The 144,179-nt window shown below is 41.3% G+C and overlaps 2 protein-coding genes and 1 non-coding gene across 9 annotated transcripts; 2 read left to right on the plus strand and 1 right to left on the minus strand.

The window, feature by feature from the left end:
• The first annotated feature begins 4,511 nt into the window (after nucleotides 1–4,511).
• Nucleotides 4,512–31,913, plus strand: MFSD9 (major facilitator superfamily domain containing 9). 6 transcript variants are annotated; one of them, XR_012039470.1, is made up of 7 exons: nucleotides 4,512–4,702; nucleotides 8,996–9,083; nucleotides 10,271–10,314; nucleotides 10,438–10,567; nucleotides 13,775–13,984; nucleotides 17,093–18,033; nucleotides 28,346–31,913. XR_012039470.1 is itself a non-coding variant. In XM_072844405.1 (7 exons), the coding sequence occupies exons 1-7, from the start codon at nucleotides 4,598–4,600 to the stop codon at nucleotides 20,162–20,164; spliced, it is 1,263 nt and encodes a 420-aa protein (XP_072700506.1). In that variant the 5' UTR covers nucleotides 4,512–4,597; the 3' UTR covers nucleotides 20,165–20,824. The 6 variants fall into 6 exon arrangements, 4 of the variants coding, with proteins under 4 accessions (XP_072700506.1, XP_072700503.1, XP_072700504.1 ...); XR_012039469.1 differs by lacking the exon at nucleotides 28,346–31,913 and adding an exon at nucleotides 20,150–20,824; XM_072844405.1 differs by lacking the exon at nucleotides 28,346–31,913 and adding an exon at nucleotides 20,150–20,824 and having other exon boundaries at nucleotides 17,093–17,763.
• Nucleotides 22,668–119,985, minus strand: SLC9A2 (solute carrier family 9 member A2). Of its 2 annotated transcripts, XM_072844400.1 has the most exons (13): nucleotides 86,324–86,508; nucleotides 85,854–86,044; nucleotides 83,875–84,338; nucleotides 76,870–77,120; nucleotides 57,429–57,646; nucleotides 56,845–57,047; nucleotides 45,698–45,787; nucleotides 44,845–44,915; nucleotides 38,669–38,830; nucleotides 33,104–33,200; nucleotides 31,111–31,242; nucleotides 29,749–29,839; nucleotides 22,668–28,454 (listed from the first exon to the last, which is right to left on the minus strand). In XM_072844400.1, exons 2-13 carry the CDS (start codon nucleotides 85,885–85,887, stop codon nucleotides 28,084–28,086), a joined length of 2,184 nt encoding a protein of 727 aa, XP_072700501.1. In that variant the 5' UTR covers nucleotides 85,888–86,044; nucleotides 86,324–86,508; the 3' UTR covers nucleotides 22,668–28,083. The 2 variants fall into 2 exon arrangements, with proteins under 2 accessions (XP_072700501.1, XP_072700500.1); XM_072844399.1 differs by lacking the exons at nucleotides 85,854–86,044; nucleotides 86,324–86,508 and adding an exon at nucleotides 119,691–119,985.
• Nucleotides 119,986–141,320: 21,335 nt separating this feature from the next.
• Nucleotides 141,321–141,428, plus strand: LOC140600574 (U6 spliceosomal RNA). The gene has a single exon (XR_012003772.1). It is a non-coding gene; the product is annotated as a U6 spliceosomal RNA (small nuclear RNA).
• The last annotated feature ends 2,751 nt before the right edge of the window (nucleotides 141,429–144,179 follow it).

Raw genomic sequence — 144,179 nt, forward strand, 5'->3', positions numbered from 1 at the left:
GCTCAAAGTTGCCAAGATGGCATTAATATTCTAAGTGAGTTATGGAGTTACAACAGTGAGAGGACTTACTACCACTTGTACTATTTGATTCCTAAACTCTCTTTTGGATATGAGAGAAATAGCACCATATAATGATCTCTAATTCAAAGCATATACTATACGCTTTAAAACAGAATTCCATTCTTTTAGGATATTGTCTCCTTTCTAGCACTGTAATGGAGTCTTCAATAAGCCATTTCTTATTCAATTAGGTCAACCTCTTCTTGGTGATGGGAAATCTGATAAGATCAGTTAATTCAATAGGGATGATCCTATTGCATTACTTCCTTTGTAGTTAAAGGAGTACACTGATTAGAAGCAATACTATGTGAAATACCATAGTGGAAGATAAGCTACTCTGAGTCTATGGATAGTGGTATTGTCAGATGTATTATAAATAGAGATGGCAAATATATATGCAGAATATTTCTTAATTCCATTGAGGATGGATCTTTGCACTTTCCATAATAGTAGAGGTCTGATACAATCAACTTTCTATCAGGTTGCTCCCTCAGGGAATGGTGGCATAGGAGGAATCAATTGTTGGTCTCAGCTGTTGACATATTAGGCATCAAGCAGTATCACTAATAAGTGAAGCCATGCTTTTAAGCCTATGTATAGTCTTCATCTATGTAACCACTGCTACTTTGTTCATGGAGACATTGAAGAAACATTGGTTTGGGTAGGGACATCCGAAGAGCACATAATTTTGTCTACCTGGTTTTTAAAAGCTCTCTGCAGTAGACATCCAATGATGGGCATTCACACTGGAGAAAAGGATCTTCTACTTCCTGTGCCTCTTTAGACATCCAGCCATACATCTCTTCTCTAGAATTCTTTATAATTTATCTCCCAAATCTATTCCATCTAGCCTATTAGAAATTGCCCATAAATAGTGTATTTTATTTTTTTGGCCATCTTTCACTCCAGTGACCAACCCAATTGCCACTTGAAGTTCCAAGCAATGTTAAGCTTTTCTTTCACTACTCTAGTCACTCCTGTGTAGTACTACAGTGCTACAGGGGTCTACTTTGTGATGGTACCAGAATGCCATGCCTATCATTTGTAAACCAACTTCAAGACTTTTCTTCCTCAGTCAGTTGGTTGTAAGGAACTCCCAAGAGGCCATGGATGGAGACAGTGCAACAGGTGTCAGTATTGAAGGACTCAAAGTCAAGCCACCTGCTCACACAATTTCTAATTTCTGGAACAGCCCAATATTGATTTCCATTTCATGATGGCACCTACAACCTTATGTCTAGGTGAATGGGGGAGGCTTTTGTTTCCCCTAAGGAGACGTAGCTAGAAAAATCTTGCTAAAATCAATGTCAAAGAAATTATTGCCTATGTTTTCTTATAGGTATTTTATGCTTTCATGTCTTACATTTAGATCCTTAATCTTTTTTGAGTTTATTTTTGTGTATAGTGTAAGAAAGTGGTCCTGTTTCATTCTTTTGCATGCAACTGTCCCAAAGGACAATAATCAGACTTTTCAAAGGATAATAGTCAGACCTGCCATGTTAACTCTTTTCTGCACAGTAGCTTAGTGAGGTGATAGATGGGCACTGAGTCTCTGACAATTTCCTGCGGTAGACAACATTTCACAGGTAACACTGCTCATAGCTGGAAGAATTAATTATGTCTTGTGTGACTCCACTGGGATAAGACACTTGCAGGCTTGTACCAATGTTCCTTTAGACTTCATCCCATGTAAGTCACTTTGCTGATTTTGCTTTGTGTCATATTCCTATAATATTCTTAGCTGTGACTATATGTTGAGTCTTGAGTTCTCCTAGCAAATCACTGAATCTAGGACATGGTCTTGACAATTACCAGTACAGCTCCATTCTTACTGGTGGGGCACAGTGACATTGTGAGCCCCTAAGGATTAGTGTGTCTCTGGAGCCAATTTCTAGTAATTCTCCAAAGATCTGGGTATTTCCTTTTTCATAATGCCCACTCTTGTAACAGTTGTAGGCTCCATAGGGGAGAAGTCTGGAGGAAGACTTATAGTATACACTCACATGAATGCTTCAAGATTCCTTCTAAGATTATCTAGACTCCCCCTAAGTCAAAAGGCTCTGTTTGTGAATTGATTTATGTCTAGTACTGGGTGAGAAGCTGTGATCCCAGATCCTAGTGTAAGTCAAGTCAGGATTTGGGGTACACAATCCAGAGGTTTTTCTGTTATATATATCAAGCAATTCTCTGGTAGACTATTTCATTCCCAGGGATATTATTGTCAATTAGCCAAAGATCCTTGAAAGCCAAGGCATTCTGATTACTGATACATGCTACCTTTTACAGTAAATGCACCCACCTTGCCTTTGATATCAAAGTGCTGCCATGTGGCCTCTAATAATCTGGAATCATATTACCTCCATTTAAACCAGGGAGCTGGGCAGCCCCGGTGGCTCAGTGGTTTTGCGCCACCTACAGCCCAGGGCGTGATCCTGGGGACCCGGGATGGGTCCCACATTGGGCTCCCTGCATGGAGCCTGCTTCTCCCTCTGCCTGTGTCTCTGCCTCTCTCTCTCTCTCTCTCTCTCTCTCTCTCTCTCTCTCCCCTCTCTGTGTATTCTTATGAATAAATAAATAACATCTTTTTAAAAAGTAAACCAGGGAGCTCACCTCAACAGCAGTATCACTCATAGCTACACCCAGCCTACAAAAGACAACAATAACAAATCTTTTCAAGAATGTAAATGTTTCTCTGACTAACATAGTCCTTAATGCCTTAATAGGTAGTATCCTCTGGGCCTTTTTTATGGAATATATTTGGGGCATAGGCATGCAGGTCATACATCATAAATCCACTCTAACATTCTTACCTCCCCAAGCTTTGGATTCTCTTCTTCATATTGTCAGAAAACCCCTGGCACCCCAAGATAATTAAACGTAGGTCAGCTCTGGGTCCATGTTGCAGTCAACCAACCCAGGAGATTACGAGAGCCACCTCCACTCTCCAAGCTAACACATTACATCTGGAATCTCTAGTTAAGTGCACCTTATCAGTGAATTCTGCCCAAACTAGTGTTGTATTTTTTCCTCCTTAATTTGACACACTTAAAATCTCTACCCCACACATTTCCAAGGTATGCTGATTATATATTATGAGAGTCTTTCAATTCTTTTGGTGTGTAAACAATTTCCTTCGAGGTCATAGTGTCCATCTGCCCCCAGGAACATAGATTTTACCCTATTTATTTAGTGAACACAGTGAATGGTTTCAATGGGTCTTGAAAAACATGGGCATTCCTCTTCAAGGCACCTACCCCGAATGCGTTAATCACAAAAACGTTAAGCACAGTAAGGCTAGTTTCCTCATATACAAGAGGACAAACTATTTCTAGTGGCAAAGGAGACTCAGAGTGGCCTAGGGCGGAGGGGGGGGGGGGTTGGGTGGGGGTTTCAAGATTGTGTTTCATCTGGCTCCAACCACATATCTCCATCCTAAATTCCAGTATTCCATTCTTCCCTAAGGAGTGCCCTAACTTTCATAGGACAAATTCTGCAACATCGAATCCATAGATGTAGCCATTTAGCAGCCTGCACGATGGTAAATTGAGATTTTCATGAAAATCTCAGACTCTTGATACCAGAGCTTGAAAGGAGTAAGTGCTGAAATAAGTTCCTGAGTAAAAGAGGGCTAGTAACCATAGTTAATATTTCTTAAGTGCTGACCATGTGTCAGTCATTGTGTTAAGTGATGGATACACACCATTTTGGTCTCGCGCTCTGCTTCCTTCCTTTCATTGCACTGAGAGTTAAGGCCTTAAAGCTCTACCAGGGTCTCTAAGGTCCTGAATGACCCCGCCTCCTGCCTATCTCTCAGATCAGCTTGTTCATAAAGCTTCAGCCACATACGCGTCCTCGATCTCCTCGGCCCACTTGTCGCCTCTTCCATGCTGCCTACGGACGCCAGCTAACTCCTTAGTCCCCACCCGGAGACCGTGCTCTCTACCGCTTGTCACCGTAGTATTTTATTTATCGTGTTCTTCCTCCTCTCCTCTTGTACATTACACGCTTATGAATTAAACGACTTATCACGTTGATTTCGTGAGTGCCTGCTACTGTGAGTCCCGGGAACCGGAACCTCTCGGGCTCAGGATGCATCTGCAGGATGCTCACGGCGCTCCGAGGTTAGTCCACCTTATCTCCGCCCCTTTTTGCAACAGGCAGACCCAAGTCTGAAGGGGTCGCGGGCACCCACTCCAGGTCACTCAGGGTCAACGACGGTCTATGTCTGTGGGTCGCCGCGGGCCCCACATTCTATGGGGAAGCTCAGCCGTTCCCTCCCGCCCTCCGATACCAGAGGCCGACTCCTCTCCGAGGAAAAGGGGAAGATCGTCATCCCACACCCCGAGGCCCGCCGCGCCCGCCGCCCCGGGCCGTCGCCCCGCCCCCGCGCCCCTCCGCGCAGGCGCACACAGCTCACTTCCGCTCGGGGCGGGGCCGGCGCGCGGGGGGAGGTCCCGGCAGCGGCCGCGGGGAGCCGCGCCCCCAACCCGGCGCCTGGGAGTCGGGGGGTCGCGGCGGCCTGGCCCCGGCGGCCCAGATGCCGAGGCAGGAGTCGGGGGCCGGGGCTGAGGCGCGGGCAGACGGCCCCGGTGCCGTCGGAGCCCGCCGCTTCCTGCTGTGTCTTTACCTGGTGGGCTTCTTGGTGAGTGCTGGGGCTGGGCTGCAGGGCGACGGCGTCTTCCATCTGGAGCCCGGAACCCGATGAGACGTGGGGTTTTTTTGTTTGTTTGTTTGTTTGTTTGTTTTTTCCTGAAGCCCGGGTGGATGTAAACCTCAGCCAGGGCTGAGAACCTGCGATCTACGTGGTGATGCCTTCTTAACCTTTAAGCCGCTTTTTGCCCCCAAATCCCTTTCACCCTGCACCAGGCCACATCATTGCTGTATTGCCCCTCGCGGGCCCGGCCCGCAGCTCCTCTGCCCCCGCTGCCCTTTAAGAGCCCCCTGCACCAGCCTGTCCTGTGACTGAGCCCGGCTCAAGGGTGACCCCAGGCGTTCGGTCCTGTGAACCGTACAGAGCACGCAGGTGGACGGCAGGGCTCCTGGGCAGGTTTGGGGAGCCCTGGCTCTTGTGCTGTCTGTAGGTGTGGTCGGAATACACAGGCCGGTCAGGGTTGATGACCCCGCTCGGGCAGACTTAGGCGCATTTCATTAGGGTTCCTGGTAGGCTAGAATGTTTACAAATGCAAACCACAGTGACTTTCAACAAACTGTTTTTTGGAAAAGGCAGACTTTTTTTTTTTTCATGATTTGGGGGGCGGGGGGCTCTAGTTCAGTAAGAACAGTTACTATGAATTTCCCACCTACAATGGAAAGCTTAAAAAGATGAGTGTGAGATAGGGGAAGTCATCCCTACCTCCCTCCATTTATTATTCATAGAATTTCTGAAAACCTTAATGTAATGGAGTCTGTGGAGCTCCATTCACTGAAATACACAGTCCCTGCCAGAAAGAACTTAAAATATTACTAGGAAGCTTGTGTTGGTAGTTCATGAGCCTATGCAGGAACCCTAGATCCAACTCCTCACTCCTCTCCTTCAAGTCTAGACCCGGTTCTGTTACCCTGGTTGCAAGCTGGTCCAGGTTAGGAGAGAACTGGGACAAGGACCCAGTAGGATTTCTTCTTTGCGGAGACTAAGACTGTATCTTGAGGACAAAAGGGACTGGTCAGGTTAAGTGTCACTGGGCAAAGACTGCCCCCTGAGGCTTTGAATAGTTGCCAAAGGCACTAGGTCCCGGCAAAGAGGAATTGATGTTTTCTGCCCAGATGCAGGTGAAGACTACTGCTCCCCAGTATGTTAGCCTCACTGGAGTTTGGATACTGATCCATGCTCAGCTAGGAGAGAAGCAGGGAGGCAGTCTCCCAATGCAAGGTGTTCATCAGTCTGCAAAGGTTTGATGTTGAGTTATAATTGTTAAGACAATGATGAAAGCATTTTCCAAATCCCTGTAAACAGCACCATGAGCACTCAGGAGGGCAGCACCTCACACAGAATCTCTGCCTGCCGTTAACCTTGCCTACCCTACCCCCAGGCCCAGTGCTTCCAGTTCAGAGCCTGGCATTCCTTAATCTTAGTTCAGTCTCAGGGTGTAGATACACCTCTTCCACCTTCCATTCCAGTCACCCACAATTCAAAACTATTGATTGTGAGTGGTTCTTGAAATTCCAGAAGGGAGCTGACTGCCATCCACCCTCTGGGAGGGTCTGCGACTGGCTATATGCTACTGCTCCCCTCTCTCAGACAGTGCTACTTGTCTGGTTCTGCCAGATAAAAAGAAGGTGGGCCCTCACCTGGAAAGTCCAAATTGGAGTTCAGAGAAACCAACATGACCTAAAATTCAAAATAGTTTGAATGTTTTCAATAAATTCACAGATCATTCACTGTAAGTTGGCCTTCTGATATAGATTTGACTATACAGAGCTTCTCATATGTTGTCTAGGTGCTGTGCACACAGCGAGTCTAATTTAGCAAGCCCGATGTAAAATTTTAATAATTTGTGCAAGACAGTTACTAGGTCTCTAATATGTTCAGGGAAAAATGTAAGATTTCCCAAAAGTTTAAGAGAGTAGGGTTTTTTTTTTAATGGGAAATGTTGTAAGCTTTATTAAAATATGTGCAGCTTTGGATATTCTTGAAGGATCTAATGGCTCTTTGTTAGGAAACATCTAAGGAATATTATGCGTAACTTAGTTATTACTTTAAATATATTTAGAGATGTGAAGACCCCTAAGACTTTTGGGAAAATGGTTTTGGATTAATAAGAGAGGAAGGGAACAAGATTAAAGAAGTCATTTACCAAAGTATTCTGTTTTTAATTCTCATCTGGGCTTCTAGGTTTTAATTTGTTTAAGAAGGAAGATGAAGATGGCCCTCTAGGCCCTTTTTGGTTAACATTGTAAGATGGTGCTAAAATCTATGATTTCAATCCCTTCTTTCCTCCAGACACATGGTAAGATTTGTATTTTATTTCATCAGCTGTAGTCAGGACTCTTACTCATTTTTATGGAGGCAGTTTCTAATCAAGAAATAATTGGGTTCCTATCCTGAAAAAGATCCTAAAACTTTTTAGCGTATTCACCAATTTTCGTTGAGAGATGTCAGTGTTCCATGAAAGATTTAAGGGGTCCTCTCTCACCTGATTTCCTTTTTTCAACAGTTACAAGCACATGACCAGTTGCCACATTCAAAGTGCTTTCAAAGCCAGTGGTTTTGAAGAGGCTGTGGATTCACAGGAAGAGAGGAGTTGCCTTTTATAGTAAAGGGGAAGAGAATTTTAGAACACAACTTCCTGAAAGAAGTAGCACCCGCACCCTTGGAAATAGATAATTTTTTTTTTCAGGCTATAAAGTGTTAAAATAATACTGATCTGCAGTTATTACTTATGAGTCTGTTTTCTTATTACCTTCCATAAATATCAGCCTACTTAATTATTTCTCTCTTATCTTTTATGGAGAATAACCTTTTGAATGTTACATGACAAGTGGTACTGGGAATTTTTTGGAAAAAAAATCTTTTTGGACAATTATGATTCCTTTTCTGAAAGATCCAGAAAATTCAGTAGGTAACTGATGTATTTTGGGTCTTTTAAGTATCATACATCAGCAAGTTGATGAAACAAAGCGGACAGCAAAGCCCAAAAGACATTGGCTTAGACCCAAAAAAAATGTAAAGCCCTTAAAATCAATATAATAAGCTGTTGTTCTAAAATCCTTAAAATCAATATAATAAGCTGTAGTTCTAATAATATAAATTTATGAGCTATTTAAGGACACTTGATAGTAAAAACATGGCCATCAAAGATGTAACCATGGAAAGAGGCCACTGAAAAGTGCATAGAGGTTCGTGTTTCTAAAATTAGGTGAATGTACAGCACCAAGAAAAGGGGCAAGCAGAAGATTAATTGTGGTTCCAAAGAAAAAATATTTTTTGTGCATTTCTTTCTTACTGTTTAACCAGGTTTATTTAAAAAAAAAAAAAAGGAATTCCAGTTGAATATAAAGAAAACTGTGTGTGCACTGTGTTTTCCTTCTTCTAAAGCACTTAATGCAAGTAACCAAGTGAAGTAGGAATAAGAACAAAACTTAAAGGAAAAATTCATTCTTTCTGTGAACTCAGAATACCTAGCAAAAAGGATCAGTACTTATCCCCAGGACTGAAGAAAAAAGAAAATATGTTTGAACTTCTGTTGTGTGTTAGACCTTTCACAGCCATTACATCTCTTAATGTACATCATATTTCTACCAGACAGCTGTTACTATCCCCATTCTTTACAGATGACAGCACTGATGCTTGGTGACATTAAATAGCTTTGCAAGCTCACATGTTTAGTAAGTAATAGAGCTTGAACTTAGAACTGTCTTTCTGACCCCAAATCCCCTGCACTTTCATTGACTTAGTTGCAGAACATTGGCTTTCCCCACTGCCCCATCCTTCTCTCTCCTTCCTGCTTTGCTGAGACTTTCTTTTCAGATAGTACTTGATTAGGCTATAAACCACCTTTTAGTCACGTTCCCTGATTCCAGGATGACATTCATATTATGAAACAAGTGCTGCTTTGCCACGAAATATGCATTATCCCTGCCTCCTTTCCCCCTTCATTACACAGAAACACTTTTTGCTTTTTCTATTTGATTCACTTCTATAGCACGTCCTCCTTGAATATTAAGGATCAGTTAAAGGAAGCTAAGATTGAAATGATTCTAGGTCAGGGTGATCAGGTCTTTATAGGTAGCAACCATTATAAAACAATTGTATTTTGATTCTCTGATAACTTTAAGCTAATGGGTATAGCATACTATAGGATGCAATTATGATTTCTTATTTGCTCAAAATTTAGATACTGGTTTTATTTTTTTAATCAGTCTTGTTAGCATTACTACTTTAGGAACACCTAAGCATCCGTTTCTAATTTGTATTAATCAATGTTTTGTTGTTTAGGATTTGTTTGGTGTCAGCATGGTCGTCCCTTTATTGAGCCTTCATGTCAAGTCTCTTGGAGCAAGTCCAACAGTTGCTGGAATAGTAGGTAAGTGGCTAATATTGCACATTTTTAGAGCACCGAATTTTCAATCTTCTGGACTAAGCACCTAAAAACAAATGAGTCTTATAGCTGAATATTACCCAAAGGTAAACTGAAAGTGGAATAAAAGGAATTTTTAGAATATTTCAAAATGTTACCCTGGAGCGAATGTAATTCACCTTTCCTAGACTACCTGTGTTCAGAGGTTTTGAGGGTTAGCATCATTCCCTTTCCCTCACCACCAATCATATTACAGTTACTTACTGAGCCTCTCCAAGGAGTTGGCTGTGTATGTTAAAGGCTAGGTGCAGACTGCAGCCTGCAGGAACCAGAAACGTAATCCACAGAAATCAAGTCCTGTTGCAAAGGGACTTTGAATGAGCCTTGACAAATTGGTTGCAAGCTTCCTGCACCACCACCAGGGTGTCTTGGATGGATGATAGGGTTTCTCTACCTGTGCAGCATAAAAATTCCATCTGAAAGTCACTATTTACCAAAGAGGACACAGCAGAGCTTAGGATTGTGCTAATTAACAAGAAATTGTTAAGACTAACAACTGATTATTCACAAGCTGGATAAGCAAATGTTTGGGGATAGTTGTATACACCGTATTTGGTAAGTCCTCCATGCCATGATTTGTGTTTCCCATGGCAAGTAGAGTTACACTGGCCCACACAGCAGCATGAAGGTTTTTATGAAGAGCAGAAGGGACATGTGATTTGATGTAGTGGAGGCAAAAATACTCTGTAAAACTTTGTCAGTTCTTTATGAAACTAAAGCATTTCATAAAACTGGAATGTTAGAGGCATAAAAGATAATACAAAAATTTTAAGACTTAGTAGAACTGTTAGAAGATTTGAATTTCTACTCCCCTGAGTCCTCTCTGTTGGGTCTTCTCAATTGAGGGACCACACCCTCATAAAGCGGGAGAGATCCTCTCGGACAGAGTGGGCAGCCCTTGCCTTAAGTCTCTCTTCTGCTTCCTTCAATTTTATTTTGAAGGTCTTTTAATAAAAATTGTATTGCTTTACTCTTCTAACTGAAAAAAAGTTGGGAGGAGGGAATATCATTTTTAAAAATGGTCTGTTTCCCCCTAATGTTTTCCTGTTAATTTCTATACAGTTGTTACCAAGTTAATCCATTTTTGTGGTGGGTCCTGATGATTTTCTTGATGTTACTGATGTTTTTTGTAGGCTCCTCCTATGGCATTTTGCAGCTCTTTTCCAGCACATTGGTGGTAAGTCGTCTCCCATCTGGCAATACGTCTTGGTAACATCTGGGGGGGATTACTCTGATGGAGATGGTGGTGGTTGTTAAAGGTGGTGAGTCGAGGACTTTCTGTGTTCCTTGCTTTCCTCAGGGCTGCTGGAGTGATGTGGTTGGAAGACGATCTTCCTTGCTGGTGTGCATTCTGTTCAGTGCCCTGGGTTATCTGATTCTTGGAGCATCCACCAATGTGTTCCTGTTTGCCCTTGCTAGAATCCCTGTGGGTAAGTTCTTGCCCTTTTCATTCAAAAAAAAATCAATTATATGTAAATGTATAAAGAGAGAGTCTTACTTGTCAGTGCCTTCTTTTTTTCTTTTTTTGAGATTTTATTTATTTTAGAGAGGGATAACAGGTGTGAGCTTGGGGAGGAGCAGAGGGAGAGGGAGATAATTTCCAGCAGACTCCATGCTGAGCACGGAGCCTGACTCAGGGCTTGATCCCAGGACCCTGAGGCCATGACCTGAGCTGAAGCCAGGAGTCAGATGCTTAACCAACTGAGCCACGCAGGCACCTCTGTTGGTGCCTTCTTGATAAGACGTTATATAAAGAGAGAATAATGGCAAGAGCAATTATAACTGGAACACCAGCTGCTGCTGTTGATGGAGCACTTAGTATCAGTCAGGCTCTGCTCACTTGTGTGGAGCTACAGAGCTACATGACAGGGCCCAGGGCCTGGAGCCCTCACTGTCAGTGTGAATCATTATGCTGCTGTGTAGACCTGTCTCCTTCCCATTGATCTCTCTACATTCAATCAGTAAGAATTTGTTAAATGTCTTTGGCCAAAAAAAAAAAAAAAAAAAAGTCTTTGGCCAGCACTATGTTTACTATTCTCTCCCTTGTCAAGTGTACAGTTTTAAAACTGGGCTTCCTGACTTCACATTGAAATTTCCTACTGTAGCTCTCCTACAGTCTTCTGTAACTCTAGCTGTTGCTTGAGGGAAATACTAGGATGACGATGTAGTGACTTATGGGTCAGTTTCTGTTTCCAAACTGATCTTGAATGTTTCTGACATTTTCAAAATAGCTTTTATTTTGTCCATTCTTTGATACAGTGCTTGTGAGTGCTGTCATACTGTGGCGTATAGGCAGTTCCTGTGGAAGCTCTTTATTCTCTCTTTGCCTTTCTTAGCTGTTAGAGCCCTGGAGTTTCAGTGTTTCCTTCTCCCCTTACTCAATAGAACAGTGACAGACTGCTGCCTTGGTAGACAAGTTTGCAACACTGGACCTCTGCCCATATTAAGCTGCTCAGAGATCCCTGGGTGGCACAGCGGTTTGGCGCCTGCCTTTGGCCCAGGGCACGATCCTGGAGACCCGGGATCGAATCCTACATCGGGCTCCCTGCATGGAGCCTGCTTCTCCCTCTGCCTGTGTCTCTGCCTCTCTGTCTCTCTCTGTGTGACTATCATGAATAAATAAATAAAAATCTTTAAAAATAAATAAATAAATAAATAAATAAATAAAGATAAATAAATAAATAAATAAATAAATAAATAAATAAATAAATATTAAGCTGCTCATTTTTACCTAATGTCCCAGAGGAACAAAGCATAAAATAAGTCCTTTTCATCAACATAGAGTTGATGATCAGCTTATTTGGGATTTTTCACACCAATTCTATGACATACATACTTACTCTCAAAGTCTTGAGTTCACCCCTCCAAAATTTGTGCTGTGCCTTTCTTTTGACTCAAAAAATATGCTTTAAAATAAATATGAGCAGTATCCTAACTTGCCCCCCTACCACACAAAATCCAACCAAAGGCTGCTCTATGTGCATCTGAAGTTGAAGTTATTATACATGCTTTGTTTGGGTTGCAATGTATAAATATAATATGGTCCACCATTCAGCAGTAAGGCTGTTCATAATTCTAAAGAAATATATGAGGTTAATAGATCCTGTATACAATAGGTAGAATTTTATAGAGAAGATTAAAATATCTTTATTTAATATGACATGAGCCTGCTTAGAGTAGTGCTGGTTCTATCATATACATCATACTCTTGGCCAACAGGAGAGCTATATATAAAAATTCTTTCTTGCTACAGGAACCTCTACAATGTTTAGTTAGCCCAAGAATATTAGGGAGCCATGGGGAGCTTTGCCAGAGTTGTGCTGTACAATGTCACATGTAGGTTCAGGTCCTTGTATCTTGAAGATGAGCCGGAGGGAGGTTGAAGTACAGGGATTAGACACATAGTTTTCCCCTCCTTTCTCTGTCCCCCAGTCTAACCTCTAAAAGGTAACAGGAAGCTAGTCTGGATTGCTTACAGGATACCTTCACCTTCCTCCTTCCTTGGGTGTGTAAGGTGAGCCCAACATTGGTATCATTTCAGAAATAATCACAGGATTCCTCTCAGGCCTCTTAGGAATCATCTCACATTTAAGGAAGTAGCTCTAGAGAGAGTCTTTCTGCCTAATTCCAAAAGAGCTTTATAAGTTTGCTTCCCAAAGAGGCTGGTTACAGGCAAATGCCTGCTCTAATATTTAGACACAGTTGGGTATAGAACCCAGGATCAGCATGCAGGCAGAGTGACATACAGAGTGGTATTAACTTCACAGAGATCACCGGAAGCCACCGTGTTGCATAACCAGTAGAACACTTTAGGCTGACCCACCAGCAGTGCTGATTGGGTCCCTGCCATGTTTTGATCAACACTGTGGGCAACCTATGCTACCAGAACCCATCAGTCTGTATTCAACATATGGGTGTATGGGTGCAGACGAGTCAAGTACATCAGCAGAAGTATGAGGACTATAAAGCTGTTCCATACACTTAAATCTCTTATCCCACCTTTCAGTTTGTTCAGTTAACCAATTCACAAACCTCTTGCTAGTAGAAAGGCAGTTGATAGTGTATAGATGACCAAGTCATCATATTTTTATACTTTTACTCACTCCCTATCCTTCTTTCCCTGCCCTGGTGCTCTCTAGCAGTTATCACCTTTACATACGTGCACACACATGCGCATGTGCATGCACACTCACAAACTCTGTGAAGCATATGTTTGTGTCCATTTTGCTCTCTGCTCCTTGCATTAACTTCAGGGTCAGGGTTAAGGTTAATGCTGGACATATAGTAAACGTGCAGTGAATGTTTATTCACTGAGCAAATGAAAAAAGAATGATACATCTCTGTGTAGAAGCCACCATGAATTAATTGCACTTGGGTAACAGAAAACTGGAGATACTGGGATGTGCTGGTAGAAGGAGGGAAAGCAGAGGACTCAGGGCGTGGCTACCAGGAATAAGGTGGTCAGCTAGGACTGTGAGGCTAGACCAGGAGTCCAGTCATGGCAGGATGAAACTGCAGACTTTAGAGGTTCAGTGGAGACCAGAACTCTATCAGTGACAGAGATGAAATGCAAGATCACATGCACAACTCTTTTGGTCCAAAAACTGTTACAAAGCATGTTTCTTGTCTCCTTGCAGGTATTTTTAAACATACACTCTCCATTTCAAGGGCTCTGCTTTCTGATCTGGTTTCAGAGAAAGAACGGCCGCTAGTAATCGGACAATTCAATGCAGCGTCTAGTGTGGGCTTCATCTTGGGTCCCATGGTTGGTGGATATCTTACTGAGTTAGATGGTGGATTTTATCTGACAGCCTTCATCTGTTGTTGTGTCTTCCTTCTCAATGCTGGTAAGTTGACATTTCATCATAAGAAGACCGTTTGTTTTATGCACTCCTACTGACCAACCTACCTATTTTACTTTTATCTCCTTACAATTCATGGTTCCTGAAATTGGCAGACTTTTTGGTGGTGTTGTTCCAGGATAGGTAATACACGTTGCTATATTAGTTTCAGGTGTACAATACAGTGGTCCAGCAATTCTGTACATCACACAGTGTTTATCCTGATAACTGTATTCTTCATCCCCTTCACCTTAGAATAGGCAGACTTATTTTTCAAAGTTGGACCACCTCCTCCCCTGCTGCAGACCACCTGCCCATATCTCCCCAACATGCTAAAGCACGTTTGTGTCTCACACGGCATGTGGTGGGCTGGCCCTGCCCCTCTCTCTGCCTCCTGTGTGTTCCAGCCAACTGGCTTCCTAGTCAGCCTTACATGTGCCAGGCTTATTCCCACAGATGGGTACTGCAATTTGCTTTTTCATTTACCTACAACATTCTTCCCACATATCTTTACTGGGTCTTTCTTACCATTCAAGTGTCAAATATTTGCTTCCTTGGAAAGACCTTTCCTGATGATTCTGTTTAAAATTACTGCATTTTCTTCATAGCACTTCTCAAATTTTACTCTCAATTTGTTTTCTTGCTTATATTCTCTCCGCCTCTCTCCTCCCTATCTCTCCACACCTACCATTAGAAAGTAAATGCCATAAGGGTAGAGATTTGCTCACTGTTGTCACTCCTACCCAGAACTGGCCAGGCATAAAGCTGATGTTCAGTAATATCTGATGAATAGAAGGATACATACTGGACTATGAGCACGGCCAGTTGCCTAAAGCAAAAAGGATGAATTTGCCCAGAGACTGGTACCTGGCTGACCCTTAGATAAGCAACTTTATAAACAAGAGGATTGTTTCACGTTACTCGGTTTTCCTTAAATTTAATGAGAGTCTACTCTACTTCATCTTTTTCAGTCTTTGTATTCAAGGCTCCAGGGTGAATGATGGATTCCATGTTGAGCTAGGATATCACACTCAGGAAGCAGAGTTCAGGAGTTCAATGTCAATCCTCATAGGAAAACTTTATGATTTCCTACCAGAAGTTTAACCTGTGACCTCAACCAGGAGGTGAGGTCTAATGGATTAGTGTAAATCTAGATAAAATACTTGAAGCACATGACCAGCTGGTATGGCCAGGTACCTTCCCCCGTGAAGGAATGTGATGAATGTGATAGCTCTCAAAGTCAGAAGTCAGTGTATAAACGAAGACTATGATGATGGAGTTCTGTTCTGGATTCTCCTGCAATGATGCTGCTTAGTATCATGCCCTAACCTAAGCCTGTGAATGGATCTGGGTCAGTCAGGGATAGTTCAGCTGCAAGTGTTCTCAACCACAATAGCTAAAAATAGTAATAGGGATTTCTTGTGCATTCTTAAGAAATGTGGAGGTCAGCAGGCCAAGCTGATGCAGGCAATAGCAGAGGCAGGCCAGCAGACAGGTCTCACGCCGGGGTTTGGCCTTCCAGTGCAATGAACACAGTATATTGCGTTTTTTCCCTTAAATGCCTTCAACTGTTTTCCCCAATCCCTTTTCCACCTTCAGCTTCTTAGATCCTCACTCTGATCATCCACTTTGCTTGGGAAAGGACTTTTATATCTTTTTTGTCCATGATTTCTGTTTTCCTGGTTAAAAACTCAGACTCTGGAGTCTGGCAGACATGGATTCAGATCCTGCTGTACCACTCTTTAGCGTGGGCTTTGGGCGAGTTGCCTCAGTCTATTCATCCATAAAACAGGGCAACAACACTCCCAGGCTTACTAGGATGGGAGTTGGAGATCTTACATGTGAGTTCACCCCACTGCGTTAAGTACGCTGAGTTCTCACTAAACATCAGTTGCTGTCATCACTATCATTTTTATTATTTTAATTATACTCTTCCTCTCAGTCCACCAGCGAGTCCTTTTACATTTTTATTGAGATCCTGTAAAGCGTCCAGAGGCACTTTTAAAGGTGATAAGAGGTAGAAAGTCGAGGCCTGCATTCTCGTGTAGTTAGTTTTCTGTCACAAATTAGTCCCTGGCGAATCGTCTGCCTGTACTGTGGAGAAACAACATACACAGATATGGTTGCTGAAAACAGCATAAAGCAGTCTGAATGGCCCCTGGTCTAAGTTGAATATAAGTGTGGAAGGACTAAAAATCCAGCAGGATGAGTTTGGAAAAGATGTCCTAGAATGGCAAGCTGGAATTCAGTTTGAAGAAATTTGGGGGCATGGATTGGCAGTAGGTCATTCTACTTGGATGGCATGGGATAAATAAAACGACCAAGGCAGGAATGTGCCAGTCCCAAGGGTGGAGATGGGATTATCTGAATAGGAATTGAGCTGCTCTGTAAGGTCATGCATCATGGTCCATGAGAATGGCACCCCCGGAGATTATGAGTTGTGACTTGCAAAAGTACATGGTGGCCCTGACCAGGGGCAGTTCCAAGCAGGTGCTTTCTGAAGGTCAGTAGTGTGCAGCTGCCCCTCTCTTCTCCACAAGGCAAGGGTGGGTGTTCACAGCACCCTGTGCTTCCCCTAACATAGCATTTACCCTATAATCCAATTGCTGTGTTTTACTTGTCCAAATCCCTTTTTCGAGTTAAATTCTTTGAGGTCAGAGATTTTTATAGGTCTTGTCTTATTGGTTAATATAGTCCTATTTAGGAAGCATAAATATTAAGTGTTCGGAATAAAGTACAAGTAGTGAATGGATGGTTTGGTGGATGGATGGGTAGGCAGATGGTGGATCGCAGAGAATTAGAAAGCATGAGAATTTCAATATTAAATGATATAGGAAACCATCATGGGCTCATGAGCAGAGGAAAAAAGTGAACATTTTGTAGGTGTAGAATTTTTTTTTTTTTTTTGAGGCGAATAGCAGAGTTCTATCAAAAATGGAGTAGAAGTGGCTGTGGGAATAGTTAAACAGTGGATTCGAAAACACAGATTAGTAAACGGACTAATACAAAAATACAGAATGGTAATCGCATGCAAATAACTGCTCATCCCCCGCGGGGGCACCGTGGGATTCAGGGCACGCAGCCTGCCTTGACCGGTCCTCTGCCATCTTCCAGGTCTGGTTTGGCTGTTTCCCTGGCGTGAAGCAAAGCTCTCCAGGACGGAGCAAGGCCGGCCGGCCGGTGACAGCCCTGCCCCCTGGGGGAGGACGGACCCTCCCGAGCAGCAGCCAGCCACCCCGCGCCAGAGCACCGCCAGCACCAGGCCTGCCCGGCCGCCCTGGGCGGAGGTCGCGTCCACCCTGCGCGACATGAAGAGCCTGGTATTTTCCGAAATGTGGGACATCTTCGCAGTGCGCCTGCTGATGGCCGTGGCGGTGATGCTCTACTACAGTAACTTCGTGCTGGCCCTGGAGGAGCGCTTCGGGGTGCGGCCGCGGGCGGCGGGCTGCCTCATCAGCTACAGCAGCGCCCTGGGCGCCCTGGGCGGCCTGGCGCTGGGCCCGCTCCTGCGGCTGTACGGGCACGACGGGCGCGCCATCCTGCTGCGCTCGAGCGCGCTCACCTGCCTGCTGCTGCTGCTGCACGCCGCCGCCCGCTCGGCCGCCCTGGCCGCGCTCTGCACCGCGCTGCTGGCCGTCTCCACGGCCGTGGGCAGGACCTGCGTCACCGACCTGCAGCTGGCCGCCGGCGGGGCGCGGGCGGGCGGCACGGTCATCGGCGTGGGGCAGTCGGTGACGGCCGTGGGCCGGATCGTCGCCCCGCTCCTCTCGGGGCTCGCGCAGGAGGTGAGCCCGTGCGGGCCCCCCAGCCTCGGGGCCGCCCTGGCCCTCGTGGCCATTTTCCTGATGTCTCTGAACAGAGCCCGCCACCGTGGCGGCGGGAGGGACAAATTAAAAAGTGAGTAGAATGGAACTGGATGGAGGAAGCCAACTCGGAGGACGTGAGGAAGGGACAGAGGCCAGGACCTATGGTCTCCCAGCGGATGTGCTCGGTTCATAGACACCAAGGTCCAGCCTGCGGGCACATCAGAAGTCAGAGCCTTGTCAAAGGAGAAGGTATTAAACATTATTTAGAAGTCTCTTTGAATGTGGCCAGTGGGGTTAAAGTTTTCCAGGGGGAAATGCTAGCAGCTTCAGGACAGGAAGATGTGCTGGGATAACCCATGATAGGCTCCCCTGCTAAGTAAAAAGGAGGGTAACCCATTAATAAAATGATCTGCTGAGACACGGGTTTCATGTCAAGTTGCATAAGCTAAGAGGGCGGTTTTCTGCTATCAGAATCCTAGAGATTGAATAAGCCACTATATTGAAACGAGCTTGTCACTTTCTCAAGTTATAACAAGGTTCCCCCTGGTGAGCTGGGGGAAAATCAGATGGCCGGCCTCACCCCCAGATACTGATTCTGCGGGCCTAGGGGAAGCCCAGGAACCTGTATTTAATAAGCAACCCTTGCACTTTCTCACGGAGACAGAAAAAGGATCATTCAGAGACGCTGGTTTTGATTAAAGTCAAAGCCAGAGACTTGTTTGTGTTTATGTATAGCTAACTCAGTTTGAACTATTAAAATTATGTGATTGCAGTGTGTTACACCTCCCCAGCTCGTGGCAGTCACGCTCCATAATAGGAGAAACAGGTTCATGGGGCCTCTACCCTGTGTCCACAGCTTTGGAGGCCCCATGCTCTTCCAGGAGCTGAGGTTGTCAGTGTGGCCAGTTCTCCCTGGATATCAGGCCTGAACTGCTTCCAGAAGCCCATGCTCTGTTGGGCTGCATTGATTGGATGGTGGTTGAGCCCAGTGGAAAAGACAGCACAGGAATGCCTTTAGGATGAACATCTCATGCAGTGTAAGAGAGTGAAGTCTCATCAGAGGGACTAATCTACAGTGTCGTATGGTGAAGGTCATTTCTTTCTCTCATTTTCATATCACACCTGAGAATAAAAGAGCGACACTGATCTACAGGGAAATGTTTCGATTTGCCTTTTTCTAGGCCTCAACAGTCATTCCAAAAGTAGCATCCCAGGGTCCAGCTGAGAGGCCCAGAGTGAAGTTTAGCACAAACTCACAAGGAAGCATTTGTAAGGCTCTTGCTACTTAGATGATGTAACCTGTTGATAATTATTTTGAAGCCCCCTCACTTTTCCTCCTGTGAATTATCAGAGTTCACATTCCTTTCATTCTTTTTGATTGGTCCACTAGAAAATCATTCCTATTTTCAACCTAACACATGTATAATTGTAAATGTATTGTATGTAAAGCAGGAAAAAAATCTTTTCTCTAGTTTTAGAAGTTGTGTGTGGGATAAACCCAAGTATTTATGATAAAGAATTAATCGGATGTTTGAAGATTGTCCTTTCTCCTGTCCAGCTACAAGGAAAATATTAACCTTTTATTAAGTGCCATAATTGTGAACTTTTATGCGAGCACCAAGTCCTTTTGAGGAAACCAAAATATAATGTAAAATGGCATGACCCTTAAGGAGCACATTAAATCATCATAGAGGTTAGACTTATAGGACAAGAAGTAATCATGGGTTTATTCAATGAAATAGAATCTCTCTGAAGATTATATCTTTTCTCTGCACTCAGAAGTAGACAGGTTTCTTAGACATTCCTTAATATAGTCATTATTAAATTTTTCAAATCATAGCACTTTATTTTTGAAGTTAAATAAAGCCTATAAATTTATTAGGGCTTTACAGTTAATCAGACACGTGGAAATACTGAAAACCAGGGTTGATTTTAGTATAGAGAGTAGAGAAACATTTTTATTATTCTCCACACTCATGTGGCTTTTTAAAAAAATAAATATTATACAGGCATACCTCGTTTTATTGCACTTCATCTTATTATGCATCACAGATACTGTGTTTTTTACCAGTCAAAGGTTCATAGCAACCCTGTGTCAAGGGGTTTATCGGCACCATTTTTTCCACCAGCATTTGCTCACTTTGTGTCTCTATGTCACATTTTGGTAATTGTCACAGTATTTCAAACTTTTTCATTATATTTGGTATTGTTATATGTGATCAGTGATCTTTGACATTACTATAATTGTTTTGGGGCATCGTGAACCGTACCCAGATAAGATAGTGAATTTAATCTTTAAATGTATGTGTTCCGACTGGCTGGTCACCCGTCTCTTGCCCTCTTCTTGGTCTTCCCATTTCTTCAGACGCTACAATATTGAAGGCAGGCCAGTTAACAACCTATAGTGGCCCCTAAGTGTTCAAGTGAAAGGAAGTGTCAGTCGACGTGGAAAACTTCATTGCCGTCTGATTTTTTAAAATTGCCACAGCCACCCCAACCTTGAACACACACCACCCTGATCAACACTGAGAAAAGACCCTCCACCAGCAAAAAGATTGCCACCTGCTGAAAGGTCAGTTGATGGTTGGCATTTTTTAGCAATAAAGTCTTTTTCATTAGGTATGTACATTGTTTTTTAGACATAATGCTACTGTAAATAGACTCCAGTATAGTATAAACATAATTTTTATGTATGCTGGAAAGCCAAAAAATTTATTTGACTCATGTTATTGCAATATTTACTTTATCGCGGTGGTCTAGAACCAGCCCACAATATCTCTGATGTATGCCTGTAGTTCCCCTTAAAAAGTCTGATGTGTGGATATTTAAAAGTGAGTTCCAGAACCAACATTGTCCACATTCCCTGGAGCTTGTTAAACATGCAGACATTCACACCCCAAATAGACCTGCTGGGAACCATTCTCAGAAGATATCCAGATACTTTTTATGCACAGTAAACTTTGAAAACCACTGGTCTATAGACAGTATTTGTATAATTGATGGAATATTATCTCAGGGAAATTAAATCTGCTCAACTAAAGTTTGTGTTCTGTTTTTGAGTTCTTGGGAAGCTTCTGTAATAATTTCCTAAGTATTTAGGTTGAGCCACATGGAATTGCTATTTTTTAAAAAGATTTTACTTATTTATTCATGAGAGACACAGAGAGAAGCAGAGACATAGGCAGAGGAAGAATTGGGCTCCTCGCAGGGAGCCCGATGTAGGACTTGATCCCCAGACCTGGGATTATGCCCTGAGCCGAAGGCAGACGCTCAACTGCTGAGCCACCCGGGTGCCCTGTGAGGTAGATTTTTAGAACCGACTTTGTTACTACCTCAGTGTTAAGAGAAATGGATTTTTTTTTTTTTTTTTGCCTTTTTTAAAAGGTGTCCCTGGTTCAACTTAATATTATATGGAATCTTATTTTAGGGGCATTGAACTTGACTGAGAAGTTTATGAAGGATATGGCACTCTTTCAGCATTATGCTAGCCACAATTGGTAAGTTCTGTGAATCAGCCTCAGGGTTTGGGGTTCTAGAAGACTTTGGCCTTCTCCACAGAGGGAAGGTATACCTCTGCCCTCATGTCTAGACAGATGAGCAAAAGTCAGAATGCCAGGAAACCTGGGTGGCTCAGCGTGTGAGCATCTGCCTTCCGCTCAGGGTGTGATCCTGGAGTCCCAGGATCAAGTCCTGCATCAGGCTCCCTGCATGGAGCCTGGTTCTCCCTCTGTGTATGTCTCTGCCTCTCTCTGTGTCTCTCTCTCTCTCTCTCTCTCTCTCTGTGTGTGTGTGTCTCACAAATGAATAAATTAAAAAATCTTAAAAAAAAAAAAAATCAGAATGCCTAGCCAGGGCAGTAACGTGCAAGACGCCAAAGCCCAGGCCGGGTGGGTTAAGAGTTATGCCTGCAATAAACAGAAGGGGCTGAAATCAGTGGTTCTGGCTGCATATTAGAGTCACCTGCCCTAGACCTCTAGAACCAGACTCCAAAGTGCCCCAGCGTTGAGAGTCCCTGGGTTGTTAGATCATGAAGGGCCTCATGTGCCATGCTCAGGAGTGAGCTCTTACTCTCACAGGTGAGGGGGAACCACAGAGGAATTCATGGTGGAGAATGTTGGACTTTATGTTAAAGATCCCTCGAGGGCAGTAATCTAAAAGGAATGTGAGGGAGAAGTCATGCACACTAAGGGAATCAGGGCACAAAAATCTGAAAGGCCTGGGCACTATCAGGTTAGCTGGTGATGAGTGTTGAGACATCCTGCCCTATCCTGTGTTAACTGGCCGAGAACAATGTGGGCATTTATGGGAATTTGTGCTCTGCATATTCAAATCATTAAGACACCTTTTCCTGAGGACACTTCTTTAAGAAATTTAGACATCTGTGGGGAGAGAGAAGTCAATCCACTTAGGGGAAATTTCAGGCATTTGGGAACTGATTAGAGAGGATAACTTTTTATTTGGAATGTATTGTAAAAGCCAGCATGGTGATTCTGGTGCCCTATTCTCCCCCGGAAACCTTAGCCGTTAAGGAGTCTCTGAAATAAGGTTACCAGCTCTAGCCAGGATGATGTAGTGTGGCTCTTCTCAGAACAGGGTAATGGACTGAAAAAATCAGTTTTCTGTCCTAAATTTTTATTTTTCCTGAAGAACTTGCTAGTTACATGGTAATAATTTTCTTTAGCAATACAATCCCTTTAAAGTTATAATGAAGTGCTATCATTTATTCTGATTGTAGTTTTTGGGAGCTATTGCTATATCCTGATGTATACGATAGGTCAGAGTCCAGAAGCACTTGAAAATGTTAACCTTCAGTTGTGCTTACAACACATTCTTGTAAGAAGAAGATGCTCTTGGCTTTTCAAACCATATGCTAAAGCCAAATGTTTATATAATCTGAAATTTATTGCACATCTTTGGCAAGCAAATCATTTTAAGATGACATCTCATCAGTAGGATTTATTTTTTATCAAGTACACAAATACCAACTTATTTTAAAACATTATTTTACTTTAGATTTCTCATTTTTCCCAGATCGCCTAGACGCACCACTTTACAGACAGGTGTGCATGAAGATAATATAGACAATTTTTGTTTTCCTGATTCAGTACATTGTAAGAAATAATGCTGATTTTAATTTGGAATTGGATACTCTTAAACAGCTTGTGCTGCTCCTCAAGGGGAAAAGATAATTATAAACATTAAGGAAGGAGGTATTAATTACTACCAGTAATTATATAGCATAAATTACAGCATAAAAGTGGACTATAGGGATCTTGTTAGAATAAAAAATTGTATTTTGATCAGTCTTGATTTAAACTATACTACATCCTGATAAATAAAAATCCTTTTTCAAAAGCATATACTATGGGGGAAAAAAGTAGTTAAAATACCTATTAATAGTTGCAGTTTACAACACTGAATAGGAAATGACCTTTCTTTGGGCTTATCAAAGGATCTCTTCCATTTTGAATCGCTGGAACTCAGGTGCTTCCCCAGACTGAGAATTACTATTTTTTTTTTCTGAAAATTATTTTATTGTGTGATACCTTAGACCCACCTAAACCTATCCTGAGTTTTCCTAATGGAACTAAAACCACATGAACTATCCAGAATGAACTGATATAATAAATGCATTTGCTGCTGACTATGGAGTCTGGCCCCTGTGGGTCTGAGGGCACGTGAATGGGTACATGTCCTGGGCTTGCTTTGGTCTGTGCTGCAGGCTGAAACACAGGCCTAGGCATCACGAAGCCAATTTCTGACAGTGTCAGGCGGTCATGACAGGGTTAAGGGTGAGCATTTTCTCCTGGCCACCTTCAAAGCACCTTCACTGTGCCATCGTTTTGGAATGAACAAAACAATCAAGTATGCCAAGTTGTAGCACATTCAAAATAACCTTCCAGCTAAAGATAAGAACTTAAACTGGCTGCCCAACAGTCAGATACTTATAGTAGCAAATACAGTAAACAGTTTTGAGCAGGTGCCAAAAACTGTGTGTTAGTGAAAACCTAAAAATTTGATGTGTTGGTACAGAACCCTGCATAATGTTTAAAAGCCATTTGGTAAAGACAGTGGATGAAAATAATCTAATTTGTCTTGCTTGAGTTGGCTTGGGAAGGCAGCACTTAATATTCCAGAGCATGCATTATCTTTGAACCCTTTACAATAGTCCGTTTACATGTAGAATATTAATGGACCAGTTATAATCTTCATTAAGTTTCTTTAACACAGTAACAGTGTTAGCCCTGTTTGAAATATTATGTGTATTTGAAGCTAAGGCAACTGAAATTTTTAATACTTTTAAATTCTTACCTTTCACTAATTCCAGCTATATGACCCCAATTTTATCACAAATGAGAATGGTTTTGATATATAAATGTAAAAATTGGAATTGGGGGCTGTCCTGGTTTCTTGTGATGCATTATCCATAATGATTAAATATTTTCATTTATGTTTATTCCATTAAATGTTTCCACTCCATACTGATTTAACACTTAGACTTTTGTACATTTCACAGAAACCAAGAAAAATTCTTTGTCGGTATACATATATAAAATTTCTGTTTGGCAATCCAAACTCTGGACGCAGAGAGCCTCATTTAAATTACAAATTTTGTTACCACATGTACTGATGACATAACAGGACCCAGTGAAATAAAAAAAGAAAAGGGAGAAAAACATTTGCATATTTAATTCAGGGTGTTTTGTTACAGTAGTGAAAATCAGAAAAGTCACCGCCGATGTGTCTGGCATCCTGTCTACTGGCCATCTCATGGAGGGACATTTCCATATCGTACAATACAAGGATAACAGATCCCCATGAAACATCTGTGACATAAAAGCCCTGAAGTAGGTTCTGAGCCATTCAAAATCATCAATATGCTCTGCAGATTGAAAATTTGATAATCCATTTACAGTAGATACATTAACTCTACACATAGAAACACTTCTTCTCTGACCGGACAGGTAAGAGAACTGACCACCATTATCGACTATTTTTAGAGGTAGTAAAATAGAATTTTCTTTGGAAAAAAATTGTAGAAAGTTAGAAGACAAAAGGGATCAAAAAACTATGTACCATTACAACAGTAGAGACGTTCAAAACTAATCATGTGGGTGCTTCGTCTGCACATCTGCAGTGGGTGACCACGTTTAAGGATGTCAAGCCACGTGGAGTGAATGACATTGGAAAAAAATTCTGAAGGGAGGTGTCATTTCTCTTGAACAAAGAGCTGTGGTCACAGCCAGGCATCAGTTACCCAAATGGGCTCTCACTGCCTTACAAGTAGACTGAAGAAAGGGCCTGGTTAAAATGTCGGATATAAAGTAACAGCAAGCTACACATTTTGCTCTAAAAGTTAAGCACACACATACACACACACACACACACGCAAAATCTCAGATCATCAGACAGTTGAGTCATAAGCCTTTCTTGTTCATCTTGACAAAGGGAATCAACATACAATGTTCAGGCTTGGGCAGATAATGCCAATAGCTACTTCAACCAGACAAAGAAATCTTTTTAATCACTCTTCAGAGAAGAAAGTCAAGTGTGAACTTTGAACTAACAAAATATTACAATTCTCACACTTGTTTATAAAATGCCAGGTTTAACATAAACATGACTTGGGTAGTGCAACAAATGGAAAACATACTGAGACATGTAATAAATAACTTCTCTATGTTTTTTACATAAATAAACATTCCCCTTACCCACCACGAAAATTAGTAAAAGCCAAGGGAATTTTGTCCCAGATATCCTGGGGTCTTATCCACAAAACGCACATTTTTTTAAAAGTATCGAGCTTTGGAGTCAATTTCTAGTTGTTTGCTAACTGGCCTGTTCCCAAAATCAGCCCTTAGCATTACAGGTAAAGAAATAAGCCTACACTTTGCACTTGCAGGTAGTTCAAGTCAAAATTGTTAAATACCAAAGACCCATCAAAATTCTATAGTCACCCTGGAACTTTGGTTGGATCAAGTATTGCTTGCATTAGCGAGTCATTTATAAAGGGTCAGGGATGGGTCTCTACCACAGAATATTGAGACTGTTTCAATATTTAAGGAGTTTCATATGCTCTCCTGTAGTGTCTAGAACTTAATAATTTTATGTGAAAAAAAGTATGGAGAAAAAACAAAATGAAGTCACATTTATTTTTCATTGCTTTTGTCATTCAAAAATACAAAAAACGTTAAACTGATAATGACATAAGTGCTTTTTTAAATTTACACCATGTCCACCAGATTCTTTATTGACTTTTAATCAGTGTAAGCTAAATTTGGTATACCTGTTTAACAAGAAATGTAAAAAGATTTTCATATTTTCTCCTTCGGTTCCAGAAAATTAGACTTATTATAATATTCAGTATTCTAGGACACCAGAAAAAAAATCAGGAACTTTATTTTTAAGGTCATTTTACTTTAACCTTTCTTTTCAGATTTCATTAAGTTCTAAAAATTTACTCTTGGCATTCTCAAAAATATACATCTCATCTCTTGATGAATCACATTCCTATAATAAAATTCTAAGTTAAAAATGACTTTAATTTCTTTTCAGCGGATGAAATATATATATTTTTAATATAAATATTTTCAGTTAAAATTAAGATATTTGGCACAGAATCCTAAGCTTACAGTTTTCAAGGGTGTCTATACTGCTTTCCACTTATCAACGTGGAAGAGTTTGGGAAGGAAATTGTACCTTGTATGTTTATCTTTTCCTCTGCCTCACACCCAACAATCTTAGCACTATTCCAAGACTGTAGAAGATAAGAGAAAGGGTAAAAGATTTATTTCTCCACATTGGTGGGGGTAGAGGAGGGAGATAAGAGAAGCACTGCTGGGGATTTCTGAGTCCTGAATCTTCCTGTTTAATTTATTCATGTTTTCCTACTAACAATTTGATGGTCATTTGTATCCTTTGCTGCACCTCTAATGTGCTCTCAGTAGACTATCGTGTGGCCTCATTTATATTTAAACCCAGACATTTAGAGTCTCATTCCAGTCCAGTTTTAAGGAGTTTTTCAGGGGGAAAAAAAAAGGCCAATAAAATCTACAGCTTGAGACAAAAATTCAAATATTACTCTTTAATGATTATATTCCACTTCTTGTCTTTCTGTTGTACTTTTAAAAAGTACTCAGATGAGTAGAATCCATTTTTATATGAAGAACTTGTCACTACTTTATTGAGGGGCGAGAAGTAACAAATTACAGACTAGTGCAAAAAATAAAAAAAAGAACTCCTACATTCTCCAAAGTACTTCCTGAATAAATTTCAAAACCTGAACTCTCACCAGTTTATTAAACATTGGACTATGTTTATCTAAATGGTCTGCTTGGAGCTTCTGACCTGTATTCAAAGTTCTAGAATGTTCTAAGAAAAATTCTAAAGCCGGTAGTCATAGATGGGCATGAAAGGGAATCTCCTGCATCCTCTTCCCAGTATTGCACAATATAAAACCTGCCAACAAAATGTAAGCAGGTGTCTCCCCGCATATACCATGAGGCCCACATGCTGGAACTTCGTCCAAAGCTGCCACCAAGTCTGTCACACATCGTGTCACCCACACAGTCTTTCTCTTTGCACCATTCAAACACAAACAAGAGATGGAATCTATATGTTACCCTCAAACGTACAGTAACAAATAAATTAAATCCAGTAGACTCATTATTTATGGGAATCTGCGCTATGGGAGCCAGGCCTCCTCATCTGCCTAGATGTTCTGACTCCCTCCCCAGCCTGAGTTCACCAAGAATCCCTGCTCCATGCTGCGCTCGTCCTTTACCAAGTGGTCAGCAGCTCAAGATGGGGAAACACCTTGACTCTGAGCAGATGGCCCACCATCCTCCGGGAGCTGCCCTTTACACCTTGGAGAGATGTTGAGTATTTTTAGCGCCCTTCGCTTAAAAACTGATTACAGATATCCATAGGTTTTCATAAATAAAATGTGAGGCATATATGTATATATTAAAATTTTCACCAGCACAGGTGTGTTAAAAACTTCAAGTTCTGTCATTCAAGTTCAATAAAGGCACACAATTTTCTTTCTTTAGGCTTGTGAAGAATACAACTGCTAGCAAAAAGTCATAAAAGGCATTTTATAGGGCTTTTTTTCTTTGATTTTTCCTCTTCTTGGGTTAAGCATCCATCCCATAAATCAATGGTATGACTCTTCTACCCAAAGAAAGGATTTAGATGCATAGAGGGTATGAAATGGATCCCACTGTTGTGTCAGGTTTAAGAGTAACCAACGCCAGGGGTGCTGGGTCAGTCACCCCAGGTCTGCTTTGGCCATTTCCATTAAGGCTTCTCACTTCCAAATCGTGCTTTCCGGTTGCCAGGCTCCGATGCCCTCCGGACCAGCCTGGGTGGCGGCTTGGGTCGGATACCTTCAGTCACGCTGTCTTCCTGCACTGGGCCAAACTGGCCTTTGGAGAGAAGGGGCTGCCGGAGCATGCCTGGGGTCTGGGTGCCCCCCTCTTTGCTGTGGGGAGCTGCGGGGGTACAAGGCTGCCCCTGTCCCAAATCAACGTCTACCTCATTCTTCCATTCCATTTTACAGGACTGCGGGGCTTTCTTTGAGAACTGTTCTGGCAAGAAGCGCCTTGCTCGGGGCTGCAAATTGAGGACGGTGGTCCCGACATCTGTGTCTGAGTCACTGCTATTGCCACCTACCACAGAGCAAAAGAAGGACAACATGGGCATGCGTTTGAGAGAGAAGGGATTGTAAATGACTCGCAATGCATGATTGGGGCCAACACCTGCTGAGAATTGGGCAGCGCAGGGTCAGAGGGCTCACTCTCTCTAGCCCACCAACCTGGGCATAAGACATCCCTTAATGTTGAATGTTCACACACTGAAGAGTTCACTGTGCCAGACAACTGTCCTCAGCACTGTTAAACTCATTAACCTATTTAATCCTCATAGTCACCCATCTGACAGGTGGAGTAACTGAAGTTCAAGAGACAGTATAAGTGGTGGAGCTGGCTATCAAAGTGAGGTGCCCTGGCGGTGGCAGCTGTGTTCCCACTTGCCCCATCAGAACAATCCCAGGAGGGCTCAGCTCTGTGTCTGGCACACAGAAAGCAAACCAGCACTTGGCTGCTATTATAAAAATGCTTGTCTTGATCTGGAATCTCAGAGACAACCTTCTTTATCTCCTTTATATTTTCATAAAAGGGCTGTAGTACCAATATGCACTCTCCAAACAATGGGGAGATACATGATCAGAACTAGCTGGTTATCAGAATTCAAGTCCTAGAGAACTGGGTAGGACAGCTGGTGGGAGCTGAGATTCTTGGGGCAAAAAGAATGTTCTGGTGGACATGTGGTGGAGACAAGGCCCACTGCTCTAAACATTCAGGCCTCCCTTCTCATTTCTCATCTCACCAGTCATCACCACCAGCTGTCATTTGACTTTCCTCTTCTTGGTTAATTAAATAAACAAGCAAAAATAAAGGGGTAGGGGAGGTAATTGTTACATCCCACATTTTAATAACATGGTACCTAACATACTTCCTCTGGGGTTCACAGTAGATGGCTTGGAGTCTACACAAAGATTATCATTAAATAAAGAGATATGAGACTTTATGTCAAAGCCTTAATGATTTCAGGCAGTAAAATTTATGGCTGCCTTTATGAAAATATATGGAAATTGCAAAAATTTAAATACACCTTTGCAAATTTACAACTTGCTGTTTACCTGCTCACTAACCACAGGTGACAGCATTTGCTTTTGCTATATCAAATAGAATCATTATGGAAAATAATGAACTCATTCATAATGTGTACAGCAGCTCCATCCAAAAAGCTTATAATGCTAATAATAAGTCACCATATTATTATTTTAGGCTTGCAAACTATTAAACTCATTGTCCTCAATGAAGAAAAAGAATGGGGAAATTTCTCTACTTTATGAATATTAGGAAATAAACTTACTCATTCTGCTCCAACTGAAATCATTACCTGTATTGGAAATATTCTTTTTCTTTTGTAGCTTTTCTGGAAGCTTTGTATTTTTTGGTAAGGATAAATATCGAGAGGCTGAAGTGGAAGCCTGTGGAAAACATGGAAAATCTTATTTAGACTATGCAGAGGTCATTTACTGTATATCAGAAATTTAAAATTTTACATCAAACCCTGATGTTAAAAATTAAAATTGTACTTCTCTATTATAAAATTACTGTGTGAGGGGCTGTGGGGATGGTGAATAAAGTTCTGAGCAATAATTATTTCACTTAAAACAACTAAATCTCATCTAAAATGTAACCAAAATCAGTATTAAGGAAAATGAAAATAAAGTGGGACCGTTAGAAATAAGAATAATGAAATAATAATGAAAACCATTGAGTCTTCTTAAAGAGAAGCTATGGAAACACCTATTAATAAGAGTATTACTAAAAAAGTAGAACCTATACATATGGAAAGAAAATATATGAAAAATGTAGCATATTTAACTTTTAGTTACTTTAGTAAGTCTTGAAATGATAGAATGAAAAGTGTTACCATAGCTAATTGGCTGACAATTCAATTGTGTCATACTTTAACTTTTAATCAGGGCTGCCACATGTTCACATTTAAAAAAAAAAAAGATAATCTACCTGTTTACATATTACCATTTTAGTCTCTGATGACCAACACAGAATATTACTAAAAATGAGATGCAATCCTAAAACTAATGCAACCTTGTATGTCTGTTATACTCACAAAAATAATACTAAGATGCAATAACTGCTGTGAAGTCAATCAATTGTAATGTCATTTAAAAATGATTTTCCTTATCTTGTTGACAATGCCTTGGACCAAGTGAGAAGGTGAACATTCACACCCCCCAACTGCTGTGATTTTGCAGTTCTAGTACCTGCAGCTTGCCTATCTTCTGGCCACAACCTCTCACCAGAAAGATCCAACGTGACTCATCAGATGAAACATGGTCCAGCCATGCTGTTTAAATTTGTAACTTGACCCTTCCTTGTACCCCCAGTCTCCTCCAAGCACTGTTTTTCTCCACAGCACTCCCTGCCTACTAACATAATAGATAATTTACTCGATTGCTGGGCATCTTCTCCCCACTAGGATATGAATTCTACAAGCAAAGATATCTTGGTCACTTTCATTCACCAACATATACCAAGTGCCTAGAACAGTGCCCGGACACAATAGGTGTTGTAGAAACATCCGGAAAGACTTTACAATTAATTCCATCCCAGAATTCCTATGAATCAACCCTCAGTGGCCATCCGGTCACAAGAGCCTCTGGAATGGCTGCTGACTCTACTCCTGGAAGCCTTCCTCACCGCAGACAAATGGTTAACAAACGCCAGTTACCCTGCGCTCGTGGTTCAAGCTGCTGTCTTTCCTGATGCTTTCTCGCAAACTGTGCCTTCGTCGGATCAGAATCTCTTTAGCTTGTCGCTCACTTGTGTCGGTCGTCAGATTGTGTCTGTTGTAGGACAAAGTCTGAAATGAAAACACAAGAGACATCTTACAAGAAAAACTGATTGCTACCCCAGAGATTCCCAAACTTTACTGTGCTGCTTTGGCTCTCTGTACCTCAGCGAGGCACTTAACAACCAACATGCAGAGCAGAAAAATAAATTTTAAAAAAGTATAAAAATTAATGTGTATGGGAGATGGAAAAAAAAAAGGTTAACATTTGTTCAAAATTTGAAAGCATTTGTCTTCTAATAGAAGTTTGCCAGTTATCTTTCATTGAGAAGTGCGATCTTCATAAATCAGAATATGATGGAATTCCTCATCATTCATACTTTGTCTACCTTGAAGTAGTCTGTACGTATTTAGCCATCATTAGCAGCTGGGGAAGACATACAATTCATCTTTACACATTCTTTACTGAATAGGAATTACCGGTACAAAAACAAACCACTTTGAGCCACTTGGTGGTGCCATGTCCTTTCGATTAAGAACACTTCTTTTCAACTGGGTTGTCAAATTGAAAAAGCTGTTGCTAGAATCCGCATGAACTATGTGCTAGTATTTGAGACAGTAAAATTTCTAAACCAGGCCTCTGAGTGACATACATTTTTAGTTTTATAAGTTTCTTAAAATGAATTGCAATTAGTAATTCAGTTCATTTTCTGATAGAATAAATATATATTTCTTGGGAATATTCCTGTGTCCTGAACTATATTAAGTCTCAAAGAAATATGAGAAAATGTTAGAGAAGAGGGCTCAAGCCTGCCTCGAGAAATCTGCTAGCTAGATGGACCTCAAAGGCTAACGAAATAATACAAATCATGAAGTGCTAAAACTGTGTGGTATGGTGTGAACTCCGAGTGCTATCCCATTTAAAGACAGGGCTGGGGATAATATGGAAGTTGTTAAGGAAACCTTAAAAATTGGAGGATGTGGAACAGCTAACAGGAACCAGTGGGACGTTCCACGTAGAGACAGAAAGGAGAGGAGGAACCCAGGCCAAGGAAGGAAGACAGAACCTGGGCATTTGGGGAGGGAAGGGAGATGTCAGGTCAGACACAGCAGAACTGAGAATTAGAGATCCCGAATTCTGAAAGAATAGTTTAGCCTATAAGCCACAACTGTTGCTTGTTTCATTTTAAATAAGAGAATGCTGCCATTAAAGGTGCTGTGAAGAAGGCGGCGGAGCAACCATAACTCAGGAGGGACTGGGGATCGCATCTGGGGAGACCAGCTAAGAAGGTACAGAAATGACCCCAACATGAGTGAGGAAGGTTTCTGACCAGCTATGTGGTCTGTGTGCCACCTCCCCTCCCAGTACCTTAATTGATTCATCTATAAAGTGGAAACAGTAGTAACACCACTTGGAAGACTGAGTTAATATATGCTGAAATGGGGCATGGCCAATTGTATGCATCCTGGAAATGTTAGCTATGTTGTTAGCCAATTGTTAGAACGAGGTATTAACAATGGAACAGCACTTAGGAGATACATTAAAGGAAGAAACTATAGTACTTTATGAGTAATGAAAATTAAATACGTTTTAATAAGTTTTCTTAAAGCTCTTAAGTTTTCTCTAAGCTCTAAAGAGATTTCATTTATAAAAAAAAAATTAAATGAGAGCCACAACTAACTCAGATGCTTTTATCTGCAAATCCACAGTAGCAGAACTCCTGGGGACTCCCACACTTTCCCCATGGTGTCTGAGAGGGAGTGTACCCTAATAAGACGGGACTCTCAGAGAAGAGAAGATGCCTGATGTGCAACATGCAAAAGGCTGGCGTAAATGGTTGGGCAATGTCTGCTACAACGGAGTAGCACGAAATGAGAAGGCATATTTTTAGCCAAAGGCAAGGAAACATTTTGCTAAATAAATTATTCTCACTCGCTGACGGATTTGATAGAGATTTCTGGATAATATTTCTCGAATTTCATCCATTTCACCAGGTGTGAGCTTCCTTATTTTTTCTTCCCGGCAATCACTGTGAAAGGTTAGAAAAAGAATATATTTTACTATTCAACAGATATTGGAATCATATTTTTTCCTTTTTGGAGATACAATATCATTTAAGAAGAATCTTAAAGAATAACACTTAGGGAGTATTCAATATTTTTAAATAACTCCAGGGACACCTGGGTGGCTCAGTGTCTGCTTTCCGCTCAGGTCGTGATCCCGGGGGCCTGGGATCGACTCCCACATCGGGCTCCCCACAGGGAGCCTGCTTCTCCCTCTGCCTTTGTCCCTGCCTCTATCTCTGTGTCTCTCATGAATAAATAAAAACTCTTTTTTAAAAAGTCTAAAAAGTAAAATAACTCCAAATTCTAAAACTTTTCAGTGTCAAAATTATTCAAAACATGTTTAATCATGCACAAGTTTTCAGTCTGTTCATGCAATTACTTCTTTTTTTCCACGCAAATATTTTTTAAGGAAGAAAAACTGTAGTAGCTTATAATGCTGTCACTTTATTATTTTTAATACTCTCTAATAAGGTAATCTACAATTGGGTTTGTTCTAACAGAAACTCAATTACCTACATTTTGCTATCGAGGCCTAGTCTTTTAAACACTTCATTACAAATATTTGCAAAGACACCATTTATAATATGTACGTATATACAATCAATCATCATTATTCAAGGATTTCATATTTGCAAAGTCACCTAAACATGGTGTCAGTACACATGATACTTTTTCATAAACATGCACTAAGTGGGGGAAAATTTGAGTTCCCCAGTGCACAGGTTCCTAGATGAGGCTAAATATGATGATGCTCTGCCTTCCTGTTTTAGCACCTTCCTCTACTGTAAACAAATATCCTTTTCACAGTCTATTTAATGACACATTTTTCATATTTCCGTGCTATTGGTGACTTCACTATTTAAAATGGCCCCCAAGCATAGGTCCGAAGTGCTGTTGAATGTTCCTAAGCAAAAGAAAGCTGTGATGTGCCTTCCAGAGAAAAGTCATGTCACATGAGCTTTGTTCAAGCATGAATTATGGTGCTGTTGGCCATGAGTGGAATGTTAATGAAACAATAAATATTAAATAAGGTGTCTATATTTTTTTAAAAATAAGGTGTCTTTAAATAGAAGCACACATAAAATAAGGTTATGTATCAATTGGTTGATGAAAATGTTGTGACCAGAGGCTCACCAAGAACCTAACCCTGTATTTCCCTTAGAAGCAAGGGTTCAGTATTCACAATCAGCATTCAGGGCAATTTTATAGAACATAACTACTGCAACAATGAGAACCAACTGTATTTGTACAGTTTTATCCTAACTTCTTCAAAAAGGCTTTGAAGGGGCCTACAAAAATATATAGTACAATAAAATACATAAGAAGATAAATTAAGAAGATAAAGCTGAGAAGTTTATATATATTAACGCAGATTTTTAAAAAGATTTTATTTATTCATGAGAGACACCAGAAAGAAGCAGAGACATCGGCAGAGGGAGAAACAGGCAGGGAGCCCAATACGGGACTCGACCCTAGGACCCTGAGATCATGACCTGAACCAAAGGCAGATGCTCAACCACTGAGCAACCCAGGTGTCCCTATTAATGCAGATCTAAACACAAGATGGCCTAGGAACATACCAATTGAAGAGCACAGTTCTCTTATTTTTTTTTAAATGCAAAATTGTTTACAAAAAATAAACATGATATTGATTACCTATGCCCATAAAGTAATGGAGAAACACAAAGGAATAAACATAGAAATCTAAGGCTTCATCAGGGCAGACTTCTGTAGATATATATGATTCATTTTCACCTCAATCTCAATGGCTTGGGTGAGTTTTTAAGAAGCATCTTCTTAGACTAAGGCATTGTTATTCAAATTGCTGTCTAGGTTTCTAATCAGGTTTTTGATCAGCAAAGTTAATTCACAGAATTTTTAGAAGGACTTAAAAGGTCAAGAGGTAACAATTTTGGAGCAATGGATCTTGCATTCTTATAACAATGTTCCCACCAAGTTGTATCCAACAAATGTTTGTGTAACTCTAGTGTTAAGTGCATAATGAAGCATACATTTAAATTTATTCTATTGGAATATAATACAAAAATAGAAAAATATGTGAATCTGCCACGTATGGCTCAATGAACTATCACAAAGTGAATGTACTTGTGCAACCACTATTCAAGTAAAAACAACATGAACTAGAACCCCAGAAACCAAGTCATATTTTGCCCCCCAATAATCACTACTTCCTCCCTCTTTGACAAAAACAACCACTATCCTAATTTCTGAGTTGACAGAACAGTTGTACCCAAGTCTGAATTCTCTATAAATGGAGTCTTTTAAATGCATTAAGTATATGTATGTATGGATGGATGGATGGATTTTTTAATAATAGTCTTTTAAACTTAGCTTCTTTTGCTTAGGCATTGCATTTAGATGCATCTGTGTTATGACATGTAACTTGGTTTGTTCATTTTACTCATTGTATAATATTCCATCACATGAATATGTAATGATTTATCCATTTTACTGTTGATGGGTGTTTGTGTTATTTCTAACTTTTGGATATGACAATGTTTTTGTAAGTATTCTCATATACGTATTTTGGAACACGCATATGATTACTGACCATTTGAATACCTTCTTTTGTAAACTGCCTGAACAAGTCCCTTGTCCATATTTCCATAGGACTATCTTTTTTTTTTTTTTTTTTAGACCTTTGTCAGTTTTATGTGAGGCAAGTATCTTCTCCCATTTTATGGCTTGCCTTTCATTCCTTCAATGAAATCTTTTCCTATCAAAACAGTAAGATGATATTCTCTCATACGATTTTCAAAAGCTGTACTGTTTCACTGCTCACATGCATACCTATGATACTCCTTGGCTTGATACAATGTGACCTAGTGGTCAATTTCACTTTATCTCCATATGGATCCCTAATTGACCCAGGACCAGTTTTTGTTTTTTTGTTTTTTGTTTTTTCAGGCCATCTTTTCCCTACTGCTTTGTACTACTGTAAACTTTGCCATTAGTTAAGTATCCATATCCAGTAAGTGTAGGTCTACTCCAAACTCTTACTTCCTTCTGCTGGTCTATTTGTCCTTTTGTCTTTGCAAATGATACTGTCTCAGTCATGGGAGCTTTACAGAAAGTCCTGCTACCTAATAGTGTAAATCCTTTAAATTTGTTCTTCAGTTTTGAAGACAATCTTGTCTTGGTTAATTTGGGCCCTTTACGTTTCCATAGAAACTTTAGGACCAGACTGTCTAATGATTCACACACACAAACACACTGGGATTTTTAATGGAATTGCTTTGAATCTATAGATCAATTTGAGAAGAACTGAAAATATGGCAAATAACGGATTGATTTTTGACTCTTAAGCCACCCTTATATTCAATTATCTGCCATCCACTTGTGTCTGTTACTACTCTGTTTTTATCTTTTTTTTCTCTAAGTTTTCAATAACATTTCCTTATTTACTCACATGCTTTTGATTGGTTGCTAGACATTATGCATGAAAAATCATGGAGGTAGTTTAAGACTATCATCTTATTTTCCTCCAAAGAAAAGTTAAGTTTATTTCTCTCAATCAGCTGGGATAAAAGTAATATCAATCCCAGATTTAAACAATCATGAATTGAGATAATTCTAGGCTAGACTTCTCTTCTTTGAGGGTTAAGTTGTAGAATTCTGAAGTAATAACCTATAGCTGAGTACAAAAGCTCCTCCTCCCTGGTAGGTCCTGATTTCCAACTGTATGTATTCTCAAACACCAATCAGTCTATCAAAACTTCTGTTTTAGGCTTTTAGACTTTTCTGTGATCCAGTGAAGAAAGGGCACCAAATGCCGGTTCCATCTTCTTGGACTTCCCTTCTCTGTTGACTCTTGGTCAAGAAATTCCTTACTGTACTGGTACTTTCCAGCTTTTAAGCAGATTTTTAAAACATATTTGTCTTTTTTTTTTTTCTAGCTGTTTTCATAGCATAGTTTGGTCTAGAACACTTAATCCATCACTGTCAGAAATATAATACCTTATTTCCTCCCTTTTCACTTCTAATTTCCGCTAAAGAAAACATTTCAAGAGATGTGGAATGCTCAATATGGTTGGTATTCATTTATCTATCTATGCAGCTGACCATTAATTGTGCTACCTACTTCATAACCTTAAATCTTTGCCTTTGTTCTGCTTACTGCCAGCTTCCAAAAGAACTATAAACAGAGCGGAAAACTAAGATTTTTTCTTCTGTGATCACAAAGACAATGGCTCTCCTTTGTGAAGCTGAATAATTGAATTATCCCTTGCTACAATTGCAAATGGAATAGTGCATAAGAAAGATCATTAACTTGTAAAGCTAGATGGCAACAAAGATCAAGTCTTGTCCCATTTTCTACTTGAAGAAACTCAATCTCAGGGCAATAGATGAACCAGTCTAAGGTCACACAGTGAATTACTGCAGGGTAGGACTATAAACCAGTCACTCTGTTCAATCCACTACTGTTTTTAAGTGCAGTATAATACCTTTACCTCCAAGCCATCCTGATCACTGTTTCTTTTTATTCTGGATTGTGTAAACTTCCATAATTTTAATAGAGGATTTACAGTCTTAGTAAAAATCCTCCTAGTTTATATGGTTGAGTGTGATTTGGCATTTCCTGTCTCATTTCAGCTCTCCCATAGACAGTATTTTAATTAAGTGACATGTATTTTAAATGCATTTCAAGCTCATCAGTGAAAGAAGTCAGCAGAACCCATAATTTCTATCATTTTTTGTGGTAGGGAAGGATTGATGCTTACATGATAAAATGACCTACTGTTAACTGAGCATTTACTGAGGATTTGCAATAAGATTCTGGGTAAGTCACTTTACCATTCTGAATCTTCATTTCCTCATTTTTAAAATTAGGGAGACACAGTAGATGAGTGGCTCTCAATCCTGACTGCATATTGAAAATATCTGAAAAACTGATAAATAAAATATACCTACACCTAGGCCCTGGTCATCATATTATTTAATGCTCCTAAGGTATTTGTAATATACAGCAGGGGTTAATAACCACTATACCAGATGATCCCTGATGTTTTTTGCAAGCCTTAAAATATGATTGCATGACTAATTCATGAGGAAATAACTATAAATTACATGCATATTTACAATAACACACCTTAAGATATTCCATTTCAAAATACTTGCTAAAGAGGTACTTTTACAAAGCAATGAATGACCTCAAGAAAATATAATACAGGCATAATTATCCTAAATATGACAAAGTATTTTCTGACTAGTCAATTCTAAAATAACATAACATGATGTTACCTGATGTGACATAACATAAGGTATACATTTCGAGACTTCACATTTTAACCAGAATCTCATTCTTCCATGAGGTCTAGGACATGAGTGAAATTTGTTACCATCACTGGTTTCAAAAAACTATTAAGACATACTTGGTAATACTAACTTTAATTTTCAAAACAGTACTTACTTCAGAGATGCAAAAGAAGGAACAGCACTTATCATCCCCGTCTCCGCCATCTCAATGGCATGTTTTATTTCAAGCTTTTTATATAAAGACACAATGCTTGATTTGGGTTGGTTTTCTCGAATCAAAAGCTTCCGCAGGTATTTGTCATCGAACTTCTTAAACCTGGAAATAAAGCAAATCCAAGCTTCAATTAATACTACAATGACCAAAAAACAAAATAAAGCAAAACCAAAACACAAGCCTGTTTTACCATCATTTCTACCACACCCAGGGATAAATTGAGTAGTAGTGTTTAGCTTGTCTGATTATATATATTTTCATATGTGCATACCTGAATATATACATATGTAAAAATATATGTATATGTAAATATTACTATCGGTACATTTTTTATATAGTCATGATAGACATATATCTAATATTCACCAATTATATATTAAAATATATCTATGTATATTTAACATTTGCGATTTTGCTGCTTCTCCTTTCAGCAACATTACTCAAAAGTATTAATACTTCCTACATCTATTCCTCTCCTCTGATTTTTCTCTTGAACATTCACAAGTTAGGCTTTTGCCCACAATACTCCACTGAAGCTACTCATATTGAGGTCATTGGTGACCCCCACAGTGTAAGTCCAATGGCCAATCGTTAGTCCTCACCTTTCCTGACCTCTCCTGCTTAAACACATCACCTTCCAGAATGTCACACTACCTTAGGTTCCCCCTACCTCTTTCTCAGACTCTTTGGTTGGGTCTTTTTCTTCTTTCTGGCCTCTTGATCCTATTTACCTCCACTCGCTCTCTGGCCATGTTGCCCAGTCTCATGATTTTAATGGCATCTCTGTGCCAGTGACTCCCACATTTGTATCTCCTGCCTCAGCCTCACACCCAAGCCCCAGAAATGAATATTCAGCTGCCTAGTTAACACCCCCACTTGGATGTCTAGTTCTCAAACTTGATGTTCCCAGATTGAACGTATCTTCTCCTGTATTCCTCACCATTTCAATTAATGACCACTCTACCAGGGATCCCTGGGTGGCGCAGCGGTTTGGTGCCTGCCTTTGGCCCAGGGCGCGATCCTGGAGACCCGGGATCGAATCCCACGTCAGGCTCCCGGTGCATGGAGCCTGCTTCTCCCTCTGCCTGTGTCTCTGCCTCTCTCTCTTTCTGTAACTATCATAAATAAATAAAAATTAAAAAAAAAAAAATGACCACTCTACCAGATCAAAAAACCTGATGCCACCTCTGATCCTTCTCCTTCTTTCACATTCCACGTTATGGCCTGAATTGTGTGCCCTTAAATATTCACAGGTTGAAGTCCTCACCCCTAGTACCTCAGACTGTGACTGTATTTGGGGATAGCGTTTAATATGAGGTCATTAGGGTGGTTCTCAAACCAATAGGACTGTTGTCTCTATGACTAAAGGCAATTTGGACATAGACACATAAAGAGGCAGGAAGGCAGCTGTCTGCAAGCCTAAGAGAAAGGTCTGTAACACATGTTTCCCTTGCAGCCCACAGAAGAAACCAACTCTGCTGATATTTTGATCTTGGACTTCTAGCCTGCACAACTGTGAGAAAATAAATTTCTACTGTTTAAACCACCCAATCGGTGGCACTTTGTTGTAGCAACTCTAGAAAACTAATACTCCATATCCACTCTGTTGGCAATTTCTGTTAGTGCCACCATCAACACACACAATCAAACCATGCTTCTTCACCCCTTCTATACCCCTATCTCTTGGATCTACCCTGGTCTAAGACATCATCATCCCTCAGGGGATTCTTGCAACAGGCACCCAACTGGTGTCCCTGCTTCCACCACAGCATTCCTACAGACTACTCGACACAGTAGCCAGAGTGATCCTGATAAAATATAAGTCAAACCACCTAAAACTCTACATCTCTCTTGAGAACATGTACAACAACCTGGAGACCCTACACAATTTGGAGCTGCCTATCTTAGCACTGTGCTTCTCATGTCCAGCCTCACTGGTATCCTTCCTTCCCTGGAAACTCACCAGCTCTGCTCCCAACCATGGGCCTTGATACCTGGTGTTCCTTCCACCAAGAAGATCCTCCCCCAATACACCTTCAGGGCTCTGTTGCAGACCCTCCTTTTAAGTCTTTCCTCAGCAGTCATTTTTCAAAAGAGCCTTTCCCGTCCATCCCATTAGAACTGCATGCCTCCTCCCACCACCTGGATTCCTATACACCTGCAGGTATATTTTTTTTCCATAGCAATTATCATTTTCTAACACGCTATACAATTTATCTTCCTTTCTGTCCTCTAGCACTAGAATGATACATATGGGCAAGAATTTTTTTTTCCACTTTTTCCCATATCCCCAGTGCCTAGGACAGTGCCAGGCACACTATAAGCGCAGATTGTAGAACGGATCATTTGGTCTCAATTCCTCCCTGTATACGACACCCTCTGCCATAATACTTGGCAATGTCCTTCCACCATGGCCTAGGTGGCCTGGGCTGTCCTGTTTCCTGCCACTGGCCCCAGTAATGTTCCCTGCTCTGGTCAGTGACCTCTAGCAGACAAGACAATTAGAGCAGAGGCTTAAAATGAGCTTGCATATTAAGCTTACCTCTCTTGTTTCCACAATTACCATGAGAAGGATATGGGTGGAGTGACTCTTTAGTCCCAGGACAAAGGGGAATGCCACATGAAATAAAGTTCAGTCCCTCCAGTCACATCAGAGAAGGCCAGCTGGGATCAGCTGACAACCAACCAAGCCTCTGAAGCATGAGCAAGCCGGGGCCGCATCAGCCCAGCACAGCCCAGATCCTGGACTCTCAGACTCGTGACTCATGGGCTTTAATAATGTGACTGTTGTTTGAGCAGCTAAGTATCAGGGTGGTTTGTTATGTAACATCATTATGCTAACAGGTAAGCAAAACAGCATGCAATGAGTATTTGTTGAGAAAGAAAGAAATGCATTACAGTGATTACCATAAGCCCAAGGAGGTTTACAGGTACACCTGTGCTATGAAAGGAAACAAGGTGAGCCCACATTCTTGTTACTAGTCTTTGTTTCTACACTGGAGGGTGATGAATAATTTAAGAGTCATCCATTCAACTGGCCACTACGATAGACAGGGGCCAAGTTTTTTTGAAGTTTATTCTGAATTTCACACTAGGCCATTGGGCCAGGACTCTTTAAACTTCTGTTATTTTTATTATTGTTTTGGCTTTTCACTGGAGAGAAACAAAAGGAAGAATAAGCATTAAGGGCAAGAGCATCTGACCCATTTAGCATAGGAACCCTGTACTCTCTTTATTTTCACACCTTTCATTTCTCTGCCAACCTACACTGAGGCACTCTCTTTCTCCATCATTAGACTACTTTTACCAAGTTTGAGAAACTTGCCTAATCAAAAAGCCTTACCGTTTCTCCAAGGATCAGATGCCTCACAAATTCTCTGGCAAGACCACTAGAAATCCACAGTATTAAGGATTCCAGAAGAAATGGAAAGATACCCAACATACCTAAAACAATCCTCTTCTTTATATGTGATCTTCAGTAACATCAACAATTATGTACATACCAGAGATAGGATCTGAGCAGAGCTAATTTTAAATATGACCTGCGTCAGCACCAAATTCCTCCATACTCACACACACTTCTCTGCTCTACCTGCGATATACAGTGTGCTTGACAATCCAGGGAATTATGTGAACCTTACCTGGAGAATGTCATGCATGGAAATATACAGGGGTTGAGTGAAGTATGTATGCTGCAGAGAAAAATGTGAGACACATAGCCATATTACCTTTCAGACATGAAATCAGAGTTGGCTCTGCCACCTTTAGTATTTATGGTCCAATTAGCCTGGCAGGCTGTAGATGTTTGCCTGAACAGACTCACAGTACCCCAGAGACACAGTATCTCTGCCTGAAAGATAGAATGTAGCCAGACTTTCCCTGAAGTTCTTTTACCAAAGGTTCCAGACCAAATCCACATGATCACAGAGTCTACTACTTTCTCCTAACACTGCCCCAGGGACTGCTGCCCTGATGCCTACATCTACTCACGTCTATTTACCCTTGTCTGGGAGGCAGAAGAGTGGTATAAATCCTTAACCCAGTCTCCCCATTGGAAAGGGACCAAATGTTCCGGGTGACTGCTCTCTCTTGTCCCTCCAGGGAAGGACTGATGATGGAATGCTGGAGAAGGAAGGAAAGCAGTCAGGTGGAAAGGGAGGATGTAAGTGGAAAATAGACCTGGCTGAGAATAAAAAAAAAAAAAAAAAAAAAAAAAAAAACAACCAGAATGGGAGGCAGAAAAAGTCTGAATCGCTGGCTTGGCAAAGACAAGGATCCATCTTTGTTAGGTAGGAAGGTCCCAGGGACGTAAAGCAGGGTGGCATAGAAAGTCACAGGGCAGATGGGTAGGGTTCTCTCATCTACCTCCTGCCTTCAAAAATGTAAATCCCGCCCAAGATAAATGGTCATCTTTTCCCCATATTTTTACAATGGAGAGTTTAGTTTGCTTTATTACTTTGTGCCCCCATGTAACTAACTGGGTGCTCTCTCCATACGAATAAAATATTTTTTCTTTACATATTACGGTAACACAAGGTCCAAGAGGCTTTTCCACATTAGTAAACAGTGTGGTCAGGTTTGTAAAGGTTGTTTTAGCACTTAAAATCTCTGCAATGCATCTCATCACTTAATGATATCTCACATACACACGCACATACACACGCATACACACATTTGCTGTGTGACTGTTTTGTGGCCTTTATTATATTGTTAAAATTTTAAAGTCCTGAGTCTATGGTTTATACTTCTCATATAATCCAGTATCATGTCAGAACATGTGAACAGACAATGAGCACTCAACAGCACCCTTCTGTTAAACTACATACACTGGAAGGCTGGTCAACTTCACGTAAATTTGCAGAGGGGAGGGCCAGAAACTATTAGCAAGTGAGGAAAGCCAAGGCAAGAAGGCAAGAGGAAGCTACCAAAATAGAGTTTAAATCTGTCATCTGTCTCCTTCCAAAGGCCTTCCTAACCAGTGATGTGCTGATAAATGTTCACAAATTGCTTTATGGGGACGAAAAAAGGCCCTGGTTTATAACATTTGTCAGTTCCAAGGCACACCCCCAGCATGGCTGCCTCGAGCTACCCCTACCCTTGTGAATGAGGCTCACTGTCAGCTCCTGGGGGCCAGGTGAGCCAGCTCCTACACTTCGTGGTCCCTGAGCCTGCTGTCAGAATCAATCCCATAAGTCTGCTTTTCAGTTTATTTTCAAGCACGTACCTAATTCTGCCCAGCTAGGACACCTCGTCCATTTCAACTATGAGATCCTTGAAGACAGGCACTGAATTCTATTTATCCACCGCAAAGCCATTTAAGATTAAAATAATAATAATAATAATAAAAAAAGAACTAGATAGACACATTTACATAAGCACATATAATCTTTACAAATTTAGCTTTAGGAACATTTGTTACTTCTATTTGTTACAATATTTGTATTTAAAATGTATTTGTAAAATACTTGTTAGTCTATTTATAATATTAGGTGCTCCAACCTCTGCATCTGACAAAGCCCCTCAACATGTGTGGGCGAACAAATAGGAACAGAATCCTCAGTTTTTCACCAAATAGACTGCATTCCTCAGCCTCCCTTGCAGTGAGAAATGCCTACATGGCTGAGTGCTAGCCACAGAAGGCCAGGCCACGTGTGTAACTGGAAGAATTGCGTGAAAGCTTCTGATAACTTCAGTTAAGAGGAAGCCAGTACATGTCCTTTGTCTCCACATTATCTTTCTTCCTACATGCAGCCTGGACCGTATGCATGATGGCTAATGCTGGAGCACCCATTCTGGTCTAAGAGTCAACCTTGGAAATGGAAGATGTTAGTGGATTCACCAGGACAGAAGCATCCTGAGACCATGAGGTGTGTGTGGAGCAAAGTTCATCTATTACACCTACATTAGCTACAGAGCTCTGGCTTCTTACAGGGGAGCAAAATAAGCCTCTATCTTGCTCCAGGTCTCTGTGATTTGCTGAACTTTATCTTAAAGGACACACTATGGCACAACACAGGAAAGATTTGCAACTCTGAAAAAAAAACACAGGTCAGTAAGTCCTGCTTCCAGAGTGAGCCAGAGCCGCTTCATAATATAATGGCGGAAGACCTTCTTACTTGTCTCTCCAAAAGTTGTGACCCCAATGTCCACAAACATCTTCAATCCCAGTCTTCACATGATCAAAAAACTAAAACAGAAAAAGTAGGCTACTGATTAATTTTTACCCTAAATCAGTAATTTGCACTCTACTTATAGGATGCCTAAACTTCAAAGACCCTGACTGGTTTTGCTTCTTCTTGTTGTTGGGTTTTTGTTTGTTTTGTTTTATTTTTACTAAAAGCAATGAAACAATGATTCATCTCTAAATACACTGATTTTATTATATCAGTATTAGATAATTTTCAGGTTATTTTTCTCCTCATAACAGTCTGTTCATAATTTTGGAAAATATGAAATATGATGCTAGTTTTCCAGTGGAAACATTTTCAGATTGAAGGAAGTTTACAAGAGGGATTCCTTGTTCCTGGGGTGCCTGGGTGGCTTAGTGGGTTGAGCAGCCGGCTCTTGGTTTCTACTCAGGTCATGACCTCAGGGTCACAGGATTGAGCCCCGAGTCAGGTCTGAGCTAAGCAGGGATTCTGCTTGGGATTCTCACTCTCCCTCGCTCTCTGCCCCTTCCCTTGCTTGTGATCTCTCATTCTCTCTCTCTAAAATAAAATCTTAAAAAAAAAAAAAAAAAGGATTCTTTGTTCTCGCATTCCCGAGGGGTCTAGCAGATTAATCTGGAGAAGGCACCCTGGGGCTGTGCTCACTCTACACCCCCCAACTCATGCCCTTCTTGGCCCTCTCTCCCTTTTCCCCTCTGCCTTTCCTTCTCCTTCAGGAAAGGAGTGCCAGAATATGCTGTCAACTGAAACCACCAAGTTTTTCTTCTATCATTTAAATCATTATTACTACATTAACACTTACCCGGCAATGGATTTCTTCACTGACTGCTTGCTGTTTCTTATTGGACCTCTTAACATCAAGAAATTCCACTAGTGGTCGGATAGTAATTCCCTGCACAGAAAAAAACAAAGGTGTATCTTCTAATAAAATTAAGTGAAAAATTCAAGAACAACTTTTATTCTTCTGAGCTTTGGTAACCAACAAAAGATATCCTCCTCTCAAGATTTAACAGAACATATACAACATTTTGTTAATTTTTCCTCCTCTCCAATAACTGGCATATTTTCAGAGGGCCATGTCCTAACATGTTCTACTAGAAAACAAACAATGGACAAAGTTGAAGAAATTGCAAACTACTTCGAAGTAATTCTAAGAAACAGAGAAAGAAATTCCAGAAAACAATAAAGTATTATCCAAGTAAGGGGATTCACCTACTTGCATCATCCATAGAAAACTTTTTAATAATTCTTATATTCATTATTTACTAAAACCATGTTAATGGTACTTCTGCTGCACATGTGTCTTCGGCATTTGGGATACAAAAAAGTTAAATGGTTAAGGCACTCAGTCCTAGGATTTTGTAGTTTTAAAGGGAGAAGGATATGCCAAAAACAGTTACAAATATGCAAAGGAAGAATAAGAGAGACACAGGAAGCTGGTCCAGAAAGGCCTAGAGAGGCAACACTGAAGAGTAGTCTTAAAAGATGTTGAAAGGATATCATAGCAGGGACCAACCATGAGCAAAGAATCAGTGGTGAAAGAGGGTACAGAGGGGTTTGGGCATGTTTGTGAACTTGAGAAATGGAGAGAACCATAAGCTATTTAGTAATCTAAGAAGAGAAAAAAATATTTCCTTAACATGATAAAAAAAAAAAAAGCTATCTGCCAGAAATCTATAGTGAACATCTGACTTAATAATTAAACATTAAAAGCTTTTCCATTAGAACTTGACACAGTCCTGCCTGTCCCAGTCAGTTAAATAAGACAGAGGGAGAAGTATAGACACTAAAAATGAAATAACAAGATTCCTGTTGCTCATGAATGATCTAGTGTTTGTCCTAAAATATCTAAGACAATTTTTTTCATTTAAAAATACCAAGAAAAAATAAAATAAAATAAAATAAAATAAAATAAAATAAAAATACCAAGAAATTATAATTAAGTGATTAAACACAAAATCAACATACAGAAATCCACCCCATATATTAATTTAAAAAAAGAATCAGAATAAACACCTACATGAAAGAAAATACATATATATAATTGACATGTACTAACACATAATAATATGTAATATATATTTTACATATTACATAAGATGTGTATATACTCATATACATGTATATATATATATGTAATATATAGTCCTATCACAGAATGCATAAAACCTTTACAAAAAGAACTATAAAACTTGGTAAAAGGATATTCAAAAGATCTGAATTTTTAAAAGACAGTTCCCAAATGGGATTACATAGCAATATTATGTTGACAACTTTATCTCAGTATTTGCAATAAAATTCCAATGACCTATTTCAAAGGATTTTTATTAACAGAACTTGAGAGGGCAGCTCTAAATTAGTCTGGAGCAGTAATCAGAAAAATTTAGGAAAAGAACAGTGACAGGAGAACTCACAGATATCAAAACAACCAGCGAATATACTTAAAATTACAACACAGTAGCACTAAATTGGGCCAAGTGAAGAGGGGTGAGAATGGGTGGTCAAGGAAGATCCCTAAGACTCCTGCGTGGTAGCAGGTGGCCAGCCATTCTTGGCATGGGGAACACATGCATGGTGGGGAGGGGGTAACTGGATTGTGGGGGGAGGGAGGGGATGCGTATATTGAGATAATGTTCCCTGCCATGCATTTGATTTCATCTCACCTTTCTGCATGTCTTTATTTAAGAATGCTTTTGATAATGTAAACTGTGACATACATACACACTTTTTTTTTTTTTAAGATTTTACTTATGTATTTGAAGAGAGAGAGTGATAGAAGGCAAGCACAGGCTAGGTAGAGGAGCAGAGGGAGAGAGATAAGCAGACTCCCTACTGAATGGGGAGCCCGATGCGGGGCTCGATCCCAGAACCCTGGGATCATAACCTGAGCTGAAGGCAGACGCTTAAGCCACCCAGGTGCCCCCATACACATTTTTCAAAGGAGGTCATTCAATGTGCTCCATCAATCCAGCTTCAGGCATTTTTAAGCTTGACTTTATCTTTCTGGAGTGTGAGCCAATTTTGACCAAATTTGGGATAAGACACACCTTATGTTCTATTTGCAATTCAGTCTGCCACTTTGAAATAATACAGGAGGTAATAAACAGTTTTCTAATCAACATATATTCTGTAACTTTTAACTTATGTAAATGAAAATGGGTGTAAACATGTGGTTTACTAAATTTCAGATTCCATGAAACCACTGGTTTAATTACCACTCCAGGAAAAAAAAAAAAATCAACAAAATCAATCCAACGTTGAAACTACATAATGTGTTCTAAGGATGTTAACTGTTGTTTCATATGCTTTTTTTCCTATGAGTATTCATTTAAAAAAAAATTCTATGAGGGCCCAGCAGTTGTAAATATGGGACAGAAAAATAAAGATAGGACACAGGCCCCAATCCGGATGCAGACTCCTTCCACTGGATAGATAATCCTTCTAGATTTAGAAGTTAATGCACCATCACAAATTAAACAACAATAAAACAAAACTGATCAACTACAGGAAGCAAGTGTGGCTTGCTGCCTAGAGCACTCAGTTTCTAAATATATCACATATTGTAGTTTATGATTAATAAAATATATTGGTTATATGCCATGGATCACTGACACTGCCTCTGAATAACCGGTATTTAAACAGCTCCTTTAAGAGTCTCCTATTTGCTCTCTGAAGTATTTGCAGTTGTCATGTCATGTCAACAGGAATGATGTGATAGGTTCCTCTCCCTCTTTTTCCTTCCTTCCTCAATCCATCTATTTTGGAGGCAGAGGACATGACATCTGCGAGTGTCATATTAAGTTCCCCAAGCTGGAAGCTATACTCTAGGAGCCCTGGGTCTTGGGTTGGAAGAAATAAAGGAAAAGCAAAAACAAAACCAACAACCAACTTTTGAGAAGGCACCTTATTTTATAACCACATTGGAAAATTTCCAATTCAAGTCAACTGGGAAGCAGCCTAACAAGGCTTAGAAAAATAGCTTGTTACCATCCAAGTAGGTTTAAACAATAAAGGAACCCTTGGTTTTCCATCAAACCATTGAAAAACATATTTGCAAGATACAAATGAAATGTTTACCCGTTCATTTGGCTTTGGCACAACACACACAACACCTCGGGGCCAGACCTGATGGAAGGGAATCATTTAACAGCAGGAATGAACAGGACAGCCAGGTGAGCTATGTTTTCCACCTGTGCCACCTCTGTCTTCACCTGCCCTGCCTGCTTTTTTTCCTCAAAAAAGAACTGCTGTCTGGTGAACATTCTTTCGGTTTGAGCTTTTGGAAGAAAAGGATTTCTTGTTGGTTTTCTTTTTTTAATTAAATTTTTTTGGGGAGAAAAAAAAAGGTGGGAGGAACTACCTTATATTTCTCTGCTATGTAGTAGACAACTTCTAGAAAAACTTAAAGGAACTCTCTAACAACAACAACAAAAATGTCGCTATCATTGCTCTACTATACCATATCCTATGATCACAGACTTGATCACAGAGATCCTAAGCCTGGTTGCACACACAGTGTTTATTGTTGAATAGGTAAGTGGGCAAGAACCATATAAGTGGTTTTTCATGCTCTTCACGCCGTCTCCCAGCCTTTCTTTCCAGACTTAACTGCATTGTGCTCAAACTGGCTGTCAGACGTGTCTCTTCCCCTAAATCATGGCTTTCTCTTTACTGTGCCACCAGCAAGCACTCAGGCATGCTCCCATGGCTCTCATCTTTGAAAAACACAAACAAAAGCCCTCTTCTGGCACACATTCCCCTCTCACTACCACCCCTGTCCTCTCCCAGACCTCACCAGACTTTGTCTTGTATCTCCCGTCTCCAATCTCTCTTTATCCTTCTCCCTGGAATCCAACTGATCAGAAATTCCTCACCATCTGACCCCAGCGCTCTTGTGAAGATGTCCACTCATCATGGACTTGCTGCATCCAGTAGTTCGCTCTCTGCTCCCACCTTGCCTGACTGTGATCCCATTTGTCACAGTTGCTAGAACTCTCTTCTTCCTGAACATTTTTTTCACTTCTAGATGAACTCCTCATGCTTTTTCTCCCATTCTACTATTCACCTTTTTCCTCTCCTTGCCTGGTTCCTGAACATTTTCATGACTTCTCAATATTGGTACACTTCCTTTTCTATACTCTTCCTATGCTTGCTCCTGAATTGCTTCTTTCAGACTCATGTTCTACAGACCATCTATATACCAATGTGTCTCAAATTTCTATTTCCCATTCTGTCTTCTTCCATAAATTCTAGACCCATACATACAATTGCCTCGCCAGTACCTCCACCTGGATGTCTAATAGGCAGATATGCATGTCCAAGACGTGTGTGTCTAAAACCAAACACCTGATTCTCCACCCTTCAAACCCAATACTCCCCTGATGCTAAATTAAACATCACCTTCTTTTACCTAGTTGCTCAGTCACAAACTATCTTTGTACTTTCTCTTACAGCCTAAATTATTCATATACATTTTTTTAATCTCAAAAAATCCTGATCATCTTACTCATTTTATTGTAGTACCAGAATGAATGTCTGTTAATTCCAGAACTCCATTTAGTATGTTAATTAAATATAGGGATGTGTCATTGCTACGCCATCTACATATCTTAAATATGACCGTTCATTTGATAAACTAAAATACAATGCCTATAAAATAGTTGGCATCATCACCCTAGTTTGACAGGCTAAGTCAGCAAAGTTTTTTTTTTTTTTTTATTGGGGGGGAGGGGCAGAGGGAGAGGGACAGGGAAAGAGAGAATCTTTAGTAGGCTCCAGGCCTAGTGCAGAGCCCCACGTAGGACTTAATCTCACCACCTTGAGATCATGACCTGAGCTGAAATCAAGAGTCAGACACTTAATCCACTGAGCTACCCAGGCACCTCCAGAAGTATTTGATTATTGGGAAAGGGTCCTGAGGTCCCACACACTCTTGCAGGGTGGGGGTGTCAATGATGCAGTGCCTCAACTGCCTTTACCCAGGTCATTTTTCAGGGTTGCATTTGCAATGAGCAACATTGAGAGATGAAGTCATGTCACCCTTGAGACAAAGAATGATAGATCCTCAAGCCCTGGGCCTGTCTCCTGTAATGTTGCCCACTGCATGTGTAGACATCCATCCTGAGACCTCTGTGGCGGGGGGTGGGGGGGTACCTGTGGTGTGGAACACTGACACAAACCAACACCCACCTCTGACTACTGCTTTTGCCATGAGTAACAAAGCCCTTTGTCTATGACGCAGGAGTCAGGTGTCTTCTGCAAGCATCCATGGAGATTTTACAGGCAAGTTAAACTTGTTAACTTGCAAATAGGGTAAAACCTTAGATGCTTCATACTTCTGGACAATGACTTACAAAAGACACAACACAGATCTGTCGTGGAGGCAGAAAGGGACTGTCCTCTCTTGAATTCCAGTCAACTTTGCTACCTGCCGGGCTGCTAGATGGATTTCTAGAGGGTCTGCTACATGATTATAGGGATTCATTAAATAATGACCAGATTGTTGGAGTGTTCTGCAATCATTTTTCCTTTCAAAGAAAAGAAATGGGGATCCCTGGGTGGCGCAGTGGTTTGGTGCCTGCCTTTGGCCCAGGGCGCGATCCTGGAGACCCCGGATCGAGTCCCACGTCGGGCTCCTGGTGCATGGAGCCTGCTTCTCCCTCTGCCTATGCCTCTGCTTCTCTCTCTCTCTCTCTCTGTGACTATCATAAATAAATAAAAAATCAAAGAAAAGAAAAGTACATCAAAGGGCATTGTCTTTCTTCTTTCTACTACCATTTTACTTAATGTCATAATTAAAACATAGCAAATCATCAGGTTAAATCATCAGGCAAGTTGTTTGCATTAACTACTATGTTTACATGCAAATATCTTCTCTATTGCCTAGGAGGAAGGTACCATTATCTGGATCTTTAATTTTTATTTTTTTATTGGGAGGGGAAGGGGCAGACGGAGAGGGAGAGGGAAAGAGAGGATCTTTAGCAGGCTCCAGGCCTAGTGTAGAGCCCCTAAAGTCAACAGAAGCTCACAGAGGTTGTTCTGGGCAATAACTATCAGAATATTAACCAGAATGTCAACCCAGGACAGCCTTGTTCCAACGTCTGTGTTTTCTACTACTGGACTCTACCTTGTCTCCGATCTTGAATATAAATTTAAAATGAGAGACAGCTTATATTTTATGTAATGTTACCAATCTTATCTAAAAGAAAATGAATTCACGTGCCCAAAGAATCACAATTGTTTACTCATTCAATATTCCACAAGCAAGACTGTATTCTGGTAACATGTTAATGTTCTTCATCAAGAGGTTACTCTCCTAATTATCAATATGATTCAAGAAATGTTAAAAAATTCTCATTATAAATCTAAGTGTCAGATAATAAACCATATGTCACGTGGAATTCTATTCTAGAAGACAGTGCTAACTCAATAATACTGGGATGGAAGACCTCACTATAAGAAATATTGAAATAAAAGGTGGGGAGACATTTAGAAGTTTAATGATAGATCTATCAACATAGGAGTTGTCACTTGAAAAAGAATGCATAGCCCGTAATCAGAAGGCAACATGTTATGCATAGATTATAATTAATTATTCCTACTATGTTTATAACCCATTAACTATTTTCTTTCAGGTTCTTTTCTCCGAGTTCCTTAATTATTGATGTATTCTGAGAAAAAAGATCCTAACTGAAGGGTGTGTTGTCTTCATTTGTGTGTGTATGCACATGTGTGTTCATAACCCAGAGCCTCTTACGAGCCAGATCCGTTAGTCTCCAATCTGTACACACAAAGGGGTGGGTCAGACAACAGTGCAGGAGATTACAGTATGTGGAACTACAGAAATTCCTCTTCCAAGTGAGCATCAGACAGAGCTTTGCCAGGTTATCCTTAAACCTAATTAGAGGAGAAGACTGTCCATGGGGTATGCTTACAGACTCCAACTATGGACTCCAACTATTTAATATGTTACGGTGCCAAATACAGCCAATACATCTAAACTACTCTGTTTGTAGCCTCTGTTTTTTTTTTTTCATTTGTCACATCAAAAACTGTTAATCACAGTTAAATATTGATAGACACACTATTCATTCAAAGTGGGTGCGTAGGCTTTGAAGATGGGGAATCTAAACTTCACCCATATCTTCTGGTTGATTTACAATTCCCGAAAGCCAAGATATTATAAATAGAATAATGACTCTATATTAATCACCTACACACACATTCATTGAAAAACAGTATACTTTTCTGTAATTCTTTCCTTTTCCCTACGCTATGCTTATTCTGATTGAAGAAATGTGATTGAAGACACCTTTTATGTCTGTTGGGTCTACTAACTAAAAATTTTGAGCTTGTCTTTTGTATGTCCTCTCCTGAATTACATCTTCCCTTCTGGTCATTTTTCTTGGATTTTACAAATGCATGTGTCCGTGATGCCAGAGGAGGGGGCCGGTTCTGCACTATAGATGTTTGAGAAACACTTATGTGGATGATTAGCAGCTGATATATACATCTCCAAATGACCCAGTTCCTAGTTACACTAGACTAACATGGTTCTATTTTTGTATTTGACACCTTAAGTTCTGAGAGCACTGACTAAGCCTTGGCAGGGATCGCTGGGAGCACTAAGGACAAGGCAGCTGGCCTAGGAGAGGTGGTGAGTCACTCACCCCTGCCTGACTGTTCCCCTCAAGCCTGATGGTCTAGGGTGCTCCTGAGAGATTAAAAGGCTCAAGGCAAAATGGATTCAATGCACCATTCTGCCCCAGGTAAAGTGTGGGAGTAGCAAATTGGAGGACTTTTTACAAGGATCCTATAAACACTCTACTAAAAAGATAAAGACAGGGGCATTTGCTTCTCTCAGGTGTATAAGAAGGACATGGTGTATTTGAAGCAAAACTCATATGTGTTCCTGTAACTGAAACTGTTACCAACCATGACCTGGTAAATCACGTCTCCTGAGTGAAGTCACTGGCATTCAGTAGTTCTGAGCACATCTGTGGGTCAGAGTCCCAGGCTCAACCTCAGCTTTTCTCATTGACTTTCGTGTGCCCTTGGGTCAGCCTTCTTTCTCTCTTTCTGCCTCACAGGGTTCCTTCTCAAAGGTTTGTTTTGTGAGGATGAAATGAGATAATACACATAGGGAAGGCCTTGTCCGAGTGCCCGGCACAAGTAAGCCATCACTGGTGGGTACGTGCAGTAGGAGGGCGCTGGTGATAAAAATAGTAACAGGAAGTGGCCACTTCTTGACTTAGGACAGGGGCTCCCAAGGCCTTCTTCTCCAGGATTCCTCACACAGGACAACCCACTGTCCCCAGCACAGGAGGTATGGATGGATGAAGGATAAACTGCTCTTCAGGGACTGATGAATGGCGGAGGAGGAGGAGCACAGTGAGTCACAATATTGAACGACTATGCACTTTATTTAGAGGTACGAATGAACTGGGCCCCGTTCCACCTTTTACTATCTGTGTAGACTTGGGAAAGGCACTGGAGTACAGGCTCGGTGCCTCAGTGTCCTCAGTGATAGAGTTCTGTGCCACAGAAGTGTTATGAGGATTAAATGAGATTATATAAAAAGAGCTTGGGCCTGAGTCAGCCACCTAGAAAGTATTCTGTGATGAACTGTTAAACAGAAAAAAGAAAATTTAAGTACCTCCTAGGGCAGCCCCAGTGGCTCAGCGGTTTGGCGCCGCCTTCAGCCCAGGTCCTGATCCTGGAGACCTGGGATCAAATCCCACGTCAGGCTCCCCACATGGAGCCTGCTTCTCCCTCTGCCTGTGTCTCTGCTTCTCTCTCTCAATCTCTCTCTCTCTCTCTCTCTCTCATGAGTCGGTAAATAAAATCTTTTTTAAAAATAAATAAATAAAAAATACCTCCTGAAGGGGCACCTTCAGTTAAGCAACTGACTCTTCGTTTCAGCTCAGGCTGGGATCTCAGTCTGGCTCTGCACTCAGCAAGAAGTCTGCTTGTCCCTTTCCCACCCTCTCTGCCCTTCCTACCTCTCTATCTCTCTCAAAAAAGTAAATAAATCTTTGTTCTTTTAAAAGATTTTATTTATTTAAGAGAGAGAGCATACAAGGAGGGGGAAGGGTAGAGGCAGAGGGAAAAGTAGATTCCCCCCAAAGCAGGGAGCCCAATGCCGGGCTCGATCCCAGGACCCTGGAATCATGACCTGAGCCAAAGGCAGATGTTTAACCAATTGAGCCACCCACTAAATAAATCTTTAAAACAAAGAATAAATAAATAAAAAGTACTCCTAAAAATAAACAAAACAAAAATAAATAAAAAATAAACAGTTACCTCCTGGCGTTTCCCCTCTGTCATTATCACTAGCCCTTGGCTGCCTTCCTCTTCTCTCCAGTCTTAAGGTTGGGCTGCCCTAGAGACAAGCTCCTGGTCCTGTGTACTGGCTTCTTTGATATATGTTCACTCCTTTGAGAATCCCGTCAGGCTCAGGATTTCAAACGCCAGCTCTGTGCGGATGACCAAGCTGTCTCCTGAAGTCCAGACCCAGCCAGGATCCTGCTGCCTACTCATCCCTCTGCTTGTAGGTCTAACCTGGCAGGCCTGTGACTGAGTCCCATCCCCTCCACCCACACCCCTCCCTTCTCACCTGAGAGGAAGTCTCTCCTCCCAGCCGCTCAGGCCAAAAGCCCCGGAGTCCCCTGGGACGGCTCTGGCCCTCACATCAACGTCTAACCCATCAGGGATCCTGTAGGTTCCACCTTCAGAATGGATCCAAGGATCTCAACCCTTCTGGGCGCTGGTCTTGCTTGGTGATTGTACTGGCCTCCATGCAATACTGTGTCTATACTCCCTTAGGAGCCTGTTCTCCCAATGTCCAGGTGATCCTTTTACAAAGTCAATCAAAACACATGCTTCTGCACAGAACCTGATGGCTTCCATTCCACATGGTGAAGAGCCAGTCCCTACGTGGGCTTGTGTGGCCTTATCCTATGTAGGACATAGGATAGTGAGACTCCCCCTCACTGCTTTCATCCTCATCTCTCCAGCCACACTGGCCAGGAACATACTGCCTGCATACCTTTGGTCCTATCTGCCTGAACTGTTCTTTGGCTTAGCTAATTCCTTCACTCCCCCACCCATAAGCCTTTGCTCAAATGTCATTTTTTCATCTTCCATGACAATTCTATTTAGTGAGTGAACTCCCCCTCACTCACCATTCCACTTATTGCACAGAACCTTTCACCTTCTTATCTCCTCTATAATATTTACTCACTTAGTATGTCTAGTGTCAGGCATCTGGCATCCCCTCTGGGATGTAAGTTCACAGGGACAGGGATATTTCTGCATCTTGTTCACTCACGGATTCTGAGCACCTAGAGGGTGGTCTGACATATAGCAAGAGTCCAATACATATTTACTACATGAGTATCTGCAAAATATAATCCCCGAAGGGCTGGCTTATTGACTTAGAGATTGATAGACAGAGTGAGGATCTTGATGCCAACCTGCATTCTTCCTACCACACTTTCTGTCTCTGGTACTAAGCATATATTCACGCATCCCACCCTTTCAAGGGACACACTGCTATGCAGTCAAGTAATGTCAAATTGCTGTTGGAAGGTCATCACACAATTAGCATTTAAAGAGTACATTTACTAGGTCAGAGAGTTCGACAAATGACAAGGATTAGTAAACTCAGTTCATAAGTTTCCAGCAGTATGCTTAGATCACTTAGCTGAGTTTCCTTAAATAAGAATTCCTGCGCATGGGCCAAGTGACCAAATTGGATTCTCTTAGGCCCCTGCATAATCAGGTGACACAAGGAAGCAATATTTTCCTTAACATCATAACCACCAGAGCTTCGACAAAGCCTTTGCCACTTTGCCTCCTGTAAGAGGAGTTCATCCAGATAGCCTGACAGGTCTTGTCTCCTCTCCCAGTAACCAGAGAGACTTTGCCAGGAGAGAGAGTTTTACTCACCAGGATGAAGACAGTAAAGAATATGACAACAATCGCAGCTGTAATGAACAGCTTTTTCCTAGGAAACACAGCAGCAGGTAGGAGAAACACAAGCGCAAAGCAGATGGCACCTCGGAGCCCTCCATAGGCGATGATGAACTGATCCTTAAAGGTCAGGGGGATCGTCCGGAACCAGTTAATGACCTGAGTCAGGACAAAGACACCTGAGAATGAAAAGCAAAAACCAAAGAAAACAGATGGTGTGAGTCCAGAACACGAAACCAGTGAGACTCATTCTCTGTGCTTCTGAGACAGAACAAAGCATCTAACAAGCCCCACGGTCTTTTCACCCTTCCTTGGTGTTTGTTGTTCTGGGATAACGGGTGAAAACATGAACTCAAGGAGGCCAAGGGAGGTCAGTCTGATGGCAGAGTCATGAAGGTACTTGGGGATGAAAAGAATCCATGTGGAATGGGGGAGATGGGGAGGAGAGGGAGAGGAAGAAGATGAAGTAGCAGCACCCAAGGGCAAGCCATGAGAAGAAGCAAGCCCCATTCTTCTAGTGAGTGTTGCCGGATGTCCCTTTGGGAAACAAGCACCATTACCCAGTGCTCGCCAGATGAGACAGAAGGCAAGTGTGAAGCACACGAAGGCCCAGTTCCACTCGTGGTTCTTCCCAACAGTGGACACGCCCATGAAGATGAAGATCAGGGTCTCGCTGACACTGCTCAGCATCTTCATGAAGTACTTGATGGTTGTGTAGGACTTTTGAGATACGTTTTCTTCCACATACTTATTCATAGTCATTGCACAAGCAGTGATTCTGCAAGAGAAGATACAGCTTCTATATAAACATGACAACGGGCCTAATCGGCATGTAACAGTCAGCATTTAAGAGCTAAGTGAGGCCTCTACCCTTCCGCCCGTCACTAGAACATGACTGGTTGATTTGTATAAATGAATGTGATTTGTGTCGTTGGGACCTAATTCTAGAAGTCTTCATCAGTACCAATTGGTTTGAAATTCTCGGCTCCACCCAGCTTTGTAGTCTGTGGGCATCGGCACCTGCCAGCATCACAAAGAAAGCAGTCCACAATAAACTCAAAACCTACTAACTTCCTATAAAAGCAGTTTCATCTTCTCCATCCCTCTAGTGCCAAAAATGCTAAGGCATTGCCTAAACTTGAAACTAGTCTCATGCCTTTTCTCCCTTGCCACACCTCTCCTGTGCACCCCCCACCCGCCACCATCTCATTGGTCACCAATTGTTTTTTACCCTTCATCCTGAGTATCTCTTGGATGCACTAACTTTTTTTTTTTTTTTTTAATCCCAGTGCCTTTGTTTCCACTTCTGGAAAATTCACAATGTATTCATAGGTTCTGAGAACACCCAAAGAAAAGAAACTTTTTTTCCTGTTTCTCCCATAATCTCCAAAACTCCAGGACCACAGAGCTCTGATTTCCCCTCCAACCATATCTATTTTAATAGAGCATGTGCGCATTCTGGTAAGGGAATGCCCTCTCCACCCAGCATACACCATATGCCTTGACTATAATTTCCCTAATACGCCCTGCTCTTTGCTATCTTCTTGCCTTACTCTGTGCATAAGCTCCTCTCTGTCTGAAATGCTCCCCTGACCATCTCAAAAGTCACCTACAGAGGGAAATTCAGTATGAGCTGGCTGACAGCTCATTCCAGGTTCTTTTTTCTTTTTTTTAAGATTTTATTTATTTATTCATGAGAGACGGGGGGGGGGGGGGCAGAGACATAGGCAGAAGGAGAAACAGGCTCCAAGCAGGGAGCCTGATGTGGGACACTATCCCAGGTCTCCAGGATCATGCCCTGGGCTGAAGGCGGCGCTAAGTGGCTGAGCCACCTGGGCTGCCCTCCCAGGTTCTATCTAAAGAGACACTGATACCAGACGTCAGCTGTAACAACATTTGTCTAGATATATCTCCTGAGGCAAGGCAAATAAAAAGTAAAAAACAAAAAATACTGAGACTATCAAAATGAAAAGTTTCTGCACAAGGAAGAAAGCAATCAATAAAACCAAAGGGCCACTTGCTGAATGGGAGATGTCTGCAAATGGCACAGCCAATAAAGGGTTAGTATCCAAAATATATAAAGAACTTATATATATTTTACTTATATATCAATACCCCCAAAACAAATAACCCAATTATAAATGGGCAGAAGACATGAACAGACATTTGTCCAAAGATGACATACAAATGGCCAGCAGACACATGAAAAAATGCTCAACACGACTGATCATCAGGAAAATGCAAATCAAAACCACAATGAGATATCACCTCACACCTGTCAGAATGGCTAAAATCAAAACCATAAGAAATAACAGGTTTGGCAAGGATGTGGAGAAAGGGGAACCTACCACGTGCTGTTGGTAGGAAGCCAAACTGGTACAGCCACTCCGGAAACTAGCATTGAGGTTCCTCAGAAAGTTAAAAATAGAACTATTCTATGACCCAGGAATCACACTAGTTGGTATTTACCTTAAAAATACAGAAACACTAATTCAAAGGGATACATGCATCCCCGTGTTTATAGTACCATTATTCACAATAGCCAAACTATGGAAGCAGCCCAAGTGTCCAACAATAGATGAATGCATAAAGAAGAGGTGGTATGTACATACAATCAAATAGTCCTTAGCCATAAAAATGAATGAACTCTTGCCATTTGCAACGACATGGATGGAGCTAGAGAGTATAATGTTAAGCCAAATAAGTCAGTCAGAGAAAGACAAATACCATATGTTTCACTCATTTATGGAATTTAAGAAACAAACAAGCAAAGGATAAAAAAAGACAAAGAGACAAACCAAGAAACAGACTCATAACTATAGAAAACAAACTGATGGTTACTGGAGGGGAGGCAGGTGGGGGAATGGGGAACATAGGGGATGGGCATTAAAGAGTACACTTATCATGATGAAAGAAAAGTTAAATGATAAAAAAATGTATACATAGACATGGATATTAGAAAGTACCAGAGGACTTCATTATCAGAAGGTGTTCTAGGTGAAGGAAGACAGAATTTGAGTGAACGTCTGCCTTCCATGAGTGATCACCATGCTATAAGCCAACTACTGGTCATGATCTGCCAAGTTTTCCCCATTCTCGTAACTTCAGAGCTACAATGACCCTAAATGCACCCTGCTCCCAAACACTGCATGTAGTCCTCCTGACCCTGAGATTTTATTTTTATGTTAGGAAAATCCTCCTACTGCAAGCATAAGGAAAGGAAGAAGAACACAAACCCAAGGGCTCTCTGAGTGAAGACCTAAACAGGTAATCATGAACATATTTCCCTGCAAGAAAAAGATCGGTTTCATACACACAAACAAATATAAATTTGTTTGTGTGCCCCTATTAAGAGAAAACAAAGACCCCACCAGGTCAGGACTCATGCATTTAGCCAAGATGTCACTGCCCCCAGAATGAGTGGGTACTTCTTTTGGGTGTTTATGAGGGAGGAATGCATAATTCATGTGGTTCCCAAAAGAATGAGTGCCTTATTACATAAGCCAATAAATTTCAGCAACCACAAACACAGGGCAAAGCCTTGAATAGCTGAGGGCTTATATAATAATAGTCAACCTTTATAGCACCCCTGCTCTGTGCCAGGTACTATGCAAGCGCTTGGTGTGGATTATGCCAGTTAACTTCATTACAAGCCTCTGAAGCAAGTTCTGTTATCATTCCCATTTTACAGATGAGAGAACAAAGGCAGACAGAGGTCCACTTATTTAAGATGACACTGCTAATAAATGGTGGTGCCAGGATTTTGACTCAAGCAGTCGGACTCAAAGCCAGCACCGCCGAGCTCTGTCCAAGCTCTCAGTGAGCCTGGTTACCTCTGATGGGGAAGAAGTCTTACTCCTCTGCCAAGCCCTTGCTCATCCTTTCTCAAGTGCAAGACTATCTGTATTAGGTTCCATCAGCTGCAGTAAGAAATTAGCCAGAACTTAGTGACTACAACACAGACCTATTGTCTTTCACTTTCAGGGGTCAACAGTCTAAAACCACTTTCACTGGGCTAAAATCAAGGTGCTGATAGGGCTCTGTGCCTTCTGGAGGCTCTCGGGGAGATTGTTCCTCACTTTTTTCCAGTCTAGAGGCTGCTCCCATGCCTTAGCTCACCTCTGCCTCCTTGGCCAGATCTCCCTCTACCTGGACCTTCCTACTACCCTCTCCTCAGTGTCTGTGTCATACTATCCAACCACTCACCTAATCCAGTGTCATCTCCCCATCTCAAGACTCTAACTTAATCACACCTGCGAAGTCCCTTCTGCCATTAAGGTAACATGTTTATAGGGAGGGTCTAGGGATGAGAATCTTTAGGGGCCCGTATTCAGTGGATCACACTATTGCTGGATTCACCTCCCTGGTTTGATGGGCACAATCAAGCATGTGTCTCCAGAGAAGCGTGGCCAGGGCTGCTCCAGTGTGCTTGGTGACAGAGCAGCTAACAGATGCTCTGTCATGCTGACTTGAATCAAAGGGCTAGAGCCTCCACCAGCAGATAAGAGACAGGGGAGAGCAGAAGGGCACGTGGCATCTCTCTGAGTAAGCCTACACTAGGGCATCTTGCCAGCCCCCCACTGGAATAAAAACCATTGTTAACTACGGTTTTGAACATCTTCTCCTTTCATATCTTGGTTTGATTTTTCCTTAACCAGACTTGAAAAAGTAAGATTCACCCAATATGAAGGCAAAAGCCCAATTAAACTGATTAAGATTCTAAAGAATATATTTTTATAAGAGAGAGAGAGAGAGAGAGAGAGAGAGAGAGAGAGAGAGAGAGATACCCACCAACACAAACTAATGGGCTTCTCCTAAATTTTATCAAGTTGAAGATTTGTAACAAAAATAAATTATAATGGTCATATTACCTCCTGACATGCTCTAACACTATGCAAAAGGTGCCTCCAAATGATTTTATTACAAAGCATTTAAGCTTAGAGACAAATACAGAGAATAAACACCAAAGTACCCACTACCCAGCTCTTTCTAATCCTTTTATTTTTTAAAATAAAACATCAGCTTTAGAGTTTAAATCCCTATGTTTTTCATACTACCCCATCTCCCTCTCTCCCTCCTGGCATTGGCTTTTCTTTTTATCATTCAAAAAGCGATTTTTGAAAGGCTGGAGAATATTGTTTCTGTGTATATGATAAACATTTCCCTCTAAGACCATCAGTCAGTGGGCAAAATGTAAACCATACGGGTAAAGAGTAATTTTCAGTTCATTATGTGAGCAATTCAATAAAAATTCTACTCAGAAATTATCAAAAATAAAGCTTTGGTGTAAGAATAAAAAGAATAAATGAATTTTACATGAATGTCCACAGGATCGATTTCCATTGCTCTGTGTCCTTAACGTGACACCAGCGGTGATGCTCCTGTCTGCCAGACACCTTGCTGTAACTTAAAGCTATTTCCTACCAGCACAGTGAGACCCTGCAGAGAGAAGAATGGCCCCAGTGGGTACCAGAGGCCTCTGCATCTGGTAGTGCCCTGTTCAGGAAGCCTAGGTGTGTCTACGACATTGATGCGCTCTACGGGCTGGGGACAAATGCTCCAAAGGTCCCTGTTCTGGTCTGCCACATACAGCTTAATGCACATGGCCCCTCAAGCAAAGGCCAGGAGGTGTTTTCATTGCAAAGGTTTTTTGTTGTGGTATACTCTGACCTGAAGCCAAACCACCTCCCTGCAATATCATCGCAAGTACACAAAACTACCAGTTAGGGAGGCAAACACAATACAGTCTCCCAGAAGTAGAGAAGAAGAGAAACCTTTCTCCCTCTGCATTGATCATCATCTACAGCTATTAGTCTTGGTACCATAAATTTGCTTCTTTATTTTTCTAAAAGAACTACATGAAACTTATGAGATGGGAATGGTTCTGGCTGGTGTCTGACTGCCCTCAGTCTCACTGGGTCCAAAGTGCCTGGCCAGGAGTGTCCTTGGGGACAAGGTCATGTCAAAGCATATCCCAGATCCACTGTCTTTACAGAGAAGTGGGATTTCTTCCTCCATCAGCAATGGAAACCCATGAGGATTTCATGCCTGAAATCCATGGCTTTTCATTCTGAACATCGATGCGTTAGATAATATCCACAATAGAATAATAACCTAAAGAGACTCTTTACATTTTAGAAAATTCTAGTTGAATTTTTTTCTTTAAAGATTTATTTTCCTGAAAGACAGAGAGAGAGAGAGAGAGAGAGAGAGAGAATGCACATATGAGTGAGAGAGGGAGAGTGAGAGAGAATCTGAAGCAGCCTCAGCACTGAGCACAGAGCCCAATGCAGGGCTGGATCTCACGACCCTGGGATGACAACCTGAGCCAAAATTAAAAGCCAGACACTCCACCAACTGTGACACCCAGGCACCCTTCCAGTTGAACTTCTTAACTCTAAAGATCCTTCATATATAGAACTATTGCCCTTTAGCAATATGACCTTACTTTTACTTGCCTATGTCACTGAGTCGTCCCCCTCTTTCCACGCATGTCTCTCTTTACTAGTCTCCATATTTAGCTAATAGGATTATGAAGAACCATTTAATATCAACCAACATTTTCTTAGCATCTACTCTGGGTTGAGTTCTGTGCTGGGGTTAGGGAAGATAAAATCAAGTAAGACACAGCTTCTACTTTCAAGGGTTCACAGTCTCAGAAGAGAAAGGGTCACAAAAATATCGTGATAGAACAGTGCAAATGTCAGCAATGGAGATGAGAAACAAGGCTTTGGGAGCACAGGGAAGGAAACCACTACCTCTGCCACAGAAGGGGGTCCCTTTGAGCAACATCTCCATGGCTAAGTGAAGAGCTCACCAAGCAGGAAGAAGAAAGCCAAGAAAATGAAGTGGCCATGTGCAAAGGCATGAAAGAAAGCAAGAGACAGGTTGGCATACTCAGGAAATGGGCACTGATTCTGTTAGCCAGAGAAGAGAGGGATGATAATGTTAAAGGGCAAGGATGAAAGGAAGTAGGGGCCGGATGATGACAATGATACAGCTATATGCTATGTATGCTTAGGAGTTTCAACTTTATTCCAGAGGCTGGAGGGATAAAGTGAGAGTTTATCTTTGATCATATAATTAATGCCTATCCCCAAATCAACTTACAGTTTCATGAGAAAAAAAAAAGGGTCATTGATGTTTAGCATAGTGCCCAACAGGTCATTAATATGATTTGAATCAATGATTGCATTGAAGAATTGTTCATGGGGATGGTGTTGTGGTGTGGACAGATTTTGTGTTCTAGAAAGAGAACCCTGAAGGAATTATGGGGAACATATTTGGAGGGACACAAAACTAGAGGCAGGAGTCAACTCATTTCCTGCACTGGTCTTCATTTTGTTTGCAGAATCCATTGTAGCACCTACCTGGTCCACAAAATATCCCAAAATATGTCTCTGTTTTGACAGGTGTCAGCTTCTATTCTGTGGGGCCACATGGAAGTAAGGTATGTGCAGAATGCATGGGTACTTTCTGCTTTGTTATTACCTTACCTCACATCACATCTCAACATAAGTGTATGGTGATTATCACCAATTTAGAGACCGAAAAGCTAAAGCACTATAATTAGCGGTTTTTACGTTCACCAGCAGTTGAGGTTTTCTTCATCGCTATGTCATGCTATATACAGCACACAAGAAATTTATGCCAGCTAATACCATCTCAGCAGTGTCTTTGGGGGGTAAAAATAGACTTTGTATTTAGATGATCTGTCATTTGACGATTTCTGTATAGAAAAATTTCAACAAACACTTTTCTCTGTACTACTCTGTGAGTCCATCCCATCAGTCCATGAAGCCACTCTTCCATAAATGTTCGTTTCCTTCTACCAGAATGTATGCGTTGAAAGAGCAGGACTAGCATTCATCTACACTTACCATGGTTCCCTGCATGTCATGGTACTGAGATGCAGGTTCAAATTATACTGGCTGATTTTAGTTTAATGAAGGTCCAGAACCCTTCATTTAGATGGCTGTGATCTGTAGAACCAAAGGGACCAGCATTAATAAACTGAAGGCAGGTAGAGACAGCAGATTGCTGGTTGTGAAGATAAACAATATATATCTTGTCTGTTTATGTTCATGAGGTGAGGCCATGCCTCAGGGAATTCAGTTTCTAAATACAAGTGCTTTCATTTTTTTAAGGTGTGGTCAATTCTCTAATTTCCATTCCCAGATGAGGAGAGGTCTTCTGTAATCAGAACTGCTTAGAATTTAAGTTAAACAGATAAGAAGAATGTTGCAAAGTTCTTTTGCTCCTATTCTATCTCTATGTATGAACTTAAAAAGTATGGATCCAATTGTAGAGAGTCCAAATACGGTCCAAATAGAGTTGTATATTCTCAATAAAGACTTTGCCAGATATGAAAGCATACTCCACTAATCAGTGTTAAGCATTAGGACTGACAAAGGACAATTAAAAAGCTTTCTCTGCATTGATTAAAGCCAGGTCTTATGGTAACTCAGGGTAAACTGTATGCTCTCAAGTATTCACTTATGTGAGGTTAATTACTAAATTCCAAGGCATGAATTTACCATATAATGGATCACCTCTTCTAAGAAAGCTGACAACCAAGAGAGAGTCTGATATATGAAAAAAAAAAAAGCAAACAAAACTTGTTTTTGTTTTGTTGTTGTTTTGTTTTGTTGTTTTGTTTTTGAGAGAGTGAGAGTATGTGAGTGGGGTAGGGGCAGGGGCACAGAGAGAGAGAGAGATAGAATCTTAGGGAGGTTCCATGTCCAGCACAGAGCCCAATATGAGGCTCAATCTCATGACCTGACCTGAGCTCATGACCTGAGACAAAATCAAGAGTTGGACACTTAACTGACTAAGACACTCAGGGGTCCCCAAAATTTGTTTTTGAGAGGATTCAAGCATAAAAATTAAACTTTTCTTAAAATACAAAAAAAAAAGGAAACTTAAACTATGATAAATGCCTGATTATTCATATAGTCTTGCCCTTTTCCCAGATTTTCCACATCTCTTGTCTCTTCTTCTTTATAGGTTTTCAACTCAATTCAACTAATGTTTACAGTTCACTTACTGACACATAAGTCAGTCATGATTTTATGGAAAGAGCACATACAGAAACACAGCTCACCGTCAATAGTGTAATGACACACAAAGCATCAAAGGACCCACAGAGTCCACTGACTTTAGTTGGAAAATGTTGGCAAAGGCTTTGTGTTTCTTTTATAAAAGTATGGCTTTTCTTTAATTATTAGATATTCTTGGAAAAAATGCAAATTCCTGGGCTCCATCCCAGACCTATAGAATCAGAATCTCTGGCTGGGCCCTGAACTTCTGTAGATGTTAACAACCTTTCCAGGTGATTCCTAAATACATCCAAGGCTGAGGAAAGCAAAAGGGGTTATAGGCAGCAGGTTCAGGGGAGGAGAAGTGAATGAGGGAGAGCTGAAACTTGAATCATTTTATTTACAATTTTATTGAAGAGTGAAAATAAGGGCCAACATGAGATGTGAGGACTTCATTGTACTTTGCTACCTAATTTTTCTTTCCCTTCTCCCAATTTCCATTACTTGTTCTGGGTGCAGGCTCCATCTCCTCTTGCCTGGATTAGTAGGTAGGAGTCTGCACACATTCCTTTCCTGACGTGTCTCCACCCGGGTGCCTTCACCCGGCTGCCAGCAGCTCTTCCGTCTCCTTCTACCCAGACAGGGATTCCCTGGCCCTGGGGGCATCCAATGAGCTCAAGGCCATGACGGCCACTGTCACTTCAGAGTGCTATGAAAACACTATCAGTTTTCTATGTAATGACGCAAGAAAGCTTTGGAGGCACTCCAATCTTCACTATGAAACAGATGTACAATTGTGTCACCTCTTTGCTCAAAGCTTCCAAAGTTCTCGACTACCTACAGAACAAAACACAGCTAGGCCAAGCCTCTACTACCTTTCTCAGCACCCTGGGGCTCCACTCCCTGGATGTACCAGAGCTTTTCAGTTTGGAGTCCTCAGCCCCACACCAGCCTCAACACATAGTGCCCTTCTCTTCATCACTGAGGCTTCAACTCAGTATATCACCAGGCCAACCCCCACCATACTATAAAGGACTGAGGCTTCCCTGATACCTTGTCCTCAACATAGATTATGAGGCTGGTCCACTCAAAGTAAATTTAACTTGACTGCCTTCTACCAGTACTTCTCATGCCACAGGGCTGGTCAAGTGACACCATCTGATCCAATCACAGCTCTCCAAATCCCTGAGCCAATCACAATCCTTCCTTTGAAATGTCCTTTGACAGGAGCTGGCAGGTAGAACTCTGTACTCTGTAGTGACAAGAGCTGCAGAGGTATGAAGCTCAATCTGTGAGCCTTGTTTGATGTTTTAGAGATGGTTGGCCCAGCAGAAGGAAGATGAGACACAGAGAGAAGTGGTTCTGGCCTGGGGTCCATTCACCCCAAAATGAATTTATTTATATGAGCCAATGAACCTGGTCTGATTTGCGCTTCCCTGAGTAGCCAATAATCTGGTTTGATCTGGGTTTCCCTTGCTCACACAGAGCCTCCCTCTACTGTCTGAGCTTGAGCTCCTGCTTACAACGATCCCAGGTGACTCGATTTCTCTTGACTAGCTGAGGATTAACTGTGAGGGTGCACATGGGAAAAAGAATCTTGGACACTTGACCAGGTCCCCTGGGAACATCATAAAAGACCCGAGATATTATTGATGTAAGGGAAAAGTGGCAGAAAAGAAGAAAGCACACTGAGAGAACACACTACAGCATCAAAAGGAGTGACTCGCAGCTGCTCTGTGCCTAAGACACTAACAGAAAATGCCTCTGGGTTTACACCAGGCTAGCTTCCTCCCCCACACAGAGAACTGCTGAGAAGTACACCAAGATTTGTTAAAGCAAGTGAAAGAGAAGCAGGTTTCCTTAGGGCACCTATCCTGTTCTTGAAAGAGCCCATCTTGACCCCCATGGCTGAACTCGCTGATGAAGGGAATGGCACCCTAACTTGTGTCCAAAGGCCGGTGTCCTACTCTGAAGGACTAGCTGGGAAGTACCTACACGTGTCCTCTCAGTATCAGCTTTCTGAAAAGATTTTCATTAAGACAAAAAAGGTAATTACTTCTCAGCAATTATACAACATTTACATTTCCGATTTACAGTCCTATTGCTAATATTTTGGCCTATGTATTACTAGGAAATAATTTTAGCCTTACTATTGCAATTTACTTACACCTGAAAGTCTGAAAGAGGGAAATTCTACTTTAAATAGCTCGGGACAAAGAGTAACCTAATGATACAATGACATAATCATTTTTACTTAAACACTAAGAATGGTTAAGAAACAGTCAAAAGAAAAAAATGAGAATAAAACCAGTATTATCCAGTTGCTTGTTATTATCTAGAACCTCCATTCCTCAAAAAGATCTCAGGGAAGGGGTCCTTAGTTCAGGAGAAGTTGTTAAAGTTGCATGTAATTTGAATTCACCAGGCAAATACCAAATGCGTTCCCTAGAATAAAGGTGCTTGAAAATGACATACCTAAGAGCCATGAGTGAGGAAAGCCCCAAATTAAATTATAGCATTTTATTCATTTGCTCTTAAGAAGTAATCCGTAAAATGTGTTTCACAAAATGAAACTATCTTTTTTTTTTTATGAAAAAGAGAGAGGGGGGCGAGGCAGAGAGAGACAATATTAAAACAGGCTCCATGCCCGGCACAGCACAGGGCTTGATCTCAAGACTCTGAGATCATGACCTGAGCTGAAAATCAAGAGTCAGATGGTTAACTGAGCCATTCCCAAGGGATCCCAAAATGAAACTCTCTTATGCTGGCATTTATTGTAACAGCTCTTTTTAATTTTTATACTGTTTTCAGGTACTATGAAATACCCCATATGCTATTTCCTGCATTCTTACCGTATCTGGAAATACCTAATTACAAACTGTGTAAGTGAATCATATACCACTCCTGTGGTTGACAATTCACGGACTATATGAATGATATTCCCCATATAGATGATTATGATGTTCTTAATGTTCTTTTACTTATAAGAAGATGAGGCATAAAAATATATTATTTTGAACATTGAATAAATATAATTTCACTTTGTGAAAAATGGGAAATATCCAACCTCACGGACTCTGTTTCAACGGACTTTGCTCATTCCTATAGCTATGGCAACTTGTTCTCAGGGAGAGTCCCGTCCCTCAGCCAGGTTTTGAAGAGTTTATATCACAACCACCAAATGTGGATCTTGGGGTAACATTTTTCCTTTGTTCACAGTTGCTTCTGCCTTCCCTTCAGTTATTCCTCTTTTGCTTTCTAATCTCCCCTACTCTCAAAGAAATGTTCTTTATAAACAACATGATTAACATCGATGAAGGGAATGCATTTCTATTCTGTTTTTTCCTCCATCTTTTCATGTTTTTTTTTCTTTTACTTCATCAAGAGGGGAAAAAAACATATTTCAACAAGTCTTCAAATATCCAAATAGCAAAAACTAAAAACTAATGGTGAGCCCTGGAGAAAAATGGTAATAAAAATATATAACACAAGTCATATTTATATTTTTAAATTTCCTAGTAGTCATGGTTAAAAGTATAAAAACAAACTGGTGAAGCTGATTTTCATAATGTATTCATTTTACTCAACAAATTCCATGTCAACATGGAATCAATATAAAAATCATTAATGGGAATTTCTATAATCTTTTCCTACTAAATCTTAAAAATCTGGTGTAGATTTTAAACTTAGAGTACATCTCACTTTAGACTAGCCACATTTGAAGGACTCAAAAGCCATACGTCATTGATGGTCATCATGCTGGACAGCAGCGAGGAAAGACGTGACAGGCCACTGATTCTGCACCTTCTTCAGAAAAACCAAGCAAATGCTGGAGTCTATCAACTGAATCTATTTAACAGTTTAAACCATAAAAATAAATCCGAGTAATTTCATGAACCACTTCCACTACTCTGAACAAATATGGCATGATCTCATTCATGTAGGGGAACTAAAAAAACCAAAGTCATAGGGGCGCCTGGGTGGCTCAGTCCATTAAGGTCCAATGCTTGATTTTGGCTCAGGTCATGATCTCAGGGTCATGGGCTCGAGCCCCGAGATGGGCTCCATGCTCAATGTGGAGGCTGCTTGTCCCTCTCTCTCTCTGCTCCTCCCCCCGCCCTCTCTCTCTCAAATGAATAAATAAAATCTTATATATTAAAAAAAAAAACCAAAGTCATAAAAACAGAGAGTAGACCAGTTGTTATCAGGCGCAGAGAGCTGTGGGGTGGTGGGGGGAGGAGATGAGGGAAATGGATAAAGGTGGCCAAGTATACAAACTTCCCCTATAAGATGATTGAATAAGTTATGGGATTTAATGTACAGTATGGTGACTATAGTTAATAATATGGTATTGCATACTTGAAAGTTTCTAAGGGATTAGATCTCAAAAGTTCTTACCACACATACAACAGCCACTGTGGGATGTGATTGATGTGTTAGCTAACCTAATTGTGGTAATCATTTTGTAGTATATACATATATTAAGTCATCATGCTATATACTTTAAACGTACGCGTGCCAATTATAAAGCTACAGTGTGTGTGTGTGGGGGGGGGGTGTTTACACTTTCATATTCCCTTCTGCCTTTTCTAGTTTTATCCCTCAATTGAGGCAAAGTTGTACAAAAGGAAAAAAGAAATAAAAGACATATGAGTGGTAATAAAAAAATAATAATAATCTTTTCATTTGTTTGTTTTTACTGTTCCTTGAATGTGCCCAAAAATTAAGGAAGATAATGATTTATTTTCTCATTACTTGACTAATCTCATGCCTCATTTTACTATCTCTTTCCAAACCCCCACCATTTAGCATTTGTGTTTCAGGTGGTCACATGAGATTTGAAAGAGGTCAGTTTGGGCCAGTCAGAGTCACAGTGAAGGCATGCACCAAAATCAAAAATAAAGCTTTGATTTGCCAAGGCAATAGAAGGTATAATGAGCCAATGAAAAGCGCAGAGCCAATGAAAACCCAGAACCAGAGCTCTAAGGCTACCATCTTGGTCCCCTCTGTCCTTCCATCCAAAGTCTACTCTCCCTGCTTCTCTTCAGAACCCAAAGGGTTGATGCTGTGAGTCAAGTGGCACTGCATATTTGAAAGTGTGTGATAACCATGATGCTCTAATTCTGAGGGCTAGAGCAGGATACAATGTGAGTTAACATAGCAGAACAACAAAAGTATGGTCTGAACTTCTTCCTACTTCATCTCCACTCCCACTCCCCTCTCTCCTTCCCTCAATAAAGGAGCCCCCATTATAAATACCGTGCACTGCTCTTGAGAAAACATACCCTGTCACCTAGAGCAATGAAGGATATGAGAGTGGGAGGCTCTTCCTGGAATTGTGTTTACTGAAACCCCAAGCATCAAAGTCTAAATAATTTTCACTTCAGTAGGTTAGATGGGTAGATGTGTTTTTTGGAACAAAGACATGGTAAATGTAACCAAGGATTGATGCTTGTTAATTGTGGCATAAAGATTTGTATCCTAGCCTGCTTATTCAGCTGGGAGATGTTCTATGTAAATCTGAGGTATACATCAGAGCCCTAATGAGAGGACAAGAATTTTTGTCAGGCTCGTTCACAATCACTTGTGCGTTAAGTGTCACTATCTGTCAGGAACCTACCAATTTGTCCAATTCGTACATGCCAAACAGCTGACATCATACAAAATACTAAGATACACTGGATTGTACCAGATGAATCTGAAAATCTGAAATTATTGTTAAAGAAGTGTGGTGCCCAGCATTATCAATGCCTCATTCTTACTGTGCAGCTGATGTGAGGGTGCACCAAAGCATTCCCTGGGAGTGACCTTTGGGGCAGTGTTGATAGCAGTGAGACATTTTAGACTCAGAGGGAAGCCTGTGGTAGAGGCCAGAGCTGGTACGTGCCTTAGAAATGGTTATAAGCTTTGCCAGTCACATTTTGGAACTTTGTAATAGTTGATATCTTATAAAACAGAGTACCTCTCTGTTCATTTAGCTTATGCTGTTAGGAATAAGAATATACTTTGCTTATTTAGAATCAATTTCTGTCCATCTCTATATCCCAAAATGTTAGTGTTACAAGCTCTAAAGTGCTATAGGGAAACACGGCTTAGAGAGGAGGAAGGTGCAAGTATAGATAGGCTGCAACATGCATGCCTAAAAGCTGAGTGGCACCAAACCTGGGCCTGTCCTTAGAGCATCCCTCGTCCATTCTTGACCTGCCCTGCCTCAAGAGCTCCAGCTGGCCTGCAATGAAACCAATAACTAACTTTCAAGTGTTGGCTGCAGGATAAGCTAATTCTTATGCAACAGACACAGTACTTAAAGGCCATTTCTTCCTTGTGTGTGGGGGGGGGGGCAGGGGAAGAGTATGAGGGAGTACATTTGACGTTTGAAGTTCAAACTAGAAATAAGCTGATGTGATCTGCTTGCTCTCTGTTTCGACAGGCTTTAAGACCAATTGGATTTGCATGGAGGCCAAGCCAGAGAGTATATAATAGCTGATGACTTGTGGGCAGGCAAGTATTTATCCAGGTTACATTATCCAGATTGATTTGTTAAAGCTCCGGGTCATATTTGTACACTGAGAAAAACATTCAGTAAACATGAGACAAATCTGGGAAAAAACTAATAAAAGAAACCTGTATTCTATACATATAAATATACATATATCTGTACCTACATAAGAAACTTGTATAAGGTTTTATGATTGTCCTTCAATGTCGTGTACATTTTCTCCCCATAGGGACCAGGTGGAAGCTTCAAAATGGTGAACGGAGACATGCTTTCCTATTTTTCTCCAAGTTTGAAATGGATGACAATTACCAGCTCATACAGAAAGAAACAAGAAGGAGAGAGAATCTGGTCTTCACATCTTCAGCAGTGACTGCCTTAGTCCTGCTAGCGTGGCCTGCTCCTAGATTTCATGCCTGAGCTTACCATTCTGGAAATTCCTGCTGAAAGTCTCACTTAAAAATTTTCATTGAAATGTACTTGCTTTTTTTTTCTTAAGTGGATGCTAGAACACGTGCTGGCCTGGCCTGACAACTAGAGACCTGTGGTCTAGGCCCAACTTCCACCGACTCGTCCGTAGCCATGTTTTTTGCCCATCTGAGCCTCAATTTACTCATTCATCAGACAGGACTAATATTTACCATTTCCTATTTTCTTTACTGCTAGAATAATTGAAACAGCAAATGGAAAACATCTTATATACCCCCCAAGAGAGGGAAGACTAAGGAATTATGAATCTGTGAAAACAAGTGAGCCACCTGAGTGGCTCAGCTGGTTGAGCATCTGACTCTCGATTTCTGCTCAGGTCATGATCTCAGGGTCATAGGATTGAGCCCTACATCAGGCTCCATGCTCAACACAAAGTCTGCTTGTCCCTCTCCCTCTGCTCCTCACCAGCTCCACCTTCCAAGCCCCAACCCCACTCATGCTCTCTTCCCCCTCAAATAAACAAATAAATAAAACCTTTTTAAAAAGTTAGAAATATTGGGTGCTTACTCTCCTATCCAAAGGATGACCTAGCCATTTTTTGAAATGCCTGGAGCACCTCAAAGAGAAATCCACACATCCCCACAGGCTGCAAGCTGCTGTGGAGACCAAGCATCCCCTCCTTTGTGACCCTGTATTTTTGATGTCTTATTGACTACAATACAGGACACTGTGCTGGGGTACAGGTGAGGACCAGAAAAGGTGCCTGCCATTCACAAGAAGGGAATAAAGTCCTATTTCAGTTCACTTCTTTATGGATCTGATTTAAGGAATTTTTTGGAGGGGAGGGAGAATCATCTTAGACATTTGTTTTCGTGTCTTTGCTTAAAGGAAGGGGACAATGGGGACTCGTCAGTGTTTTAACTCTGAGTATTTTTTCTGAAACCAAGAGTCAGACCTTCAATTAACTACACCTCCAGGAACCCCTCCAAATAGCTTTCATAAGACAGAGGAGCAGAAGGTAGATAGAACGCCACCTCGTATTATGTCACTTACTTATTTTTGGTGAAAATCCCATCACACCACAATTCCATGACGCAAAATCAATAGTTGCAAGTAGAGTTTTGTGATTACCCGAGGTACATCGCTTCCGACATCTCTCCAAAGAAACCAAGATGCTGCAGTCCTGCCCAGAGCTTTCCTATCTAAGAGACTGATTTGCATTTTGAACCCAGACCCCACTCTTCTGTTCTGCAGAAGGATGTTTCTTTTCTTTCTTTCTTTTTTAAATTTATATTCAATTAGCCAACATACAGTTCATCATTAGTTTCAGACGTAGTTTTCACTAGTTCATCAGTTGCATATAACACCCAGTGCTGTTTTGTTTTGTTTTTAACCAGACTTTCGTGTTAACTTCCTGTTCATTGAGTGTGATCTCAATCTAGGACGGGCTGCCTAAGAGCCAGCCCAAGACAAAGCTGAAAGCACAGGGGGTTAGAGGATTGGATCTGAGAGGCAATCCAAAGGGGAAGGGAGAGGAAGTAGAGATGGAAAGAAGGAAGGAGAAGAGGGAGACAGGGAGGAGAACTTGCAAAACTCAGGCAGGCAGAGTCACGTCGCTACACTGTTTTACAGTTTCGGAGAGGGGCTTTCTTTACCCTCTCTGCCCCCCGGCTGCCTAACCTCAGTGCTTCTTTTCCTTTCTGTGTGGCCACCCACTTCTCTTAAGCAAACAAGGGAAATTACTGAGCATGCTCATCATGTCACATGCCTTCCCTCCCATTTACCTTAAAATTTGTTTTTAAATGGCAAAAGAGTGCAATTATAGAAGTATGATAGGAATCCTAAACTCAGTGCAACTGAAATGTGGAAAAATCACTAGTTCTATAAAAGAAGTGCACACCGGTATGCAATTTTAATTGCATCGTTACAGTGGATCCTCTGGACCAACATCCCAAGGTCAGGATAGTACTTAAAATGTGGAAGTGCACGTTGTTCAAAGCGGGGGTCACTCGCATCTACAATGTACACCATACAGAAGCAGCACACAGCACACGTGGGCGAGTTCTGAATATCATGCTAATCACCTCACATTAGAAAACAGGGCATCACTTCTGAGAACACACACACTCCAATGTCAATCTGTCCCTTCACTTGCTATCAGCAGGTAATGGGTGTGCATGGTAATTCCAGACCCCCAAAAATGTTTTAAACCTCTCATAATATCTCATTTAAGAGTTACCTTATTTTAGCGCACTGTGTGCAATGACAATATTAGTTCAAATGTAATAAAGGACCTTTCTGTATGCTAGGCTGTAAAATAAATGTTCACTTTGAAGTTGGAAACAGAGGGGATGTTTTTCTTCCACCAACAAATCGTGCAGAGAATTATCTGTGCTGTTTACCAGGAACACGGTGTCCTATTTGCCCCTTATTTCCTAATTCCCAGAGCGAGTAAATGCATAATAATCCCATCTTCACGGGAGGTCAGGATCTTGATGAAGCACCAGCCTCCAATCTCTGTGGACTCTGGTCCTCATGGACATCGCTAAGCAAGATGCACCAACCCCAACTCCTTCCAACACTTTAACCCCCATCCCGTACTCTGGGTCTTCCCATCACAGTCCCTGCCCCCAACCTCAAGCCAATTGACACATATATTCAGACAACCATATGAGTGTTCTAGAACATTTACTACTTATGCATGTGGTCCAAATATATTCAAGGTTCTCACGCAAACTGCTATTAGAACACTGCTGGAATGCAGCCACAAAGTCCCACCCCCATCATTCTTTAGAGACCTTGAAAGTGCTCACACACTTTCAAAGACACTGGTCAAAGAACAGTGAAGCAACTGGAAGTCATACAAATGATATGAATAGCAACCAGGAAGATACAGAACATTTCATGACTGGGTCAAACTGGATTAATATGTTGCTTTATTTAGGTTCTCTGTGAAACAGAAAACCATACAGCCTTTACCTCATGGCTAGCATTATAATGGGTCTCACTCTCCTCAGGGAGAAGCACCTGACCTCTTCCACCACAAATCTAATCTACTTCCCATACAAAAGAGGTGAAAAACAAATCGTCCTTAAAGCAATGCCTGAATCAGGCTGCAGACCTATGTTTACCACTCAGAAACTTGATATATAGCTGGTCCTTGCATAGAGCCCAGCACCTACCGAGCTGTAAGTATCTGCCAAAATGAAAACGTATAAACGTATAAAGGCTTTTCATTACTAAGTATTTCTCACCAACCCTATATGGGGTGTGACCATAATAAAATAGACTTGTTCTTGGAAGCTTTGTTACAAAAACATCCACGCCCAACAAGGAACCTCCTTCAAAGGGATGCTCGGAAGTCTAGAATCAGATCCCAACACCACCCATCTTCAGCCCACTTGCAGAGCTTCTTGAGAATGTCCTTCCAAATCCGTTAGTGAATGATACACTAACTGCATCTGTAATAAAGAATTTCTTGCTTTATAATCATGCCTCTTCATTTAAAAAGCTAAAGCCAGAATGACATGATTACGTGCCTTATTCATTGGATTCTGCTGTGAATGACTGAACGCCATTATTTCAAATCAAATCTAGCACACAAAGTGAAGGTTCCCTACCACTAATATCATTCAAATGAATATCCATAAGCAATTCTAGAATTCCAGATGCAGTTTAGGTGATATGACCTTGCTGGAACAAGCATAGAACTTCCCACATGGACTACCCTGAGTGGGCATCAAACTCAGAAAATTTTTCGTGCCTGACAATCCACTGTGACAGTTTATTGTCACTTTTCATATGAGAGTCAAGAGATAATTTTTAGGTAGCTTTCCATTCTAGTATGAGATCACTTTAGTATAAATTTAGTGGAATTTCTTCACTTCTTTGACACAAAGAGTAAGGAAAATTCATTTTTAATTTTTTTGAGAATTCAAGAGAACCTCTTTTATAAAACTTATTCGAACTTAGCATCTTGGCTTAGAATACTTAAATTTAATGAAATTAAGTGGTTTTAACAAGGAGGTAAATACTTACGCCATGATACCTGAGAGGTGAAACATTTCGGCTGTTATATAGGACAAATAACTGTACAGGAAGACAAAGAGTGGCTCAATCACTCGGATGTTATGCGTGAACCGAGTAGTAAATGCTGCTATAAATCCCAGGAAGATGCCAATCAACACCCCACCAATTCCCACAACAAAGAAGTTTGCAATTCCAGCAAACACGTCAATGGTCTCAATGGTTTTCATCTGGCAAAAAGACTTGAACAAGTTGTACAGGACCTGTGGGAGAAAGAGAGGCCATGGTCAAGACTCCAACTTCACCGTTTTCACTACATTCACAGAAAAATTCAGCTGGCCTTCTAACAAGGACATTTCTTCTGTACACCCAAGTTGATGATCAGTGACAATGAATGTATCGCTCTCTCTCATGCTTTAATATGATATTGAATAACTTTGAACAAAAAGCTATGATAAAAGTATGTTGCCCGGAAAGCTATTTCTCAAAGTGAGAGAGAAGAGAGTTCGTGATTATGATGCCATTGACTCCTAAATATTATTCTTAAGATACCATCTAAAAGATAATTTTAAACGACTTGGCTGCCATCCAACAGGCCTTGCTGTGTTACCGATGCTGGGGAAGTAGTTGGTCAGAGAGAAAGCTGGTCAAGCTTGCTGTGAATTTAGTAACTTTACAAGGCTCTCTTATGGGTCTTGCCATGGAAGGGGCCCCAGCCAGGTACCCCACCTGAAGGGGTATCTTCCTCCCAGGACACTGAGGTCTTCCCTCTTCACTTCACCCCGTTCCCCCTCCACACACACACACACACACACATCTGCTATAACATGAGATCCAAAGCCTCTTTCTTAAAGCCAAGAGGCAGCCACCTGTGGTGGGTACATGTGTGTGTTGTGTGTACGTGTGCTATAATTTCATACATATTTTGTCCCTTTTTAAAAGTAATGAGCCTCCACGGCTGTTTGGCTTCTGAAAAATCCACACAGTCTTTACATGGTCTTAGTCTAATTAAGCTTCAAAAATGCTAGGCACTTCACGTCTGTTAGGGAATATGCTCACAAGCCTGTTTCTAAGGGCCACTGTGCCAACTGAAACAGGAAGTGATGGCTTAGGCCCTACCACATGTTTTACAAAGCCAGCAGGGAAAATATGAGTCCAGCAGGTGCCCTGCTTCTTTTCATTGTGTTATTTAAAGCCAGAATCTCCAGGGGAGCTGGCTGGCAGGATACTGGGATGAAGGCCTTTTACGGTACAGGCCGTGCTACACCTTTATTTGGTTTCTGAGAAACTAAAATTGAACCCATTGGTCCATGGTCACGCAAAATGTCAGATGCGATATGAAAATCCAGGTCTCCTGACCTTCTGGGTGAGTTTTTCAAGGTTCAACCATGGGAGAATGAGTCAGGTTCTGCCCCTGGGAGCCAGCGTGTGATCTGGGGAGAGTCGACTCCACTCTTGGCCTCACCGAAGGTCCGTTAGGGCTCACCACAGCTGCAGGTTTTTATGTAATTTTTCCATCTTTTCTGCTGGCTCATAAGCTCCTTGTGCTCAAGGTTCATTCCTTATTATGATTTGCCTTTTCCGTGCTGCCTGGAAGATGACAATAAATATCCGCCGACTTCGAAGAAAGCAGCAGGTTACGCTTAGATGTGAGTGGGCTTTTCTTTTCTCGTAATGGTCGGCGTGACATCCAAGAGCATTTGCTATTGTACCGTCAAGAATGACTTGAGTAAGAAGGGGGAGGAAAAGCAGCTCCTTCCCCTGAGGATTTCAATGCCTTGACAGTATCATCACTTGCCGGAAGAGAAACTGACGCGTAGCAGCAGCCGCTTCCGCTTCCGGCCAGAGGCTTGCTGCACGTGGATCCTGTGAGCATCTGCAGCTGTGGTGGCTCCCGGAGGTCAGAGATGTGCTATATATACTCCTTGTCTCCGAAGAGCCAAGGCCAAAGGGTGACAGTCACCTGCTGCCAGAGGAGAGAGCCGGGTTTCCCTGCCAGCCCACTCTGCACAGACAGCGCCCCCCCCAACAGCCCCCAGGCCACTTGGTCTCTGCTGGTCTGTCCCTAGACTCCCAGGCTTCTGCCCCCCCTCCCCACTCCTGCCTACACTGGCAAATCTCAGCTGCCCTGGCTCCCATGCTCCCTATGGCCAACGCAAGACTCACTTCCTTTAAATAATGTTATTCCATTTGTCACTCAAGTTTAAAATCCTTGACTTTAGGAAAGCTCAATATCTGGCTGCTGCTTCTTCTTCTTCTTCTTCTTCTTCTTCTTCTTCTTCTTCTTCTTCTTTTTTTTTTAACTGCTTTCCAACACCCTTCAGCCTGGGAGAGTCAAAGCACAGCTCCACAAAACACCATAATTCATCACTGCCCCTGGTTCCCTCCTTGTGGTTTCTTTCAGGAGGAACCCAGCCCCTAAGCCCAGGGAGACTTTATCTGTCTTCCATGGCCCAGCTGAAGCCGCTGCTCCCCTCAAGAGTGTTCCTGAACTCCTACAGCCCCTTCAAATCACCTGTTGCCCTCCTGCAACAAAGGTGATCTTGCATACCAGTCAGGCTTTGGGGACCGGCCATCTTGCATTGTGGGTGTTGCCTCCTGGTTGCCCACCTCATTTCCCTGAAAAATTCAAGAGTCCTCCTGCAAAGAACCCGCATCTCCTCCTCCTCCTCTCTTGTATCTCCCTTCCCCACCCCATCAAGCACATTTATGAGGCTTCCAAAGGAGACTCAGGCCTGTGTCCCTAAGGAACAACCTCACAGTCATAGTCTTTCCGGAGGCGTTTTCCTGGCAACTCAATCCATCAAGTCTATCAAAGGGGCAGGGTGGTTTTAATATCTCTTTAGGTTTTGCAGAAAACAAATCTATCAAAGGCACAGGCTGGTTTTAAATATCTCCTTAGGTTTTGCTGAGTCATAGGCACTGAAGTTTCAGTACATGGGCCAGAAGCTCCAGTTCGATCATTCTACTGCCTCAGATGCCAGGGCAATGTTACGGGGCAATGTCTTAGGTAGAGATGTTGCCTTGACAACCAGAAAGCTTTCCATACCCTCCAACCTGCCTTACAGTGAACCTGATACCCAGTGATCAGCACAAGATAAAATTCTTTTAGTTACCACTGGCCATAATCCATAGTTAGTTCATTCTAGTTAAATGCTTTCATCGTAACACAAGGGAATCTATGTAGAAAAATACTGTTGGGGTTATAAATTACATCTGCATATGCATATATACTAGGTATGTTGGCTACAATTACGTCTCTAGTTGCTCTGTGCAAAATTGACCTCAACTTGACAACTGTGTTTTTCAAAGACCCAGATACCAGCACTGACTTTATTTTATAGTGGGCTAATTCGACAGTTGAGTACTTTCAAATCATTCTAGTCATTATTGTGATTATATAAGCACCCAGCCAGCTAGCTCAGTTGGTAGAGTAGACTCCTAAAATACAGCTAGCTCAGTTTTAGAGTAGACTCCTAAAATACATACATATATATATATGTATATATATGAATTAGAAATTATCTATTTTGATCTTTGATTTAAAAGGTGTGAGACAGTGAAATCATGTAACACACAAAGATGCAAACAATACCAAGTTCTTTATGAGAATAGCTCTGTTCCAGAAAAATAGCTTTTGGGTCACTTTTTTTTTTCATATGAAATACAAGAAACAATCATTTTTGCATAGGAATTTTAAATATAGGGATCCCTGGGTGGCGCAGCGGTTTGGTGCCTGCCTTTGGCCCAGGGCATGATCCTGGAGACCCGGGATCGAATCCCACATCGGGCTCCCGGTGCATAGAGCCTGCTTCTCCCTCTGCCTGTGTCTCTGCCTCTCTCTCTCTCTCTGTATCTGTCATAAATAAATAAAATATTAAAAAAAAAGGAATTTTAAATATATTCTGCTATTTGCAGAGCAAAAATGAGTAGCAAGTGGTTACTGTTTATCTTCCAGTTTCCTGAAGTTAAATACCAGTGCACAGCACATAATGCCTGGGCGATGAAGCCCGTCTGCTGCCCGGTTCCAAAGAGCCAGTTCTCCCTAACCACGCCTCGTTGTGGCAGATTGAGGAAATTCTTTAAGTCTTCTTGGAAAATGCGTGATTATTCAATGGTTGCATTATTAAAATGTTCTAGAAATGATGTTGGAAATGACCACGTGAGCTTAAGTCACTTGATTCTGCATGACTGTGGGATGGCAGGGCTGATCTGACAACTAAGACCCTGAGCGATCTTGGCCTAATAAGGAAAATTTTGAAGTTTTCCTAAAATATTTATGGTAAAGGAAAGCACAGAAATTCTATTTAAAAATCTGACCTTTGCTCCTTCAGCTGTCATTTCTCCAGCTGATTCCAATCTACATAGCCATGGACAATGGCATGGCTGGACTGCAATTATACAGCATTCATTTCTCTTCGCACCAAAACATTTTTACGGTAGGTTTCTCCCCTTAACGCTGCTCCCTCAGTATTGTATCTACCAAGATTTGGGGACAGAATGAATCACATTGACCTTTAATTTTACTCCTCCAGACTACATTTTTAACATGAATTCTTCCTGTTTAATCTTTACCCTTCTCATTGCAACTCCTAGTGACTCATCATCTTCACCGTATGCAGCAGGGTCCATACTTTTCATGCCTTTCCCTACCCCGTGAGTTCCTTAAACCTCTCCTAGAGATAAGACGAGAAGTCAAAGAATCCATAAAACATGGATTCTACCTCTGTACTCCAAGGGTACCTGACTAGGAGGCAAAATGATCTTTTTTTTTTTTTTTTTTTTTTTTTTTAACAATGTGGTTCTAATCATTCCTAACACCTGATCCGTTCAGTCCACTATTCAGGCATTTCAGTGACTATGATACCAGGAAGCTTCTTCTTCACCTTTAGGAGGGCAAAACCCTCAGGCATGCCTGCTAGCTTGTAGGTGTGGGTCCACGGGGCTCCGAGCCCTGGGTATATAACGTGAGGAAGGTCCATACACGGGAAATCCTTACAGTCATTCTGACTTACAGGTTTTGGCCTGTAACAAGGGCTTCTACATCTTAAGAGCAGCCACGCCCTTTCTCTGTCCTTGCCCTCTTTCCTCTATTGAACAGCGCCCTCAATCTGGCCCGCTGCCTTCTCTGGGTCAGGGACTCCCTCTCTGTCCATAAAACCACATTGGATGGCTTGGGGCCTCTTGACAGGAGGCAACAGATGTACCTCTGGAAAACCTGGGGCCTTTGCACACTTTGAATGGTGGTTTAGCCAGATTTTTTCCTCAGGTCTGATTCCTGACAAACTCAAAGAATGGAGTTTGAGTTTGAATTCAGAAACTGAGGTTTCTGAATGAGAAATTTTTTTTTTTTTTTTTTTTTTTAAAGAGAAGGGAAAGCAGGGTAAAGGCATGGCATATCACACTAAAACTGAGCTGGCCTTGCTAGACTGCCCTAGAATGAGTGCAGCAGGGCTGTTACTATTTCTTTATAAAGTTTCCTATACAAGAAAGAGATCCAAGAAATCCTTATTAAAAATGTCCAAATCTAAAAAGAAAAAATGTCCACAATCTACCTCAATAAGGGTAACATGTACCTATCAAACCTAAAACACCATGAAAACCTTGATGCCTCTGGAAATTAGAATTACAAAATGTCTCCATCACCATGGTAGTCTCTCAGTTATAATTTAAAATTGCTAAGTCAAGGACAAATCACTATTAATGAATAATGGAATAAATGGAGTGTATTTTGTTACTTGAAAGAGGTACCTTAGCTGCCTTAAAATAGCTATCTTAGCAGCTATTCTAAAAAAACGGGATTTCCTTATCAATTACTTTCTACCCAATAACGTCCACAGGGAGCTAATGGACATCCTTCAAAATGACATTTTATGCAGTTTGGGGGTCTGCATACAAGCTCATGGAGGGTGATGTTGGTATCTATGCAGACTTTTAAATGAATCAGGAATAATATTTTAATGAAAGGAACTAATGCAGGGGGTACTATAAACTAGTTACCTAAAATCTTTTAATATTTTTCTCTGCCTCAAGTGTCTTACCTACCAAATGAGAAAAATAATTACTACATAGTTATAAAGACCCGAGCACAATGTAGGCATTCACAAGAGGTTCACAGTGATGCGGACAATTATGCATCATCACTGCAGAATGGGGGCCAGCATAAAACTGCATCACTGGTGCTCCCTAACTGGTTTACTGATACAGGGTCACCTGTGTGTCTTTCACTGATGGAGGAACAACCTGTAGGCCTCATGGGTGGTGGAGAGAGGCTTCCTTACCACTTCTCCACATTTTGCTGGAGCTCAGGAAGCAGGGCAGAGGTAAATTCTGTTAACATTAAGATCACAACAGCCTCTGACTCTAATTATGTGTTAATTAGTGAGAATTAAAAATAAATTCGCATTCTCTGAATAAATACCCAGTTATGGGGAAAATGGTGAGGACCGGAAATCAGCTGGCTGAGTAGTAACAGAAAGTGAGAGTGTAATGGAAAACTGGCCTAAAATAACAAAATAATAAATAAGCCATCCCCAGACACAGAATGGCACTTGGTAGGTATCGTCGTTTCATTTCTATTACACATAGTAGACTGCCAGCATCACGTCTCACAAAGAATTCTGGGACCTGAAGTCCTTCGAGTCTGATCAAAGCCCATCACTTTTGAAAATGCCAAGTGAGAAATCTTCAGAGGTAGAAAGGCCACGATCACTTTGATGCCCCCCTGGCACCAGCAGGACCTTGCAAGCAGAGACCAGCTACATAGATTGTGCGACCCAGTGCAAAACAAAAATGAGGGGCCCACTGTGTAATAATGAATTTAAAAAGTCAATAGTCAATAAAGAGAATGTTACACAGCATTTCAAGGCAGCAATACCAGAGCATTAAGCTGAGTGAGGGGCCGTCTCAGTGCACAACTGTGTGAGGGTCGCACCTCAGCTGTCATTATCAGAAAGCTGACGCAGACCGGTGGCGCCCAGTGGTGTTGGAGGGATGCAGCGTGAACATGCTACTCACCACTGTCACTGCATCATTCAGCAGAGACTCTCCGAAGACCAGGATGTAGAGCTGCTCATTGACATGAATGTTCTCAAAGACGGCGAGCACGGCCACGGGGTCCACGGCTGAGATCAAGCTGCCGAAGAGCAGATTCTGGAGCAGGGTGATGTCACTCAGGCCAAAGGCTTCAATCTGGCAGATACCATACAAAGACACCCCGATGCCAATGGAATTCCAAAGGGTCCCTACCACAGCATACCAGAATATGGTGCCAATGTTCTCAAAGAATGGGCGTGTGGGCATGAAATAGCCCGCGTCAAGCACAATGGGTGGGAGGAGATACAAGAAAAACACATCAGTCTTCATCGCAGGGGGGGACTTTTCATCGACCCCAAAAATAATCCCTCCTAGCAGCAGGCCAACCATTATAAGAAGGCAGCTCTCCGGCACTATCGTGGGCAACTTGTGATACAGATGGAAGCCTGTAAAGGAAAAAAGATAAAGAAAAAACATTTGGGTTGTGCAAGACATAGGGTGAAAGTAAATTGGTTCTCTTTGCCAGAACTGATAGATTCTATCTCAAAACCTCCCAGGTGAGCATAATCGGCTACAGACTGGCTTTGCAGAGTATGATGCAAAAGTCAGATGATCTCCTTAAGACTATTCATGATGTACGGGGTAGGCATAAGTGCAACTTTACATCAGAAGTTGAATGACAGAGGTGCATAGTACTTCCACAGCACGGCTGTCGTCTAAATTCCAGTGAAGTGTTCTTAAATACAACCGTGTGATTTTATATTTGAAGCAGTTTTGTGATTTCTAACACATTTTCAAAGGTGACATCTCATTTCATCCTCACAAAAACTTTAAGAGGAGGCAAGGCAGTTATTTTCACCTTTTCAGATATATTTAAGTGGAAACTGAGGCTCAAAGAGATACAGGGTCTTGTCAAGGTGGCCGGATCACACACCAGCTTTCAGGTTACCACTGCCCCCTCTGGTACTGAGAAGAGTTTGCAATGTATTTAATATTTTTAATTTCAGGGGCACCTGGGTGGCTCAGTGGTTGAGCATCTGCCTTTGGCTCAGATCATGATCCCAGGGTCCTGGGATCAAGTCCCTCAGCATCAGGCTCTCTGCCAGGAGCCTGCTTCTCCCTCTGCCTGTGTCTCTGCCTCTCTCTGTGTGTCTCATGAATAAATAAATGAAAATCTTTTTTTAAAAAAATTTCTTTTTTTAAATTTCAGGGCCGCCTAGGTGGCTCCAGGGGTTAAGCTTCCAACTCTTGATTTTGGCTCAGATCATGATCTCAGGGTCATGAGATTGAGCCCTGCATCAGGCTCCTTCCTCAACAGGGAATCTGCTTGGAATTCTCTCTCTGCTCCTCTGTCTGCCCCCTCATTGCATGTGCTTGCATGTACATGCATGCGTGATGCACGCTCTCTCTCTCTCAAATAAATAAAGAAGTCTTTTTTAAATGTTTAAAAATTTCAGACTACTTCACTTGGAATGCTAAGTATGTTTAATTTTTCAGAGGTCTGCTCCTTCAGGGACAACCCAATCAATGCTTTGAAGACACTTCAGCCAATTACGACTTGAGAGATGTAAACCACCATGACCTCCAGGCTCAGAGCTTCTAGTCAAGACCATGGAATAGATGTGTTTAAGACCCGCTGTGAGGAGACCCCACACTAGTGCTAGGGGAGGAGGGAGGGAGGAAATCAGCTAGGACATCATGGAGGAGGCAGTCTCTGGTGGTGCTTCCTGAAAGGACAGACAGACATTAAATACACAGAGAAGGCACAAAGAGCCTCCCAGGAAGTGAGCAATTGGAGGAAACTATCCATCTCCTAATTCATGGGGGAGCCCAGTGTGGCTGTGATGCAACAACTGTGTCGGGGGGAGGTGGGCAGCAGGGGGAGATGGCACACGGGCTGACAGGGAAGCAGGTTCACCCACGAAGGCCCCCTGATAAGGCTTCGGGGGGACAGTCCATACCGACACAGCAGCCTGTCCTGAGGGCACCTCGCATGCTTTAGGATGAAAGCAGCCTGTGGAAGTTATCTGACCTACAGGAACGTGATGTTAAAACGTCAGAATGTGTCCTTAGAAACTCAGGATCACAGGGAGTTTACTAAGTAAACCCTTTAGAGCCGACCAACCGCACTAAAGACATGGCATGGAACAGCCTGTGAAAAAGAGCATAAAAGGAATCGTCATGAACTCAAGAGCTCTGAAGGATTTCTAAATAATAAAGTGAACAGTTTGGTTCACTAGGACTGATGGTTTTCTTATCCAGGTCACAGGAGGCCCCGGTCATTGCTGGGGGATGAATGTACTCAGCTGGTTGGGCCGCTCTGCCCCCGTGACCTCTGCCCTGCTGACCTCTGTGCCGAACAGAGACTCTAAGGGGGTCCCCTGACGACCCCACCTTTGTAACCCCTCCTCGCGCTGAGTCCAGCTTCTACCTGCAACGTTCCCTGTGTGATAAGGATGTGCCTGCCCTGAACGGCTGAACGGCCCCCTGGAGTCTAAGGGAAATGAGCTCCTTTCTGGAATGCAGGACACGAAGGCCCAACCCAAAGGTGCCGTGTGCCCGGGCCTTAATGGGTGCCACGTGGCCTCCGATCCAGTCGCCCACACTCTGTGCTGCCGAGGAGAGGTGACACCCAGGCCCGGGCCCGGGTTGCTCACCTGCAAAATGGGGACAAACCCGCCGGCCATGACAAGGATTGTAACAATGAGGAGTCACCACTGCGCCTGTGACGTCACAAAGCCCCCCGCCCCCCCCGTTTTGGTTTCCTCCCCCTGTCCGACATGAAGATGCAAGAGGAAACAGTTCTAGAAAAATGCACAAAAGCAAGGAATGGGATCGTCCGCAGATGGACTGGAGAGCGAGCAGCGCCTCTTGCGCCCTGGCGGCTCCCCACTCGTGCGCCGGCCTCTCGGCCTCTCGCTCTCCTCCCCCTCCGGCCCGGGTCCCAGGGCTCTCTCCCACGCGGGTGCCACCTCCTGGCCTCCTGGCACTGTGCTGAGAGGAGGCCCTCATTCCTAAGGAGGGAGCGTGGGGACCACGGCCGGCGGAAGAGAGGAGGAAACGGAGGCTGCGTGTGTGCATCTTGCAGGACCAGGCCTGCCACGCTCCAGCGCTGCGCCGGACCCTGTCCAGGACCCGCGACGGCGGACCCCAGGGCAAGGCAGCGGCAGACGTGCAGGATGCCCTCAGACAGAAGCGCCACCGGGACAGGAGACCGGGGGAGCAGGAGGGGACATCTGGCTGCAGCAAATATCAGGGAAGAGCAGCGACAAACCAACAACGGTTGTTTAAAAGACCCTATGCTTACATTTCAAAACCACTGTTCTCCTTTCCTTCGTGAATGCTAGGTCACCCTGGCCTGAAACTGCTAGTCACTGAATCTGCCCAGCCCTTCCAGGAGCAAGGAAGGATTAAATAAAGGTGGTCACCAGAGACCTTAGCTCCGTGCTTTTTGGTGAACGTAAAAGCAGAGACGCTGAATCTTCTAACACTCTCTGCGACCATGGAAGGTTTTGTGTGTAAGTGTGTATGGCTTATAAATGACAGGAGTCCAACGTACCAGCAAAATAATTAACCAAAAGTCTTCTTCAAATTCATTGCTCACAGAATAACACAAGTAAATCCATTATTTGCAAATGTGCATTCATTTACAGCTCTCCCACTCCCAACTACTCAGAGGGTAAGTCAACTTGAATCGAATTTGCTCTTCAGAGTCATTTTTTTTAAAAAGATTTTATTTAGGGATCCCTGGGTGGCGCAGCGGTTTAGTGCCTGCCTTTGGCCCAGGGCACGATCCTGGAGACCCGGGATCGAATCCCATGTCAGGCTCCCTGCATGGAGCTGCTTCTCCCTCTGCCTATGTCTCTGCCTCTCTCTCTCTGTCTCTCTCTGTGACTATCATAAATAAATAAAATTAAAAAAAAAAAAAAAGATTTTATTTATTTATTCATGAGAGACACACACAGAGAGGCAGAGACACAGGCAGAGGGAGAAGTAGGCTCCCTGCAGGAAGCCCAATGTGGGGCTCTATCCCAGGACCCCGAGATCATGACCAGAGCCTAAGGTAGATGCTCAACCACTGAGCCACTCAGGCTCCTCTGTCTCTCCAGAGTCATTATCTCAACAAATGTTATGGAGAAATAGACCACTTAAGGGGGGGGGGGATGAAGTTTTTGATGGTTTTTACAAGGCTGAACATGAGCTACCACAAGTATAATCTACTGCTCAGTCCAGAGGTCATCTAACTTTTCTCTATAAAAAGCAGATAGTAAATATTTCCAGCTTGCAGGCCATATTTTACTCTGCAGTTGTAGTACAAAAGGAGCCGGAAATAATACCTAAGTGTATGAATGTGGCTGTGTTCTAATGAATCGTTACTTGGGGACATGGAAACTAGAATTTCCTACTAGTTTTCATGTCACAGAATAGCATTCTTCTTTTGATTTTGTTTAACAGTTTAAAAATCTAACAGGCCATACAAAACCAGGGTGGGGGCCATGCTTAGCTCCTAGGCTGTGGTTTTCTTCCCCGTGTTTTAGTTTGTTCTTTGTACTTTTTGCTAACTTCTACTTTGTAGTATCTGGAGCATTGTACTCATGTCATTTGCCCTTTATTATTCATACACAAAAGTCCATGAGGATGGGTACTTTAAAATTTTACTTTAATTGCTATAGAAATACCAAGTGGGAAGGGGAATAGGATTGGACTCTCATATAAAACATACAGTTAAGACAATCCTCTCTTAGAATGAAGCTATTTTCATTTCTTTTGCACACAAACATTGAAACGAATTGAGCTTAAAAGCTAAAGATCTATGGATAGCTAAGTACAAAGCCATTGATTCACTGTTTTCTCATCATACTTGAAATAATCTATTTGTCAAATGCTGGGAAGAGAGGACAGGAAGCTTCAAGATAGCAGGATAAACAAAAGAGCAACAATGTAAAAATCTGAATCCCTGAGAACCACCACCATCAACAACAATAACAAAAAAAAGCTATACAAAATAAGTCTCAAAAATGATATACACTTCTAATTACCAAGAGACACAGCCAGAAGAGAAAGGGGGAACCTAGCAGAGGTGAGCAGGGACAAAGCCCTCAGGAGAGGAAGCACATCCTCCAGGTGCAAACACAAATTATCCAATTAATGTTCCATATTTTACGAGAGCCTACAGAATAAATAATGACATTTATTCGATCTACAAATATTTTCCAAGCTCATGTTGAGTTGGGGACAAGTACCCTTGGAAACAAAGTCAGCAGAAGCAGTGTGATTCAGAACTAGCTTCCCGGGCTGCTCCTTCTTGAAGCAACCCTGGGAAACACTGGATTTAACAAAGAATATTCTAAAATAAGTCATGCCTCTTTGGCGGGGGGGGGGGGGGCGGTTAGGGGGGAGGAGGTAAATATTTACAGGGTACATTGAACTTGTTTTTAAGTATTAAGAGAAATAAGCAAGTGCACTCAATGGTAAAAATGCTGGGTTGGTTCATCTATTCCCCTGTGTATAGCAACCAAATACATATTTTTATTTTTATTTTTTTCAAATACACATTTTTAAAAAACAGAATTGCAATAAGCAATAGATAAGGAGAAACAGGAAATAGTGAGAAACATCATTTTGATCTGCTACAGCAACAAGCTGCCATCATTGCATGATAATACTAAGTAGACAAAGACTGAGTGACGGAATTCAGTCCTAAAAATAAATCCAAAGTCGCCTGGGTGGCTCAGTCAGGTAAGCATCTGCCTTCAGCTCAGGTCCTCATCCTGGAATATCAGGATTGAGCCCCACATCAGGCTCCCTGCTCAGGAGGGAGTCTGCTTCTCCCTCTGCCCCTCCCCTGCTGATGCGCACTCTCTCTTTCTCACTCTCTCTCTCACTCTCAAATAAATAAATAAAATATTTTAAAAATAAATAAATAAAAATAGAATCAAACTGAGTAAATAAACAATAAAAATATGGAAATAAATAAATACATAAAGACAAAAAGAATTAACTGATTCATGTCAGTAACCCAGTAACACATTCTTACAATATTTAGTCATATGCTAGAGCTAAAAGATACATTTAATTTCTCCCCACTAAAAAATAGTGCAACTATGAATACGACGCCAAACCTTGTCTTACTGTACTTTGCCTTCTTGTGTTGTGCAGATACTGCATTCTTTATAAGTTGAAGGTTTGTGGCAGTTCTGTGTCCTTGAGCAAGTCAGTTGGCACCATTTCTCCAACAGCATTTGCTCACTTCATGTCTCTGTAGCACATTTTGCTAATTCCTCCGATATTTCAAACTTTTCAGAAATATTATTTCTCCAACAGCATTTACTCACTTCATGTCTCTATAGCACATTTTGCTAATTCTCTTGATATTTAAAACTTTTATAATATTATTATATTTGTTATGGTGATCTATGATCAGTGATTGTAACTTGCTCGAAGCTCAGATGATGGTGAACATTTTTTAGCAATAAGATACTTTTTAATTATAAAAAAAAAAAGGTAGGGGGAGACGCCTGGGTGGCTCAGCAGTTGGGTGTCTGCCTTCGGCTTCAGGGCATGATCCTGGAGTTCAGGGATCAAGTCCCACATCGGGCTCCCTGCATGGAGCCTGTTTCTCCCTCTGCCTATGTCTCTGACTCTCTGTGTGTCTCTCTTAAGTAAATAATAATTTTTAAAAAAAGATATTCTTAAATTAAAGTATTATTATTTTACATATAATGCTATCGAACATTTAGTAGTAGACTACAATATGGTATAAATATAACTTTTATATGCACCAGGACACCAAAAAATTCATCTGACTTGCTTTATTGAAATAGTCGCTTTATTGTAGTGGTCTGCAATATCTGCAATATCTCTGTAGGGGTTTTAAAAATGGTCCCCTTATGAGGTTGCAAAGAACTTATCATAATAAAATAATTGGGAAAAAGATGAAAATATAACAAAAACATTAAAAATCTGTTGGAATTATTCCAAAGCAGAACTTAGATGACATTTAATTTTTCCAAATGACATGACTACTTGCAAAGAAAAGAAAAACAAAATGAATACAGTCTGTCCGTGAAGAATTCTGAAAAGGAACAAAGACTTATACCCTTCATCAGACTGTTGAATCCCTTCTCTGCACAAGGATCTGAGGGAGCCAGTATTGGATCCCAGGTGGGCTATATCGTCCATAAACTTGTATTTGGTACAGAAGATAAGATAGGAACACAAGTAATTATCATACATGATAGGAAGGAAGAGATGTAGTAAGTACCAGAGGAGTAGGGAAGGGAAGGCAATTACAGATGAGGAGATTCAGGGAGGTGGCACTGAGATAACTGGCCGTGAATATTTAGGTTTCAGGGGGAATGAGGCACAAGGCAGGCACGAGGAAAGCCTAGGCACCATGAGGAAGGCGTGGCACAACGACCTGGCTACAAAGTGTGTACAGCAAGGAAGAGATGAACCAATCAAACAGGGAGTGGCCACACCATAGAAGGCCTGGAGGGCTAATCTCTGAAGACCTGCCTCTGTTCTTTGGGCAAGGGGGAACTAATGAAGGTGTCTCTGAACCATCCTTGTCTTCCATACATGGAGTGAAGGGGGACAAGCCCACCCCCACCCCAAGAGACTAGAGACTGGAATTTGGAAATGAGGTGATGAAAGCTGCCAAATGAAAGTTTTACACCAGATGGATTTGATTAGCCATCAGTGAAAATAAGTAAGATGTTGATGCAAATATGTGACTAAAAAGGCTAAGAAGAGCCCAAACTCCAAAGGGATCTATCTATACATAATCTTAGAAAGGGAAGTCTGAGAGGAGGCTCAGCACAATTACATAGTAATGAAAAATAACACTTATATTTTAACAGGGAACTGCTATAGCAAAATGATGTATGATAGGGAAAATTCAGAAGCAATACAAAGGATCAGTGTCATCCAATCAAATTTCTCATTCATTATACATTATGCTGGAACTCTACTATGTGCCAGGTATCATATCAGGCATTAGGAATGCAGCAGTGAGGGGGCCCAAGGTGGCTCAGTCGGTTAAGCATCTGCCTTCCACGCAGGTTCTGGTATTAAGCCCTGCATCAGGCTCCCTGCTCAGCGGGGAGTCTGCTTCCCCCTCTCCCTCTGCCTGCTGCTGCCCCTGCTTGTGTTCTCTCTCTCTGTCAAAGAAATAATTTTAAAAAAAATCTTAAAAAAAAGGAATACAGCAGTGAATGAAAGAAAGCCCCTGCCCTGGAAGGCTGCAGTTTAATGAATAAATCAACCAGTAAATTCATAGTGACAAGTAGTGATGAGCCCTACAAAGAAAGACAGAGAAGGGTGAAGGCACCCAAAATGCCAGGACAAGGTGGTACTTGCTATCAGCCCGATCAAAGAAAGCCTCTCTGATGGGTAACATCTGAACAAAACCCTGTACGAATGGAGTATGTGAAACATGGTGAAAGAACAAGGGCCCTGAATTGGGAGCACCCTCACCAAGGAAGCCAATGTGGCTGGAGCATGCAAAGTAGAGACCACATGGTAAGAAATTAAATGGAAAGGCAGCAAAATAGTAAAGCACATGCAGCATGTGGTCATAGGAAAGACTTTAGATTTTTTTTTTTTTAGTACAGTGGTAGCTAGTGGAAGCTTCTGAGCAGAGCAACATCATGATCAGATTCATAATTCTATAGGGTCATTCTAGTTGCTATTGAAGAATGAAAGCAGGAATACCAGTCTATCAGTAACCCAGGAAGGAGATGATGGTTCTCATTAAAGTGGTGGTGTATATGAGAGGAGGTCAGATATGGAATATATTTTGACAGTTTCTCCAACACAATGTGTTGCTGGCCTGGATGAGGCCTGTGGTAAAACAAAATATATATATATATATATATATATATATATATATATATATATATATATATATATATATATATATATCTTCATCCCAAGCTCCGGGCCTTCATCTCAAGCTCCTAAAAGCTTTGTAATTTCCTAAGTGATAGAGGAGCTAGGAGCATCTTTCTATTATTTGGCCTTTAATCACAGTTCTTGACACAGAGCTCTTAAATCCCTTGGAATTTCCTGGGTCATAGAAGTGTCTTTGGTTCTAATGAGGCAACTCTTTGATTTATTGCTGGTCAGTAAGAAGTCCAGGGACTTACAACTGGCATCTGAAATGGGAACAACCTTGTGAGCCTTTAACTAGTGGGCTCTGACACTAACTCCACAGATAACGTCAGAACCGAACTGAATTATAGTACACCCAGTTGGTGTCCTCAGAGAACTGGAGAATTGCTCGGTGTAGAAAAACCCACACATCTGGTGGCCAAAAGTTCTCTATAAGTTTAGGGAGAAAAACCTCTCGGTGAGACAGATGAATCAAAGATGAATCCAAGAGTTTGGGGAAATTCCATATAGACTGAAGAATTTAGCATTAAAGGAAAGAAAGAAGAATCTATAAAACACACAAGGAAACCCCATGCTGCAATCATCTCTCTTATAAAGCAGGGATATATTACAATCAGTGACCCAAAAGTAAAGAATATTAGGACAGAACTTAGGTATGCCTGAATTATTCACCTTTTAAAGATTGGAGGGGGGGACAGGTAAGAAGATTAAAGGAAAAGAAGCAACTTCAGCTTCTAGAAAGATGGAGTATGCATTTTCCTCTATTCCTCCTACTAAGTAAAGAAAGATAAAATCCCTAGACATTATATACAAAACCAATGTAAGGAGATTCTGAAAAGTGGACAGAAGGAAAACCAGCTAGGGACCTTGAGATCTGAAGAACAACATAGCTGTGAGTTTCTTGGGTTTTCTTCTTGCCTCTCATATTTCAGACCTGAAGAAGCCATGAGGCTGAAAATGCCAGTGATCACAAACAAAAGTCCCAACAAAAGCCTACTCTGTCTATACTATGGACCAGGAAAGAAACAGCAGGGAAAAACAGAAAACTTTTGGGTAATAGCTTCTCTACTCGTGAACACCAAAAAAAAGAAACTGTGGTCCCAGTCTAGGCCAAATATGAGTAGGAAATCTAGATTCTATGACCACTAGACTATAAGGAAAACCTCAACTTCCCTATAGGGGTATTGTTAGAAAAGAAAAAGTAGGGAGGTCACCACTGGGTGGTAACTCCCTTCCATGGTGCCAATAAAGACGATGTGGAGGATCTAGGCTTCCACCACCTGCAATAATGAGGCATCCCACATCCTCTTCACTAATGTGGGTCAAAAGAGGCCAAGTGGAGTCAGGATTTGCACTTACACCCAACGGAAACAAAGCCACCACTCCACTATAGTGTCAGTGAGATCACCAGAGGAAAGCAATTAGGTATTCCTGACCCCAATCAGCCAAAGAGGTATCAGGAGAGAGCTAGTAAGAATACAGAATTGTCAGCCCTCATATAGTAAAGAGGAGCAGTCCGTTCCCCACAGGTAGTTCATGCAAGCAAAGGGGGAACCTGAAAATCTACTCCCAACTGGCAGTAATGATATGGCACCTCCCTCTCCCACTTAATATCATAAGAAATCATCTAAAACTGAAAGTAAAAATAATATTCAGCGTCTCATAACTAATACCCCAAATGTTCATGTTCCAATAGAAGATAACTCATTCTACCAGTGATCAAGAAGATTGTCAAACTGAATGAAAAAAGAAAATTAATAGATATCACTATCATGATGACTGAGATGTGAGATTTAGCTGACCAAAAATTTGAATGCTGCCATGATAAAAATGTTTCATGAACAATTACAAATATACTTGAAACAAATGAAAAAAAAATAGGAAGCCTGACCAAAGAAACAGAAGATAGAAAAAACCTTATGGAAATTTTAGAACTGAAAAATATGATTGAAATAAAAAATTTAATTATGTGGGCTCAAGAGCGGAATGTGGTAGACAGGAAGGAATTTGTCAACCTGAAGATAGAATGATAGAAATTACTCAATCTGAACAATAGAGAGAAAACAGACTTAAAGCCTGAGGGACCTATGGATATACAGCAAAAGATCTAAGATTCCTGTCATCAGAGTCCCAGGGAGGGTAAAGAAACAGGGAAGGGCTACAAAGTACTCAAAGAAATAAGGACAAAGAACTCCCCAAATCTGGCAGGAGACATAAACTTACAGAATCAAGAAGTTGAGTGAGCCCCAAATATCATCAATCCAAAGAAACCTACATCAATTCATCCCACAAACTTTTGAAAATATAAAAAAAGAAAAAAAATCATGATAAAGCCAAAGAGAAATGACACCTACAGGAGGGAAAATAGAACATCAGATTTCTTGTCAGATATACGGAGATTATAAGGAAGTAACACATTATTCATGTGCAGGAGAGAGAAAAAAAAAAAAAAAGAACTGCCAACCCAGAATTGTATATCCAGTGAAAATATCCTTTAGGAATAAAGGGAAAATCCAAACCTTATCAGCCAAAGGAAAACTAAGAAAATTTGTTGCCAGCAGACCTGCCTTAAGATAATGATTAACAAAAATTCTCAAAAATAAAATATGGAATCTTAGAACATCAGGAAGGAAGAAAAACACATGGAATAAAAATATGGGCAAATTCTATGCATTTTTCTTCTCCTCTTAAATCTTCTAAATTAAGTTTGACCACGGAAGCCAAAATTGGAACACTGCTTGATGTGGTTCTCAATGTATACAGAGAAAAGGTTTAAGCTGACTATATGACAAGTTGGGGCAAATAAAAAGATGTAATAGGAGGTAAGGTCTACACTTCACTCAAACTGGTAAGTGACTACACCAGTAAAAGATATATATATATCTCCTAGAGGAACCACTAAAGAGGTTACACAAAGAGGCACTCCCCAAAAACACTATACATAAATAAAAGTGGAGTTCTAAAAAATGTTCAGATAACCCAAAGGAAGGCAGGAAAAGAAAACAGAGAAATGAAAAACAGAAAAAAAATAAAGTCACAGATTTAGAACTCACAGTATAGTGAAATTCTAAAGAATGTTCAAATAACCCACTAGAATTTCACAGTATAGCAAAATTCTAAAAAATGTTCCTAACCCACAGGAAGGCAGGAAAAGAAAACAGAGAAGTAAAAATAAAGTCACAGATTTAAACACACACACACACATATATATGTATATATGTAAACATTCCTACATATATATATATATATATATGTGTGTGTGTGTGTGTGTGTGTAAAATATAAATGGTTCAAATGCATCAATTAAAGACAGCTGTTAGTAGAATAGATGAAAAAGTATCACCCAACTATATGCTGTCTACAAAAAGCTCCCTTCAAATACAGGGATATGGGCTGGGTTGAAAATAAAATAACAGATGAAGTTTTATCATTAAATATTAATCAAAAGAAAGTAGGAATAAGCTTTGATGCAAAGAAAATTACCAGAGAGAGGAAAGGCCATTACATAATGGTAAAAGGGTCAATTCATCAAGACATGGCAGGCCTAAATGCATATGCACCAAACAACAAAACTACAAATACATGAAACAGAAAGTGATGGAATTAAAAGGAGAAATAGACAAATACATGACTTCGATACCCCACTCTCAATTAATTGATGGAATAACTAGACCATCAATTCTATAGAGGACTCTAACCAACAACAGCAGAATCCACATTTAAGAATCCACAGAACATATATTGAGATAGAACATATCCTGGGCCACAAAAACAAACCTCAATAAACTTAAAAAGAACTGAAATCATAGAGAATATATTCTCTCATCACAATAGAGTCAATAGAAATCAGTAACACATACAAAAAAAAAAAAAAAAAAAACAGGAAAATCTCAATGTAGGCACTCAACAACACTCTTCTAAATAACCTAAAGGTCTTCACACACATTAGGATGGCTATAATCAAAAAGACAGGTAATCACAAATATTAATGAGAATGTGGAAAAACAGGAGTCCTCATCCACTGCTGTTAGGATGTAAACTATACAGCCATATTGGAAAACAGTCTGGAAGTGCCTCAAAAAGTTAAACACAGACTTCTTTGGCCAGGAAATTTCATTCTCAGGTACATATCCCAAGGAAACGAAAACGTGTCCACATAAAAACATATATAGGAACGTTCATAGCAGCATTGTTCATAATAGCCAAAAGACGAAAACAATCCAAATGCCCATCAACTGATTAATGGATAAACAAAACATGGCAAAAGATGGAATATTATTTGGTCATAAAATGTTACGACCTATTGATACATGATATAACATAGATAAACCTTGAAAACATTGTGCTAAGTGAAAGAAACCAGTCACTACAGACCTTGATGACATCAAAAGGAGGATATGAACAACTTTATAAACACATCTGACATCTTTGATGAAACTGACTGAGTCCTTCAAAAACACAAACAGCCACAATTTACCCAACATGAAGGGGCTAATTTAACAGCCTTGTAACTAGCAAAAAAAAAAAAAAAAAGGCTAAATTTGTAATCTACAACTCCTAAAAAAACCCCAGATCTGGGATCCCTGGGTGGTGCAGCGGTTTGGCGCCTGCCTTTGGCCCAGGGCGCGATCCTGGAGACCCAGGATCGAATCCCACGTCGGGCTCCCGGTGCATGGAGCCTGCTTCTCCCTCTGCCTGTGTCTTTGCCTCTCTCTCTCTCTCTCTGTGACTATCATAAATTAAAAAAAAAAAAAAACAGATCTTTAGGCATAGATGGTTTTACTAGTGAATTCTACAAAATAATAATACCATTCTATATAATCTCTTCCAAAAGACAGAAGTGGCGGGAACATTTCCTAGTTGATTTTATGAAACTAGTATTACCCTGATATCAAAATCAAACAAAGAGTACAAAAAATAAAGCAGCAGATAAATGTCCTTTATGAGCATTATGATATGATAATTTATAATAAGAAATACATATTTGTTCTTCAATGCCTTTCCCAGTGCAGAGCTTTGTTTGATAAGAGGGCAGTCTTGTGGGACTGAGCCCTTAACCTGGGGGATCTGACACTACCTCTTGGTAGATGGTGGCAGAACTGAGTTGTAGGGGAACCTACGTGGTGTCCAAGAATTGCTTGGTGATGCTGGAACTGGGTGCAGGATTGTGGCATAAATGCAAAAATCCTTAGCAAAAAATTCAGCAATATATAAAAAAGACTTACACATTGTGACCAAGTGAGGTTTATTTCAGGGATGCAAATGGGGCTCAGTATTCAGAAACCAACCAATGTAACCCATCAGATCAAGAGAATAAAGAGGAAAAGTTATGTGATTGATGCGGAAAAAGTGTTTAGCAAAAATTCAACGTCCGTTCATGATACAGACCCTCTGCAAACTACTAATAGAAGGAACTTTCTGAAATTGATAAAAGATCATCTACAAAATCCTGATTCCAAATGCCAAGTTGTAACTACTGCAAAAAAATACCTAGATGGCAGAAAGGTGGCCTGCTGACTTTTACAACCCCAAGTTGGTGCTCGAGACATATATGTTGGAGAAATGACTGAACAGGGATCCCTGGGTGGCGCAGCGGTTTGGCGCCTGCCTTTGCCCAGGGCGCGATCCTGGAGACCCGGGATCGAATCCCACGTCGGGCTCCCGGTGCATGGAGCCTGCTTCTCCTTCTGCCTGTGTCTCTGCCTCTCTCTCTCTCTCTCTGTGACTATGACTATCATAAATAAATAAAAAATATTTAAAAAAAAAAGAAATGACTGAACAGCTTGTAAATCATTAGAATGGAAACCATGTATATGATGGAAAAATCATTGCAAAGAAAATCTTCATCCTTTCTAAAAACTGATCAATAAGTTACATGATCACTTATTCTTTTATTGACCCACAAGCATTTCCAAGCACTCACCATTATGAAGTGTACAAGGCACCAGAGACACAGCAAAATAGAGATGGCTTTGTGTCCACGGAGTCTACCATCTACAGGGACAAAGGACGTCAAAGTTGTTACAAATGTCATGCTTGTTATGAAAAGGGAATGCAAGTCACCGTGGAACCACTGCAAGGTCTCAATTTAATCTTGTCTGCCCCACTGGAGAGGGGCTCCTTAAGGAAATGAGGGGGAGGAACTGGCAAGGCCCAGAGACGTGGAAGGGGCTTCCAAGCACAGGGAACAGCAGGTGCAAAGCTCACTAGGGTGGGCACCAAGTGTGGCCCATAAGAGGCGCTGCGAGAAATCCAAGAGAGGGTGAGAGTAACGTGCCCTAGGCCTTGTAATCCATAGTTTGGATTTACCTCAAGGTACTGGGAAGTAGTAATACCCAGTACGGGCAATGATGTGAAGGACAGGTATACTCTCCACGAAGACGTTTATAAAACGTTTTGAGAGGACAGAGAGTGATTCATGGGCCTCTGTGTCCTCAGTCACATTGTGCAGAGGCCGTTAGCAGACTACCTACTGCAGCAGGGTGCACAGATCCACTTGATGGTCTGCTTCACCCACTAGGACACGTTCTCAGAGTGGTGGCAAGTTCTTCTCAATTCTGCACTCCCACTGCCTACTTCGAGGCAGGTGGACAGAAATGGCAATAGAGAGAAAAGCTCTTTACCTTCCCGTTGGTCTGGCTCTTCTCCTTGAGGGGTTTTAGTCCATGCCTGTGGACAGACACAGCACAAAAATGCACCACATGTGCATGCCGTGGCTGGGGGCGTCAAGCACCTGACAGCAAGGATTGTGGGCCTCACCTTTTATCACAGTCTCCACTCACATTCTCAGTTCCAATGTTCCTATCATTTTCTCTAATCTGCAGTTTTGCTATTTTATTTATCATGGGATGCCCCGCCAACTGGTTTGTATCTGATTACCCTAAAGGTTTATGCTTTCATCACTGATGGTGATTTCTACCTTCGCCTCAATTTCCCTAATGTCGTAAGAGCTCTGCTGTTCCTCCTTAAAAATCTTCACTCCTGGGATCCCTGGGTGGTGCAGCAGTTTGGCGCCTGCCTTTGGCCCGGGGTGCGATCCTGGAGACTGGGATCGAATCCCACATCGGGCTCCCCGTGCATGGAGCCTGCTTCTCCCTCTACCTATGTCTCTGCCTCTCTCTCTCTCTCTCTGTGTGACTATCATAAATAAATTAAAAAATGAAAAAAACACACATTCAAAGTGTTTCTTATAAAAAAAAAAAAATCTTCACTCCCAGAAAACACAGAAGAACAATTACTGTATGATCCCACTTCCATGAAGTATCTAGAGATGTCAGATTCACAGAGAAGAAGGGTAGTATAGAGGTTCCCAGGGGTTGGGAGGATGGAGGACGGAGGAGTTATTGCTTCATGGGCAGAGTTTCTTTCTGGGAAGATGGAAAAGTTCTGGCGATAGGAGGGGTGATGATTGTACAACACTGTGAACGGACTTACTGCCACTGAATTGTACTCGTTAGGGTGAATATGGTAAATTTTATGTTATGTGTATTTTCCCATGATAGAAAACAAATTTTCACTTTTGTGTCTCACTTTGCTACTCATTCTTATGAAATAATTATGGCACAACAAAAGGAAATATTGATATAGCTGCACAAACACTGCTAAGCAAACAGGTATGAAAAGATGTAGCTAAAACTGATTTCTGCTGATAGGCACTGCCACCGGGCACATAACCCAAAATAACCAACTGATCAGCTGACCCACAGTCTCTGAATGGGGCCTTGAAAGGCCACTCTCAGAGTGGTGATGTAAAACGTGCGTCTGGTATTTTCACCGCAGACATCCTTGCCACAAGCATTTTCACTTGCAGACATTTTTGTTGCTAACTAATTGACCATAAGGCAATTCTGCTGTAAAAGACAGAAGAACTGATTGACACTTTGGTTTTTCTCCATTGACAAAGTTCCCATTTTGACATTATCTCACTCTTGGCTAGAGCTCATAATGTTCTATACAGGGATGAGCAGACACGGTGGTCTTAACAAAGTGGACGATAACTAATGTATGGACTGGCCAGAGAACACGGTGATAAAACTTACTGGAAATGGGAAATAAGAGAGGATAAAGCTGGACTGCATACTACACCAGAAAATAACACCTCAGTTACAATGATAACAAAGCCCAGTTGAAAATGCATTACAGCATTAGTATGTCTTGTACATTCCCCATAGAACTCTGGAAAGTCTGTGAACTGACATGTGACAATATGTCAAGAATGAATAGCAGCATAGAAGCCTTTCACAGCGCAATACAAAGGCTCGGTTGCAAATGTTCATCCTAGTATTTGGAAAACTGACACCTCTCTAAATGAAGGAAGACATTAATAATGAACTTTATCATTAATTCTTTCATGTTTAATTATGTCCTTTTAAATGCCCCTGTTTTATTTTTCATGGCTTTAGCTTTTATGGCAAATATCTTTATGGCACTTTAATTTTTCCACGTTGCATTATGTCCTCTTTAATGAATGTTCCTGTTATTTTTCATGATTTTCTCTTTTATGGCAAAATTGCCTTACAGCCAATTAGACATGTGGCAAAACGCTTGCAGCAAACGAGTTTACGGTGAAATGACTGAGAACCACAAAATGTGCAAAGCACAGGCTGTCCAAAAATAAAAAGCAAAAAAAAAAAAATCAGACTTCTCTGCAATGCAAAGGGTAAAATAACTAATTCCTACAAAAATGCTAGCAGCAAAGTATCAAAGAACGGACATGCCTGAGTGAGGTACAACATGCTGCTGTGACATCCCAATCCACCACAGCACATATGTTTATTACGGCACTACTCCTATGGGTTGATTCGAAATGATGCTCAGTGAACAACAGCAAAAGATGTTATTTGCTTTTATTATCTTTGAAATGGTTAAATTCACTTATTTTTATTTCACAGACACATTTTTAAAGGAAAGCACCTCTGGTAGGGGACCTGGTCATCTGCAGAGACCCTAAGACCAGATATTCTTTTTTTTTATTTTTATTTTTTTTTAAGATTTTATTTATTTATTCATAGAGACAGAGACAGAGAGAGAGACAGGCAGAGGGAGAAGCAGGCTCCGTGCAGGGAGCCTGACGTGGGACTCGATCCCGGGTCTCCAGGATCATACCCGGGGCTGCAGGCGGTGCTAAACCGCGGCGCCACCGGGGCTGCCCTAGATATTCTTATTTAAATTGACAAAACAGACATTTTAGTGAAGGGAAGTAACGCTTGTCTTGTTTAACAATTGTCAGGATAGCATCTGATTTATCCACAGGATTTATCTTTCATAAATAACGAGGTTGCTGTGTGACTCGACTAAATGTCAGAGGCAGCGTGAGAGGGATGTGCCAGCAGCCTGACCTCCCACACCTGTGCTGTTCATTCAAGGTGTAAAACGGGAACACCTTTAACTTAGAGATTCCATAAGGGCCTCCCCGTTTTTATCAATGGTAAGAGGACGTCATCACTTTTACTTATTTCTCTTTTTGTGATACAATCACATTTGGAGGATGGTATTCATTTTGACTGTTCCAACCCATCCTGAGTGCGTAAGTCAATAGACTGAGATCCCTCATTTATAAGCAAATATGAAGGGTAGAAACAACTTTTCAAGTAACGTGAAAAAGTCTGGACCAGAGGTGACACAATGGACCATGGGCCCATTGTGGCCCACAGACCTACTTTCTTTGCTCAGCTGATGTTCTTGAATATTGAGCTAGCCTCTGGAAACCGAGAATTTTCACACCTAAAATGCTCTGGTTAGTTTATCTTGAAAAATCAGCAGACTGGGCCCTCTGTCTCCCAATTTGTGCAGGGTGGCAATGGGGTGGAGCTGGGCGGGCGCTTCCTGTCGTCAGGACAAGTGCTGGCTCTCCACTTTGCCCGCCAGCTTCCCCCACCCCTGGCATCCTCCTCCACCCATCTCATAGGGCCACACTGTCTGCTACCTGACTAGACTGCAAGTCCAAAAGCCAATCTTCAGAGGCTCCTAAGACAGCAATGGAGATGAGAGCGGGAAACCTTTCATTCTCTTTCTCTTCACCATTCTTTTTAGACTTCTGACTTCAAATCTTGAACTGAAGCAATGAGAACACAATTTAGCACCATGATTCTGTGGCTTATAGAACTGGCTTCCCATCTCTGAAGCAAGTGAGTAGGGCTCAGCTCCTCGGGGTACCTCCCCGTTCTTACTGGGCTGGTTTCTGTTAATGGGACATCCTGACAGGGCCTATGCAGCACACTTAGAGTTGGTTCACATTCAGTCTCAGAAGCTGAATTTCTGGAGGGCACTGCCGGCTGTGGGCTTTCCTCTCTGTTGAAGATAGCTGCCTCCTCATCTGACCCCTGAGCCAGGGCTGGGCACAGGATTGACTCATGCCCTTGCCTCATTACCACTTGTATTAAACCCTTTCTTCAGTCTCACTCATTATTTGCATTCCTGGGCCATCTTCAAGATAAGATCAATTCTCAGTATTACATTTTCCTTTCTACAAGAAGTCGGGCCAAAAGCCTTAGCCCATAACCAAAGGGCTGGAAAAGTATTTTGGCTGTGTAGACTATGCAAACATCCATGAGCAGAGAGTTCATATTCAGTTTTTAATTGGCAACCCTGTGATGGCTCACGATGGACTTAAAAGTTGTGTTTGTGCGCATATGGTGGCACATGTAACACACGCAGACACATGCACAAGAGCCATCTGTGAGTCCTCCTGGTTTGCCACACCTTGTGGAAGACACGGTATCCAATGCTAAGACTTTTATGTCCCACAAAAGATATATTTACTGGGGCCAAAGGCAGATGCAACTGGAGGTGCTGCTCTCAGAAATCTGGTGAAGAAAAAAGTAGAGACCCCCTCTCTCTCTGGATTCCAAGGGAAGTCATGAACTGAAACAACAGCAAGCTCTCCCTTCAAAGGACAGAGAATTTTTTGATTCCACACATGGAGGTGTTTGGGAGGAATGATGCCCTGAGCAGGAAGGGGGCACTGAATCCCTTGGCTCTCAGGGGCCTGGAGGGTGAACAAATGGCCCAGAGCCTCTCCACGCTTTGCTGCCCACGTCAATTTTGGGCAGGCCACTCCCGAAAGAAGCTCTCCTGGCTGGGAAAGATGCTGAGCCACAGTGGCGAGCATGTGGCTCCCAGGATTGTGCCTCACAGCGTATCCACAGTCCTCCAATATCTCTATAAATAATCAATTCCATGACATGACAATCACAGGCCCTGGCTGCTCCTTGGGTACTTCTTGTGACCAAAAAAAGGTGCACTATTTTCCCAGGAATTTTAAGAGAGACTGTCGTGCAAGAGGTTAGCTAACTAGCATCTATGTAAAGTACACCTACCATAATTACTTTGTGTAATGATCTTGCAAAAAGCAAATCAAGCTCTTCCTTTCCAAGATAAGAAACTGTGCTTAAAGAGACAGGAAAGCCAGTGAAGAAAGAACAAATTAAAATAAACACTGTGTTTTTCTATAAATTATATTTCTTTAATTTTTTTTAAAGATTTTATTTATTTATTAAGACACACAGAGAGAGAGAGAGAGAGAGAGAGAGAGAGAGAGAGAGGCAGAGACATAGGCAGAGGGAGAAGCAGGCTCCATGCAGGGAGCCCAACGTGGGACTCGATCCTGGGTCTCCAGGATCACGCCCTGAGCTGCAGGTGGCCTTAAACCACTGCGCCACCGGGGCTGCGCTCTTGCTTTTTATTTAGAGTTATTCATGGTTTCCAATTTTATATTAGATTGCTTACCGCTAACGGGTTTTCAGAGGATCAAAACCAATGATGTACATCATCATCTGCCGGAGGAGACCATCTTCGACTACTTTCTTTTAATGCATCACAGTCTCCTTCTTGAAGCTACAGGTGGGATAGGCCAGGGGGATGGATTCCAAAGATGTTCAGTTCTTGCTATCAGCGTGCTCAGATTATGATGTCCTCTGAGTTTTGCAGAATGTTCTGTGAGCGTCATGCAACCAAGATGGAAGAGACATACCGCCCCATCCACACAACCCAGAAATTGTAACTGGCTTGGGTGCACCCTCACCGCCCACCAAGGCAGCAACCCTTGCACCAGGAAATAACAATGATGCTGGACAGTGTCCCAAGTATTCTCGTATATTTTATGTCTGGGTGTGAAATATGTGCCTCCCCATGCCAAGTAAAGTAATCCACAGATACCAGGGGAATTTCTCATGTAGCCAGGTGGGAAATAAGATCCATGCTGTTAAAATGATGAGAGAATCCCTTGGACACACTGCAAATTCTTATTTATAAAAGTCCTCGACTCATGTTTCTCATGAAGTACACATAAAGTCATCGCAGAACTCGTTCTGAATCTGTCAGGACAGCAGGTGTAGATGTTACAGCTCTGAAGCAGACTTGATGGCCTCATGTTCTAAACATCTTTACTGAGTTTCACCCCCTTGTGGCTCTGGGCCCACACTTTTCTCTTTTTTTTTTTTTTTTTTTCCATTTTAGTAACACCCTTTGATGAAGGAGTTTGGCCAAGGAAGGGTTAGATTGAAACAGATCCTTCCCAGGGTGAAAACTTTCCCGGGTGTAGGCATTATTTAGAGGGAACGACAAAATCCAAGGAGTTAGGCTCTGCTAACTATTCCTGAATAGACCCTCTGCGGATCGGGAAGGAGGACAGGGAGGTGGCCCCAGGATCCGAGGTCCAGGAGAGGCGATGAGGGTTCTGGTGTACTCTACCCGAGAATCAAAACTTTCCCTGCAGGTCAACAGTTGAAAGCAATTTCTTTTCTATTGCCCCGGGCTAGATGTTAAATCCCCAGATTTGCTATTCTTTCAGCCATGTGCTAGTAAATGATTTAAGCCAATTTTGGTTTTGTTGTTTGCCCACCGATCATTAAGTTGTACACGGTTATCCAGGGAGCCTACCCCACCCACTCAACCACCTTGTGTTGGAGTTTTATATCCTTTTTGGTTTTTATTCCTCTGAGAGCCCAACTTCTAAACAAATTTACCACTTGCTTAAAATAAATAGATCAAAGTATAGCAGAGGAACCCACAATTGCCAGTAATTGCTACCTAATTTCATTTTTCAATTAAGTGGTTGCTAACACTTAGCTGTAGTCCCCAGTTATTTACACGGAGGGGAGCTGGGCGCACACCAGCGGCTAGAGCTAAATTAAGAAACTGCCCTATTTGGTAAATTATACTATTTTCTAAACCTCCAGAATCATCATATTTCTGTTCACTTTGCCTCCTCTCCAGCTTCCGATGACCAACGCGGTGGTCTCTACACATCCATGTGTCTTTCCATTTGCTTGCTGTTGCAAAGGCCAAGAGGATTTCAATTCTTAAGATGTACAGATCATAAGAATTCTATGGTTCCAACATCATCATAATCATTACATTTTAGGAAAATACTAATCAATACTATAATATATTTAGTGGAAAAATGAAAGACTGGAGTCCTGCCAATTATACATGTTTGTTCAGAGATTCAGTAATAGCAGTAACTCCCCTGGTTTCAGTGGCTTCAAAACACAAAATCGAGGCATGCCTGAGCAGCACAGCCAGTTAAGCACCCCACTCTTGGTTCTGCCTCAGGTCATGATCTCAGGCAGGGTCATCAGATCGAGCCCCACATTGGTCTCTACATGCAGCATGGAGTCTGCTTCAGATCTTCTCTCCTTCTCCCTCTGCACCTCTGCTTGTGCACAAGTGCGTGCTCTCTCTCTCTCTAATAAATAAAAATAAAATCTTAAAAAAAAAAAGCAAAACACAAAATTGAGACATCAAGACCAAATGAAAAGAGACAAAAAAATAAAAATCACCGCACAGGGAGTAAAGTCATTAAACACATAAATTAGCAGTCTTATCAACCAAATCCCTTTAGCAAAACCATTAGCATTCACCCACTGAGCTTAGAATGTAAGCATGTGAGTGAATGATAAATGTCAGCAGTAAAGCAAAACCAAATGAAGGCTCTTGTGAGCATCAGAATAGGCTATAAATGTAAAACAGCTGAAAATACAAAACAGTACTGAGAATGGAGACATCATTATTTTAACTGTATGCCTCCTAAGCTCCACCGAAGTAGACAAAAACAAAAGGCCCAAGGCCCCAAGCCCCAGAGCCTCTACTTGAGAAGGGAGGGACAGTGAGCACACACAGGTGACTAATGAATAAATAAACACATGTCAGATAGTGATAAAGGTGCTGAAGGAAGGCAGCCCACACACCAGGACCCAGGAGACCGGGGCAGGAGCTACTTCACACAGGCATACGTATACTTTCTAGTTCTCTTAAAGATGTGAGCTCCTTGGGCCAGAGGCAGCATTTTCAGCCCCTTCCAGACAGGTCACCAGGGGATGCACAAAGAATGATGCCATTTGCCTAAGAAGACTGGTGGAAATGAACAGTGCATTCTTGTCAATCCTCAAGACCCAACATTTCAACCAGATGGAAAGGAGCGGTGACAATTTCCACACCATCCTGGTGTTTCGTTCGAGAAAATGGACACTCAGCCAGTGTGTGATTCTGCCTTAGAATACTGCTCACACGCAGGGCCAGTTGACGGTTTTTAAATGGTAATGATTACCTGGGGCAGCACTTTGTTTTAAAATCCTTTTCCCCCTCGATTCCTAAAGAAACAGTTTAAAAAAAAAAAACAAAAAACAAAAAAAAAAAAAAAACGTACCAAAGGACTTGGAAATGATCCGCTGAAACACATTTCCCCTGCCTGTGTGTGAACTGACATATCTGGGGGCCCTGGGGACACTTGAGTATCCCTAGCAGCTCAGAGGGTGTTGGGAGAAGGGCCAACAAGAGAGCTCACAGAGGTCTCACCGGACCAGGAGCCCTGTGTGGGGGGCCCTCTCTTCAGCCCCCCACCTATTACACCTGGCTGTTCACTCTTTAATTTCCAACACAGAACCCTGGGACCAAACAAAGCATGTGCACTGCCTTTCTTTCCCATTGCAAATTAACTTACAAAAGCAGATAATTTTTTTTTTAATTTATGCAGCACTGACAGCTGAACTATATATGATCTAGAAAGAAACCCAGGCATAACCCCAATAGCAGGTGACAGAACCATCCAGGTGATCTAACAACTCGCTACAGAATAACTAGAAAAAAACAGACTTTCCTGGTGCGATGGCTTTGTGCTTTGGAGGAGGAAGCAAGACCTCTGTTCTTATCCAAGCATGAACCACATTTCTAAGATCCGAAGGTGGCAAGTTTTCTAAGTGCATTAACTGTACCCTCACAACAACCTAATAGAGGAAGCTACTACCATTAGCCTATTTTACAGATGAAATGATTGAGGTTATAGAGGTTTATTAACTCACTCAAACTCCACAGCGAGCAAGTGGCAGAGCTCAGATTTTGGGCAACAGAGCTGAAGTTACCACCCAAAGTATGTGCAGTAACAGTATATATATTACAAGTAGAGAGACCAAATAAATGATCATGTGAACTAGCGTATTTGAGAGTAAAGGGCACTCTATTAACGCGGGCACTAGGATATTGAACTCAAATCATGGGTATCATGGACAAACCAGGGTGCACAGTTACCTTAATTACCACATAATTAAGCTGAGGTGAAACAAAAAGTGTCTCTGAATATTATTTAGTGATTTATTTTCTCAGCACTTATTTACTGAGTACCTGCTGTGTGACAAGCACTGTTCTAGATGGCGAGTCAAAGTCCTTTCCCTCATAGAGCGTCCATCCTAATGAATGTCATTCATGTGTACACATGTATCTGCAGGTGCATATGTGTGTATGCAATTCAACACATGTGCATGCACGTGCAACCACAAAACAGATTTAACACCTTCGCTCCTGGAAACTTGTTGAAGTTGTACTTTGGCCTATTAAGATTTACATGGTAAAAAAAAAAAAAAAAAAAAAAAAAAAAAGATTTACATGGTAGCCCAAGTGATGGGTTGAACTCTTATCCTATGAATCTCAACATGTTAAATCTACGTTTTTTCAAAAGCACTAGAATTCTATATTCCCTAAGTTATGCATGATGGCAAAAACCAGACCAAGATTCAGAAATTCTAGACTCAAGTTCCAGCTCTGATACCACTTACGAGTCTTGCCTTCCATACCTCCCATAGCTCCTTCCGTCCCACCAGTATACAGAGCTGTGGTGCGTTGACACTAATGTTAACCGTGGAGTCAAATGTGCTTCCATACATTATTTCAGTTGGTCCACACAATGGTCTTGTGAAGTAAACAGGATGTAATTATCATTGTCTGATTTTATAGTGAAAAATTTGAGACAGTCAAGATTAAGGTTAAGATTGTAGGAGATAAGGCACATTGAGGTGCTCTGGAGACCACAGACAGATGCCTAGAACTTAACATTCTTCTCCAGGGTGAAATACAGTGGATCAATGAAGTACACTGGCCACGTATCCCACCTCTACCACTTAAGAACTGTGAAACCCTGGACCAGTTACCTAAGCTCTCTCAACCCATTTCCTCATCTATTTTTTAAAGCGGGAGGTAATAATGGTGCCTACCAACCAGAGTTGCTGTGAAGATTAAATAAGATAATGGGTAAGAAACACTTGGCCCAAGTGCCTGGCATGGAATAATGCTTCATCCTTGTTAGCTATTATTATTTTATTAATGAAACCGTGATAGAGGGATTATCTGGGCCCACCCATCTCCACCGTCCAATGCCACAGTAAAAGATTCTGCTGGGCTGCATTACACTGATCAGATTTCCCAGCCCCAGGATCCCTAGGAAAGAAGCTTAGTAATAGGGAGTAGCAGAATTGCCAGTGGCAGAGTCACAGGAATATGGTGAAACAATTGTTCCACCGCTTCGGACTCCATGAGGAACTTTCTATGGATCACTAAATTTTTAAAGCTTCTTTGGAGCACTTTCACATATAGGCAGTCATGTGCAATCAGTTTCATTTTCAGCTGAAATTTCTAAATACAATCGTCAATCTGATTTTTCTTGTTTTACATGTGAGCCTTTGTATGTCAACACTAAGTAATAACATGAAACTCACCTTTAAAACATGATTATGTCACAGACACATCACTTTCAAAGGAATTCCCATGCCCTCCCCTGGAATTATTGAAGAGGGAAAGGAATACATACATCTTCAAAAATTTTACAAATCAAAATTAGAAAGCCCTTGGACAGTGATGAACAATGTGCAGGATTGTTACAGGAAGTACATCAATTATGATTCATTACATTTAAAAGATGTAATTGCAAGAGAGTAACCTGTAATTGTGCATGCCTCATTTGGAATGACAATACGCCCATGTGTGCACGTCACTTTAATATAATAAACACATGCTTCTCTTGGCTTAGGTTTCTTTTGCTATAAAAGTAAAATCTTTGTAATAAATTACTTCCTCCCCTACAGACTATCTCATATTATCCCTGTGGAAATGTTAAACAGATGGGGCAGATACATATCCCTACTTCTACTAATTAAATGTGAGAACCAAATAGTTGAAAACTTGGCAGGGTCATACAACAAAGTTGATGGCAGAACTCAAATTGCAATAGGGTCTTCCTACTTATAATCTGAGGACACCTTTTCCAAAACTTAGGTCCAACACTTCTTCAATTGATGAGTTATTTCTCTTCTACCCAACCAGGAAAACATAAAGATAAAAGCAGAATAGTCACATCTTCACATCCTACACATAGAAAAACTAGGAAAGCACATATTACATTCACCTTACCTTATTAAAGAAAGTCCATTATGATAATTTAGGGGTAGAGCATATTCATGGACTTTAAACATTATATAGCAAGCATCTGTTTAAAAAGTGCCAAGTAAAATGTCACTGAGCCATCCAACAATGTGAACACAGATAAAGCCACTTCTTACTTCAAACATGTAAGATTACTATCTAGCCACATTCAAAATAAAGGAAAATGTCTGGAAGGCCAGAAGTAAAGAGAGGAATCAAAGCAAGAGATGACAGTAGGATTTTAAGCCACAGTGAACTAGGTGGATTTCAGACAAGTTACTTGCCCTATGTGCTAGGACTCAGTGTTCAAACACCTACATGAAGACAAGAAATTTGACATCAGACCAATAAGGGAAGCATTCATGCATAAATTCCTGAGTCTCAAAGAGCTACTTTGTGCCAAATAAATAAATACTAAAAGATGCTTATAGCCAAGGAAAAAATAGAAGGAAACACATCAACTCCTTATGCCCTTGGACAGAGGGAAAATTTACCTGTGAATTGTAAAATTCCAGATTTACACCACATACAGGTATAAAGTCCACTTGAATCATATAGGAAAACCAAGCTAGTACTAAAAGCCAGCCACTAAAACTCTGGGTCCCAGCATGAAAACTCAAAACCATTTTTCTAAGAACCATTCATAACTTAAGGGAAACAAACCACTTCCAAATAAACATCCCCTGCTGAAGCTAAGCTCACAATAAAAAAACATAATCTATGTAAGGAAATAAATATCCAAAAGGGAAAGTCAGTAAATGTGATAAACATAGGAATGTGATTAACATAAGAACAAATAAAAATAACAGAAAAATCTCAAGAGAAGCTATGAGTATAAATAAATGAAAAAACTGAAGGAGGAATAAAAAGTAATTAAATAGTAGAAAAGTATGAACAAAATGCAGATACACTTTAAAAAGAATCAAAACAGTATAAATGAAAATTAAAATGAAAAACTCAATGAGTAGGTTAAGCACAGAAACACTCTAAGAGTAATGGGGTACTAGAAAAAACATCTGATTAAACTACCAAAAATTAGAAAACCAAAGAGATGAAAAACATGAAACAGCATTAAGAAACATGGAAACACCAAGTTCCAAAAAACAAAAATAAATCAATACCTAGACACAGTGAAGAAAGAGAGGAATATCAAAAATAACCAAATGAAGATTCTTCAATACAAGCAAACAGAAAAGTCAGATTAATTCCAAAGGGCAATGAAAGGGACAATATAATTCTCCTCAGCAAGAAAAATGGTCAGAAAATAATGAAATAATATCTTTCAACTAATAAGTGATAATATTTCCAACCCCTATATTTTGGTATATAATTGTTCAAGAGAATAACCAAGATGAAGACATTGTCAAAGATTAAGAGAATTTATCATTCAAAGGCCCTCCCTGAAGTATCCACCAAAGAACATATTCCAGTAAAAAGAAAACAACTGGGGGAAAAAGGGAGACAGAAGAAGTAAATTTAAAAAAAAAAAAAATGGTAAGCATGTTTGCAAATGTAAACACTACTTTTAAAAATTAAAAACTAACTTGGAGACAATTAAATACAAACCAGGTCTAAGAATTAAAATCTCATTTGGAAAAAGTTAACTATAAACCAGGTCTGGATTATAAGACAAAAGGTTAAAATTCAAAAATAGGCAGATAAGCAGTCAAAAATTTTAAAGTTTAGAGATGCCTGGGTGGCTCAGTGGTTGAGCCTCTGCCTTCAGCTCAGGGTGTGGTCCCAGGGCCCTGGGATTGAGTCCCACGTCAGGCTCCCAACAGGTGGCCTTCTTCTCCCTCTGCCTATTTCTCTGCCTCTCTGTGTCTCTCATGAATAAATGAATAAAATCTTTTTAAAAAATTTAAAGTTTAAGTATTACTCAGAAAGAGGATAAAACAGTAATACAAATACTATGTTTACCATGTTCCAAAAAAATATTTTAAGATTTTACATATATTAACTAATTTGATTTTTACAACAGCCTATGACACTGGTACTTTTACAATACCCATTTAACCAATAAAGCAACTGAACCCAGAGTTTAAGTTATGCACACAATATCATAAAACTACAAAATATGTAGGAAAATGCAATTGGGATGTAAGCCAAAGCAATCTGGCCTGGCTCCTTTAAATCAGGTAATCAGATTAAAATTAAAGAGTAACTATAAAAGGAATAGAAACAGAATGTATAATAATATATAAAATATAAAGGGAAAAAAATTGACAAAGCCAAAATATGACAAGAAAACTAAAGACACCAAGTAAAAGACAGTAAAGAACAAAGTAAACCCACATATAATACTCATAATAAATGGAACTGCACTTCTTTTGAAATTACAAGTATTATTAAAATTTAAATTCAAAACAAAAATAAAATATACCAAAAGGAAAATTATCTAGTTGATTTGACAGTAATGGTATATGAAAAGATATGTCTGGAAAACATAGATGTGGAAAACAGATACAGAAAAAAGATGTGTAAAATCTAGTTTTATTTTGAATAGTAATAGTAGTAACAGAAAAAACAGACTATGAGCCACAAAAATATTATTGAAAATAAAGAAATTCATAACGTAATAGTTAAAGGACAAATTCACTCAGGAGATATAATATTAAACTAGTATGCACCTAATAACTTAGCATCAAAATATACAAAGCAAAAATTAAAATTATAAACAGTAATTGGCATCACGATCTTAGAGACTGATTTTAGTGTATCATATAACCTAATAAAATAGCCAAAAAAAACCTGGTAATTCTATTAAAGATCTGAACATGATAATTACAAATTCAATTTCATCTGTGTATGTGTATATGCATATGTGCACATGTGCCTTTATACAATCCTGTACCAAATAGAGAACATACAATCTTTTTCGAGAAAACATGGAAAATGCAGTTTAAAAAGGACCATACAATTAGGTGATGAATCACTGAATATTGCACTTTATGTTAGCTAACTAAAATTTAAATAAAAATTAAAAAGGACCATATATTAAATCACAGAGAATATCCCAAGCAATGTAAAAATCAGTATATCAGGCTTATCTAACCAAAAATGTAATAAAATATGAAAAAAATAAAAAAATTATCATATAGCTATATGTTTACTAACTAAAAATTATACAATTCTAAATAATTGTTGGGCTAGAATTTAAAAAAAAAAATCACAAGGCAGACCTGGGTGTCTCAGTGAGTTAAGCAACCAACTCTTAATTTCAGCTCAGGTCTTGATCTCACCACCAAGAGATTAAACCCCACATCAGGTTCCTCACTCAGCTCAGAGTCTGTTCCTCTGCCCCTCCCTTTGCTCACATACTCCCTCATTCCCTCTCTCTCAAAAATAAAGAAGTATTAAATAAATAAATACAATCTTTTTTTTAAAATCACAAGGAGATTTTAAAATACTGAAAACTAAATAGTGAAAACTACATATCAAAACTATACAATGCAACTAAAATAGGACAAAACAAAGTATTTCTAGCCTTCAATACATAGATTTCCATTCCTCTAAGATATACCCATCTGGATCATGAGAAACCACCCTTAAGAAGACTTTCTTTTAATATTCCTACTTCAGCTCATGAAGCATTTCTTTGATTTCATAAAGACTAAATTAGATTTTACAGACATTAAATTAGTGACAGAGTGCCCCTGATAAGATACATAAGATACATCAGTCATCTTTCCAGCTTTATCACTGATATTTTGTATTAAATTCTCATCTCAGAATATACATGTTTTGTCAGTTACTAGCAATAATGATTTCATGCAATTTATTAGAAAAGTACAATTTCATCTGCATCACCTCCCTGAATTCTTTAGTCTTTGCCACTCTCTTATAATTTGCAATAAAGATGAATTTACATAAACTTAGAATTACCATGACTATGCTTTGTAACATAGTCTTAAGTATCAGTTTATCAAGCTTTGAATTTAATGAAAACAAGTAAATAGCTGTATTTTGGAGAAACTGATGAAGACAAATGGCTTCTTAGGAGTTATAATAACTAAAAAAACTATTGAAGTAGTTTTGTCCCTGTTAATAAGACCGATGTCATTTGAACATAAAAGTATGCCAAGTTTAGAGCACAGGAATTTATAAAAATATTTGTCATTGAAAGTAATATTAATTATGTTTTCAACTGTAAATGCTTTTTCAGGGATTAATTACCCTTGTATAGTGGGAATCAATATATTAGAAAACCAGTGAATTCAGTAACTAATGAGCTAAGCTCTAAATTCAGGAATGGAAAAAAAATAACAAAATACACGCCAATACAGTAGGAGAAGCTAAATAATAAAGAGAAAAAATTGGTAAACTAAAACGAATCAAAATCTAGTTCTTTGAAAAAGTATATAATAGACAAACTTCTGAGAATTTTTCTCAAGGTAAAGAAAAACAAAAATAACAACATTAGGAATATAAAGGTAGGGCAATACATGCAGATAATGTAGATACTTTTTAAATAATACAAAATAATTTCCTTCCTATAAATTTAAAAACTAAAATTAAATAATGATTTTCCAGAAAAACAAAAACATAAATACTAAAATTGACTGAAGAAAAGATAGATAAGCCAAGTAGAACTACAAATTTTAAAGGCAATTGAATTACTGATAAAAATCTATCCACATACAAATCAACAAATTCATTTGGTTTTACAAGTAACTTTTTATAACCCTACAAGGAACAAATATATTTATACAAAATGTTCTTTGTATAATTTTAGGGTTTCATAATATGTGAAAAATCCTGGAAAAAGTATCCCATTAATGACAATTATTATTGTCATTGTGGAAGTTGATACAGAGAGTAACATTTTTGGTGAAAAATTACCTGCTACATTAGAGGGCAGTGATAAAATTCTAAAAGGCACCTAAAATGATCTGTAGAAAGAATACGAGAGAGCTGTTTACACAGAAAACATAAAATATATGGTTAACCGAAAGGGAAAAGATGGAAGCTTTGAGACAAAAAGAATTCAAAACTCTCCTTTTAGCTTTATTAAGAACAAACACATGCCATCAGGAAGACAGCTTCAGAAATTTGTTCAAAATGAGATGTGGTTCAGAAAAATAGGTAAAAATCATGAGATTAATCCGCTGACCAACCAGCTGCTGTTATATGCTTCAGGAAAACCAAATACAACAAAGAGAACCAGATCAAGAGATCAAGGTCTCAGCAAATACAGATAGATATCAACTGTAGAAATTATCTGGTTTCATATTTAAAATCAGGACAGGCTAGAGCCCAGAGGAGAAACCTTCATGGACCAAATTGCTTTGCCTTTTCCTTAAAACAATACTACAAGTTATTTAATGTCAAGACAACAGGGTTGAGGGAAGTGGAAAATTCTGCATCCTAACCCCAAGTTTAAGGGTTAAGGAAATGAACAGGGCAGAATGCATGCTGACACCTGGAAGAGGCAAACAGGCCAGCTCAAGCCTCCAAGATAAGTGAGGGGACATCTGGGAAGCCACTGTGGACAAGGAAGAAAGTTCCGTTGCTTTAAACAGCAGAGGCCCAGTGCTCTGGCCCTGACCTCTGATAGAGGGAAGAATACATGCCCAAGTTCACCCAGCTTAGGACAAATTCCACTGATCCACTTCATGGGCAAGGAAATCAGAGAAGACCATCTTAGAATACTCCAGGAAATGTTCCTCTTCTTAGTTCTTTGGCTATTATTCTATGCTGCAGAACTCTACCCCTGTGTATAGGATTTACCAAATAAAGCATGTGTTTCTGTTAAAAAAAAAAAAAGTCAATAGTTATTCAAAATATAAATATTCAAAATTAAAAGGAGCAATACACGTTCACATGTGTAAGGATCTAAGTGAAAAACAAATGTTTCATCCCAAAATTCTAAGACTGTTCAAAGGTGTACTAAATTTGCTATGTTTATATTTATTTAACCTACTTCACATATGCATTTGAATTGTCATCATGACTGCAGAACTTTGTTTTTGACCAAATAATTCAGAAACTGAGTTTCCCTGATAATCAGGTAAAACAATGAAAAGTTGAATCATTCAACACTCTGCCAAAAATGCACTTGCTCACTTCTGACTGCAATATTTCTAAGATTATATTGTGCTGCTATCTAGCAAACTATTCTGAGTTCATCATCAGGAATGATATAAACCTCCTACAGATGTGATTAGGAGCCTCCATTTGGGGCACCCTGTTACCTTTATTTAGATTAATCACTAGCAGTGGGTCTTCATGTTCTCTGTGGCAGGTAAGTTCAGGTACACTGGGTTCACAGCATAAAAGTGCCCCCAAATAGAAACCACAGCATGTCGCATAAGTTAACACATGTGTTATCTCATCGTGTCAAGTCCCCTGCACAGCTCAATTCATCATCCTGCCCCAAAAAGGAGCAAAATAAGTCATATAAGTAGTCATATAAGTCACCCCAAAATAACAGTTTCTCCAGTGCGGAAATTAAAATAGAATTTGAATGACTAGATATGGCCCAATGGGTTGGAAAGGCAGTACAAGGACAGTTGTCCCCAAAGCCAACAGAAAGTTTAGGGCCTGGGGGAGTAGGTGGGGGATATATCTGGGCATTTCCAGGCTCCTCAAAGGACAGAGGACCCTGGAACATCAGGAGGACAGGGCTGGACTATATACAGGAAAAACCTAGGAAAGACCTCCAAGGGCCAGCTTTTGGTGCTGTAAAAAATTACACTTACTGCTTTGGGAACTATACCCTTCACCCCACCCATGGCAATCTCCACTCGGGTCTCTGTGCTCAGATACTTGTGGTTGGGACATATGAACATCTGTCTGTACTTCTATTTCTGTGTCGCCCCAGATGCAGGAGAGAAAGAGGAGATAGTAGCCAGTGAAGTTGAGAATCTGGTGGGAGGCGTGGGCTGAAAGATCCAGAGAAAAGCAAGTACCAGGGAATATAAACACATCTATCTATCTATCTATCTATCTATCTATCCTGCCAATGGGTAGATCAATAAATACAACTATGAACTCATACAAGCATTTTAATAAAATATTACACAATTAACATAAGGTCAAACAAGATGCATAGATCATGATAGAAAAAGACCAAGTACAAAAAAGCAATCCATGCAAATAAGAACACTTGGAAAAGGCTGAGCCTAAAACAGAAACAGAGAAAGGCAGGAGGTAGCCCAGCACAGTGGAAAAGGAGACACGGTGCCAGAGCACTGCGGGAGGCTACTGTCACTCCTCTTCCACTCCTGCTAATGATGAAATATTCAGTGCTTCTTCCATGCCCAGGATTTTCTAAGAATGTTAAACATAGGTAGTTTAATCCTCATTTAATCCTCATATAAGAAAACAAGCCTCCAGGACAGACACAAAGATGAGACATCAGGCCGACCTGGGTGGAATCCTGGCTCCCCACCCACCAGCAAGGTAACCTCCCCACTTCTGCTTCCCTGCATAGGAAACGGGGTAATCATCCTTACCCAGGATGGTTGTGAAAATTAGAGATAATGAACTTAAGTGCCTACCAGCGGCTGTTATTAGTGTAATTAATTAGATCAAAATAATTGAGAGCGAAGAACAAAACAAAGAGTTGTAATTGAATAGAAATGGCAACCAAGAAGCAGTAATGGAAACAGGGCACACAAGCACTAGGCCAGTGATGGAGGCTGGGAGAGAGAGTGGACAGGGCTCCCCACTTTGTATATCTGTGGGCACCTCATGTAAACTCCCTGGAGCTTCAGTTTCCACCTCTACCAAGTGTGTGTGTGGCGGGGAGCGGTATTAATATCTGCTCTTCGCACTTGTTGTGAGGACCATGTGCGGAGATAGTACCTGAGCGTATCATTACCGGCAACAAGTTCATGCAATACCTGCTCGATAGGTGGGGAAATCCATTTCCTCTGCTTCTATTTCTCAGGTGGAATTAAGGCACACAACTAACACAACCATGTCAAAGCCAGGTAATTGCAGACTGCAAAGTCCTTAAACACAGCATGTGCCTCCTTTGGTCAGCACTTATAGAATCAAATTAGCTTATTCTGCCATGGAGCTTACCTACCTCAACTTCCACCCCCGTACAAACCATCTCTTCTGCTTGCTTTGTGCCTCCCCCCCCCCCCCATGAATGCCTTGTTTATTTCTCTCTGGAACGTTGTTCCCTTTCATCTCCAACTGACATATCCTGGTCATCCCTGAAAACCCCATTTAAATGCTTCCTTTGCAGGAGGAAGTGATTTCTGCCTCCTACACTGCCACATTATCTTTTCTGACTGGGTCACACTACTTAGCACTTCCCTGTATTACGGCCACCGGTGTGTGTGACATCTCTCCCGCCAATCAATAAGCTGGAGGATGACAGGCAAGGTGTCTTCATCCTTTATGGGGACCTGCCTTACTTGAACAGCACAGGATCTTTCCCAGGACAAATGCAGAAGATGCATGCAATAACGCAGACGCTCTTTTGACCTAATAACTTCTTTGAATCTTAACAACAACAGTAGTTGACATATTTTAAAATGAAAAAGTATTTAAAATATCAAGTAAAAATAATGTCAAGCCCCATGATCACAACAAAAGTTTATGTGTGTGGGGGTGGGGGGTGGGGGGAAGGGGTTATGAAGATAAGAAAATACATTCTGAGCCTCTGCTTTCCAAATGAAAGTTAAAGAGATAGTTTGGAAAGTGGGTTATCTTTAAATATGCATCTCGTTTCACTGGCCTCGGTCACCTAAGAAAACGCTTCCTGGAGAGTGACAGCCTCAGCCCAAAGGAGGGAGGAGACAGGGTGTTCCTGTCGCAGCTGCAGGCGCTCGGTTGTCCCTGGTCCCCTCCCAGGCACTTCATTAGTCAGGTGCATGGCGGGGTCTGCGTCGTGGCCAAGGCGCCTCTCTCTGCCCGGAGCATCCAGGGCTTTCCTGCTTTAGCCTCCGTGCTAGCCTGCGCCTCTCTCCCGATGCAACAGCCTCAGCCCCCTCGCCTCCTCCCTCGGCAAACAGGTCTGTCCCACTGGGCATGTGAGTGAGGCAAAAGTAAGCGGCGAGTCCCCAGCGGGGTCTGTAAGGGGCTGAGAGTTTGGGGCTATTTCAAGGCCCATGTCCACTTAGGAGGAAGCAACGCGTGAAAATGCTCCTCCTGGGGTCCCTTTCGAACAGAAGCTGCGTTGTCGCCCCCGCCCCGTCCACGGGCGCGATCGCCCCCCCGCCCCCCTCGCGCCCCAGCCGGCGGATCCAGCCCGCTCACCTATCTTCGCCAGGGAGGCCAGCAGGATCCACAGGGTGATCTCGAAGGGGATCTGCACGTGGGGGTAATCCAGGGTGAACACCGGCAGCCGGCTCTCCTCGAACGGCGCGGTCCCGGGAGCCACCACGCTCGCGGGGCTGGGCGGGCTGGAGCTGGCGCCCACGGCCCTCGACGCGTCCAGCAGGGTCTCGGCCAGGGCGCCCGCCGGCCCCGCCACCTGCAGGAGCAGCAGCAGCAGCAGCGGCGGCGGCGGCGGCGGCGCCCGCAGGCTCCGCCCGGTGCGCGCCGGCTCCATGGGGTCGGCTCCCCGCGCCGCCGGCGAGCCCCGCGCTCGGCCCTCGGCGCGCTCAGCGCATCGCTCCCGGCAGCGCCGCCCCCGCCCCCGCCCCCGCCCCCGCCCCCGCCCGCCGCCCGCCGCGGGGCCGGCTCTGTGCCGCCGACGGCTCGGTCCCCGCCGGGCGCGCACCCTCGGCCACCCTCAGCCGCCCTCCGCCGCCGGCCGCCGGCCCATGCCCCGCGCGCCGCTCGCCGCTCGCCGGCCGCAGCTGCAGGCCCTGCCCCGGGCGGCCCGCGGGCGGGGGCGGGGGCGGGGGCGGGGCGGGGCGGGCGGGGCGGGCGCGGCGCCCGGGCCGCGGGGCGGGAGGGCGCGAGCACCGGGGCCGACGCGCCGCGCACCTGCCCGAGCCGCGGGCGACGCGGGGCCGCGCTCCGCTCCGCTCCGCTCCGCTCCGCTCCTGCCGGCTCCGCGCGCCGCGGCCCCCACCCCCGGAACGCGCCGGCTCTGGGCGGGACGGCGCGAGGTGCCCGGGCTGTCCCCGCCCCGGAGGCCGCGCCGGGCGTCGCTCCGGCGACACGGGCCCTTTCCCCCCGCGGGCCCCGGCGGCGGGGCGCTACGGGCCGGGCCCGGGAGCCGCGGGGGCGTCGGGGCCGTCGGGGCCGTCGGGGCCGTCGGAGCGCGGCCTGCGCGGGGCGCTGTTTGCCGCGTTCCCACGCCCCCGGGGGCCCCGCCGGCTCCCCGCGCCCTGCGCCGCTCTGCCCCCCGCGCCACCGTCGCTTCCACTTCTCCCCTCCCTGCCCCCGGCCACGAGGAAGAAAAACATCTCTCTGCGTCTCAGGCTTGGAGGTGCACATGTCCCGGAGCTGCGGCAATATAATTATTTCGCGGAAAGCCGGTGATTTGCCTCGCTCAGACCGACTTGCTGCGCTAATTACAGGCCGCCTGCGGGTAAGCAGGGGAAGGAAAGGGAGCGCGACCTCCGTGTGGGTCTCGGAGAGCGTCCAGCGCCCGCCGCTCCCCCCCCCCACCCCCGCCCCCGCCCCCCCCACCCCCGCCCCCACCGCCGCGCCCACCCCCACCGCCGCGCCCACCCCCGCGCCCGCGCCCGGAGCCTCTGCCCCGCCGCCTCTTACTGTCCCAGCACCTTTATCACCAGAAACCGAAAAGAACATAAAAGCAAGACCAGGTGTCGCTCAATTTTCCCTTCGATATTTAGGAGATGAAATCCTCTCTCTCTCTTTTCTCCAATTTTTTTTGAATATCGAAACATGACTCCTACCGTTAAGCACTGGGCATTTCAAAATGTAAAGCGCATTTCTTTTTTTCAAAGTTCTAACGTAGGGAATCCATGAGATGTCAACAGAGGGCACAAGGGGAGAAAGAAAAGAGAAAAGAAAAGAAAGAAAAAAAGAAAAGGAAAGAAAAAGAAGAAAAGAAAAAGAAAGAAAAACACTCTCCACCTGAATCGATGCATATAAGGACCAGTCATCTTAAGACTTTGAAAATAATGCAGGGACAAGTCCAGGATAAAATTAGAGAAGGATCCTAGGAGAAGACACAGAGTACTTCAGTTAATATTTTATAAAGCATTAGTGTTTCAAAAGTGCGACAGAATTGAATGTATGGACGTCCTGTCGTCTTAAAAAGAATCATTGAGCCATCCAAAAATCTGCCTCCCTATCTAAATTCACTGGAAATCTTCATTAAAGTTATAGGCTTCGGTTCCCCAGGAAGAAAGGAGCAACAAATAATAACTTTGTAGAACTGTGTAGCTCAACATGGGAAGCTCCATGCAAGGAGCTTTATCTGTTTCTTTGCCGATTATCACAAAGCCCCAAAGAGATAGACATTCTTGTATCCATTATACATTCTTGTACCCATTTTGTAAGCAAAGAATTTTAGATGAAGAAATGTTTAAAAACAAACAGATGTATCCAAGTTTACCAATCAAAAAGGATCTAGAAGGCATTTAAACAGCCTGTCCATGCTAACATTGGTTTCAGCCCACCCTCCAGTTGGGGACCAGTTACCCGTAAATGGCAGGTCATTTTCTCAACAGCCTTTACATATAACAGTAGAGGATAATTTAGGGAATGTCAAAAAAAAAAAAAAAAAAAGCCATAGCAGAATAAAGTTTTATTTGCAGTAAGCAAATCAGGCCAGTTCTACAAGTTTGGTGAAATAATAATAGGGCAAGGACACATGCAGACAATAATTTCTAGGAGTTTGAGTCACATAATGCTTTTAAAAACAATTGAAAAACAATTGCGCATCAGGGTGCCTGGGTGGCACAGCAGGTGGGCATCTGACTCTGGGTTTCAGCTTGGGTGGTGATCTTAGAGTCCTGAGATCCAGGCCTCTGTCGGGCTCAGCACCGAGTCTGCTTTAGATTCTCTCTGCCCTTCCCACTACTATGCTATCTCTCTCTCTCTCTCTCTCTCTCTCTCTCTGTCTCTCTGTCTCTCTCTCTCCCCTCCCTCCCTTTCTAAAATAAATAAATATTAAAAAGATTTTTTAAAAGAATGTGCATTATAAACAAGAAGATGAATGATAAGTCTACATTTCTGGGATCTTACTGCCCAGAGTGTGGAAATCACAGACTCTAGTATCACTTTACTTTTATAAATCTATGTTATTGTAGTTAAAGATTATCAACACTTTCTCACATTTACAGAAGTACTCTTTTATATAAATGGAAGATGAAAGACACAGTTTTAAAAACAATCTTTTCATCTTTCCCCTAAAGCAAAACAAGAGGGCAGCCCAGGTGGCTCAGCGGTTTAGCGCAGAGCCTGATCTTAGAGACCCAGGATCAAGTCCCACATCGGGCTCCCTGCATGGAGCCTGCTTCTCCCTCTGCCTGTGTCTCTGCCTCTCTCTGTGTCTCTCATGAACTTAAAAAAAAAAAAAAAAAAAAAAAGCAAACAAGAAGGAAGTAAGCTATGCCTTCATGCTGATGAGGACTTGACTGAACCATTTTTTTTCAAAGGGCCCTATGACTAGGACCTCAGCCCCTGAGTCCTGAAAGGACCTCACCCATTACTGTACCCATGAAATAACCGAAGGCAAGATCATATCTCTATCAAGTTAAAATCCTTCAGCGACTTACCTGATTTGACCTCTGGCTTTCACTCCTACTACCTCACTCCCCCAACCTCCAGTACCAATGCTCTATGAACTCTGACCAAAATCCCAGGCTCTCTCTCACCTCAGGACCTTTACACATTCTGTGCTTTCTCCTCTCTGCCCTTCACCTTGTTAATTCCTCCTAGGGTCTCTGCTCAAAGGTAACTGATGCAAGCGTGTCTTACCTGACACCTGCCTTTCTGGACTAATTAGAGTCCTGTTTTATGCCCTTTGATACCTCTCTGTCTTAGCACTTAATCATTTTACTTCCCCCCCCCCCAAAGCTCTGTGAAGATAAGGATGATTGATTTGATTCACTTGTTTATCCTTAGTTCCTAGCACAGTGCCTAGAATAAATATCACTTAGTATGTATGAGATAGATGACAGCTCTCCTGCCTCAGGAATATGGGCCCCAGGCTTTTCCATGGTTGTCTCAGTGGCAGAACAGACATGCACAGTTCCACACGAAATGTTTCCCTCCAGTGATCCCTGGTTCATATTTTATGATCTCACATCTCCTTTTTTTTCTGCCCAAGTACTTTGAAAATCCAATCACATGACAGGATTTCTAAATACGTTCATTTATTATAATTACCTGATTTGAGCATGACCGTCACATAGTAGCACAGAAGTGTTTACGAGGATCTTATAAACTCTTTCAGAGAAACTTGAATCTTTTTCTCTGCCCTCTGAGCTGAAGGGGTCTATTGGAATATTAGTATATGTAGGGGAGTCCTGTAACGGCACTAACCCTGCATCAAACAGTCATCAAGCCAGTCAGTACCCCTGGCATCACTCACACTCACCAAGAACTTTAGAATTTAGCTTAAGAGAAAGTGCACGTTTAAAAACAGTAATGTGAGCTCTGCAGGGAAGCTCAGGATCATCGTGCCTAGGGCAAGGCTGTTCTTAAACCCCCGCCTCCTGCCCTGGAAAGCTCTGGAGGTCCTGGGATTTAACTTGGTGGCTTACCACACAGGACTTGGAGCTAAGCGAGGTTGTGAAGCGTTGAGCCCCCAGGAGCTTCTGGGTGGAGGAGCAGGCACACCCTAGCACACGACTCCAGAAGGTTTAGGTATCAACCCCACTTTCCAGAAGCAGAGTGGAGGCTGACCCAGAGGAGGTGATGTGTCCGTGGGTGGCAGTGGCTCCCTCGCACCACAGGGTGGCGCCAGCCCTCTCCCCACAGGCCTCAGCTCCCGGGGATCCAGGCGGCTGTGCACTGGGAGCAGGGAAGGGCTCCCCGTTAGGTACTACTGAGCCCCTCCTAACAGAAGGCTTAGAACTGACATTTCACACTATTTATTTTGTACATATTTTTATCATATTCATATTTTAAGTTCTCCTTTGAAACCTGCATTGTACAACCACTGACCCTTAATTTTAGAGTGAGATTTCAACCCAAAATTTCTGCCTCTAAAAAGTCAGCATTTGTAGTATCATTGACTTGATAATCTTATTATTGTATTTGAAAATCTTAAAGTCTAAACGACCTTCGTTTTTGTTTTGTTTTGTTTTTAAAGACAGTCCTCGTCAAAAATCCAGAGCCCTCTTCTCAAACAGCGCTAACGAAGATCAAGCGGTGGTGTGAATGCTTAATGCGGAATTATATGCTTTTCTCTCTTTTTAGCCAAGATACTTGTTTCATGTCAGTAGAGAGTTGCTTTGCTATCTGAAAAGCTACGTTCTGCAAATTGAAGGTTGATAAACAAGAGTGGTCCTTTTATTTTTTTAAATATATTTTTAAAAGATTTTATTTCTCTATTCACGAGAGACACACAGAGAGAGGCAGAGACATAGGCAGAGGGAGAAGCAGGTTCCCTGTGGAGAGTCCCATGTGGGACTCGAGCCCAGGACCCCAGGATCACGACCTGAGCCAAAGGAAGTCACTTAACCACTGAGCCACCCAGGCACCCCAAGAGTGGTGCTTTTGATGTTGAAATCTACTGGTATATTTAAAAATAAGATTCTGTCTTCAGATATTCAACCACTAAGCTTTTCAGAGCCTCAGTTTTCCTGTGTAAAAGACTTGGAATAAAGAACTTTATGTGTCTTTCCAAAAGGCTTAATTAAAATCTAGGATTTGAATCTAATACAATTGTATACAAGAGACATGCACCTACATCCTGTATTACCCTCCTCTGGCCCTGTGATGTCAGGTGTGGGAGGAGAGGTTCCCTCTCCTTTGAGCTCTATTGTGTTATGTCTCAATTCTGATATGCAGAGCGCTCAGAAAGCAAAAAGACAACCTCCCGGGAACTTCTGAATAGCATTCCATTAATATGTATAAGGCCCACCCATTCACCAATTCAACAAATATTTATAAAGTGAGACTGTGCACTTGCTAAGCTTTAAGGGCCCAATAAATAGGAGAACTTCAAGGCTTGGTAGGGAAGGGAAAATCACTTTCCCTCTACCCTTCTGAGGTTTTAGCAGAGACCTCTATAATAAAAGGTTAACAATAGAAAAACAAGCTTATTAACACGTGTGCCTCATGCAAACATGGGAGCTATCCAGGGAAAAATGAGTCTCTCACCAGGGTGGCTTCGAATTCAGGATGAACTGCCATCTTTGTAGGAAAAGGAAAGGGGAGATGTAACCTGAGGGGTTAGGACTATTAGGGAAGATGAATGGGCCCTTAGAATAAGTGATGGGAGATGATAGTTTCATGACACAGTTTGTCTGGTGTCAGCTTCTGGTCTCCTTTTCCGTAACAAGTCAATCTTTCCTGGTTGATGAAACTCCCAGGAAGATGTAAGGCAGTCAATTTCCTTTTGGAGAATCTGTCTTTAGGCAGATAAAGGGAGTTCAGAGAAAGCCTCTTCCTGCATCTGCTGTTTTTCAAATGTCCACAGCTCAAAATAATCAATGTACCCAAGTGGCGTATTTGGGGATGGCATATTCATTCTGCTACTCTTTAGGATCATGGCAGAAATGCTTCTAGAAACAGTTGGAAATGAAGAATACCCTTGCAAATGTATATTTTGTTTATTAGTATTCTAGAACTGCTTACCATACCGGAAATAGAAATCTGACTAAACCCAAGCCTGAAAATAAAGGAAGCGGAGTATAAAACACCAATCTTCACCCAAGTGTCTTTATCCACTTTCTACTGTTTTTTTTTTTTCTACTGTTTTTTGATCTGAAGAATTCCTTAAAGCTTTTTGAGTTTTATTTTTTTTTTAATTTTATGTATTTATTCATGAGACCCACAGAGAGAGGCAGAAAGAGAAGCAGGGTCCTTGCAGGAAGCCTGATGTGGGACTTGATCCCCAGACTGGGATCACACCCTGAGCCGAAGGCAGAGGTCAACCACTGAGCCACCCAGGCATCCTGCTTTTTGAGTTTTAATTTCTCTCTCCAAAGATCACTATAAAGGCATGCTTGTGCAGATCTCATTTATTAAGGGTTCACTCTGAGAAAATCTCATCAGCTGCATCAACAGTCTGAACTCTGGCCCAGACAGTTCACAGAGAACTGTTTCTCTGGATTTCCAGTGTGTACAAGGCAAAATAGAGCATACATGCCTCTGAATCTCCATTCTCCCTTCTAAAGTTCTCTTTATCAGCCTTAAAACTTGAAAAAATCTTAAGGAGACATTAGTTTGAAATTGAATGTGTGCTATATTATGCTCTGCCTATCTTTGACCTATATTTTCTTCATCCATCCATTCAATCATTTATTTGTACAACCAAGCCTCAAGTATTTATTTAAGTTTTTAAACACTCATTGTCGCAGGAAATAGACCATATGAACCTTGCCCTTGGGAACTATATACCATTATAGAATCAATAGACTATCCATAGCTAACATTTGCTGATGACATGCAATGAGATAGGCTCCTTCTCAAAGATTGTATCTACCATCTCATTAAATACTTTTGACACCTTAAGATTATAGATATTATTTGTAGAGCCCTTTGAAAAATGAGGAAACTGGGATCCCTGGGTGGCGCAGCGGTTTGGCGCCTGCCTTTGACCCAGGGCACAATCCTAGAGACCCGGGATCGAATCCCACATCGGGCTCCCAGTGCATGGAGCCTGCTTCTCCCTCTGCCTGTGTCTCTGCCTCTCTCTCTCTCTCTCTCTCTGTGACTATCATAAATAAATAAAAATTAAAAAATAATAATAATAAAAAAAGAAAAATGAGGAAACTATAGACAGAAGAGTTATAGAACTTGCCCAAGGTCAGCCAGCTAGTTGAGTTTTGAGTACAGGTAATTTGACCCTGGAGGCTATACTAGACTCTGTGCTGTAGAACAATGATGATGGTGATAATGGTGGTGATGATTGTAATGGTGATGATGGGTGGTGATGGGTGATCATGATGATGGTGAGGATGGTGGTGATAATCATAATGGATGGTGGTGGTGATCATGATGGATGGAGGTAATGATGATCATGATGATGAATGAGAGTGATGAATGACAGTGATGATGATGGTGGTGGGGTGGTGGTGGTGATGATAAATATGATGTCAACATGAATGTAGAGCTTTCAGTATGTTTTCTTTAGTTATTGCATCCTATATGATGAGCACTATTCCCCCCATCCTCATTTAGATACAGGAAATATGAAGTGCCGCAAAGCTACAAGAAAATTGATCAAAAGTTATTCAGCTTCTACGTGACAGAACTGAAATGAGAACAGAAATTTCTTTCCATTTTTGAAGGCTGTGCATACATTGAGAATGCCTCAAATGTGATAGAAGCCACAAGAGAAATAAATAATAAAGGTTATGGAATTCAGAAGTGGGGATCCGGGAAGAAATGGGGGCCAATGCACTGAGAGCTCTGGAGGCCCTGACAAGGACATTGACATTTGCGCTAAGATGGGAAATCTTTGAAAAGCTTGAACAGAAATAAATGAGACCAACTGACTTTTATTTAAACGGGATTTCTCCAGTTCTTGCCTTGACAATGGAGTTTAGGAGAGCAGGGACAAAAGCAGAGATGCAAGTTAGGAAGCCTTTAAAATCAACCAGATGAGAGATGATGCTAGTTTGCATCCACGTAGGGGAAGTAGTGATGGTAAAAAGTGGTTGGATTCTGAGTATATTTGAATTATGGGTGTATTTCGAAGGTAGAATGAACATTATTATCTGAAACACCAGACTTGGAGAGTGGGAGAAAAAGAAGAATCTAGAGTGACTGTAAGCTATCTTCTCTGAGTCACTGGGAAAATGGAGTTGCCTTTTAAAAGTTCTGTATTTTGGGTGCCTGTGTGGTACAGTTGGTTAAGCATCTGCCTTTGGCTCAGGTCATGATCCCAGGGTGCTGGGATCAGGCTGTATCAGACTCCCTGCTCAGGGAGGAATCTGCTTCTCCCTCTCCCTTTGCCTCTCCCCCTACTCATGCTCCCTTTCTCACTCTTTTCTCTCTCTTTCTCAAATACATAAATAAAATCTTTTAAGAAAGAAAAAAGGAGAAAGTTCTGGGTTTGTTTGTTTTAACACAGACAAGGAATTTTGTGGAGGAGGTGTTTTAGAGAGTGTTTATCAGGAACTTTGGAAATGGTAAGCTGAGGGTGCCTAGCAGACCTCCAAGTGGAAATGTCCAAAAGAGTTGAATATTTAGGTGTGGGATTTAGGAGAGAAGCTCAGAATGTATATATAAATCTGAGTCATCAGCTAATAGATTGGTGTATTAATTAGGGCAATACTGTTGCTACTACAGAAAAACACAGCCCCTAAGTGACCAGAGCTGAAACTCAAATGCAAAATCTTACTGGCTTAAATTAATAGAAATTTCTCAGTCCATTAAAGTCTGATCCATACTGGGGAATAGGGAAATCTCAGGGGAAGGGTTTCACACAGTCACTAAGGGACATAGGCTGATCGAGGCTTGCCAATTGGTTCCATCACCCCACTGGTAGATAGGAAAAAGAAATGATGCCCATGGGAAATTTTTGAGAAGTACAGATTACTTCTACTCATATTCCATTGGCAAGAAATAGACTAGTGGTCATAATTAGATGTGAGAACTTGGAAATATAATCTCTGACTGGGCAGTTTTTTTCCCAAGCAACAACAGTCACTAAGGAAGGGAAAGAAAAAAAGTCACTGAAGCACTATCCTGGTTAGATGAGAGGGATGGTATCCAGTGTGCAGGTGGAAGGACAGGGCTGGGCTGGGAGCAAGGACAGTCTATTCACAGCAGCAGGAAAGAAGGACACAGACAGGTGAGTGAGCACTTGTGATGACAACAGGTTAACAAGTTCTGAGCTCATTGCTTTGATTCTTCAATGAGAGTGATGTTAATGAGAGCAGCTTTGGAGATTCAAGGGAAAAAAATGAAAATATAAAGCATATGTTCAAGGAAGAGTAAATGACGAGGCATATAAGTTATGAATTCCAAACAGAATTAGATCTCACCTGAGGTTTATTTTTTTATTTTATTTTTTTTATTTATTTATGATAGTCACACACAGAGAGAGAGAGAGAGAGAGAGAGAGGCAGAGACACAGGCAGAGGGAGAAGCAGGTTCCATGCACAGGGAGCCCAACGTGGGATTCAATCCCAGGTCTCCAGGATCACACCCTGGGCCAAAGGCAGGCACCAAACCACTGCACCACCCAGGGATTCCCTCACCTGAGGTTTATAACCAGAATATAAAAAGGGACCAGTCAGTTTAATCGTGTGTTTTCTGGATCCACATTCTCTTGTACAGGTGCAGGCATGTAGTGGGCAGAGATTAGATTAACCTAAACTGTGGTTTCATAGTGAACGCCAGGATTGATACGGTTAGGGTATTTGAAGGAATGAACCGGAGAGATATGAAGGGTCATGGAGAGTAGAAGTTTTAATATTTGAATTTATTAATGGATTTATTTTCACATAAGACTTCAATTTATGAAAAGGGGGCTGCAAAAGCTAAATGTAATTTGTGAAATGTGGTCACATTGATTTCTTCTTTCAACAAATGATTATTCAACTGACTTCTTTTAGACTTTGGGACTGAGACTCTCATTGTACAACATGAAGTATTTTAACTAACAAAGCTCGTTTTCTCATGGGTTGGTGCAAATCTTACATGGTAATTCAAGCTTAAAGACTTTTCCAACTCAAGAAGCAAATGAGCAGCCCATAAGAGACTGGTCTTGAAGACTCAAGTTTATATACCAATATAGATCACAATTTATTTTTGCACAGGCCTGGAATTTCTTCAGAATTCTGTACTTGAGTAAAAGGGGCTATTTTATATTAAATAAATTATCCCTAATATGAATATATGTATAGTAAGAACTGTACAAATATATATATATACTGAATATATATATATATATGTATACACACACACAGTAAGAACTATACAAATTTAGAGCAAGATTTAAATACCAATAAAGTATTTCCAAATAATTTCCAGTGCTTAACCTGAGCTAGAATTTACCCAGGCTGTTAAAAACAATGCCCTGATTTGCCCTAGGAACCTACTTCCTTCTGAGCCATAGACATTACTTAGGAGTAGTTTTGTCAATCCTACAATTCTGAGGAATATTATACAGAGAAAATCCTTACAGAAGACTTTATATAGCCCTTCATTATTTGCTTATGAGATAGTCCATGGCTCTCTTCCCTGTGTTCATTCATTCTCTGTCCCTGTCAATCCATGTGTGTACCCCTTCTAGGAATGTGAGCTGCTGTTGAGAGAGGCCATGATTGGTAGAATGGCAGTGTATAGTAAATACTCAGCCAGTGGTTGAATTTGTTGTTGTTTGTTTTTTTTTTTCCCATCTGGGATGCCCTTCCTGGCAGGTGTGCATCTCTGACAGTCGCAGTCCACCCCATCCTGGCGGCCAACTCTGCTTTTCTTTTTTTCTCTTAAGTATATTTTGACCTCTAACATGCCATATGATTTGCATATTCTACCCATTGAATGTTTGCTAAACATCCACACGGGCCCCAAACCAGAGCCAGAATCTTGGTATTCTCCTTGATGGCTTTAGTACCTGTTATCCAATGAGTGCCCCCAAAATCTTGAATTCGAATGACTGCTGCTCAAAGGAGGCTTCTGGTCCTCACCATTGACACACATCTCATCTTGCCACCTGGAGGGCAGCTAAGACTGGAAGGGAAAAAAAAATCACTGAACAGTTGATTTGCTGTCTGGACATGTCCTACTTAATTCTTAGAGAATTATTTTTCACTCTCTTTGTCCTTCTGTCCAGTGTTTGCTCTTTGCACTTTCATCTCAACTCTCCTTGGTCTTTATTACTTGCTTTTTCGCATTATTGTAAATTATGCCAATAAAGAGAATGAAAGTGAGCCAAATGATATGCTAGCAAGTCTGAGCTTGCAATGGGCTTTTTCTACTCAGGAGTGTGGGAGTGTCCTCCCAATTATAACATTGCCCTGGTGGCTTCCTCCTTAGGTGAAAATGACTATGTGGAATGCCAAAGACAATTGACTAACTTGAAAAGAAATGAAATGGTCAATTTATGTGAAAGCCTCAATGAAAAGTAGTTAGGTACAACAAGTCAGGTGAATAGCAGTACCTTTGCCTCTCTGAATCCAAAGGGGTTATTACAGAACTTCCTTCAGAAAAGGAAATGTTTTTGTTCTCTTTTTAAGGTATAATTTCTTTGTTTAAAAATATTTTATTTATTTATTCATGAGAGACACAGAGAGAGGCAGAGACACAGGCAGAGGGAGAAGCAGACTTCCTAGGGGAAGCCTGATGCGGGATTCAATCCCAGGACCCTGGGATCATTCCCTGAGCCAAAAGCAGGCGCTCAACTGCTGAGCCACCCAGGCATCCCAACGTATAATTTCTTTTTAAGGTAAATCTTTTTAAAGATTCATTTATTTATTTATTTATTTGAGAGAGAGAGAGCAAGCAGGGGGAGAGTCAGGGGGAGAAGGAGAGGGAAAATCTCAAGCCGACTGTGCTGAGCACAGAGCCCCAGGCAAAGCTCAATCTCCTGACCCTGAGATTGCAACCTGAGCAGAACCAAGAATCAGATGTTCAACCTACTGAGCCACCCAGATGCCCCAGAAAATGAAACATTTTCAATTCAAAATGTAACCTCTCCGCTCCTTCTAGAAATGACACTGTAGGGATGCCTGGGTGGCTTAGTGGTTTGGCACCTGCCTTCAGCCCAGGGCATGATCCTGGAGTCCCGGGATCGAGTCCCACGTTGGGCTCCCTGCGTGGAGCCTGCTTCTCCCTCTGCCTGTGTCTCTGACTCTCTCTCTCTGTCTCTCATGAATAAATAAATAAAAATCTTAAAAAAGAAAGAAAGAAAGAAAGAAAGAAAGAAAGAAAGAAAGAAAGAAAGAAAGAAAGGAAAAAAGAAAGAAAGAAATGACACTGTGATTGCAATCATCTCAAGTCCACTGGAGTTCCAGAGCTGTGCATGCTGGTCTCTGAGGCTAAGACCATACCAGTAGCAGGGTAGGTCCTCACAAACATTTCCAAATGAGTCAAACCATTGTACTTTAAACCTTAAATATACAAAAATTAGATCTTAAATTTATTATGACAATGGGAGATACAAAATGGATGAACCTAATAAATAGGAATGAAAGGAAATCGGGACCAAGACATTTCCTACCACCTCATGTAAGGGCTCCTGATGCTCCTTCTTAGAAAGGAAATTGGAAACTAATGCAGATCCATACTGCACATCACTTTTAATTTGATTAATATACTATTTTCCTTTTCAATTTTTACATTTTTAGAAAACAGTAAATATTTTTTGCTTATGCCACAATGTCAGAGAAAGAACATTTTACTCACTCTGGGTTTACAGAATTGAGATAATTCAGATATATTATTTCCAATGATACTTGGTCTGGCTTCCACAGAAATTAAGTTTGAAATATTAAGAAAGTTTTACTCTCTAAAACTAATTTTAAGTACATATTTTGTGGTATGCACTTAATATATTTAATGTTCTTCTAGGTTAGAATACAGATTTAATTTTATGAAAAATAATGGAATCACTTTGAAGAGATAAGTATGCCTTAGGCCAACTAACAGGTACATATAACAAAGTATGTAGTGAATAGTCTCCTATATCAGAGGGGTGCCTGAGTGGCTCAGTTTGTTAAATGTCTGCTTTTGGTTCAGGTAGTGATCCCGGGTCCTGGGATTGAGCCCCAGGTTGGGCTCAGAGGAGAGTGTGCTTCTCCCTCGCCCTCTGCCCCCCCACCCGCTCTTGCTCTCTCTCACTTGCTCTCACTCTAGAATAAATAGTCTCCTATACTAGAAATAATGATGATAATAATAATAGTACTCTCCTACTGTATTATAATAGTGTGTGCCCAATAAAATAGGCAAAGACTAAAAACATGCAAAAAGGGATTCAATGATGAAGGGCAGTCAGTATGGCATCATCAACGTACATGACTAACATATGTGCAATCACTGGCCCTGAAAATGAAATTTCACATTGCAGTGAGGTTTCCTAAGAATTCTATTGAGGATGTAAAATATTTCCTTCTCTGGAATAATTGACCAAAAACTAGACTTGATTGTTTATCAGTACTTATTACTGTTAACATTCCTTTGATGGTTCCACATAAATTTTATACCCATACTGATATTTCTGAGTTGTTCTTCCATTTTATAATTGTGAATATCTTTTCTATTCTAGAGTTATTTGAGAAAAAATGTAATACATATACGAATGCCTGAGTAGCAAAAAACAACAACAACAACATAGTAATAGTGAATGTGCATGATACTTCTTAGGGTCCCTATGTGGGTACATTTTTATAGCTTCACAAACATCATTTCTTTATTTTTTCATATATGCAATTAGAGTAATACTATCTCCTTTAGAGAGCTGCTGTCAGGATTGATTGTGAAAATGTATGGTTAAGTTCCCAGTGCAGGTCTGCCCAGAGCACACACTAAATAAATATTAACTGTCCTTCCTACATAGTCACTGGAAGCCCCTGGCAGCCTCAAAATTCTCTGTATCACATCATGTAATGCCTAATGACCACTGATATTGCTCAATAACACTTGAGTCTTACCTGAATCCCAAGGAATCCTAAGAATAATATTTAGACTTGGCATCACTTCACTTATGTAAAGTATGCCATTCAGAACTGAAGGAAATATAACTCCTTCCCACATACAGGTAAGAAATGAAATTCTTTGCCTTTATGTATTCAAGGGACTCAAATATTTTAATGATTCAAAATTAACTTGTGACCTTATTTCTCTATTTCTAATTAGGCACTTATGAAAATAATCAGCAAGACATGAAAATAATGAGGTTGAGGAGTGAGTGACAAAGCACCAGTTTTTACTGTGTACTCAACCCATCATTTTCCTTTGGATCTTTTTTTTTTTTTTCCCCCTTTGGATCTATATAGGTACACTGGACATCCAGAATCACTAACTCCAATTGCATATGCAAATAAGAATCAGTTTCAGTTCTACTAGACTTAATTTCAGGCCTACTCAGGTTTAAATTCAGGCCTATCCAGGTTTGAGTTTTAGATTAAATTCACACCTACGTGGACTCATTTCCAATGACTCAAAAATGTGGACGCAGTTACCATGCTCAGGAGTTAACAGTTCAATTATCCAGGAACTCTGTGTCATCCTTGAAGTCAAAGGTTAGCAGAAAGGCCTTCCAACAACAATTTAGTAGAAAAACACACACTGTGGCCACCAAAGCAGCTGCTTGTGCAAAGTTACACTGGCCTGCATGCACACTGTTTTCCCAGATGTTCGTGTTTAGCTGTTACATCACAGGTATGAGCCAGATGACCCAGGCTTATAAAGTGGAGCCGGATGAATCACTGAAACTGAATGAATTCAGATGCCTTTTTAGTAATACTTAGAGTGGGGTATGACAGTCCCCACAATGCTAAGAAGGAGAAGGAAACAGGGAAGTGAAATGTCCATGTGCCAGTTCTAAGAAATAACGTCTCCAATTTCCTAATTACACACACACACACACACACACACAGTCTTTTCTATTCCAAGGCCTGCATTTACAGAAGAGTATGAGGTCCTAACACATGCACTGACTTAATAATAATAATAAAAAAGTCAGTACCATATCCAAGAAAAGAATTCTAACCTGATTTACAACTTGATATCTTCCTATTCAGTTTAATAATCCTGGTAGCTTGATGAGCCCATCAGGTTAATGTACCTTGGATGTTTCTTGGTATCCATCTGGGATTGACTGGAAGTTTACCCTGTGAATGTCTGGCCTAAATAAAGATACTGTATGAATAGAACATAATCACAGATGTTGCTAAGACATAACAAGCTTCCATACTATTGGATTACCATTGTGAAATATTATATTTTTGTCAAGGACAGTGAGATTTCGGAGGAAAGAAATAGCTAGGGACAGAAGAGGAAGTGAAATGATTTTTTCTGATCCCAAAGAATGCAGGCACAACGTGATCTACCCTCCTACCTGCAGAGAAGAAAGAACTGCAGAAAGTTATTGTTGATTTGCCATGAAAATACTGGCTCACTGAGAAGCTGAAATCAAATCTAGCTAAACCCAAGAAACTGTATTTTGCAACACACACACACACACACACACAAGCATATGCGCCTGCACATACCCCCTCTAGTTCAGCCATGGCCTGAGTTCTCAGCGGGAAAAGTCAGGCAGGGCCTTTACTGACACCAGCACCTGCTGCCTCCCCTGCCCTGTTGTCAGGACTCCCACAACCTTGCCTGCCCCCGCTTAGGGAAAACAGCTGCAGAAGAGAAGTTTTCAGTGACTGAGAATAATGGTCTCCTCCGAGAGTCTAAAGCGTAGGAACAAAGGTCAGCTCCGATAAGAATCTCCATAGTTGTTGATAGGGAGGAAATAAAATCAGAAAAGAAATCTCCATTTTTCCCCCCTGTTCTCTGTTTACTCACTTAATGATGTCCTTACTATTCCCAGACTTCAGGTACCCATCTATTGACAAGTGGAAAATTTTGTCATTATCTAGAAGAATGAAGTAAGGCAGTCATGCTCCCATTCCTTCATGACTCTCTACTTTTATATATGGTCTCTGTTATGAATTGTTCTTAAGTGCATAATACACATTCATAAATGCAAGTCTGTATATTTATGTGTTTTGTCTTGCTCTTTGTATCTTTGCAAAAGACAGTAAGGGAACCGGAAATGATCCCCTGGGGTGGGCAGGGACTGTGCCATGTGCTTTTCATAGTTTTTTCTCCTGGTATATCTCCTCCTCCTCCCCCTCCTCCTCTTGTTCCTTCTCTTCTTTGGCTTCTCCTCTTCCTCCTTCCTTGTCCTGCCGCCTCTCCCCCTTCCTTCTCCCTAATGGATCTTTCCTCTCACATGCACAGGTACACACATGCACATGCACACACATACACCTCAATTTGAAGCCATGCGTAGAGAATTCAGTGATGATTTGGTGACAGTATAGCTATATCTAGCTCACTCTGTCTTCTGTTTCTCTCTCTCTCTCCAGTGCTGTAACTTTTCTGCACCTAAACAAGGAGGCATGCTTCCTTTTCTTTATAACCGCCTCCAGGTCTCTTTGGCCCCAGGCTTTTATTGCATTTCAATTGGTCAAGAAGCCTCTCGGATTACTCTCAACTTCTCCCCGTCGTGACCATTCTTGCCAAGGTCCTAGAAAGGTAATACAATAAGATTTTGGCTTGTAACAGTGCCAAGGAAAACCTAGAAGTTAGCCATCAAAGGGAAAAAAAGGATATGCCCATTCATCTAAAAGTAGTGGCCAAGCTGTGTTCATAAGAACACATTATTTGGCTTATGTTTAAATCATTTGTAACAACTGAGGTGGCTCGCTTCCTAAGTCATATTTATATGGTGAAGACCAGCAAAGCATATGAAATATTTTGGCTCACTCACCCTGTGTATATTCAACTCAAGGTAAGAGGTAGTTTACTCTTCAGAAATGCCTATGGTGCAATCTAGCTTTCACTATTTAAGAACCAGTTCTTATAAACCTGTTTTTAAGACCTGTTGTTTAATTCAGAGACATCAAACAAAGTTGTAAAACCAGTTCCTCTATTAGACTGTACCAAGAAGAGCCCTACTTCTATAAATCTTTTCATTATATTATGTAGCTGTCTCTGTTCAGCAGACCTACAGTTTTCTCCTAGTACCTGGGTTCCCCCTTTTATAATGAAATTGCTCCCATTTCAACAACTGATGACTTGGGTTGATAAAGATGCTTTATCATAATTTAAATTTAAAGGCATAATCATGGGGGTGCATGGGTGGCTCAGTCAGCTAAGCTTCTGCCTTTGGCCCAGGTCATGGTCCTGAGGTTCTGGGATAGAGCCTTGTTTCAGGTTTCCTGCTCTCCCTCTGCCCCTCCACCCATTTGTACTCTCTGTCTCCCTCTCTCTCAAATAAATCAATAAAATCCTTTAAAAAATAAATAAAGGCATACTTATGTTTTCCACCAACATCTCAGTGTGCTTCTGTCCTGAAATGTGCTGTACTCTGAGAAGTGGGAATCTGTTTCATCAGGCGTTGTTGAACCTTGATTCAAAAGGCTGTGGTTGAAATAATACCTATTTAAAGGTGTATCTCCTAATGATACCTATTTAAAGGTGTATCTCCTAATGTTGATCCGTATAGATTTTTTTTCAAAAATGTTTAAAATGTCATGGTAAATTAAAAAAAAATGTCATGGTAAATTACCATATATACAGGATATGCCCCTAAAGAATTGGGCATAGAGAATAAAGTCCGTAAACAAATTAATCTTGTCCATTGAAGTCACCTAAAAACAAACATAGGACTATCAACAAGAGATTGAGCAAGAGATTGCAATGAATTTGCATTGTTAAGGAAAACTCACTTTATTTCTTTACTACTGACTAAAGAGTTAGTTGTTTTTTGAGAAGCTGACCGAAAATATCTAAAATTCAGGGCTGCCAGTGTGACTCGGTTGGATAAGTCTCTGCCTTTGCCTCAGGTCATGATCTTAGGGTCCTGGGAACCAGCCTAAGTTAGGCTCCCTGCTCAGCAGGGAGTGTTTCTCTTCCTCTGCCCCTCCTCCCACTTGTACTCTCTCTCAAATAAATAAATAAAATCTTTAAAAAAACTAACTAAAATTCTGAAATTTTCAATCAAGTCTAAGAACACTTTTAAAATATAAAATAAGAAGTTGGCTTTGAGCAAAATAAATCCATTATCCTCACATCTCTTGTTCCATTGTCCTTCTGGCAGGCATTGCACTTGACAGAGGCAAGGTAAAGTACATTTTTAATTCTGCATAGTTAATATACAAAATATCCTTACTTCCTTCGAGAAACAGTATCATACCGAAAACACTTTGATGGACACTGAGTCTTAAACTTTTATATGACGCTACACAAACTGATTGAATAGAAGTGAACATACTTCTTTTACTCTTCAATTTTTCAATACACTAAGAGTATATACCACAGCATTGATAACGTGAAGACAAATATTTGGATTATTTTTAAATTCAAAATTCTTCTGGCTATTCTTCAGTGAAGGGCCTTGAAGGTGAGAGGTAATCAGGTTACCACCAAAGGAAATGCATCTGTTACATTCTTGCTGTCTTCCCGCCACCTGAGTGAATCAAGCCAAATGTCTGCTTTCCCTTTATGTGCTTCGGAACAACGGTGGAAAACAGAAAAGTCATTAAGATTTGGGACATGAGAAATTCACGGTACCTCACCACTCCTGAGACCTAAATGCTTTGAGGAGAACAATTAGGTTTTCTTCATTTTCTCTCCCATTTTTTTTTTCAAACTTGCTCTGCTCTCCTAAGGAATAATAGTTTATTTACCTCCTTCCCAAACCACTCTTTTCTTCTTAAAAAAAAAAAAAAAAAGAAGAAGAAGAAGGAAAGAAACCATCAAACCATCAACAAGAACCCTCTGACCTACACCAGATCAAGCATTTATTTGCTTCCATACCATCTCTTTCTCTTCTCCTACTGAGGAGGGCCTTGATTGCTATCTAAATTTTATTCTTCCATCTGAGCTTCAAATGTCATTCTCTTGGGTCTTGTCAGGAATGTCAGCATACTGATCATTCCCTTGCTCTTTGCTATTCAGCCTCTCCCTCCCTGCAGGTGCACATACACCCTTCCTCCATAGTCTTCCTCCCTATGGCTTAGGCTGCACATTCTTAGCCTCCCTGGCAAGATCCTCTCACCTGTCCACCCTCTCCTTGCTGACCTGTTGACTGATATTCTTCACCATCTGCTCTCTTACTTTGTATATTCTCCATGAGCATTTGCACCCTCTCCCTTGATGTTCAATTCTGACAATACTTGCGACCTACAAATACTTGTGACCAGGCCTAAATTCTCTACTAAATTTCAGGTTCATATTTACTGCTAAGTGGAAGGCAGTGCCTCCTAGATATCTCACAAGTGTTAAAAATAAGACAATAGACCCCAAACGGAGTCGCTTATGCTAAGCCCCCTGTCACCAAACCAAGACTTAATTTCATTATAGTTTCAGCTCTCCCAGAAATGGAATATTAAACCAGTTGATCAGGAATAATCTCACCAATGCTAATTAAGTAATCTACCAGAGAAACGCCTGTCATCCCCCAAAGAAAAGTAACCTTGCCATAACCTTGCACATGCTGATATGCCTCTTCTCCATCTTTCTTATTCCAGCTTCCTTCTGCCCATATAAGTCTTCCTTTTTATACAATTCCTTGGACCTTCTTTCTGTATTCTAGATTAGATGATACGTGATTTCAATTGATTTTTGCTCATATAAACTCTTAAAATATTTCCTATGCCTCAGTTCACCTTTCAACCCAGGTAACTCAATATTTTAGAATAAAATTTATTGATCTGTTTCTCCCACCAGCCCAATGTGACCCTTTCCTCTGGCTCTTATTTCATTAAATGTAAAACCATCAATTTGACTAGTCAAGAAATTTGGGCATTAAACTTGCTCTCTCACTCTCCATTCATCCTCCATGGAATCAAACTCCATGCCCCCTCACTGGGACTCCAAGATGTCACTGAAATCCATCCCCATCTCTCCACCCCTGCTACATCCACCCTTGGTTGTTGAACTATCACCTGTAGCTTAGACACTGCAGTGGCTTCCCTGCCTCCTCTTTCTCCATGTCTTTGATCTACTCTTTATTCTGTGGCCATAGTCACCTCTCCACTCAAACTCTGGGCTGCATCTAACTATTTCACTTCCAAGCCAGTTTGCCCTCCATCACTTCTTGCACAGGCTAATATACTTCTTCTCCACCTTTGCCTTTTTAACTCCCATGTATTGGTTAGGCTTTGGCTTAGATGTCATTTTCTTTGTAAAACCTCCCTTCACACCAGAATTCTGGAAACTGCCCTTCTAATGGACTCCCATAGTATCCTACTGAATGAAATCTCCTACCCAGTTGTCTGTGTCCAGTTCTGAACTTCATAATTTCTGCCTCTTTTTTTCACTGTTGTGGTTCTGAATCTAGCATACAGTACCTGGCATAGACAAAATATTCTAAATAATTATTAAATAAATTCACGAATTCATAAATGCATGGTTTTAGGACTAGTTGAATTCTAAATGGAATAAACTGGGCCTAGGGAGGGAAATCAAATGCTCAGTAAGACAGTGAATGAGGGCAAAATATTCTGTGAATTATTCTTAATGTCTGTTTTCTATCACATATTCTTTAAAAATGTATTTATAAACTTATGATTTTTACAGGTTTGCAGCAGATTTAATTCCCATTCTTCACTCCTCCTTGTATCTATGCAGTTAATCAAGTAATTTTACAAAGGTCACTAACTGTGGGCCAGACACATTTCTTACTTCAGCTCTGGTCCACAGGTAGATGTGAAAGTGACACAGTGTTGGTCTGAGTCTCAGACTTAAGAGGCATTGCATGTTTCTGCTGGTCCTTTTGTGCCTCAGCCATCACCATGAGAAGAAAATGGCTGTGCCCACCTACTGATTCCAGAAGGAGAATAGGAGACCCATGGAGCAGAACAACCCCAGCCAAGATACTTCAGCTGAATCCAGCCTAGGTCAGCTGACCTCAACTGACCTCTACCCTTGGTTGTTATATAAATGCTTATTGTTTTAAGTTGCTATGTTTTAGGATAGTTTTTTATTACCAATTTTTTTGTGATGGCAATAACTGCCTGGTATATCTGTCACTCGAATGTTTGGGTATAGCTATTCCAGAGAATGGTTATGATATGTACTTGATATTGCTCATTAAAAAATAATAGTTTTGGAAAAAATATCTACAGTACCTATATCTAACTAAAGAATTGAATCCAAAATACATAAAGAACTGTGCTTGCTTTGAAAGTACATATACTAAAATTGGAAGAATACAGAGTAGCTTAGCATGTCCCCTGCACAAGGATGAATGCAGATTTGCAAAATGCATAAATAATTCATAAGAAAAAATACAAACAACCCAATTTAAAATGACCAAAAAAATAAAACCCCACACTTGAACAAATACTTCACAAAAATGTATGCAAAATAGCCAATAAGCACATGGAAAACTATTCCACATCATTAGCAATCAGGGGATGCAAATTCAAACCACAATGAGATATCATTTCACATACATTAGTGGGGTTCTTATCAAAAAACCTAACAGAACAAATGTTAATGAGTATCAGAAGCAACCAGAAGTCTCATCTATTGCTGGCTGGAGTATAGAAATGTCCAACTACCACACTGGAAAACTCCTTTGCAATTTCTCATAAAGTTAAATTTGCCCCATGACCCTGAAATTTCACTTCCAGGTGTCACACCAGTAGAGTACTATAGAATTTATGCAAAGTAAATATATGTTTACAAAAGGACTTAGAGAAGAATGTTCCTAGTAGCCTTATTCATAATTGCCTCAAACTGGAAATGACCCAAATAACTGTCAACAGGTAAATGAATAAACACACTGTGGTAAAGTCATACAGTGGAATGCTTCTTAGTAAAAAGGAATGAATTACTGACACACACAATTTAGATCAACTTCAAAAACATTATAGCAAGCCCCCCAACCCCCGACCAAGAAGACACAAATTTTGTGATGCAATTTGTATGAATTTCAATAAAAGGAAAACAAACCTATGTGTTAGAAACCTGTGTTCTGTTCTGTTTTGTTTTGTTTTATTTTAGTGGAAATAGTGTAGAACTGACTAGAAAGAAGTTTGAGTGTTTTCTGGGGTTTTGGAAATACTTTCTATTTCCTCAGATGGTGGTTAAACAGGTATATACAATTGACAAAACTCTTCAGAATGAACACTTAATATCTATGTATCATGTGTAAATTATACATCCATAAAAGATTGTTCTGGCCAAAGGGGATGGGGAGAATGTATACACAGGTGAGAAAGAGACAAATACAGAGAATAGAAGAGAAATAATCAAAACTTATGACTACTCTTCAGGGGGCAGTTGTAGTGTTTTGTGACTATTTGATAAGGGATGATAAGGGATGGTGCTCTCCGTATCCACAATTTAATAACAAAAAGAAATGGTACTTTCTATGGGAGATGTGGTATTTGTGAATGAATGGCTGCTACATATGTTCTGAGGTAGTTGCTCTCCTGAAGACCCATGCTGCAGTAAGAACACTGAAACCACCGAGAGCACAGGAGACTACAAATTTTGCACAGTTAAGACATTGCTGTACAAGATATCACAAGGTAAGTAGACACTTGAGGCAGATGTGGTGCTTTCCTGCCTAATAGTGCACACATAGAACTCTCGAGACTTCAGGTTTGCTTGAATGGAATGGCTTTCACCTGGGCTCTGCACCTGGTGGAATTTCAGACCGGGGCAGCTGTAGCTACTTACTTGGCACAGGTATTTTTATTCGGTACTGTCTTTGGTGCTAGTGTAGGGAAGGGAGGAAATCTTTGCCCTCTACCCACCTCGGTTCTCCAGCTAGAACCTGAAAACAAACTGACAAAAGACATATGAACAAGAGAAAAACAGAATTTATTAATATGAACAGTATGTATATGGGTGGGAGAAACTCAGTGATGGGCGACTGAAAGGGGTGGTGCTGACGTGGACTTACATGGCATCTTAACAAAGAATGACAAATTTGTAGGTAAGTGACAAGACAAAGGGAAAGGGGTTGTTAGGTTTCTAGGGGCTGCAGACTATGAGAGGGTGACTATATGGGAGAAACTGATGGAAAAGGAGGGCCCTCTCAGCAAGGTTTGTTTGTGCAGGTCCACTTTGGGGCCAAACTTTCCATCCTCTAAATGGCCATAGAGCTTCCCTGGGAAAAGGGGATTTGGAGCAGTTTTCATTTTCAGAAGCTTCTGCTTTGAGTCAGATGAGAGAAGCTCTTAAAAGGCTTCTTGATTCTCATTATACCAAAGCAGCATATTTGGAGGTGGCATAGTCCTCCACATTAGCTAGTGAGCTGAGACAAAAGTATTTATATTTGGGGCTGAGTCATTTTTATGAATCTTGGAACCTGGAAATCAACAAACTTCAGTTCCCCTCACTATGTTCCATGCCCCAAACCTGAACCCCATTGTATACCATAGTATAATAGTTTTGTTTTAAAATGCCCCAGTCCTTAATGAGAGCTGATAGTACTGCCCTCCAGATGGGTTCACTCTAATCACTCTTCTTTTGTAATTTAGATTTAATACTTTGCATAATACCACTGATGAATTCCTGAGGAAATTGTATATAAGCCATGATCAAATCATGTTCATGCACTGGAAAGACTCACTATTTAACAAATTCACTATTTAGAGGAAAATTAGATAGAACCTCTCTCGGTACAATTGGGCCAGCATCTGTGGTTTCAAGCAGAAGGAATACATTGATTTTCTCAAAAAGGAAACGGATGCTTGGAGAGATAGCTGGGGCTCAGAGCAGTAAAAACTTATGTTCCAAACCAGACCAGGCCCACAGAGCTCTGGAGTGCTGAATGCTAAGAACCACAGCCAAAGTCACAGTGCAGGCACCAGACACTCACACTGCAGCTTCCACCATGATGACTGTGGCTTCAACCAGTGCTCTTGCCCTTGGGTCATTCTCCTAAACATCAGTTCCCCCAGAGGGTCCAAATGTCCAAAGGACTGTCCTCCACCTGCAACCCCCTGCATGGGATTTTATTTTTAAGTAATCTTTATACTCCACATGGGGCTCAAACTCACAACCCCCAGATCA

Source organism: Canis lupus, chromosome 11 (genome assembly GCF_048164855.1).
Source record: "Canis lupus baileyi chromosome 11, mCanLup2.hap1, whole genome shotgun sequence".
NCBI lineage: Eukaryota > Metazoa > Chordata > Mammalia > Carnivora > Canidae > Canis > Canis lupus.

Bases quoted from the DNA above. Each gene is read 5' to 3' on its own strand.
- MFSD9 (XM_072844402.1), top strand. From the start codon at position 4,598: ATGCCGAGGCAGGAGTCGGGGGCCGGGGCTGAGGCGCGGGCAGACGGC. The intron at 4,703-8,995 runs GTGAGTGCTGGG...TTTGTTGTTTAG, and splicing joins TTTACCTGGTGGGCTTCTTG to GATTTGTTTGGTGTCAGCAT. The intron at 10,568-13,774 runs GTAAGTTCTTGC...GTCTCCTTGCAG, and splicing joins CCTTGCTAGAATCCCTGTGG to GTATTTTTAAACATACACTC.
- SLC9A2 (XM_072844399.1), bottom strand. From the start codon at position 119,985: ATGGAGCCGGCGCGCACCGGGCGGAGCCTGCGGGCGCCGCCGCCGCCG. The intron at 38,831-44,844 runs GTAAGAAGGTCT...CTTTATTTCCAG, and splicing joins CACAACTTTTGGAGAGACAA to GTTTAAGAAGTTCGATGACA. The intron at 33,201-38,668 runs GTAAGTACTGTT...AACCTTTCACAG, and splicing joins CCTTCTTTTGCATCTCTGAA to TGATTGCCGGGAAGAAAAAA.